Here is a 144179-nt window from a genome sequence, read left to right on the forward strand (position 1 = left end):
CCCGGGCATTTTCCATATATTCCTAGGTGTTTTAGTGTCCAAACCGAGTGTTAGTTACGATTAGCCCCCGACTCCCGCAGAAATCTATTGTATATATATGTATGTATTGGATATATATGTATGTATATGTGTAGGTATGTGTATGCATATATGTATGTATATGTGTGTATGTGTATGTATATGTATGTGTGTATGTGTATGTATATTTATATTTTTGTATGTATATATGTATGTATATGTGTATGTGTGTATACATTTATGTATGTGTGTGTGTACATATATATACTTTTTTCTTTTCGATGTGCAAATCTGTGCTAAATGAATTTGTCTGTCTACATGTATTAATGTGTACATATGAATGTAACTATAAGTTTAATGCCTAATATAATATGTATACGACGAAAGGTTAAATGGAAGAACGGACCATTAGGTCTCAATTTCGCCCAAATAAGGACCTCTGTCTATCTATCTATCTATCTATCTTTCTCTCCGCGGTCATTTCTTATTCCTAATCCTTAGACCCTCACTGTCATTCTCTTTCTTCGCTAACCGTCGCATTCCAATCCATAACTAACGAATGTTTCTCTCCAGGAACACTTGCAGTTATTTCATCTAACTGATCGTATACCCAATCGAGTTCTACCTCCCTGTGATTGCTTGGTGGCATGTAGACCTGAACAATGACCAAGTTCGTTGGTTCAGCTTGTTCTTCTACTACGCGCAAGAATATTCTATCAGTCGCTAACTATATGTTTACTGGCTCTCTTCCCCTCCGCTGTATAATACTCTATGTATAATTATCACTCTAGTAATCCCCGCTATCCTTTCATCTCACCTCGCACAGTCCTAAATTATCCATATATCTGCTCTTTATCTCCCGCTTTACGAGTAAATTTTCTAATTTCCCTTCCCTCACCATTGTCCTAACAATCCAAGTCCCTATTCTAACTGGTTTGCTCTCTGCCCTCTTTGCTGCTGATGTTGAGTCCTCTTTTCAAATATTTTGTGTGATGACGGCCGCGGAAACCTTTCCTCTCCCACTGCCGGGCATGATACATGACCCAGCAGACCAGTCAAGCAGTGGCTAGGACTCATCTCCATGCCTATGTTAATCATAATTCATGGGATAAATAACTGAGGGTATTTCCTTTTGCCTTTCTGAATAGATATTTTACGTGATATCACCTATGAAATAGCTGCCCTACTGGAGTCAATCGCCTTTGCAGCCACCTCACTTATGAGCAGACGCTGCGAGGACTACCTTTCGTCTGTCTCCTACCATTCGATCTACCTGGCATTGGTGACCCTACTAGGAGCAATTATCATTGCTCCCACTAGTATAAGTCTAGGGTTCATATAAACGCACAAGCCCTTCCACCACGTCACGGTCGTTGGCTATGGGGATGACTTCAAATAATGCATATTCTTAATTGTTTCGTATGGCTCGGAAACTAGGTCGTTGAGGCAAGAGGATGTGTGAAAGTAGGAGGATTTTGAGATGTGGGTGGGAAGAAGAATGGAAAAATAAGAGAGACAGAAAGGAGTACAAATGAAGACATTCAAGGCATAGTAGGGGAAGTGGGGCGGTGTTAGGAAAAATTCTATAAAAGCTGGACAAATAAATAGATGAGATGTTGAGAGACGATGGAATGCTGCAGAAGGAAATTGAGCGCAGAATATTAGGAAAACTATGGTAAAGGGAAGAAAAATATAGGCACTTTTGATGGTATTAAGGGAGGTAGATAGTATGCACAGCTTAAGTACGAGTTTTTTAATACGTATAATTAGGTATTCAGGATATTTTTTGTTGTGTTAGTCATGGCTCACAAGTACAGTAATGTGTAGTACCATATTTCATTGAAACACTATCCTCGCTATGAAAGACCAAAATTTCAACAAAAAACTGGGGATTCGTGGGAAAGGTTGGTAATCATACCGTTTGCCTCAAAGCTAGCGGTTCTTTTCAACTGCCTGTGACAAAGCTATATCTAGTGTAGGGCACAAACCTCTAACCGTATAGCCAAGGAGACCTGTACATTATCCACAACACTGACTCTGGTGGCTACAATTTAAAAGCACAAGACATTAAGAGAATAAAACAGTAAAAATATTATCAAGGATCCTCAAGTCAAACCAGACTTGAGACCATTCACTGCCACTAACTGTTTATCAATATTATCTCAGAGTAAAGTTCCTGCAACATTATTTTATAAACCGCAGCTGAAAATTAGTCATAAAGTTAAAATGTCAAAACTACCTTTTGGATAAAAATCACGAACAAAATCAACATAAAAATCTAAAACTTATCTGACCACATATCTACAAAACTAATTTTAGTCTCATTTGAAATTATTTGCCTATTTCCATAACATTTTTAACTGATATAAGGCCCACGAGGCGAAGTTTAGGGAGAGTAAATATCGGGAAAGAATAAAAATTAAGGAAATCTCGGAGGCGTCATCATTAGCGAAGTACAGTCACGAGTTGGCAGTTTGAATGACGATGTTCTGTATCTGAAGTCGTAACCCGGTTAACAGAATTAGTTTTGCTGTAACAGTTGCGACTTTCGTTTTATATTTATCATTCCCGGAGTGGAGACAAAATAGCAGTTTTCTCCCCACCTTACCCGTAGCTCATCTCAGACTTTATTTAGGTGTCATCCTAGAAACATCTCAGACCCCTAAAGCCTCATCGTATTTCCCATTCATTCCTCCAACTCGCGACGGAAATGAGTGCCGCTGTGTCCTCACAAACCCTGGAATGTGAGTACCCTGGAGTGACTGAGTGAGACCACTGACATAAAATAAAGAAAAGTTGACAAGTTCTGATATCAGGGGGGGAGCGTAAACGGTCACTTGGAGTGGAAAGGCGCCATACATACTAAACCTGATTGAATATATTCAGGCTATCTCATTATATCGACTTCATTTCTATTTACAATTCCACATTAGCATTTTCAAGGGTATGAACACATTTTTTGCAATTGAAATGCATCTGCTACGTCAAAATTTTTTTCTATAATCCACAAAAATCAATCCTTAAGTTGGTTTTATTAGTTGGTTGGTGATGATGGAGCTAACTTCGTAAAAACCTCTACAAGTCAGGTGAAATTCATATATCAGGGTAGAGGGGCTGCTCTTTTCCCTGTGCAACCAGTTGTTTCCCAGAGAATATCTGCCACACGACAAATCACATATCTTGGGTGAACCCTAGGGTCCCGCGAGGCACCACGTGGAATTTGACCGGGGTTTCTAGTCAGTGTACCAGTAATCTACCCACTGGACCACCCCGTCTCAATATTTTGTAAAAGATTCATTAAAAACATTGGTTCTTAAGTTACGTTCTGTGTTCATGATGTGTACGTTTCACGAGTACGTGTCATATGAGAGGATTCCATTAGGGAAAACATTTTCGAGGAGGGCACTAGCACTCCCATATTAACACATTCCCACTTTTTAAGACTCCTACGGTCGCCTATTTTAAAGCCACGCTGAGATTAAGAGTAAATTGATCGCAAGCAGATGGTGCTCGTAAAAGGAGAAAGTATCTCATCTTCAAGCAATCAGCTGGCTACTCCAGAGTAGGGAAATGAATTACGGATCAGCGAGGATGTGTCCCGAATTCATTGTTGCTCGATCGAGTTCTTACGTTTCACCATCCATTCCCGTTTCACTGGAGCGAATGACCGGATGATGAAAGAAATGAACACCGCATCAAGGTGAGTCGTGTCCAGAGTCCAAGTGGATACGAATGGGATTTCGGTGTAAACCTATTGGGAAAAGTGCTCGTGTTTGGAAACGGGGGCGCGGTGGAATACGGTCGCGTCGATTTCTTTTCCGCTCTCTGTGGAGTCATTGAATGAATGATACTAAAAGCAGATGAGAGAGAAAGAGAGCTCTGAGAATTAAAGCTCAAAGATGAAGCGCAAAAACAATGACTGCGCCGCGGAAAAATTAAGACTGGAAATTTCTTGGCATCATTGACCATGCTTAGCTGGAGTAAATACGATAAGTCCTTCATCGATTAATTCAAATAAATGCATTGGAAAATATTACTTCAAAGTTATGGAAAATATTTTCAGGAGTAAAATTATTTAACCATCATTTATATAACCTTCGTAAAATACAATCGAAATTTTTGTCGTTGGTTCCTTAAAAACCTTTCCCGAGACTAATACCTTAGTGACAAAATATCCAAGTGAGGCTTTATACCTACCTTATTTGTAGTTGTTACCAGACTATGATGTTTTAGGACCATTGTAGTGTTTAGTGGGAATACATCCTTTTCATTTCAAGACTAACTACTGAGCGTTTTACGCAGTCTTTTACTAAATAAGCAAAGTTTTATCATAGCTTAAAAGTCCAAAAAAAAGCCTGAGGACCGCGCTAACATTTACATAATGTTTTGTTAAATGGTGAAAGGGTGGCTGTTTTAGCTTAATTGTCCATTAGCCGATAAAAGTAATAGTTCTATACACAAGCAAGGATGAAAATGATATTTTCGAATTGACTACCGGCTTTGAGTTCGCCAGCGAGTTGATGTGTGATTTGAAGTAGGTAGTAGTACATCATTTAAAGTACTCTCACAAGACCCCAGATTTTGGTCTCCCGATGAATGTTTATTTTAAAAATATCAGAGAGAACCCCTTCGATAGGAGTCAGAGGACAATAACGCTGAGCATTGTTTGTTGAAACACATCAAAATTTTCAGAAAAATTAAAGTAAACATGAAGCGTTTACATATAGGGTCCGTACAAAAGGTATCGGGACTGGTTCCAAGAATCAAAATCTATTGCAGTTATCATTACAATTACTTAATAATCTTCAAAATACATTCCTCCTGCATCGATACACTTAGTTCGGCGCGTCTGCCACTCGCCAAAAGCCCGCTGGAAGTCGGTTTCCGGAATACTGTTGAGAGCCTTTGTCGTCGCCGCTTGAACCGCCTCGATGGAGTCGATCCGATATCCTTAGAGCTCTCTTTTTATTCGCGCAAACAAGAAAAAATCAGGTGGAGCCAGATCGAGGCTGTAGGGGGGGGGGGGTGCGGCAACGTTGTCACGCCGAATTACGTCAGCAGCTAAATTTCCACGCGCTACAGTTTTTGTTCCTCGCTCAAGACTTTCGACACCAGCTTCGCGCACACTCTCCTCATCGCAATCTCCTCTATTACAATGATTTGGACGGTTCCAACTGAAAGGCCGATCTCCTCACTAATAAGGGCGATAGTTAAACGCCTGTCAGAGTCCAAAACGTTTTACACTTTGGCCACCTGAGCATCGGTTCGAGCGGTCGTCGGGCGTACGTCACCAAAATCCACCTCCTGTCTCAACGCATGCCCTATTATTTTTGTACCGCTGAGAGGATGTCCTAAGTACAAATTCTCTTTATAGGAGGTACATGCATTTCTTCATATTTTTCTTTCTCTTTCCCAATCCGCCTCAATTCCCTAAGTCTCACTGAGTGGAAATACCCCATCACCAGGACAAATTTTGCAAGTGTTTATCATCAACGCCTTTCATCGAGACGTCATGAAAACCTAGTGAGTATTACGATCGACTTCTGAATAAATGGTCACGCGCTCGAATCCCGTTTTGGACTGATCACAAAACGGTCACATCATAGAGATTCATTGATACTAGAATGTTTTAGGAAAACCCAGGTGGGACAGAAAAAGTAACTCGCCCTCGTACCAATTATTAGATGAGTGATTCCACGTATTAGGACTTAGATGAACATACAGGCATTAGTGTCATCAATCATTGTGGTTCGTGCCTGAAAATGCCATCACGGGTGCACTAAATGATCACTCAAACACCGATTTGCGAAAGTCACAAACCCTGTTTTGGTTAAGATGTTCTCTTCAACGAAGAAACGTTTGACACCATCAGCATCATCATTGTCGTTATCAGCAATACACATGGGTGGATCTCCGTCTTCCCGTGTGATTGGCAACAAAATAACTCTCTATATTGAATATCTCGCGTGATTTATTTGCCAAATTTCGTGTTATATAAATCACACTTCCTGTAACCCCTCCCTTCCCCACACCGTACTTTTCCCCACTCTCCCTCTTTACGTATGACGTCATTCATGGGCGGTCTTATTCTATTTTTTGTGTTAAATGAATCCTCTTCCAGTCTCCATTGCAGTCTCGCGCTCTTTAATCTACAAGGCATGCGAAGAAGAGAGAACGGTGTGAAAGGAATTTTCACGCGATGGAAGTTCATATCTGCACATGAGACTCCTCCATCTAGTACAATACATGCATCACACTTTCTGTCAGTCTTGCTTCCCGAGGAGCGACAAAATATCTCGAAAGGAAAATCCACTTTCGCAACCGGATGCAACGTTGTTTCCCACCACCTTAATGCAGTGTAACCGGGGAGAAAAGTATTATTCCTTTAAGTTCTACGGAAGGGTATACGTATCGAACGGTGCACAAGGAATTAACTAAAGCGGAAAGAATTTTTTTCAACTATAAGTCAAGGTTTATTCAAAAGAAGATAAACTCTCTGGAATAAGAAAACATGTAGACCCATTGAGAATTCCTTTAGATAGATTAATCCGTAAAAAAATTGTTAAACATTTATGAGTGGTTTCTTGATAAAAATAACGTGAGACACGTTTTAAGAAAAATTATTCATAAGGTAGGAGCGGTTTGTTATGGTTTATGTGGAATGTCATAGTCTAATCGCAGAAAACATTTGACAAAACAATCGATATCCAAAAAAATACGATAAAGCTAAGTTTTTAGTGTTTCAATATAATCATCCCATAGCATTACAAGTAAACACCAGACTATGTTATACCAATATACATATGATACCACCGCTTTAAATTTAAGATATCGATGATATTCCATAATTATCCTTGATTAACCAGCAAAGCCAATAGCCACTTGGAATACGACCCTTTTTAATTAGGTAGGTGATTTGAAAGTTCGTGACACAACAGGAATATTTAAATACCGAATGGCAATGGCTTAAAGCGATAACACACTTTAAAATTGCGAAATTACATTGAAAACAATTGTAACTAAAATTTATTTGAGGAAAATCACAACTGAAACTGAATAATTGAAACTGGCATTATATTAGGCCTCATAAAAATATATTACTAAAGAAATGGTAAGACATTCATTACTGGCATCGTAAAAAAAAATCCAGAGGAGAAAACGGTTTAAATTTGCTCACTCCCACTTTCTCAAAGTACCCCTTGAATTCTTATCAAGACGGATATTTTTTAGATTAATAATTATCCAGTGCCCCCTAAAGTTATCAGTAGTTAAAATCTTGCAGTATTTTCCGACCCTGGCCTAGAGGTCGATAATCAACAACTTCCGAAATTTATAAATCCTACATGAACGTGGTCTAAATATAATACGTGCCCATTGTCTCTAGGACATTACGCCAAAACAAACTATGCCTTGTATTAGGATGTACTCCCTGTTTAGCAATTTTTGAACTTGAAAATCTTTTAGCAAAAATCTTAAAATAAATTGCGTTGAAGTTGCAAGTTTGGTGCTGAAATAAAGGTCTCATTCATGTCGCGCCTGTAAATCGTACATTTCGTTCTGCACTCAAGTTTATCCTTCTTCGGCCTATTGAACGGGGAACGCGGATGAGGGAATTAGCTACAGTTTGAATACTCCATTGAACACCTTCTCTGCACGGCCGAAAACTACTAAAAACAAGGGGAGGATAATCGGCCACCCAACCTATACGTCTCATGTCTTGATGTCACGGTACTAACGCCTCTTCCTTCCCACCTACCCCTGCTCCCGCGCCCTTTTAGAACTCACACAAGTATTTTCCGGGATGCAATTCGCATGCCCAACGAAATGCGTGCGCAGATTTTTTATATGGACCCCCTTCACATGGTTCAAACTGTTTATATCGATAACTCCGCCCATGCATGCCTACCACATAAAGACAAGCATTTAAATAGTAAATGTAGTTCACGTTAGAAATGTGATTAATCGTTGACTTCCATCGGATACATGATGATAGTTGAACAAGTAGAATCAGTGCTTCGGAAACCACTGTCTATTGACCGGGGAGAGTAATTTAGTAATTAGAGAGTTAGGTTGAGGAATTATAAGGTAATGAAATAATATGGACCGGCAATAATTCTGAATGGAATATGCTATGATGGTTTGGTCAGGTAATGAAAATGATGAGAATAGAATCACCCGGAAGATGTTCGAAAGAACAGTAAATGTTAGAGAGAGGAAATGTAGACCGAGAAAGCCAAGGGTGAATGCTGTTCAAGAGACAAGTAATGTGTGAAGTTTCTGGATCAGAAGGGAGCGTATAAAACAATGTCGTGTACGCATTTAACATAGATGAACTAAGGTAGGAGACGATGGAGCAATTTGCAAGAAATTAGAAAGAGAGTAAGCTCCCCAAAATAACATAGAAATCAGCTTTTATTTGTGTGCCTACTCTGATAGGAAACACCATGCAGGGCACTATTTATACAGAAGGGCGCCATATAAAATAATTTAACAAGCATTCTATGAGTAAATATTGAAATTGAAGCCAATTGTTATCCGCACATATTAAAATTAATTTATACTCATTAAAAGTCAATTTGGTATCAAACAGTTTAATAATTTTCGAAGTTAATCACCAATCTTAAAATACTTTATGGAATTCTGTAACGTTCTCAGGATATTACTGAAATTCAGACTGCACCTATTCATGGGAATAGTATATTAGTAACTCAATATTTTTTACATTTTAAATGATATTTTAAAATTATTTCCGAGATCTTAAGGAGAAACGTCGTATTGAATGAGTTTTTAAATGATTACTGAATGATAGTGTAAATAAAATGGATAGAGAGAGAAGCAAATGGCAAATGAAGAAGTGTGCCGAAGAGTGAGTAGAGATAAAATTCTATGGAGGGCACCAAAAAGAAAAGCGAAACAAATTTGGCAAATTCGGAGGTATGATAGAAGTTCGTTAATGGAAATAATATGGGAAGAATTAAATACAGGTGTACAAGTACTCGTATGAAGTTCAAATGATAGCTCGGAGAGCTGCTGATTGATAATACATGATGCTTAAATGATTCTACGAGGGTCATCCGGAAAGTAGTACCCGTTCGTGAAATAAAGACACAAAAGTAAATATTAACAAACATAAAAAATTTTATTTGAAAGAGGATACTTTAAACTACTTCTCAACATAATCTCCAAGCAAATTAAGGCATTTGTCATAACGTGTGACAAGTTTCTGTATTCCTGCTGCATAGTCCTTCGCCGCCAGCTCATTGAGATACGCGAGGGACCCATCTTGCACAAATTTTTGCATGATGCAGATGGTGTTTAACAATTTCATGAACAATTGTTCGAGAAACATTGGGAAAATGCTCACAGATGTCATCAATTGTGACGCGCCGATCGTTCCTCACGAATTCGTCAACTGAGCTCACCAGTTGGTCTGTAATGACAGACGGTCTCTCCGAACGCTCATCGTCGTGTGTGTTCCCCCTCCCCATGTTGAAGTTGCGACACCACCGCCGAACAGACGACTCGTCCATTACATTGTCTCCATACACCTCCTTTAATTGGCGATGAATATCACATGGGCGAACGTTTCTTGCATTGAGGAATTTAATCACTGCCCTCACTTCACAACTGGCGGCGTTCTCAATTTTTTTAAACATTGTAAACAATCACAGAAACAACACAGGCAATGCTAGCGTCACGCAACTTGGCTCAGAGAAGGCAGACAAGCCACTGAAGCTATCTGACCTCGTCCAGCAGCTACTCGCGTCGTCAGCACTTCATGCGGCACGAACGGGTACTACTTTCCGGATGACCCTCGTATGTTTGGTAGCTATTTTATTTCTCTATATTCTGCTGCGTATATAGATTAGTTTAGCCGTCTTTATGAGTCATTTTCGAAAGACTAACTAAAGGTCAAAGTAAAATTAAATATGGAGTTCACCAACGAACGAGACCAACGAAGAAAATATTTAGTAATCACCATTAATTCTAAAAGAAAAAAAGGACGAAATAATCAGCTGGTCGAAAATACGTCATAATATTTGTAATAAACTTAAAATTATATCCATTAACAATTTCTGTCAACAAAATGTGTGCACTTTCCCTGGAATGGTAGATTATTGATGAGGGACGAGTACCCCTGGTGTTTACGTGACCGCTGAAGCATGAAAAGTGAAATTTTACGGCAGCTAAGCCGAGTAATGAAAGCATACGACATGCAATTAATAATAGTTGCGAATGCCATTTAGTTACTCCTATTAACGGCAATTTCTCTGGGCGTAAAATATACCCCATAGCTTGCCACTACGCAACCACGGGGCTGCTTTTGTATTCATGGAAGAGTGCCAAGTTCCTGCGCAGTGGAAAGGTTTTGTTGGAATGAGTCTCACAAATCAAGGTAAGCCGCAAAACCTATTTCAATTCACCACTTGGTCGCATTTTCGTTCACACCCAAAATAAAGAAATTGATGTACGGTTAATAAAATAACACAAACTCTATTGCCATTGGTTTAAGGTGGCAATGAAAACGTCATACCACTATTAAATCAAGTACCTACTTTAGCTTTAATAATAGAGTTTAAATTCTTAAGTAATCATATTGGTAGTGTTTACATAAATGTATTTGCATTGCACGTAGCAATAAGCTTTTTGATATGGTATCAGCTAATGCCACGGCATCGGTAGGGAAGGAACACAGGGAACTCCCACCAAACTTTACTATCATGTATTTTTTTAGGAAAAAAGAAACTGAAAAAGAATCATTTCATACGACACCCAGGTGGGCATTTTCACTCCTGCGTGCTCACCACTCAAGCTTCTGGAGCCCAAAAATTTGTCCCCACAGTGAAAAATAAATACAAAAACAGAGATGGCGCTGTGTATATCAACAATGCATAGTTAAATTTTATTTGATCATTAACAGCAAAATGTGCATTTCACCCCTTGAATGAGTAAGACTTTCAAATCTAACCTCCTATTACAACTAATATTATGGATTTTTGCAAGTCAATAAAGGATTGGTAAAAAATAATTGAATATTTTCCATTGAATTGGAAAAACACGTCGCTCCAGCGGGATTGTATACTATAGACCAGTCAAAATTGCGTGGAATAGTAATGAAACGACTAACTCGTGTACATAGCTGCTACTTTTACATGTTTCTACAAGATAGCTGGCCGAATCCGGAATATATCTCCGGTCTCCCCATCGTGAACATTTCCGGCTCTTCGAATGACTTCCAAGATAACTCTGGAGTCTCAGCATACGTGGAGCTGAGAACTGCCATAAAATGTCTTACGCCATGGCCGAGACCCGCGTAAATAGTTGCAGCTAGTGAAATCTGTGATGACGATTCATTTAAACGTATGTCCCATTGAAGAGAAGGAAGGCAACTAGGCATTTTTATGAAGGTAGACAATCTAAACACATTTATTTGACTGTATGTCTATTGTAAATTACTTTTTCTAAAACAGATATTCATATGAATTTTCCCTTTTCCCACCAAACTATTTATTTGAATATTTACCACGAAGGAGGCAATGATTTGCTCTAATTGATGTTTGACGAATGAATTTTATCATCAATTCCGAAAACAGCGTAGCGACGAGACAAAACAAACTTGGTCAAAATAAGCATGCACAAATGCACACACATAAATAACGTACATTATTTCGCATTACTAGTTCTACAATCGTTCTTCTGTGCAATTACACAAACATAATTTGAACCAATGGTATCATTCAACTCTTCGTCGGTTCCAAGCCTTCCCCACTTCAGCATTTTCTCATTATTCCCATCCATCAGAGTGATACACTAGCCTTAAATTAATGAATTGTACACAATGCGCATAAAAATAAAGTATACTCTGGTAATATGTGAAATTTGTCACAGGTTTGTGCGTTGGTTAGGTGCACTGCTCATCGGAGGTCATTAGTTTTCCTGCGATAATTTTCCACAGCCTGTTTCATCCTCTAGGGTTAAGGAATTAAAAGAACTAAAAATGCAAATTATTAAATAATAAAACGTCTAGAATAACTTCTGGGCGGGCCAAGGTGCTACGTGACATCCCAGGGAATGATATTATGTGCATTAATTCCCAAGCAACTTAAAACAAGAATATACATCGAGGAACATATCTTTTTCCCAGTCTTTCCAATGAAGGAATATTAGACACTACATTACTACAGAACGGATACCAAGATTATCGCCTGATTCCCACTGGATCGACTTTTGGGATTTTTACTCAACATCTTCAACGATCACGTCGAATGTAGTCAATCCAAACCTATTTCAAATTCGCCCATTTTTGACAGGTTTATACGATTACGGATTAAGGAGGATGACATTTCCTCTTTTTTCATCTTTTTCGCCCATTTTTATTCGAATGTAGGAAATTTTATAAAAAAAAGGTTGGGTGTTTTTTCTCTACTTTTCAAGATAACTTTAGACAATATTTATGTAGATACCAATTGTCTTGTACCACGCTATCAAATGAAATAATCAAATTAATTACGTCAAATTTGGCTGGTGGCCCGGTTACACAAAGGATGTAGAATACGAAAAATGAGGCGATACACGAAACGAAAAAGCTTTTACAATGCTCGCGAATATCTGCGCAATATCGTGAGCACACGAAATTATTTCATGACTGCTCATATTGTGTCGCAAAATTCAACAAAATGCGCTCAAAATGCTGTATCAAGACATAAAGACACTTCAATCGTGAAAAAAGTCGTTTTGTTCTCTTCGGATTTTTAAGGGTATTCGTCCGCTTAATATATCTAGTGGTCAGTAAAGCAAAAAAGTGCAAATAACGGTGCGTCTCTACGGAAGAGGCGCTTAATTTCTTTTTGTGTTGAAACTATTTCTTTTGATAATATTTATTTGCCGTCTAAGATTAAAATACTCTTATTTGGGGCATTCGATACTCTTCCAAAAATAATGGGCGAGAAAAATCCAAAAAAAAGGAGCTATTACAGCAACACCCGCACTGTGATTAGAGAGCAAACAGCAGGGTAGAGCAAACATTATTTGCTGTTTTTTTACTGAATGTTTTATTTATTTATTGAAGTTCTTACAAATTTTTAAGCTGGCGCAAATTCTTACGAAAAAAATTCAGTAGGACTAATTTTGAAAGAAAGGAAAAAATTAGCTATGAGAAATAATGCTTTTTAAGTGAATGGGTCTACTGACGAGGATGAATATACTGCTGAATGCGTTGCCAAGGCGTCGGAATGGATCACAAATATTTAGCTGCTACTGGTCTTCACTCGAATCTTGGCTTTTTTTATTTCTCACCCTAAAGTGTTACAAAATTAGGAAATCCTAATTCTGCCTTGTATCAAGATGCCCTGGGTATTTATGATCGAATTTGACGCGAGAAGTTGACCATAATCTATTTTTAGTTAGTTTTATGAAGTTTTTAATGTTTTTTTCAGACGTGATTAATTTAATTAAATTCATTCAAATACACTATGTGATAAACTTCCATGAGATAATTAGTGAGTAAAAATAGATTAAAGAACTGCTTCGGGAAGTTTGCTTTCGCACGCCATAGCTGAGTCTAAATTGAACTTGCTGTGCATTGATTCTGGACGTGGAGGCCCCGTAAATAGCCACTGTACATATTAAATAAAAATGCCAAATAATCACAAAACTGGGGCAGGTGAAAACACGACAAATTACATAACTAGAAGGAATGAAGGAGGGTGGGATGAAATTATATTCGGACAAAGAGGTAATGAGAATGAATAACATAAAAACGCCATTTCATGTGCAGGAAGAAGATAAACATTAAAAAAGTAAGGATATATGTGGTGCGTTTATATTGATAGAAAACTGGGAAAATTAAGTGGAAATTAAAGCAAGAAAAGCCGTGGAAAAAGAACCCATTTTTAAACCTTACGATCCAGCAGCCTGAAACTGGATCCGAGGAAGGAGGCTCTAATACGCAGTTAATGTGTGTGGTGCGTTCTGTATATACGCTTGTAAAACAAGGATCGTGGGATAAAAGATTAGCATTAGCCTAGGAGAATTTTGTTAAGAGAGAATGCAAAGGGTGGGCAGAGTGAGCCTACAGAATCCATGGTATATGGTACACATGAACTTATTTCACAATTAATTATAAAATAAACATCATCTACCCAGGCAATTCCTGATTTGTGTAACTTATTTCCGTATTTTTTTAAATCAGTCTTCTTTCTGTCCCGATTTTTTTAAGAAATTGTGTAATTCCCTACTTTTGGCCAACTGAGTAAGAATCCTGTATTAGGAAAATAGAATTGACAGAGATTATTCAGGGATATAAGGGAAAAATAGAAAAGTAATTACGAGACACACTAACCCACGACATGAAGCGAGAAGACAAAGGTCTTAGAATCCTGAGACAGTTAAAGGCCCTTGCATTAGGTGACCATATGATGATGAACTAGGATCCGTTGTCCAAAATGAACAGCAATTACCGTAGAACTAGAGGAAAAGCCAATAAATTTTTATGCGTGTCATGCTAAAGCCATTCACAAGAATATCTCTTTTCTGATGTATGGAAGGATTGCTTCTTTATATTTTACTTTATTCATATTCTGCTTCAATGCGCCTCGATTTAAAATCCACTCGAACAGATTCCGCCGATATCCGTTCACAATTACCCAAACATCTTTACTGTCATTAATTATAAAAGGGACTACATTCGACTTTGATAAACCAAACCATTCAACTTTTTCAATTATTTTCCTGTTTTTTCATTGAACCATCATTTTTTACATTCTCGTTACAAAAGCGCTTCATCTACTTCTGTTTTCATCGTACTAACCCCATTTTTGTTGTAGCCTTTCGATGTGTTGTTCTGGAAATTCAGTGTTTTCCGGAGTATTCTTCTTACCCGAAGGTAATATGCACCCTTCAATGCTTCCAAAACGTCTTAAGAATGAGGACCCAGCGCATTGAAATATCCAGGAAAACCCTGACTTTCTGTAGTTTCCCTTAGTTTCAAATCCTGGATTACAATAATCATGTACCCAGAATCCTAGGATGTGAAATCTAATTCTACAATGTATACTGAATCTTTGTCATGTAGAAGAACGCTCACATAAACACATCCATGCTCTCACCTTTATCCACAAGTTACTTATCTTGCCATCCCTAAAAATGTACTCACTAATGCATGATGCATCCTTATTTTATGCCTTGAGTGATTTCAAAGAATTCAGTATACCGTTTTCGGATTGATTACCCAATGAAAATTAATTAAGTTCTTAAAAGGCGATCTGAAATCACGCGGTAGCGTTCACACGCAACATTAGTATCAACGAAGACCTTTAGAGCCCACGGTCGTGGTTTTTCGCCAAACACCCACTGCAATATGGCCGAGTAATGAGAAAACAATAATGCATTACGTTCAGGCAACAAGTAAAAAACGTTCGGGAAGTATTAACGAATAGAAAAGCCATTTCATCTACGCACAACATAAGTTTATTATTAGTTAATCTTTTGCCGCATCAACGCTATAAATGTTCAGCAAGATTCACTTCTTCCATCCTTTTAACGTTTAACCTTTTTTAACGCGTCTATCATAATTTTTTCTGCAGCAACCGATCGAGCGGGAGGTCGCTCGCTACCTCATGAGTCTACCTTAAATTACTTAAGGCCCTATTTCGCTTTTTCCATACAGCACAATCAAATCAACATTTCGGGATTCCTTTAATTGGCTGATAAATTCTTAAATTCATCTTAAACGACATTTTGATTCGTGCGTATTTGCAAGATGCCATATTAAGTAATCAAGTGGTCTCTCATCAAATGCAATAACTGAATTAATTCAATAGCAGATCTTATGAGTCCTCCTGAACACCTCTCGCACTCTCCGTTAATAAACAATCAAATTGTGCACCCAAAAAGCTCTCCATACGTCAACCACATATTTTACTATCTTTTTGATGTGAATGCGAAAGTTTCGTCGAATATGTAAGAAACAAATCTAAATCAGATCTCGAATATGCAGACCAATTCCAAGTGTCATTAAAAACATTAGATTATGCGTGGAATAAATTTGTAAGGATTTGTATTTTTAATAATAGGCCCCACGTATTGCAATACTTGATAAATTCCTGCCTGTTTCGAGTTTGAATGAAGATAGCATAACGTCACAAAATACAACTAGAACCATCTGTTGGCTACTAACTGAAATTGTAGCTATACATTTGTTGAGAAGATAAGTAATTACAACCACTAAAATAACAATAACTCTTTTTACGATAATATAGAATGCAGGCTATATTTATCGTTTATTACAGATAATGAAACAAACAAATCCTAATTAAAAACTTGAATAAATTTATAATGGATATTATCGCTGCGTCAACCGATGAAACCAACTGATTGTACCGCCAATAGTCAACGGGTTGATTGATGGCAATAATAACCAGCAATAGTCTAATGAGCATTTCGTATGCTCTTGACCGACATGCAATTATAAACAATTATGTCACTGTTATAATTAGAATGATCGAAAGATTCTCATGATCCACATATTCTGAAAAATTAGCTAATGTACTGGGCGCCGAGTTTAACTATACGAACTTAAGTTACCTCATGCAAATTAACGTCCGAGGAATTACTTACCCTTATTTATTTGAAATGGCTCAACAGGACACCATTTAGTCATAGAATAGTGTTTACTACTGATGCTATCCCCCAAATTTTAAACAGAAGAAGAGAACTTCGGCTATTCAGCAATTCATTATACTCGTATTGTGTTAAATTACTACCCTCACTCTACTATCTATTAATTTTTACCTTCTATGTCTTGATATTCTCGGGAACGTAAACGTTTGACACAATAGTTATAGGTTCACAAATGTAAGCCTGTGGCAGGATACGGTTTCATCTAATTGATCAGAACTTACCGTTAATATCGGCACGTCGAACAGGCAGACGTTACTGTGCAACACAAATACTTCTGACATAGTCAAAACAATATTTTCTTCTTCAATTAACGCTTTATACTGCTCAACTGAAACTGGTGATGGTGAACTTCAAGTGACGAGTTATACGATGGCACAATTAAGACTGAAATGATCGAAATTCGATGAAGACGTCACTTCTGATGTTATCTGATGCGGGTATTCTCAAACGAGAAGAGGCGCTTGAAAAAATGCTAGTCAAAAAATGATCGTGATTCCATATTAAAAACAATTCATTATTAAAACAAATTTAAAATTACTTCATTAATTTTCAACATGAAAATAACTTTTTCTGTGGACACCCTACTGTCCATAACTAATATTCACCTGTTTTAAAAACGATACTGACTACCTGTTATAGCTATTTGAGATGGTTCATTCTAAAACGAATCGAAAATCTTAAACAAAAATAAGCAATTTTATATGCACTTTGTTTCTACGTGATTGACATTACACAATTAAGAAGTTTTATGAATCGTCGTTGTTTTACATCTATCACTAGAGTTAATCAACCAATATGGCGAATTATTAGTTTTGAACAACTACTCATTCTAAACCAATACAAAAGCCAGTGCTTAAAAATCTCCAGTTCTTCCCCTTCCAGGAGAGCATGTGTGCTCTGATTTTATGGAACAAGTATGGATGCTATTTCACTGACATTGATGACAAATGGATGCTACTTCACTTCAACCAAGGTGAACTCACTCATGCAAGCGCACATGAGAATCCCTTTGACTCGACTGAAAGAGTTATTTGCCAGATTTCATAATATGAGACCTGTTACTATATGCCTTGCAAGTGATCTCAGCAGTTGTAAAAGGCAATGAATATCATTAAATGATGACGAGGCAACCTAAAGATGTACCAAAACATGCTCTGTTAAGGCAAGCATAGCAAAACATATTTGTTTTCACATGATTACTTGAATATGATGACTCACAACTGGGCTAATTATAAGAATACTACCGAGATGTACATAGTTTGGCATTCTGTGCTAGCTTTGATGGTTTCCTTTAACAAGTCACTCATTGAACAAGCAAATGAATACAGCACCCTTATTTGCTAAATAAGTCATTTGCATTGTCTTATACAGAGGTGTACATCAAGATTATTTAATTTTAAAATATTATGACAACTCTATGTTAAACTTAATTTCATGTTTCAGGTAAATGTAGATACAATTTTAAGCAGTATTGCTCCAATGCTAAAACCTATCAACAAAAAATCCTCCACATGCATGAAGCCTCAATGAAAACGATATTCAAAATTTTTTTGAGCAGTCAGCCAATCATTGCACTCAAATATTATCATTTCCAGCAAATTGTCCAACTAATGCTTGAATTATTTTTTAATAGTATTTTTCCAGTAAAACTTGTACAAATATACTTCATCTTTGATAAAAATACAACCAATCACTATCATTCACTTGAGTATCACAGGATTTCCTCGGACTGTTATCCATAAATAATATTCTTTAATACTGTCTTCAAACATTACAATGCACGTGTAACCATTTTTTTGAGCAAAAATGCTCTTAGTAGTAGTTTTTAGGGGAGACGACCGACTGCTGAGCTCATTTGCACCATCAGGGATGGACGACTGGTGTAGAGATACCCAGTGTCGGCATTAGCCTACTCTTAACGAAAGGCACCAAGGGGTCCACAGTTTAACGTCCCATCCGACAGATTGCATAATCCCTTGAAGCTCTCTCCACAGAGTACATCAAGTAGGGATCGTGATACTACTGAAAAATATCTGCAGCACCCAGGCCCTCTGGGTGGGAAGCAAGTACAAGTAACTTGTAAGTTAGCCACCGAACCATCCCGATCCCAACTAACTCTTGGACAGCAACTTTCTTTAATTCTCAATTTTTAAGTGACATGATTTTCAACTCACACATATCAACCAGCCAGAGTATAGATAAGCCTTATCAGTTGCTATCATAATATTCTAAAATATTTAGTTGTGACCACTATTTAAAACATTCCTTTCAAGTACGTCAAGTCTATGATATCAATGTTTTCACACTGACTTGATTAAATTTAAGACTAACCACTCCAAAATTTTTAAGTATAAGTTGATCACATTTCACTCATTTGATGGTCCTACATTAGTGGAATATCAATAAGAGATAACTTCTAAACTTCAATTACCCAGTGCTCTCTGAATACATTCCCTCTTATCATAAAATCTTTCTTTCTAAAAGATAAATACTAACTGCATACAACATAGCATACTCATTAATAGGAAATATAAATCTACAAAACTACTAAACATTCACCCCTCTTTGTGGGGTTATTATGAATTGGTAGCCAACTAATCAACCATCTGCCGAACAGGAATCTAGCACTATCAAGCTATTTCATATTGTCAGTTATAGCCAGATGCTGGTAGATGAATATTCTTATGATGATGCATAATCAAACGTTGTCGTACAATATAAAAAATAATAATAATGGTACAGGAATGGAAAATTATTTCAACTGAATGAATAGAAATCAGTTGAAAAACCAAAGATGATCACAAGGCGATTTCCATTATTGAACAGAATTATTAATGCTTTTGCATCGGTCTAACTTCCTTATACTGGAAACAGAAGAGAACAAGCCTCCTCCACATAATTATCTTAAATATGCAACCTCAAAAATAGAGACAAAGGAGTCATCATCATACCACACATTTAAACATAATACTACAATTTGGGTTGTACACCCTTTTCTTAGAAATTGAATTACTCAAGATGGAAGTCAAAATTGTTATTTAGTATTGAATTACTTACATGATTATAATGAAAATATAACAAGAATAATTCCATTTCATATTAATCTTTATAATTGTATATGCCCATCACATTGAAAATGGATGCGAGCATCAGTAGCCCTTGAAGCGCCACATTTAGTTGTATGCAATATTAATGTAATCAACATTAATCAATAAAGGCACAATACAAATTTCACATTAATGCATACTGTCAACCATTGTATAATGAACTATGTGGATTCAAAACAAACTATGACATTGGTATAAACAAGAGGATAATATGCTCAGTCACTACTAATACATTATCATAGTACGAGGTTCACAAACATATGAGATTGATAGAAGTCTTTATAATTGCAATAATATCGACGTATTAAAATATTTTCACCCAAAAATCTAGGTCAAATAAATAGAAAAATACTAAAGTCAACATTAACCATGATATATATATATATATATATATATATATATATATATATATATATATATATATATATATATATATATATATATATATATATATAAGTCAAACACTTCATTTAAATTTCACAAAAAGGCAAGGCAAGTTTCTTAAACCATATTTGTGTACAATACAAAATTGCAGTCATACTTCACACCAGCCAATTATTAAATTATTCAATCCCGCTAATGTTATCTTCTATCTATTACATAAGTGAAACTGACAAACATGCAATTCATCACCTTCATTAGTTTGAAGGTTCTATTATATTAATTTGGCAATATATTTTCGACTATTTTAATCAATGCATATTATTTTCTGTAGTATTTTCAAATAGGCCACATGACAATGAAACTTACAGGCACCTCACTATTGCTGAGCAGGTTCAATGCTCAAAACATAAGAATTACCCGGTCCAGTTATTCGTTGGGATACTCCCAGAAGTAGAATTCTTAAGGTTACATATAAGCCAAAGAAATAATATGGTGGAACAAACATTCTGAAGTTCAACAAAACTGGAATACTTTTTATTTCATCGAGTATTAAGTCTTATTTAATACAAAATAATTAAAAAAAGCATTCGAAATACTCATCAGCCAACGAAACCAAACTGGGTCTTTTCATTTTAGAGTAGAAAGGAGAAAATCAACAGGGAGACTTTAATTTTTGAGCCTAAAAATATCCATGCCTGCTACGGGAGAGTGTCAGATCGGGTGAGAGATGGCAGCATGACAATGGGCCCCACATCCCCACCCAGAGGATGTCAGTGCAAGTGACAAGCCCTCACTGCCACCAACTGCAGAAGTATGAAAATTGGTGCAAGAACTTCTGAATATTCGAGCGTACTGCGGCCAGAAAGTTTTTCACAGAGCAAAAACTTGAAGACGAAGAGAAGCACAAGCAAGGACAGGGACCAGGAAGCCCTCAAAAGAGCGGCCTTATATGCTCCCTCAAGATACATTCGCACAAAAACAATGGCACAGAAGTAAGTGTTGAGGGCATCAGCTACAAACAGAGGGGAGAAGATAAGCCACGGGGAGGGCTGCCTGTGCATGGAAGTCTGCGAGCCGGAGACCTGGGGAATTGGGGGATCGGCAGGGGGTAGTGCACCCTCTGCCCCCAGAGCAACCAAGATTGTGAAGAGTGAGAGGGATGCCAGAAACACCCACATCTCGAATACTGTGAGGCCCAGCCATTGCACCAGCTCATCGAGAGAGAAAAACATTGCAGTGTGGCGTCGGGGACGAGAAGGGCGAGGCTGGCAGCCAGAGGGGCGGGGAGGGGCCTGCCCACCTCCAGTACACCTCTCGTGTGAAGATATTGTGCTAGCAATGGACCACCGCTCTCGCGGTATGGTCCCACTCCCGTTTGAAAAGACTAGTTTTGTTAAGTAATATGTACAGAAATACAGACCTACAGCTCCCGAAACAATGCATCAGCCGATAACCATTATGCTAACATCACTTTTCTTGAAGCAGCAAAACAGTAAACAACACCCAATACAGCTCACTTAAGGAGTCCACGTTCGATTATAAATAGGCGTATGCTCATTGAAAAATTCTCATATTTCAGTTTTTCATTATGTCATAGTTTGAACTGAAATGGCTTTTCAAACATAGAGCTTTTCCAATGCAATGCGGAAAACTCGGATGTGGACAGCAGAATTTTGTCTTGTATTTGTAGCAGGTTCAGTTTCATCATCCTGTGGCTCCAAGTCATCTGTCCATAAAAATAAGGGAAATATTAATTTTCAAAAATTACAAATTTAAGTTATCATTGCAAAGCATTATAGAAAATATGGTGAAGGATGCTGAGAAAAATGTTATCGAAACTTTTATGAGTTAATGCTGGAATTGCAGAATAACAGAATCAATTCTCTACTGGCTGAGTTGGATAGCAATTTCCTCTGAGGCCTGTGTTCTTGTGGTAACTAAAATATTGCAATAAGTCCACATGAAACCTTTGAATACGTTTTGGCATTCCAAAATTCCAACTAGTGGAGAATTTATGTACCCATTTATGATGCAATTTTACTGCCTAAGAGTGCCAGAATTTTAATATTTCAAAGAAAAACACAATGCGTCACTGTATATTCTTATTTAAAATTTGCTGAATAATTACGGTAAAGGAATATATTTATCCTCTTGATAATAATAAGATACACAAAATTCTGACTCTTCAAAAAGGAATTAGCTTGTATATGTCTATCCAGGTCCGAAAAAGAGTCAATGTTACCTATGCAATACAGCACCATTTGAAGAAGACAATAAATAAATAGGAATGATATTTCCTAGACTTTAAATACATAGCTCACTTTTCTTAACATGAAATATTGTAAAGTGGCCATTCTAATTTTTGTTTTTACTAACACTTGTCAGATAACTGTTCATGAATAGCAAGAAAAAGGAATTATGTTTTATGATGTTAAATGAAAAAGAGGATTGAAATTTTTCTCAAAATACAATTTTCAATATTTTCTCAAAATCATAAGAGATAGGTAACAGCTTTTCCTTGCAACATTAATGAGATATTTCTAATTGTCTAAATTTGTGTTGATCTTGAGATGATTAGAAATACCCATTATACCATAATAAAACATGGTAATCAACCTAAAGGCTGGTTCTGTAGGTGATGGGAGTACACCCAATACTAAGCCCAGTGGCATGAAATTCACAAATCAGGGTAGGGTAATACTTTTCATCAATGGTCTTTCAATACCATGATTGTTTATATAGTACTTTTGAGTTTCAGAAGGTCAGGCACTAATCCCGAAAGACCATTTTCTACAGTAACACTTGAATAAAAATCTTCCCATCTATTCCACTGGTTCCATCAAAGAGAACTAACTTGTACAATTCTTTGCACAACATTATGGTCTTTTCGAAACATGTCTGGTTTCAAGACATGAATATAGATGTTTGTAAATTCCCAGAGAATTTTTACAATTATACTATTTCCAAATATCTTGGTTTTATATGATAAGATCTGGATTGGTTATTGTTATATTCTAATACTCTAAATCTCTTTTACAATATTCATTCCAATGGTTATTGTAAACTGGATGCAAATATATAATTGAGAAAGACATGTAAATACATATATGTAAAGAGGTTGCCACTCATGGTAGTGGCCACTTTCATCAGACTTAAAAAAAAGGGACAACAACGAATATTTTTCACTAAGTTTAAGAATTATGATTGAACTAAATTTTCAGTGTTTATGTACAGTTCAGAATTTCATTCCATCATGTAGCCTGCTTTTAATTTTAAGTGAACAGAGCTAATACATCACACAATGTTATCATTCTTGAAACAGAGGTATAATATCTATAAAGTAAAATAAATGAAGGTTCACTAAAATTGCGTAATATTGATAAAGTACAAAGAAAAAAGTGGAGTCATTCTTTAAAATATGAAGTAACCTTTTAAATTTTTAAAATTAAATTGAAAAAATTCATTGGATTTTCAAATGGAATAAAAGAGGTATAATTTCAGACATGAGCAAATAAATCATGATGAATGTGCAGGATTCTGAGAGGATGACCAAAGATTAATAGACAGGGTTGTCAGAAAGAGAGGAATACATCCTCACTGTAGGGCTGGTTGGACTTTTACAAGAATGCAAGTGAACTCACACGACTCTAGTCCATCATGAGGCATTATGCTGGTGACAGATAGCATTTCAGTCAATCACCACATTCCAATACATGTATCTTAAAGTACACTGAGATAAGACTGAATCAAGAATCAAATATTGAGGAAAGGGGGAAAAAGGAATATTTTAAATAAGGCAGGTAAGGTAAGGCTGGAGATTATGATGTTTCTAGATTTATGATAGCCTTCGTCATTTTAGGGAATTCTAAAGAATTTTTGAAAATGTAGGTCTCTACTTATGGTTTCAAAATAGAGGAGAAATATCTAATCAGGGACTGAGTTGTAGCCTTGATGCCTAGAAAAATGGCTCTTATGGAGCGAAATTGCAATTTCAACGGAGTGTATTTTTATATGTTTTCAAACCCTTCATTCCATGAAAAATATATTCTGAATGGTGGACTGTGATATAATAATTCTAACAAATTTAATTAATGACTGTTGCTCATTTTTAACTACATTTTTCATCTATTTCTGGAAGTGTTTGCTGTTTAACTCAAACCATACTGATAAAATTAGAAATGGAAATTTCCAACGCCAAGGTGACAGCTAGTCTTATCATGTACACAAAAAAGGTGCATTACTTAATTGCACCAGTGCACAGACATTACACATGGAATTATATCCATTTGAAAATTCTCCTAAGGGAATCACAATGACAAAATAAAATTGTTACATTGTAACGTACAAATAGCAAATGACTCCAATAAACGTTACTGTTGCAACATCTCCCGCAGATTCTCAGAAATCAGAACAGAATACAGGCCAAATGGAGTTATTAGTTACACCCACACAACCTCAGAATAGAGATGGAAAAAAAAGTATTACATCATCACATGTTCAGTACTCTGGAATAAATTATTTTGAGATGGAAATATATATATAATCAACAGTTAGTTTCATGAAACAAGTACTAATAAGTAGGCCAGAGTTAACTTGAAGACTACAACCATGAAATCTATAATGTAAGGCAATAAATGGCCATGTAGGAACAGATCTACATGTAAAAATTGTTATCCTAGCATCAATTAATATCACATATTAGTTAAGGGAACTTGATAGTCTAGTGGTAGGTCATGGTATTACTGACTGTAAGGCCCAGGTTTGTGCCCTCCAAGTGTTGATTCCATGGGACTCCTCTGTGGGCACCCTCAGCTTCAATCGAGCTGTGTGATTTTTTGGGTACTAAAGCTTCCTGGAAATCAATAGGAGGCACAGGGAAATGATCTGACCCCCATACCCTAATGTGAGAATTGCACATGCCATCAGGCTAAGTATTGGGTGAACTCTACTGACACCTAACCAACTGACCTTCAGATTGATAAATGTGTTTATGGTTGTATTAGTTAAAAACGTTTTCATACATGTATTTCATTAGTGTGTTTGGATAGTGATTTGACAGCTCTGGTTCCAAATATGGGCAGATGCCTTCTGGACAATTCTGAGTATGGGGACATATAAGGCATGGAGGCATGCGACCTCTGCCTTGTCTGTCAAATGGACATTCAGGGTGATTAGAGACGGTATGTTGTTGGTTACTCTGATCATGCCTTTTTTTCATTTCCTCAATATGTGAATTAAATTCAATTGAAGATATTAAACCTACTTAAAGGTGGATTTCAGAGTCCTTCAAAACTTGGTATTTCCTAGTATTGTGAAACCATCCTCCTCCTTTTATCTTTTATTATTACTTTCTTCACTTATTTGTAACTTCTATCATCATACATGATGTCTAAATATCCTACTCTCCCCCTTTCACCACCATGCTTACCCAAAAGTCTCTCTTTCGCCATTGCCTTCAACACGGTACTACCTTTCCATATTTCCTCCATTCACTTTCTCTGCCTTTTCCAGATACCCCTTAGTAACTCCTCTCTTTCTCCGCCCAATTTAAAACTTCAGCATTTGTCTTCCTCACTGTCAACCCAAACCCAACATCCTCCTGTCCCTGCCACACCCACATCTCAAAAGGCTCCAATCTACAGTCATCCTCTTGCCTCTAAGACCCAAGTCACAGATCCATATTGTACCACACTCCATATCAAGTCTTGACTAATGTTTTTTACATCTTTACTCATTGTAATAGTATTCAATTAATTTCTTCTTGTAAATGCTTCTTCCATCCATGTAACTATTCTCTCAATGCCCTTGCCACTATGGCTCTTTCCTTCAATACTGCCAAAATAAATTAACTACTCCACCTGCTCTAGTTTATTCCCTCATATTGTAATGTTAATTAGCTTTCCTACTTTTCAAGAATCTAAGTACTTTAGTTTTCTAGTGGTTAATCTCATAGCACACATGTCACCCTGTTCCTCTAAAACCCTCAATAACAATTGTGATCCTTTGGTTGTCTGACTCACTATTGATTGGTTATTTGCAAACCTGACTTAATCATCTCACCATCCACTTTATTTCCAGCTCAATCTCTTCACATGCTACCATTAACATGTCCTCAGAATAGTATATGTTGAAAATTATCAGTAATAACAGGTAACCCTGCCTTACTCCACTGCCAATCATTTCCCATCCTAATTCTCTCTCTGTTATCCTCACCTGTGCCAGTGATTCATGTAAAAGTTTTGAATAAGTCACCTATCCCTCCAGTCTACTCCTATATTCTGCAATTACCCCTCGTAAACTAGGCCCACTCTAACAAGTTTGAACTTAAAATCAATGAAACACATCCTCATTTTATTCAATATTCCTTTCTATTATGTCCTCATCACTGCAATGGTATTAAAATTTTCCTCTTCCCTTTCAAAACCAAAATTGATCTTCACCTTAACGGTTGATGGTACTATTTCAAGACTGGGATCAAAATTGAGCTAAGGAAATCTTCCGGTCATATTCATTCCTCATAAATACAGCATGCAGGCTCCAATAATTTCTTCCATTTTTCCCTAAACACTTAGTAACTCTGTAGGGTTATTAATTATTACAACTGCCATGTTAGACTTATTCTACCTTAGTGATCTTACTATCTAGGACTCCTGAATCCAAGCCATCCTTACTAACATCAAATTTCATTTCTATTTCCAAAGGGTGCAACCTAATATCCTTCCCATTAAGTTTGTCTATGTATTCTTTCCACAGTCTCTGAATCTCTTCTGGCTGTAACCTCTGTCTGATTTATAACTTCTGCCTTGTCTCTAATGGTACCTATTTTTTTCTCTAGCTACATTCTGGCAATTCTTTTACCAACTTATAGAGCACAATCTGCTAATCTTTCTACCACATTTCCTTGGCCCAATTATTCCCATGCTTGCTTATTTTTTAGTTCTCAGCACTTTCTTCTCCCTGTTTCCATGCTTAATTTCTTCCATCCATCCTCTCAAGCCTTCTCTCATATGACCCACATATTCTAAATTCTTATTCCTTGTCATTCTCATTGTTTCCTTATCAACTCTTTCTGTACTAATTTCAAACTCCACCTACTTTTCCACAACAGTTTTCATTCCTCTATCGTCATTTATTTTTCGTCTTTTTCTTTTTTCGTCTATCGTCTTTTTCTTTTTTACTGTAATTAAACTTTCAAGATTTCCCTCTCCTATCCCATCTATTCCCTTTGAATTTTACATTGCATTCCCTGACCTTAAGCATGAACCGAATCTGCACTAACAGCCTGGAAGCTGTGTAAGTTGATGACACTATGTAAATATATGTCAAACCATGAAATAATCTAAGTGATATCTAACATTCCCCAGTATCTTCAACGACTACTTACATCAGTGATGATGTTCGTACCAGGCATTTGTTGTCAAACCCATTCTTCTGAAGAAATCGACTGCTTCCCCTCCACAACCATATCTAATTCCTTAACTGTACTCTTATACCTCTCTTTTATACCTCCCCCTACCGCTGTGTTCCAATCCACGATTGCCTTTAGACGCTTCATTCTTGACACAATCCCGATTATTTCTTCCAATTTACCATAAAAATTGTCCATTTATTTCTCCTGGTAAGTTATTATCAGCACATACCCCTGGAGTTCCAATATGTTGGTCACGTCAGCTTTTATTCTACCAATAGTATTCAATCACACTAATACTTTATTCACTACGACAGAATTACCTGAGATCGAGAGCAAATGTAAGTTCTCGTGAATCGTATTAATAAAGATTAGTGGGGCACTGTCCAAAACCTATCTTGAATAAGTAGAATGTCTTGAATGAACCTGTGATATTTGACATTGGGTTGGTTAATACAACCAATTGAAATTGGGGATCTTGCACCACAAATTAAATCGAATGAGTCAATTTTCGGTCATCTTTTCCACATAAAAATAACAACTATAGCGTTAAAATTAAAACCAATATCAAAAATCCACACCCGTTTCTCTCATAAAAACATGTACAAATATTGTGGGGATTTAGTAATAAAAGTTCACGTACCAATTATGTCAACTGTATCCGTATGAACATCTAAATCCAAGGTTTGATGAAAAAGATCTCGTAGTTGAAGTGCTAAATTCACAGCAACGACCACTGCCGTCCCAAGACCGTGAATTATTATTTCTGTTTCCCCTTCTTGCAAGAGTTTTTCACAGCGTGACAACTGAGCCTACATGAGAAATTCACCAAATAAGAAAGATAAACTAAACCTAATAATAAAACTAGCGTCTTAACAATTTCTATTGGCATTAGAGAATTTTGTGCTAACGTGCAATTTCATTACCAGTGACAACTGTATGGATATTGAGAATCACACTGATATCCTGGTTTACACAGACAGCTAACATAATCAAAATATTTTAACAAGTAATCTACATTTAATACACAGTACGCACAGTAAAAAGGCTCAATTTCAGCTACCTTAAAGGGCGATTTCTTGGTTGCATATATCTCGTTCTTCTTGCGAGGCAAACGAGGGGGTAATCGCTTTTTCAAAGCATAATTTGAAGTAAGTTTTACTTTGGCAGAGGACACCTCTTGCTGCTCTTTACAGTCATCGGCCATTACAATGCATCTCTCACAATATTAATTAACTATCCATTTCGCAAATTATTATGACAATAAGTACTTGATGCCAACTCCACTAAATCGTACATTAAGTTGGCAACTACTCCCATGATCCTATCGCAATCGCATTACGATTAGTCAGCGGACGGCAACCATCGATGGTGTTGACGGCGGCCCTTCAAATCCCTAAAAAGTAGATACCTTAAGTATTCATTTACTTGCAGTCAAATAATCGCCATTATATTACTATTTCCAACTTTTTTCCAATATTTCGAATCTTAGATAGCTTATACAATTGAAAGTCATCGAAAAAATGTAAAAATAATATAATCAACAATATTTGTGCGGTGAAACATCATGATTGAGATAAAAAGAAGTAACAAACTAAGCTAAAAAATATTTACGTTAATCTAACAGCCTAATTTCTATATATCTCATTCATATTTCTTGATTAAATATAAGTTTTGTTGAGAATTAGTTTTACATTTTCCTACGGGAAACAAGTAGATCCATTTGCGTTCGCAGATGTCGATTTGGAAGGGCTTCGTTTACAAAATGCAACGTCTGTGGTAGTGTTTAAGCCTACCTTATAATATGGTGAGTATTTAAGAAATAAATGTGTCTCCTCACGTACCTAAGCGTACTAACGGGAACTGTTCAGTACTTTTGTAAGTACCAATGCCCTCGAAAAGGTTTGATTCCTCCTTAACCCAACAGCTATTTTCATCCGCATCGCCGGAGTGCCTTATCGGTAAAAACATAGCCACGCGGCTGTATTTAAATGTATTTACATGAATGAAATTGAATAAGGTAGGATATGTTACTTATTTAGGAGGATAATGAGCATAATAGTAAGGATGTCAAAAGAAAGACGGATCCCCGATGAGAAGATGGTTGATGATAGGTGACGTGAGTAAATTGTCAAGTAAAGATAAATATGGCGGTGATTTATTTTTAAGCTTACGGTCGAATGGATGCGAAACTCGTTCATCAAGTAGAGAAAAAGATTTGGTAGCTTCAGCAGTGGAATTTTCCTTTGGAAAATGTAACACGAAAGCACACGCGCAATACATTATGGTGAATTCGCGTAGGAATCGGAATTTTTGGAGAAAAAAATTGGAACTTCGAGGTTATTTTTCGCGCTCTCCTAAAGCAGAATCTTCAACTTGCAGAATTATAACCAATGACCTATATATGACTAATGACTGCTTCTACTACGCCGCAACACACTTCACATCAATTTAAAATTTCCCTGGGATTTGACTTGAACATCATCCGATCCGTACTATCTTTAACAAAAAAGAGGATATTAATGACAGGGGGAAACGTAAAAATACAAAACGAAGTACTAAAAGATATGAGAGTAGTTTTGTAAATTATTAGTTATAGTTTGTTGCACGAATAGTATGAAGTAATAGTTCGAAAACTTTGGTCGTTTAGCCACGAAAATCAGCAGAGAGCACCCAACAACCTTTCCTCCCCTGCCATTCCTTGAATTTACTCGTTTGTTTTTTCCGTCCAATTCAATTTTCCATTCTCTAATCCCTCGTCCTAAAATCCCCCCGAAATAGCGAGATTATCGAGAAAAATTCAAAGGCAGAAAAAATGAATGCAAGGTACATTTTGTGGAAACGGAATGTTTAAGGCTTTAATGAAGGGGTAGGAGGAAAGTTACGTAGGAGGCAGGAAAATATGATATATGCTGGACGGAATGCAGCCTTAAAATATTTTATCAGCAGTTAGGCTGGACTTAAAAGTGAACCAGTTGGCTACTAAATCCATAAAAAATCTCTCTGGACCGATGGATCAACCTAAATAATAACAATCAACCGTAACGATTAGATCGATCGTTCAAGATTGTGTATGCCGATATTAGGTTAGTTAGCCGATGGTTGCTCTTACGTAGGGGTATTATTTTTTAGTGAATATTGCGGGGTCGGAGATAGACTATACATATGACGTCATTCAAGAGGTGGAAAAATTGTTTTCGACGCAGTCTGCCGAGTTCTAAAATGACGGCCTTGGAAAGGTCAAGAATCACTGGGAGAAATGTATCTGTACGGTAACTATTCAGAGGAGTCTTAGGAATAAACAGTAGAAATTAAGTTTCTAGCTCGAGTGTAAGTAGCAGTTTTCAGGAGAGGCGACCCATAGCTGAGGTCATTTGGGACAGGAGTGGGTGATAGATGCAAGGAAAACTAATGGAGGAATAAGGGTGGGTATATAGAACACATTTCCTTTTAACTCTCAAGAAACAGAATTTCCTCCGATAAACCACGGAACTAGGAGCAATCGTTACTATTCTGTACGAAATTGCGACCGTGCAAATGGCTTTTACTGCACTTTTGCTTGTTATTAGTAAAACATTCGGAACAGCAATCGAAGGCGACTGTTTGCGTAGATGAAGCCTATTATTCAAAAGGATTTTCATACTTTTCATTATTCAAGGTGGCAGCGATATGAGCGAAAGTGACCCCTCTAATAATTTCACTAAAAAGAAAACTTTTGTTAATACGGAGTGTCATTTCGTAATACAAGACTTGACGAAACAACACGCAGGTGAGTTCATATATGAGTAACGCTCGGATGCAAGCAGCGGTGTCGTGTAACTGTAGGCCCAATCAGGAGAATTTGGAAATAGGCCTGAAAGACCATAATTTCCCAGGCATAAAGACTGCGTAAGATAATTTAGTAGAAGATGTATTATAAGTATAGGGATACGGTCTTTTCAGCGGCCGTTCCATGAATCTTGTCGGCAAATAAAATTGCTTCACGATTTAAGGAATGGTTAAGAGCGAGCGACGTCTTTCACTCCTTGCTTATTTGTATATTGACCAATGGTAGGTAGTCGTCAATATGTGCCAGCATTAAAGAAAAGCTAAGAATGAACATTTTCGCTACTAAAATGAATTTTTGTTGAATCTTGAATTGTTAACATGGTACGGTAGAGGTGCAGCCACCCTAATCGATGCCACTCTGTATTTTCGCAAGACGCAGATTAGCACTATCTCAGTCGCTGAGGCAATAAGGCCTCGTCAGCAAGCACCTCCTCGAATAGGCCGCCCTCGACAAGATGCTAACAAATAGGCAATTACCTGCTACACCTTTCTATCGCTCAACTGTAGGGTGACAGCAAGTTCGGTATACTTTCCCGGTAATGGTTCAATACAGAAATCATACTCGGAAAATGATTTTTCCAGTCGAGGCATCTATCGGAGTACACTAAATAAATACGAGAGCAGTATTACTTTACGCTGCCAAATATTAAATAAATTTCGCAACCACACCGATTTCAAAAAGAAATAAACACATTTGTACCTTTTTAACCAAACAAGTTTGTACATTAGACGAATCTTCAAAACCTAGTATCCTTTATTCAAGACCCCGTTGGTTTTTCATAATCGTGACATTTCGCAAATATACTGGGGAAAACATTCTCACTTTGAAATACATTGGCGGTTGTCGAATTTCACATACCCAATCATTCGCAGACGTCATGGTACCAATTTAAAATTATTTTAACAACCTTGATAGCAAATAACTACCCAATACAACCACCAACTGCAGGCTAAATTGAGAAGCCTTTCACTATCCCATATCAACCATTACAAACCATAAACCTGCGTCAAATCAATTTTTACACAAAACATACCCAGCAATTGAAAAATTTAACTATTTCCACCCAGATAGGGTCTTCCACAATCTAGCATTCTTATATTATATTTTATTGGGGAAATTACATAATTAGGAAAATTGTTTCAAGGCCTTTATCAGTTCCCCATTATTTCCTCCAACAAATTTAGCAGTAAGTATTAATTACTAATAATGACCGTTCTTTCGATCATTTTTTAAATACCTCTGCAAAATTTATTACACTAGTTCCCATATGCTCTAGAAGTCCTGAACTATCAACCAAGAGCCCATGAAACCCCGAAAATCTTTTAGTTACCAAATTCTGTAAATTGCAGTTTGGAAGAAGGAAATAATTTGCATATTGTATCTAAAATCATGACCATTCAAATGATGAGCCAACTCCCATTTTCACAGCAAACAACCACTAGTCACCATTATCGACTACTCTCTGAGAAGAATCAAACGCCGGTGGTTAGTGGGCCTAGCCTATAGAGATACCTTCTTACGTATTTCGAGTAAAAACTGCAGCCGAACCAATAGGTCACTGTAGCACATTATCATTTGCATGGAGCAAAAAGTGATCATGTGAAACCTGTCTTAAGCATATATTTTGCTCCTTTGACTAATAAATATATTACTGACACTTTCAGGATGATGATCAAGGATGCGCAATACCAACAATTTCTGTAATTACAAAAAGTAGGGCCCTACAGAGATTTTAACAAATGACAATATAACAAAAGTGTGGTATTACCGGATACATCTCACAAAAATCTCTTACAAATTCAGCACCTATGTCTAAATATAAACACTACCATGACTGATATCTTACACCTGAAAGGTCACCATTATTGCCGTTATCGACTAGAATTTTATTTTAAACAAAATTGATGTGTTCAGACAATTTTGGCTTGAGATAAATCTTTTTGGTAAATTTCCATATAGACACAACAGAACTTTCATTCCACTGACTAAAGATTTTTTTATAACACGAAAAATACCAACTGAAGGTAACACTTGTGTACACTAATGTGTCACTGTTTCCTTGACAATGCAATTAAATCTTTTTACAAATCTTTGAACATCAACCCAATGGGACATTTGAAAAAATCACCAGTGGGTCTCACTTTAATGGAATGTATTATTAAACAAAAATGCATGGCTGTGTACTTAAAAAAATAGTTAACTACTGATAACAATTTTATTCACTGTGTTAATGAGGCAGTTGTCACATCCCCTTCTCTTCTCAATATTCTTGACTATTGTTTTTACAATTTACACGAACATTTGCCACATAATCAGCCCATAATTGGAAGGTTCAAAGATCTAATGCATCTTCAAACATGACAATGACGCAATACTACTCACAACAGGTTTTACTACCCACAACAAATGTTGCCTACAGCTAATTATGAGCATGAACTGATGCCATTTAGATTAATTAATATTAACTATAGAAAAATTATAGCATTTACATGAAGCAGTAACTATAACAATTACAAACTTTCATACCAAAATGTCATCAAAATCAAACTTCTATTAGTAGATATACTGGTTGAAATTATTATTAAAATTTGAGATTAAAAAGTCTTTTGAGATTAGAAAGTCTTGGGGTTGACATACATCTGAGCCAACACAGCCAATGTTTCCAATATTAGTACAGAAAAATGCCTCGTGTGGTCAATAAAAATGAACCATAACATGCACCAATTGTTCACAAGATCCCAATTTTCGACATTTCCAAACCCCAACACATTTAGCCAGAAAGACATGAGGCACCTTGTCCCCCTCATACTCCTGCCGCTAAGGGAAATTAAAAATACGGGTAAGTTTTTCAGTACAGGAGTGTAAGCACATTTAATACATTTTCTTGGCATGTAATTCATGGTTATGATTGAAATTAATTGCACACACCATATAAAAAGAATGACTCACAACCCTTTTTCCATAGCTTTTCTCTTTTACAATGAAACACTCAATACACTCAAGTACAGCCCCTCCCTCCATCCCACCTCCCTTCTAATGGTAACATAGTTATCTTACGATAATCTCATAGTCCACTTGCTGGTTAACCAAAGTGACATAATACCTATGCTTCTATTGATTCACTCGGGCAAGCACTGGAGGAATTGACATAATCTCTCCTTCCATCATCGAAGACTGACAGAAATGCTCAAAGTACTGTCTGTTATGTCATAGGAGTAATTTTATTTAAAACACCACAAATACACATATTTCAATGGGGTAGCAGTTGGATCTGTGCTTGTCGACTAAGTGAATTTCACTTGTTTTATCAAAAATATGAAATTTCTCCTTCAATGATATAGTGTAGTGCATAAATTATAATAAAAAGCATTACTGAAAGGGCATCCAACCAATTCAATCAAGAAGGGCATATTGGCTTGAAACATAAAAAACAAGCACAAAAACCAATCACATCCACATTCCATAGAATTATGCAAAATAATATACAATTAAATTGAAGACAGTAGTACACATCTTTTTAACTGTTACTTCTCGGGTTTTAATTGCTACCATCATAAAACCACTTTACGTGGATTTACATTAGAACTAACAATTTTAGCAAGTAATCCAATCTAATTTTATAGATGGAAATAAAAGATGTTTAAAAGAGTAGGCTGATCATAACAAGGAATGCATTATGAGTTCACAAATATAAGTTTGTCAAACCTTGAAGGTTAAAAAAAATTACAGATTTACAAATTTCAACACTATGTAGCTAATTACAGGTGACAAAAATTGATGAATTGATAAAAATCTTGTACTTTTAATATATATTTAATATATGTATTTATATTTCGCTTTTTTTATATAATTACTTGTTCACTTCCAAGTGATTTGAAAATGCATTTCAATTGGTGAGACAGGCTTAACATGTTCTACTCTCTTTCAGAAGATGTACTTTCTATTATTCATTACAGCCAACAAACAGGCCTAATGATACACATTTTTGCTCTTCAATAACCTCCTGTCCACTCCAGCAATACAGACACACACCTAAAAACATATCCCGCTACATCACCATCCATTATCTCCCCCTTCCTACTGAGATGAGAAAAACAAACACACTTTGCACACATACCTGGACGAATCACAACACAGTGCTTTGAAGTGACAAAAAAAAGTTGGTTATTGAAACCCCCAACGACCCCGATTCCCACTCATATACATGCACTAGTGCACACTTGACTCCTTTCACATGGCTGATGGGGTGCGAGGCCCCCACCTCACTACTAGATCTTCAAAGTTGTGTTGAGATCACGTCAGTCACCAATCACTTCCACTGGTTCCCCTTAAGAGGAACCACTTAACCGTACCGGGTGGGAAATGCGATGGAAAAAGAGAGGGGAGAGGCACAGGTCTACAAGTGAGTAGTGGAAACAAACTTGATTTGGGGGAAAAGCTGCTGCAAGTTTCAAGCAATAGAAAATTGAAATTATTTTACTACTTGAATGTCTTGTACTTGAGTGAAAGAGTGACTCTGTAAAGTGCAATTAATGTAAAGTAATCATGAATTTACAAGGCAGAAATGGTAGGAAGTCATCTTGGAAAAAGGTGGCCCATTAAAATACAAAATTGTCAACAGGACACCAAATAATATGTGTTTACATCTTTATATTCCCTAAATGGAATGAAAAATTAACTTAATAGTGCCTCATACTCAAAGAATAAGAACACTAACATCTTTCTAAATTTCACAGTTCGGAAACAAAAGAATAAAACTTGCATAAAAGATACATCATGCCTCAACCTATGTAATAGCAGTCCCCTCTGTGCGTCTCTTGTAATCAAACACCTACCCAAACTTGATTCAAAAATCTCTTTTTTCCTCCCATTCCCTTACTGTACAGCTCTCAAGGGATTGATGACTTGGTCGTCGAGGATCTGTTGATAAAAAAAGCATCTTAAAATCATGGCAGTTGTGACATTTACTCTGTAAGAATGTACCTTTTGGAAAATGTTGGTCCACCTGATGGTGGTACGAAAACATGTTAAATTATTTACGTTAGTCCTACGTGAAATAAAAAATTCCAGGCAATTTTTTCAGTCATCAAGCAGCCAGTAGTATTTTGCATCATTCTTCTCAGCTTATAACAACATGGTTCACCTCCAATGCTAATAAAAAATTAGGAATCTTCTACTTAATCTAGATTACGGGAAACCTATTACTTCAATCTTGCTTAAAGAGCCAAATATCAAAGCATCATTAATGCACATTAATGACCTTTGGGATTAAAAAATGAGGTCTTTTGAGTGACAGTCATGGCTCACACAAGTATCTTTTAACATTATTAACAATGTTGTTAACAGCACATGGTCATAAATTCAGAAGAACTGAAGCATTCAGCACTGATAGAATAATTACACATCACTTAAGTAGTTATAACTTCCGAGTGCCAACATTTGCCACAAATTCAGTTCAAGATTTCAACCAAGTTACACCATGCACAATATGATAATAGTAATGACAACCTTACTATATAAAAAATCAGGTACGCGAGGACTCGCAAGTGCTGTTTACTCAGACTTCTTTTCGCCTTCTCCATCAGCCACAACAGCTGCCACCTTATCTGCTGCAGCTGCTGACACTCCGTCCTTCGCGTTCTCGGTGACTGCTATTGCTGTGGGGGCCAGAGTCTTGGACACAATGTCCGTCGTAACAGACTTGGCAACAGGCTCATCAACCTTAGGTGCTGGTGGATGAGATGCCTCCTCTACCTTACTGAGTTCAGCATCCTTCTCATCCTCAATTCCATCTTCTTTTTCCTTATTCAACGCCTCTTCCTTCTTTGGAGAAGTTTCGTTTGCCATGGGTTGAGCTTCTGGGGTCTTTTCCTCTTTCACATCCGATTTTGGTTTCTAGTCAAAAAACAATAACCACATCAACGAACCTGAATTACAGCACAAGGTGGCCCAATAAATAGGATTAAACTAAATGTTTTACTTAAAAGGCTGTTATAGAAGAACACACCACAGACATATTTTCCATACAAAACGTCAAAGAAATCATCCCATCAGGCACACTTGAACATTTTTCATGTCTCATAAGGGAAACAGGATGATTAGTAAAGGACGAGAAAACAGAGGGGGCTAGTGTACTGGTTTCCCACACCAAGGGCAGGTCAAGGTTTATGTACTGGTGATATAAGTGGAACCTGATCTTGACTTGACCGCCGTGTGGAGAGGACTTCAAGGAGTAAGCCACCTACTATATGGGTCAGTAAATTTAAGACTTGAATCTTTCATTATGAGCGTGTTAATGCTAATGAATGCATAAAAGCTTGGATTTCTCTCAACACGTCCCCTGACGTGACCTCAAGTTGTTGATCACCACCCATAATGATGACAAAAAGATAACTTGGAGAGGTAAATTATAAGGAGTTAGTTTGAATGTTCTAAAATAAAGGGTATTTCTCTATATTAAGGTATTTCTCTATTTAAGCGCTTAAGGTAGGATTTATTGAGCCTCTACATTATATCTAATATACTTATATTTGTGGAATTTAACCCAAGGATATCATGAAACCATTTAATTCTGCAATACTTTTACTATAAACACTCATACTATCATGCTACACCTGTTTCAGATCGATTCACACAACTTAAGGTATAGAAATAGTAGGTGTCTTAAATGCCTCTTATAACATATTAGAAATCAACAAAATTCCAAAGGGGCCAATATCTGAAGCAGTTTATAAAAAAACTCAGTCCATGTGTCTCAGAAAGAGAACCCCGCTATAGTAAGAAAAAAACAATGGACGTTGAATTATATAATTACCATCCTTATTGAATAACTGCCTGTCAAAAATTTTTTGATCATGATAATCCAACTTATGAATATGTCACATTAACATCAATCGCAGTAACGGGAAGAGTTAACTTATCCATTCTACATACAACAGGGCCAGGTAACCACTGTTGTCCATCATAAATATAACGACACTTTACAGGTATATGACATGCTATCACTTCCCCGACACCACATAACTTACGCCTAGCATTGTTCAGGATGTTTAGAATGAACCACATGAATAGTATCATTTCAGATCCATTATGCTACAGCTATCTACTGGCATTAAGGTTCTGATTCAGTCTCAAGATATTTCAGGATAAGATGAATAGGTTTTGAAATTTAGACCCTTGAATAGAGCATTAACTTCAATAGTACATGTGAGGGACTTGACTAAGTCCTTAAAAAAATCTTAATCCTTTTATATCTATGCAAGGCAACAAAAATATTTGTACATTTCACAGAAAACTCGTTCACCTGTTGAATTGCACAGGTTTAGTACGCTGCATGTCAAAACTCAGGACAATAGGCATCCATCGTTCACACAGAAATAGAAATATCCTTTGATAGGTCAATATGGTGCAATCATTCAACAGGTACTTTCAATCTTAATAACAAATTTTCAATGAAGTTATAGAGTAAACATATATTTTCATGTTTTTCATTTTGATAAGTTACCTTGATCAAAATCACACTGACAAATGCCCTTTAAGATTCTATAAATTTCAACACCCATTTACTCTCTTATCAGTGTAAGCACAGAAGTTCTGCATTCTCATGAAAGTATAATTAAGGTGGCCAGTCATTGCATTATTCCAATTCCAGACTTTTCCCGCCAAAAGTCCCTTTCATTTACGAGGTTTTCCTTGAGTGTTTTGAACCAGGTCAGGTATTTTTTGGGGACAATTCCTCATTACTTCGTGCATCACTGGTGGTATAATTGAAATCTATCACATGATAGTTTTAATATTCTTCAGTTCTTAACTGTTCAACCAAATCCTGCAAACATGAACTGACCTAACATGGAAAAGGATGCTACTTTAAATGGAAAATTTAGACTCCTAAAATCTAATCCTGAAAAACTAATTAATCTTGGCTTATAAAAACAGGCCCATTAATCAATTGTCTCCTTAACTTCTGAACAAATTGAGCCATTCGAACTTTTTCCCAACAGATTCTTCACAATTGATTATTACAGGAGCAATCACCCTGATATTTAACAGAATCAGAACCACGTTTTTACCCTTCGCTATACAGTAAAAAACCCCTTGAGAGTTTCAACTCACAACTTAGTTTGACGGATGTCAGTCTGTCAGGTGTCGGGCTCCCCAATAGAAAGCCCAACGGCATATGATATTCACAAGGGGAGGAGTGCCAAATCTTTTCCCTGTGCCACCTATGATTTTCCACCAAGTTCTGGCACCCAAAAATCACACTGCCTGGGTGAAGCCAAAGGGGTGTGCCCTCAGGGCCCAGGAATTGAACCCAGGCCATATGGTATCCCGCTATACCCCTGGACTACCACACCCACTATACAGTACTATTTAAGTTTTTAAAGTTAAACTACTGCCATTATCACACTTTTAACTAGTGGAATCATATTGCCAAGCTAAGAGAAAATCATTAAGTTGTAACATCACTGACAGGATGCCATGAAACTTACTATGAGTACTGTAAGAGTGAACCAGTATAGGATGCTGTCAGTGCTGAAGTCTTTTTATACTTCAATGGAAACATGATCTCCAATATTGCTCCTGGCTCAACCAAATAGGCTATTTATTTTCTACATCTCAGAAGACAAAATTTGGTCCATTTTTCACAAACATTATGCTATAATGGACAAGCAAAAAGGAAGATTACCAATATTTAATTACAACGTATAATATAAAAAATCTCTAGTGATAAGGGTTAAATACACTTATGTATATTTGATATTATTATAAATATGATATATTAACGTCACCACATTACTCCAACTATCCAGTGGCATGATTTAAAACTAAACAGGTTAGCCTGTATCACACAATTCACTAAGTCACGATCTCAAACTAAAAACATATGGGCACTCAACAACAGTAATAAAATTAATAAACCACATGAAATAAAGAGACAACAATATGCAGAATTTAACCAAGAGCCCTAATTGCATTCCTCAAAATCATAGTTTTCTTTATATATATCCAGAGACTTTGAAGGATTGCTCATAATGAAATTAAGTTTTCCTGATTCACTGATTTTTGTTTTAGTTCTACAACCCCTTATAATTAATTTGAAATGAAATTACTAAAGTCGAGAGCATACAATATCTTGGTTGTTTCTAGTGCTATAACTTCTTTTTTTAATGAAAAATAAAGAGTTATTTTTGGGTTGAAGCTGCTCTTAAAAATTAGCGTCAGGTTAAACACACATCTACAAAAATACATTAATTCATTCAGCTTCAGTCAATTAGCACCAAATGGGTTATACAGAAATTGCTTACAATTAAGAATAAAAATCAAAGCACCTGATCGTGCAAAAAAAAGTAATAAGTCCTTATACTACCTCCAATGAGTTGTCCTCTATTTTCTTTTCCTCCACTTTATGATCATTCCCCTCCTTAGGTGTGGATGCCTCCGCTGAGTCTGCATCCTTGTCCACTTCCATTTTGTCCTCCTCCTTCTTCTCTTCTTTCTTCCCAACATCATCCTCTCCACCCTCCTCTTCTTCAGTGCCTCCACCACTTTCCTTATTCTCGTTGATACCATCCTCTCCGGCACCATCTTCATTTTTGGCAGCATCCTTCTTCGGCCGTCCTCTCCTCGAGCCTCCTACCACATCAAAATTTAAATAATATAAGGAATTAATAGGCAATAGTAATTACTATTATTAATTAAGTCTAGTCAAACCCTAATAAAACAATTCACCTAATTTTCTTTCGAAATGCTAAAAAATATTTGAATGGTCTAAGGAATATGGGCTACATTTACTGAAAACAAAAAAATTCAGATCCAAATTTAGTCTAATCAACACAGGAGACAGTCCACTTTTCTTTTCAGTTTCAGCATACAGCTTAAGACAACTTGCATTAGATCCACTCTTGAAACTTAGGATTTACCTAAAGCTAATGAGCCATTAGCACCACAGTAGTTGGAAACAATTTATATCCCATATTTAGCCCGAGAGTGCATGTTAGTGTGCACATCAGCCATTAACTGAACAAACAAAATGTTTACACTGCAAAAAGATGGCTAATCATTGGCTAACTTAAAAATTAATAACTGCATCACCGTTCTGACATTCCACTAAAACTATAAAAATGGTTGATTCAACCACTAGGTAGCTGATACTATAAATATTCTGTTCTATCAACTTTATGAATATGAATAATTATGAAATAATACAGTGACAAATTGTTTCTTGCCAGATGCAATAAGGACTTCAGAGTGGCACCCAGTTGAATAAATAAAACTGGTTACCTTATCATAATTATATGATGATAATTTAATCAAATCATCCAAGTACATACAGGTCAAAATAATTAAAAACATTACAAAACACACCCTGGATGTATTCAAATTTTACCAACAAAAACATTGACTTCGAGCGACAAATTAAAAACCTACAAAAATATGCTTCCATTAAATGACTCCACTTCACACTCATATCCTCCAACCACATACATGATCGCAACAAAGATTTAATTCTAGAACTTGATAATATTTTGGTGGCGATTAACTGAGGAAAATTAAATTGGTTTACTAACCTCTACCACCAGCTCCTGTTGTTCCACTTGAAGCAGCTGACCTACGCTCTCTTTTAACAGGTGGAGGTGTTGGAGGCACTCCCCGCGTCGAAGACCTAGTTCTTCTTCGGCCCTCCATTTCACCGTCGTCCTAAATATAGAAATGTTTACAGCATATTGAACACACACTTTATGAAACTTGTAATCAAATACTCTACCACAGAAATATCGCAATCACTAAGTTATCAGGGTCCATAATGTTAACTGACCTTTAAAATTCCTTCACTTTCTTGAATTCTGAGTATAGTCGATACTCTTTTCGTAGACGCTCTACGATTCCTTTTCCCATCTTCTTGTTTCTCTTCTTCCTGTGAAATATAAAATACTTGATTAGATAACGCGTTTCCGGTACTTCACAGGCGATTTGGTGATTAAATGCCGGTTAATTACCTGATTAACTGTGTCCCCTTTTACTGGAGTCTTTGATTCTTGATTATTTAGTGTTTCCGCCGGCTCCTGAAAATCAAACTTTATTGAAAATAACGAAACAAATCACAGCATTAGGTATATAAACAACAGAAGCTGAAAGATATCCCGTATTTTGCAAACAAAAGGAAAAAAATGCATTTCTTCAACTTGGCGCGTCTTCCGTAGTTGCACACACCCCCGCTAGGTGGTTATCGATGTACCAAACGGACCCAGAACGCCATTGAGGGCTAAATCGCCACTTTTCAAACATAAATCACAAGTACAACTCCACAAACTGCGCATAAATTAATTACTCATCAAATTCGACACTTATTGATTGTCCATTAGAGATAAACTGTAAATCTCAGAATACTTCACTTCAACGGAAACTGTTGTCAACAAATGGGTGCGTATCTCTTATTTCGCACGTATCACGTTGACCAAGCATGGTTTGGATTTTGCACATTATATACAGAAAATACTCAATTCTTACCTTTGGCGTCACCTCCATGGTAACATCCTTTTTCACTTCCGACTTATTTTCCGACATTTTGCGTTATACGTGCACAGAGAACTAGGAGGACCACGCTCCTGACCCGACTCCCGGCGACTTGTGTTTGTAACTCTAGGGAAGATGGCGGTTAGCGTGGGTCACGTGACTTCTGACTTGAACTTAAAAAGTTAGAAAATAGCGTCATCTAGGGGTAGGGAGAACTACTGAATTTGGCGGTTTAAATGTAGGACTATTTGATGCAGCAATCCTTTTAAAACCCATAATTGATCCACTTGAACGACCTTGTATTACTAATTACCGTAAAAACTAGTTTTAGTCTTAACAGTTCGTCTACCTCGTAAATGAAATTCGCCATTCAAAATTTTATGTTCCGAGCTTACGTTTTGCCCGTTACTTACTTGTAAAAAGCCGTTCCCATACATAAGAGCAGAAGCGTATTACACTTTGATTATATCAGCACCACAAACGTGTCACTTAAGTAATTTTTGACATTTTTCTGCAATCACCTGGACTTCCTATTGTCAAGTTTCCCGGCAGTAATCCTTATTCAAAATATACCTTCTTAGATTTGAGTTATTTTCTCTGACGAATACAAATTTTAATGAAACGTTCAAAATTCACAACATAAAAATTCGTAGTATCGAGTCTCTAGTACTAAAACAAAGAGCGATGCTTTTGTTTCTGGAGGAGGTCGTTTTAGCCGCGATTTCCCTAAATACTTAGAAGGCTAGAAGCCATATAATTGAAATTTGTTGATATAATGCATCTTTCTTTGCCGAAGGTGCTTAAACTCGGAGAAGCAGCCGGTTAAGGTTATGATGTCATGTTAAAAGGTGCATTAACTGAGAAAATATGGAAAGCGATGTTTATGAGTATTCTCTTTCCAGCTCTACTAGACACTTTTTTCCAAAAATATGGATGGCACAAATGGAATGAATGTTTACACCAACCCTAAGGGATGGGTTTTGGGCTCAAGAATGAGGGCAGGAAGACCCTTACGATCATCTCTATGCGAGGATATTCTTTCTTGATTGAATGCAAAATGAGAGCATGACAATCATGAAGAAGAATTTGCCTGCTTCATAACGTTATGAGTCAACAGTTTTTAATCAATCATTTGCTCCTAGTTGGTTCACTCATGCCAGATAAGTCCATTAATAATAATATGTCTTGGGGCGAGATTGAGACGATCTAGTCCCTTCTTTCAAACGACTAATTTAGGTAAAGTAGAAGCCAGATGAAGGGTAGATTGAATGTCACATCAATATTAATATTGAAGAAGTAATTGGGAAATCAACTCAATTATTTATCCCAAGGGAATATGGTGGAGCCAAGTATATAAATGAGTGTTGGCTCATTGAGCCAAGTGTTGAGCCTAGCAGAGGTGGAAAAAAGGCTTCTGCAGCCATCATCACACAAAATCCTTGCACAGCCATTCAAATGCCAGAAGAAAAGAAGACAACAGGAAGACCACCATGAAAATAGATTTGGAATGATAGGATGATGCTGAGGACAGACAAGGAGGAAAACATCATATGAAAGAAGCATAGAGGAAATATGTAAAAGTTTGGCCTGTGCAAGTTGAAATGGAAACATAGCAGGGATTGAGTGATAACAATGGAATAGTTTGTAGCAGAGCCAATTTGGGGATATCAGTTAGATTATATAACAGTTACTCATAGATTCACGAATAGTGTGATTACTCCTATAGTTTCCTGGGGGCAAATACGGACAAAAATAGTTTTTCAGTACTCATGAAATACAGGGTTAAATTTAGCAGGAAAAGGTTATAAGAAAATAAAATGGAGAACAATTAGCGGGGGGAGGTGGCAGTTGAAAAATTAAGAGGTAGGATGTGGGGACAGACAGCTATTGTAGAATAAATATCGGAATATCTCCATAAATAAAGAAATGAGCAAGTGAAAGAACAGGAATGGTTTATAGAATAAGGGTTAAGAAGCCATTGCTGAGTGGATGGATAAAAGAAGGAATGAAAGAATATAAACACAAAATAAGGCAGAAAAAAGTACAAAGATTTAATAAACAGATACAAGAATGTAATAGAGCTACAGTAGCATGATGGGAAGAATGGTGTGAGGATATGGAGTGTTTACAGCAGCATACCGAAATGGGCCCATGATTCAGGAAGACAAACTTTATTAGGAGAATAGGAGAAGACAGAAACCCAGTGCTAGTCTACTCTCAATGAAAGGTACTAAGGGTCAAACCACTTGACGTCCTATACAATGAAGAGTGTCCTACTGGGAATCTTCTTCACATACTTGTAGCTCCATAGGGATTGCGATAACCTAAATTAAAATAACCTAAAAAATAATGAGAATTATTATACCAACAATGTGATTTGAACCTGAGCCTTCTGAGAGGAAAGCCGGGACACTAGCTACCGTACCCAACTGAAACCCCCGGAACCAATTTTGTTGGGTGTTATGTTGTTTTGTTATGCATGGTGTAGAGATAGAGTACTGACAGTGCTCATAGAAAATCTAAATTAAAGAGTAGACCACTATAATGATAATAATCATGATGGACCAAATAATGAGAAAATAAGATGAGAACTATGGGACCCAGCTTAATAGGGTGGGCATTATGACCAGAAAAAGTGAAGATGGTCCACACAAATCACCAGACAAAATTATTTCACTGACCAGTCATCATCACATAAAATTCTGGAAGAAATGGGTCATGAGCAGCAAGGAAAAAATGCCCAGGTTATCCCAGATACCTAGTGCAATAGAATGAGGTTATCGTCAATGAGGTTTGAGTATTCTAAAAGAGAGCTGGAAAAGGAGGTTCATATAGTATACTTATGTTTATGGGAATCAAGCAGGTATTATGAAGTAATATTAAGTAAATAATCTACCACTTAGCAAAATCCCTACCAACTAGCAACATACTCTACAAGTAGTATTTAGGGGAGGCAACCAACAGCTGAGGTCTTTTGCACCATAAGGGATGGACAGGAAAGGATGAAGGGTGGAGAGAAGCCCGGCGTCAGCATTAGCCTATTCTTTATGAAAGGCACCAAGGGGTCCGCAGCTTAATGTCCCATCCGACAGATGGTGTACTCACTCAAAGTGCCCTCCACAAAGCACCTCAAGTAGGGATCAAGATACCTCTGAAAAATATTCAACACCGCCAGGATTTGAACCAGGACCCTTTGGGTGGGAAGACAGTACGATAGCCACTGCAACATCTCGATCCCCATGTACTCTACAACAAGTCCCTTTTCATCTCTGTGTACTTCCTTCCTCCCTTCATTCCATCCAACATTCCTACCCTATGCCTGCCCCTTCATTGCTTACTTAACATTCTCCCCTCCATCAAAGTCTACAACATCCCACTGCTGATCAATATTCCCTTCATCCATTTTTCCTGCCTCCTTAGGATTTCTCCCAACAAACCCCTCTCCTTGCCCACTATACCTAGCACTTGCTTATTTGTTTTCCTTTTGGTCCATTTCACCTTCTCCATTCTTCTCCACACCCACATTTCAAAGCCTCCAATCTTCGTCTATCCTCCTGCTTCAATGACCACGTTTCCGCACCGTACATAGTTACGCTCCATATCAAAGTTTTTACGAGTCTTTTCTTAACGTCCTTACTCAACGTCCCTGTCATCAACTCCCTCCTCCTTGTGAAAGCCTCTTTGCCTAGCGCAATTCTTCTCCTTACGTCCCCACTACTTTGACCGTGTTGGTCCAAAACACTACCGAGATACGTAAACTGTTCTACCAGCTCTATTGTTTGCTCCCCAATTTTAATGTTAACCTTAGCCTTTGTCTTTCTGGAAAATCACATAAGCTTTATTTATTTATATTGATTCTCATATCCCATTTCTATTGCACTAAATTCCCAATTCACGCTTGCAAACCCTTGGCTGGCTGACAAACCAAAGCTTGGTCATCAGCAAACCTAACTGATTTTACAAACTCCCCTCCAACTTTCATGCCTACCTCCAGTTCTTACCATGCCTATTTAATCTTTTCCTCCACATATACATTGAACAGCACCGGTGATAGTCTGCAACCCTGCCGTCCTCTTCCTTACATTGCCCATCCGGACTCTGTTCCCCACTCACACCTGGGCAGTCTGAGATAGGTACAGGTTGCGGATTAGCCTCTTGTCCCTCCAATCTATTCCCATATACTCATTAGTTTTTGCAATTCACTCTATCAAATGCCTTTTCCAAATCTACAAATTAGGCAAATGCGTCCTGATTGTATTCTTTATTCCCCTCAATTAGTCATCTCATTACTGCAATGGCATCACGCGTACCTCTTACCTTCCTAAACCCAAACTGATAATCCCCTAAGTAATCATTTGCCTTACTCCTTTTGTTGATGATCCTAAGAACGACTTAATCTGCATGGGATATCAAACTTTTTTTTCTGTAGTCCTCACATGATGTAGCCCCCTTTTGGAATAGGTACTAAAACTGATCTCACGAAGTCTTCCGGCTAGATTCCCTCCTCATAGATACTGCAAATCGGCCCACAAAGCCTCTTCCTCCCACATTTCCTAAACCTTTTAGTAGTTCCGCATGAATGTTATCCACCCCCACAGACTTATTTAGTTTCACCTCCCTTAATGCCCTTTCTATCTCCTCGTCGAGTATGCCTGGACCTAAGCTATCTTCCTCTACGTCTTGTTCCTTTTCCATGTCTAACTTTGTTGGTCTAAGTTCTCTACTATACAGTTCTTCTATATACTCCTTCCATCTCTCTTGGATCTTTTCTGTGTCACCTATTATCTTACCCAACTTCTCTCTAGCTGTCAGCACAGATCTTCCCTTCTTACTACCTGATTGTCATTTAATCTTACTGTATAGCACACCAAATTCACCCTTCCTCTGCAAACTTTCCATATCCTCGAACTGAATCTTCCACTATGCTTCTTTTGCTTTATTTGTTGCCCATCTCAATTTATTATTCAACTCTTTGTTATTCCTTTTGTCTAGTTGTGTTTACATTCTTCCATTTTCTTCTCTCATTTATCTTTGTAATTATCTCATCCGTGATCCATGGTGTCCTTTCATAGATCCATGAAGCAGTCCTTTCGTAGAATCTATCCAAACCAGTTTCTTTTTTTGATTGTTTTCAGCCATCTTCTCTCTCTCTCTCCTCAACACTTTTTTATTTCCAGGCCTGGTCTGTCCATTTTATGTCAGTCATTTGTGTAAGAAACTATTTTTTTATTAACCTCTCTGTGCACTTTTCAGTACATGGTATGTAGCAGTCGGCCGGCCTCATTTGCGGACACAGGATACGCCGGATACTTCTCAGCTCTCTCGGTTTCAAATTTTTTTCTTCAGCGCAATCAAATTTTTTTTATATCTATGGTTACCCGTGGCCGCTTAGATAATGAGTCTTCCTAATCGTTCTGTTTTGATTGCATGAAAAGGCACACTATATGGAAGATAATTCTAATAAGTCTGTCCTTACAAGATAAGCGAGTTGGTTGCATTTATGCTTTGTCCTCAGGTTCTGCATGTCTTTATTGCTTGGTATGATCTCCCTATCAAATTTCTCTGGATCTATTCGTGCATCATTCTTTCTTTCTTGAGAAAGAGAAGTAAAAAAGCTTTGCGTATAACACCCAATGGATTCCAAGAGGGGTTAAGCATTTTTGAGTGAAGATGAAATAGATAATTTAGTAGAAGATTTGGACATAGAAAGTGAAGTGAGCATAGTATCTGATAGTGCAAGCTCAAGTGAGGAAGCTTGGTCAAGAGGCACTTCGTTGAAAAGAAACTGCCGATCGGGAAGAAGTCAAGGCCTCAAAGAAGATGTCAGGTGTACTCCGCACGAGGTAAATGGAGGGATGCAGGGTACGGGTGCCCCGACTGCAATGCAGGCCTATGTTAAGAGGATTGTTTCAAATTATATCACACAAAACTGAACTTTTAGAATGGAGGTTCGAAACATTAAGTTGAATAAAGTTGTGAAAAAATAAAATATAACAAACGTAAAATTTTAACTAAATAGAATATGCAATTTAACATAAGCTCAATTTTTTGAAAATTTTAGGAAAAATATTTAAAAAGATATAAATTATTTTCTGCGATGCTGTAGACAGAGAGGTTTAAAAAAGTTAAATACCACAAGTAGGGCCCAAGCATTTAAATTCCCATAGTGGCTTGTAAGATTAAGTTATCATAGTGACCCATAATTTATTTTTGCATGAGTAACTTATAAGACTGTTGTGAGATATCATCATAGACACTAGATAAATATTACAAATTTTATGCCTAAACAAGTTAAGATTAAACTTTGACCAGCTCCCTAAAATAACAAATACCCTCAGAAGACCTTTGCACAATAGTTAGATAAAAATATCTAATGGGTGAACTTCATTCCTCTTCAAATTACATTGACTTTAGTTAGTATTTATGCATAGTAATGAAAATATGTAAGAGAGACATGATAGCATGTTAATCTAGGGACTAATCAACTACAAGGATGCTGAATTATTTTTGGACAAGATGATCATTTATTTATAACACCAACTTTTGCAGAAGAACTATTTGAAAATGATAACTCTGAGTGTTTGGAGGTCACTGCTGTTATTCTATAGAATAATCTAGCTTTTAATAGAATCTGGGATACCAATCAATAAGGAAAAAATCAATGCTAATTCTCAGCTTCTTAGATGATCAAAAGTCTTGAAATAACTTTTCCTTTTCTTTAGCAGAAACTGCACAGAAAAGTCTACTGGAAACTATGTAAGTTCTTATTAATGCTTGCAACAAATAATCATTTTAAAAACTTTAATGCAAATATTAAAGTACAACCTTAAATATTGTAAGATGACATCAAGATTTTTGTTGCTGTCAATAGATGAATATTTCATGATTGAAGATGAAGCAGTACATTTAGTAATAACTGACTAGAAATGGACATTTAGCAGACCAAACTTGAAAACAAAAATGTACATATAGCAACAAGTCATGTTTAAATATCCTCGAAGCTTTAACACACATGCAAATTAATCCCCGGAGTAAAATAGTACTCTGTCCTTTTATCATAAGGTTCACATTTCTAGCTTCATTCATATACAAACTATTTTTATTTTTGGAACAATGATTCTAAAACAACAAATCACCCCTTATAGACCAATTGGGATCTCCAGGTGCTGTCTTGGGTGTCTGCTTACATGCCTGTTTAACTGTCATGGCCCAGATCTAAATTATGTCATCAATTACAACATGAAGCAAATACATGCCTTTCAACAGCAAAACATAATATTTTACAAGGCTACAACAGATTGTACACAGTTAAAATAGAACAGATAAAACTTAACAAATCAAAGGCAATTTACAAAGTCGATTTAGTTCAGAGAGGTGGCTACCTACTACATACCCCTGGAACAGCTCAACTGAAAAAGTACACTGAGTCAAGAACACTTTTTAAATCAAAATCTCCTTTCTCTGGCACTTGACTTAGAACATCGTTCAGTTTCCTCTTGGATTTGTTTATGATTCTACTGCTATCATTATGGCCTTCTTCTGAAAGACAGTAATTACGAATGAAGAAAGCAGACAGATCCTCTAATATGGGTTGTGAATGAAGGGAAACAAATTGTTCCCTGCATATTCTATTCATAATTTCAACAGTTGATGGATGGGTCCAATAACAATCATGCACGGACACAAATGTAAGACCTTTTCTCTCACACCAGAGTGAAGTAAGCATCATATGACATGAATCCATTGAGTGTATGAAATTTGGAGGAAAAGCATTCTTCTGCTTCATCACATTTGGGCGCTGATGACAACCAAAAGGAACTTTAATAATAGCACGGGAGAATGGATCTACTACACCATTTTTCCTGGGAGCAAAGATGTGCTGGTATGGCTGCATTACAGGTAATCCTAAAGGGGTCACCCATTCCACACACTGGCCACAAACTTTAGTAATTTGTTGAGCACAGTCAGTGAACCAATCTTGAATTTTCTTTGTGGAGGTGAACATCTCTCTTAGACAATCAAATGTTTTTTCAACTAGATACAATGATGCACACCAAACCTGATCTTTGGGGAATTTGTCAATATCCCGCAACTGACGAGCTATCTGAAGTCGTGCTCCATACCGAGTTACACCATACACAGTAGTCATTACAGTCTGCTTGATGACCTTGCGGTGAACAAAACCTTCCAGTTTTTGCGCCACAATAATCCCAAGTCTGGCATCTGCTTCCCTTACTTGCTCTATCTTTGCTGCCACTACAGTGTAGACATCTTCAGGGTACTCTGATGGAGTCATACTGACACTGGAAGCCCCAATCCTATCCCTTCCAAGTGCAGCATAGTGCTGAAGGCCATTGCATGAACCATCTTGATGAACTGGGAAATGACAAACATAATTTTCTGGTCCTCCTTCAGCTTTTAAAGCAGCACTGATTTCCATGCACACTGCCAGAGTTTGCCATGGTTCATCCGACTTAGCCCACCACATTCCTCCAGTTAAAGGTTTTTCAGCTGAGTCAATCACTTTTGGCATTATTTCTATAGCAAAGTCCATTCTTTCTTTAATCGAATCACGTTTCTTCAAACCAGTTAAATTGACAAGATGCAATTTCAACCAGGTAAATCCTCTGGGTCCTAAAGGTCGCCCCTTTGCGAAACAAAGCAAAGATCGCGGCACATCTGATCCCAAGTGGTTGAGATGAGGAGGACATGGATACACACGGCCTCGAAAGTCCATATTGTGGGGAAGCCAGAAGATGCGGTTATGAAGATGATTTGCTACTGATAATTGATAGAGCATAGTACACCACCGACTATATGCTTCTGCTTTCTTTTTGCGTAAATGAAGATGATGTCTCTCTAGCCGACATTTTTCTGATTCTGATAACACACCCAACTCAGGATTAGTACATGAAGAAGACAATGATGATGGTGGAACTGGAATATCCAGTTGAGACGAACCGCCACTATTGAACACTTTCATGACTACATCTAGTACTGGCTTATTGATTTTCCATGGTACAGATCCAAGTTGATTGAGAGAATCAAAAGCAGGATATAGTTGTTGTGGAGGGCAGTTGAACAGGTGGTTCCATTGCAACGCAGCACGGTGAGGAAGTCTGATAAAATCAGTTTTCAATGCTAAATAAGCACCAGACATGAATGTAGTCCATGGAACAGGAGGACAAAGCATGGGCAAGCATCTTGTAGGAAATTTAAGTGTGTCACTAGAAGCGCCACGAAAGAGTCTTACTAATACTGGATGAGGCTTCACTTCATTCTTCATCATTTTTCCATTTTTTTGTGGGCGAAATATGTTGTAGAAGGCTGGTAATTTATGGCACTTTTCTTTTCTTTGTTTCAAAATATTAATATCAATCATGATTTCATTAAGAATGATGCCATACAAATATTTACCGACTTCAATTTGAACATTCATTGGCCAACTTTTCTCTCGAAAATTCAAAGATGAACCTTCATTTTGATGAGTATGGATTAGTAATTGCCATGCTTGTCTTGTACATGTGACTCGTTTATCTGCAAGAATCACCTTCTCTGGATTGGAAAACCATTCACAATATTTCCCATGCAAATCCTTTATCTTATCAAAAATTCCAGTTCTTTTTTTCCAACTGACTTGGTATCTTTCACAGACCTGATTTCCCAACTCCCTGTAAAGCTGATTAGTAGTGGAACTATATACTTCCGATTCTTCAGCAAGTTTATGGATTTCCTGGAGAATTAATTCAACTAATTCCTCCTTCTTCACTGATGCTAGAAATGGATATATATTCAAGAAACGATGTGTTATAACTCCATCTTTACAACAATTACGCAGAATCTGAAAGTCCCGACTAAATGTATTTAAAATAACTTGACGCCACTCCTCTTGACATTTAGCCAGCTTCTCTCTTTGATTAATTACCAGTCCATTAGGTTCATGCTTATGTTCAATGGACTTGATATTTAAATAACCCTTCATTTCATTTTGAAGCTGCTCCGAAGAGAAGATTTTGAGTTGCTCACAATCCACCAAACCAGAAATAGGAGAGTGATACATTATGAAATCTAATGCTTTAATACCTTCGAGAAGGCTGCAGGTATAATCTAATTCTGGACATGAAGATAAAACAACTTGAAAATCAGGATTAATGCTCAGAACAGCTGCCATAACCATCTCTTCTTGGTCAGAAAGTAAGCAAGTTTTAGTGAACAAATCATTGAGATTAAGTCCGTTATGAAGCATTTCAGATGCCCACATCCTGAGCTTTTTCTTGGCATATATCTCAACAGTTTCATTCCCTTGATTTCCGGTTCTCACATTATTTCCACACTCATCAAGTTTACGAGCCACACATTCAAAACAAGCCGCATAACATTGAGCAGTTTTCACAATGCCATCTTCTGCCATCACTTTCATCAGTTCCTCAACCTTGGAAATATTTTTTCTCGCAGCGTATCCATGAAGAAGAGGTTCAAAAACTCGCACATCTAGAACAATCGAAGATCTATTTTCATCTGATTGTTTACAATGCTCTCTGAAAATGAGTAAAGCTTTCATAGCATGATTTAAAATTCCACAGTTAATACATGCATCGACATATGACCCTACACTTTGAAATAAATTTTCTTTTAATGCAGCAAGCTCAGAATTAGTCAAATTTCCATGAAAATCATTCTTCTGGTGACTTTTATTTGTCGTAGAGCCTACCTTCTTGTATTTTTGTAGCACATTCTTATTATGATTGTGCGTTTTCTTTAAGTACAAGGATGATTTTTCACAACTTCTCTCCATCGCGCCTTTAATTAATTTTTGTACATTCACATCATATTCTTCCATCGAAATGTCCATTGAATCACACTCTTCCTGGTGGAAATTCATGGGTTCTAAATGATGTGAGGGTACTTCGGTATGTTCAGCATCGCCTTCAAGCTCTCTTGGGGCCTCAGTACCAACGGCCCCAACTTTTGCTACGCTCCTGATGTTTCCAAGTAAGACGCCTGGCCTGACTTCTGCCATACTTTCAGGATTTTCTGTTTTCTTACGGTGCTGCAACAAGTGGAAAGATTCTTCTGGGCACAGAAACTTATTCAAAACAAATTTGTTTAATTTATCCGACAGATTCCTTTTTTGTAGAGTCGGGTGGTGTGTCATCTCGATTCCTTTACTATAAGGTTTTAGTATCCTATTTCGTTTCCTTATCTTTACGGATCTTACTTCAGCATAGTTCACCGATGATATTTGCTGCATACATGACTTTTGGCACTGGAGCCGCACAAAACTTAGAGAGTTGTTGAATATTTCTGAGGTGACATTCAACTGCACTGCAATCATATTGATAATAGTCATATGTATTTATTAACAACACTCGCATTAAAATACCCCAGACATATGACATACCAGACTTACATTACGCGGTCATTCCAGTTCAATATTTTGAGCCCGACTGGGGCGCCCCAATCGTGTTTGCATCTAATCTTGAAAACACAATTGTATATGCATGTATCATTGACTGAAATGCCCTGACTGAACATCTTTACGAAGAAAAAATATTGGAAATTCCGTACGCAATTACGCATTGAAATAACAATACGCAATTATAATAAAATGCAGTTTTCTTTTACTTTTAGTGTGTTAAATTTATCACATTAACCGTCAGGTTGGAACCGTGAAAATACCGAACAAATGTGAGGTATCACTGTAAAGATTTCTAAGTGCTTTTCATACTTTCAATTTTCTTTACCTCAATAAATCACTGGAATTCAACATATTGGGCCCGCAAAGGACTAGGATTTCCAGTGTACACGTATGATTTCATGTTAGATAATATTACCATTAAAATAATATTCTCGTCACTAGGACGCAGTAGTTATGAGCAGATAAATAATAAACATTTTGTGTCGCTCTATCTTCATTTTGATCGCGGCTGGATGATTTATGAGTACTTGTCTTTTACTTTTATTGCCCATGATGTTACTTACCGTACGGTTACGTCAGTGCATCCCAGTTCGAATTCAACAAAGTGGTCCAAGTGAGCGACTGGACAGAAAATAGAATATTTGATAAATTATATAAATTTCAGTCACATGTAATAACTTCCAAATGCACTGAGCATTTTAGAGTATTTATTTTTAAATTGAGGCTGTATTACTAAATCCAGGCTATAAGACTTCAACCTGACCAGCTATATGACAATTCAATCTTGCTACATATTAGGCGGTCATAAAACAAAAATTGCTCATTAATATAATACTCTCGCACGGTTTAATGCAGCTCAAATATAGTCATAACGTACTTCACTAAATAGTGAAATATATCTCACCACTAAATAATGAGTATTATTATATTATTAAAAGTTAGACTTTTTTGTGTAATACATTAAAATTTTACATTGCAAAATGCTTTTATGCTGTACCTGTTCTGTTAGTTGTTTACAAGGTAGTAAATTAATACGGCAAGCCAAAGCTCTAGGCATGGTGCAGTAGACATATTTTTCAAGGAACCTTTCAAAATGGTAGAAAAGGCAGCTGGGGTTGCATTGACACCTATATTGACACCTATACTTACCAGGGAACAGGTTCCTTGGTGGCTACCTGCAAGTAATTTAACAATCCCTTGTGGTTTAGAACTAATTATCAGAAGCATACATGGAAAAAATATCCAGGTGCGTGAGGACCATGGCACACGAGATGACAAAAATTAGCTATCTTTTGGTACCCATATTGATAACCTATCTCCTTATGGTTCTTCTCTGTTGCTATCAGATGAGGTGTAATGATCTCGATTTTTGTCATGATTGCTTAATCTTGGGTCTTACTCAAACTACCATACCACTTCAACATTTTTGAATTACATGATATTATTGAGAACATTCATTTATTTACACCTGTAACTTTCCATTTAATGTTTTTTTAATTCAATGAATGATATGACAATGATTTCATTGGATTCATGAACTAGGCGTGATTTCGGTGTAAAAACACTCATTTTCAGCAATGAAAAGACAAAAGAATATTTAGTGAAATAAATATTAACTATGGAAACTTCAAGAACAACGGCTTTCCCACTCTAAGGCAACACCTAGCAGGAAACTCTCTTTTTTGAAAATCACCCCAAGTACAGAGAAAATTTTGAGACAACCTAAAATATGTATTTACATAGGGAAAAGAAGGGCATGAAGGTTCCAATAGAGGTAGATAAAACAATAGATTCATAAAATAGGGAGAGATGATATCAGTGATATGGTGCAAAACTTTCCTTCTGATTTCACCTTACCAAAAATAGATGAGCTTGAAGAATTTCTGTTACCTAGAAAACAAAGCCACTAGTGTTATGCATAAATATATACTCAATAGGCCATATAAAAGCAAATAATTAATATGCTATGTTATATAATTATCTGAAGGTTAAAATATAAAGGCAAATTCAGTGAAAAACTGTGAATTTAATACCAATAATTTGAAATTTTTACTATTTAATAAATGCTTGTCACCATTTATGAACAGAAACTGTTAATCAAAAAGTATTGACAAAATTTAAGCATTCCTTTTTCTAGATACAACTTGGCTTTTGAAATATAATGTACAATAGATCAAGGAGATGTTGGAATAATAGAACTACTTTTCAATTGTTAAATTTAGAATCCTGCTCATCTCTAAGTGAAACAATTTTCTTCCACCTTTCATATTTATTTCATATGATGAAACACATACTAAAGTTGTTTATAATTGACAAGGTTATGTATTATGAAAATTCTTTTTTTCTTTTCTATCAAGTGGAAACCATTTAATGTTTCTAATTTTAATAGGAAATGATAAGGAAAGAGTATTATTTTAACAAAGTAATGCATTTATTCTGAGTGCAGGAGTGATCCCACCATAAAGCAATTCCCACTGCTTTTTCCAATGGTATTACATTCCACCTTTGATTATTACATGTATGTATGTACACCACCAATATGATCAAAGAATGTTGACTTATGAAAGAATAACAAATTTTTAACATAACAAAGGGCCACAAAAATAAGACATAATATTTGACCACAACCAACAAATTTTAAAATAACTTCCAGCTTTACTGCACACCAACATACCCATCAGTCACAAAAAACAACAGGTCATTTGACACAAGAAATATATAGATGTGATCTTTTAGATTACATAAAATACACAGAAATTGTAATTCCTCTTCAAAATTCTCATGGTTACAGATTGTACAATACATCCATTAAATACTGATTTAAAAACTCATCACAACTTGGAATGGGATGCTTCTAGGGTTCTTTTCATGGCCATCAGTGATTTCCTAATGGAATTCCCAAACTTACTAGAGCTCGATTCTGAGCTACCTCTCCATGCTGATATTGAGAAATGGATGCTGAAAAAGGTAATGAGTGTTACATTATTTAAGATACATGGTAATTAAATGTAATGCATTCATATACTTGAGAATAAAACATTCATTTGTTTATTCAATGCATATAAAGTCTCCAGTTTACCTTTGTGAGCAAATGTTATAGAAGCAGCCATAGCCATCCAAACACATTGGAGCAACACAGCCTCCCATTGGAGTGTATCCCACCAAACTTGTGGAAAGAATAAAGTTCCCACCTCCACCACTTTTAGGTTGGCATGTAACAAAAAGTAATCAGCAATGTGAATAACAACAATCATACAATAGATTATGTAGGCTCAAATGTCAAAACCAATGATCTTTCATGTGAGTCTCTCATGGTGATTGCTTATGCAAGAAGTTTCCTCTTCTGCATATTTAGGGCATGGTGATTTAATGCTTCAAGAATGAGATTTTAGCACTTTTAAATGTTGTATTTAGATCATTTATCTATACAGAAGGGCCTGAGAATGGCTCATACAATATGCTAGAGCATCACACTGTACCACAGTTATGCCGGGGCGAAATCATCCAGAAAAATTTATACTGACAAAGCTGTATGACTCATAAAATCACTTTGGTTGAAAGAGAACAAATAATAAGGTTTTGTACTTTATTACCAACTAACTAATTTCCAACAAATAGGTATGTGGTGTGTACCTTATCATCCTCATCACAGTTTGAAGCTTAAACAAATAGTGACTCATATTATTAATAATAATAATTTATTGAGCATTCAACGAACAATACATGGAATTGATCTCATCCAAAATATACTTATAGTAAATGACATGTGTGTATGCACACACAAAAAAATTATCTACAGTACAAAGCCAATATATTGGCAACATAGAACCCCCCCAGTTAGCTTCACATTAATATTATTAACAAGTAAGAAAGAATTAAATTAATACTTCTTGAAAAACACTACATTAGTTACATATAAAAAATTAAACCAAGACTAGTTTATTACAAAAGTAATTTGCTGATAAGCCATGGTTTAATCACCAAATTCACATTATGGTATTCAAAAGCTAGACCATTCCAAATGTGATAATTTGCTAGGGACAGTGTTTTGTGGAAGTGTTTTTAATGCTCCTAAAGTTTTAGGAAGGTTAGCCCAGATAAAAAATTGTGTGAAAGTAGAAGACTTTAAAGTGCTGGTTGGTGGAGCAACTAAGCACTCCCAAAGTATTCAACAAAGAAAAAGAGTCAAATTACATTTAAGAGAATCAACTACCTCGTATTTATGGAATGAAAAGTTGTTTACCATATAAGCTAAAATAAAACTAAGTGCTTCATTTCCATTCCTTTTGTGGTAGGCAGGTGTAAAAATCACTTATTTAACAACTTTTTAAGAACAATGTATGAATATTCTGGATTTATGTTGCTATTTTCTATGGGCATAAATTAAACAACTTAAATAATAGTACCAGAAAAAATTCCCATTAATACATATGAAATGGTACATTCCATCATTCACCAGCTACTACAAAAAAATGTCTGCAATTGTTTAAAGAACCGGAGCCTAAGCCTGAAATGCAACCTGATAACCTAGGATTGACTGAGGAGTGTATTACTAACCAAGTTAAGCAAAAATATCCAGGCCTTAACATTCCAGCAGAAAATAATAATGTAATTTCACTTACTGAATCTCGCAGAAACCTATTGACCTTGTCAAGAAGTCACAAAAAAAGTTCCTTGGTTATCACTTAACTATTTGTTGACCTGAATAAAAACTTGTTTAAAATTACAGCATCAGCCAAGTAATTTATGCAAATGTTACCTCTTAGTCCAAGCAGAATCCTTAAATATTTCAGGAGTTTCTAATCCTTTTTCCATTGCAATGCATTGTAAACCAAACAGATGGCGATCACATCCAGCATTAGCTTTGCCTTGCTTCATCAATTTGTCATGCTTGTTAATAGCTTTCTCAAGCAATGCTCTTCGTTCAATTTCCTGTAAATCAGACCCAATTATGCACTTGACATCTCCATAACAGTAAAATAAATATGTATGCTGAAATAGAACCATCTTATCCAAGTAATTATTAATATTTTTAAAGTGTATTAAAAAAGTCTACTTTCCTTCAGTAAAATATACTAGTACTGTGGCAGTCTTTCACTAAAGATCACACAAGATATTGGCCAATTCATGAAATTAAATATAAGTCATCAATTAGTCTTTTCGTAAAAAATACTGAAAAATGATGGCTTTTATGCTAAATATTAAATATAGGAGGTGGGAAAACCAGTTTCCCTCCCCGTGCTTGGAGGGGCTAGGGGAGGGGAAAGTGGGGAAACCCAAAGCTCTTGAGGATGGGAGAAAGAACAGCTAAAAGTGGGGGGTGGAGATTGAGAGTTTGTAGAGGAAGAGGATAAGACAATGGAGTGCGAAGAGTCCAGTTTGTCGTGATGAAACAGTCTCCTCCTATCAGGATTCCTTATGGCATCCATTGTTGTCTCCCCATAGGGTACGGGGAAGGAGGATGGTGTTCTGTGGTGTCGGCTCAGGTCCGTTGGCCGATCAGTCTCTTTCATTAGGGATCATCCAGGTGCTGAGAGTCGATTCACTCTGCGATTGTAGTGAGTGGGAGGTTGATGTCTCATGGTCAGGACTAAGAGGCCATAGATTGAAATAACTTGCTGTACAGAAAAGATAGAGGCTTGTAGTGTGATTAAGTTCCTTCACTTGAAAGGCTACAGTACCCAGCAAATCCAAGATGAAATGATGGCTGTTTATGGAAATAATAGTATGCCATGGGCATAGTTGATGATTTTGAAAAGGAATTTTCAAGCTGGCCACTCACAGACAATCCAAGATATGAAAGACCATCACTCAAAGACATGTTGTCACAATGAAGAAAGTGTACTTTATCGAATTAGAATGAGGGGCAACCATCGAAATGATCATGAATGCGACTGATTTTAGTTATTAGAGGGTATGGAAAATTATTCACAAAGAACTTCACATGTCATAGGTGTCACCAAGCTGGTTTCCACAGCAACTTACTCCTTTTCACGAGCAAACGATTTCTGCAAATCAAAGCAATGTGGCTTTGAAATTTTGTCCCATCCACCCTATTTTCCCTATGCTACCCCAAATAACTTTTTCTTATTTTCAGAACTCAAAAAACTATTGCGGGGTCGGAGACTTGAAAACATAAATGAAATCATTCAAGAGGTGAAACAATGGTTTTTCAGGCTAACTGTTAAGTTCCACAATGACAACATTAAAGAGGAGGAACAATGATTTTCGATGCAATCGGTTGAGTTCTACAATGACGGCCTTTGGAAGGTTAAACTAAAGGGATTAATTCTTCATTCTAGACTGCACTCGTTAACAATAGTGAAGGAGGCTATTCACACTTGAGACTGAAAATTTCCGAACTACTAAAACCTTTTCTGAAGTTTCAACGTTAAAAAAATTGCTACATTCTCAAAATGTTCAACTCCCAGACACCTTAATTGGGACCCAATTAGCAAAGTCTATGCAGCAATGGATAACCCATGAGCCTGTGTAGATGCCTCTTAACCCCCTTCAAATAAGCAATTAAAGAAGGTATCTCCTTTTTATTCATTGCTCATTACATAAGTGCGACTTGAAGGTTTGTGAATGCAAACATTCTAGTAAGCAAATATAATAAGTTATAATTAAGTTGCTTGGTCCAATACCCATCTTTGTTGGATACATTATTTCTCATCTTAAACTGAGGGCTCACTGTACACTGTACATACATATTTAATCGCTTAATTCAGTTATTACAGAGTGAATTTCACGAAGCTAAACTTCAAAATGCAATTTCCAAAATATAAGATGAACAGGGATATGGAAAATAAAACTTTTATCCCATAAAAATTCCCTATAGCTACTGAAAATACATTTGGTATTTTCAAAATTCTGCTATGAGCATTAAATTTATCCACCAAAATAAATATTTAACAACTTACACTGGTCTTATCATTTAGCATGGCCTTGACCCATTCAATAGCCTCAAAAGTGCATGGTCTGACTGTTTCAGTTCGACCATTGTAGAAATTTCTAGTAGTTGCAGTTTCATATGTTGGTGCAGGTCTGAAATAAATATTTAATAATATTAAAACTCATTATAATGTGCCATATGGAATTCTTGAGTAGTAGTATTTAGGGGATGCGACCGACAGCTAAGGTCATTTGCACTATTAGGGATGGACAGGGAAGGATGAAAGGTGGAGAGAAACCCGGTGTCAGCATTACCCTCCTATTAATGAAAGGCACCAGGGGGTCCGAAGCCTAAAGTCTCATCCAACAGACGGTGTACTCACTCAGTGTGCCCTCCACAAAGCACCTTAAGTAGGGATCGAGATACCACTGAGAAATATTTGCCGCCACTGGGATTCGAACCCAGGCCCTCTGGGTGGGAAGTCAGTATTGTAGCCACCGCACCATCTCAATCCCCTAGAAGACTTGGTGATTTCTACACTTTTTACAACAGCACAGACAGATATTGGTATATGACTGTCATCATCAAGGCATAACAATACATAGGAAGATACTTTAACGGTAAATAACTTAATGAAAGAATCTTTGAATTGAAGTTTGTATACAAGGTGTGATCAAAAAAAGACATGACTGATTTCATAAATTGATTATTTCGACTCATATTATAGGCTCTTTTGTGTATGCGTGTAATTTGATTGTGCTGTATACATAAAAATGAGTATTTCTTAATAAAATAACTGCTTCTCAAAAAAAAAAAACTAATGCACTTAAAACATTATTCACAACAGTTGAATTTTCCAGCAGCAGTTTACTGAAAAATGCACTTAATAATTTAACTTTTTAATAAATAATCCAAGACTATCATATTTTGTATCAGCTGTTTACCAAGTACAAAGGTACTTCTCAGCTCGGCATAAATCATAATATACGTTTGTAAATGATTAAATGCCTACAGAAAGAATGTTTATTTGCCACTTTACATAAAAATCTCAACTAGAGGTGAAATGTTTGTTTTGCCATGTGTGTGCAAAATTTTTTTTATAAAATCTATTATTTTATCTCAATATTTCCAGAAAAGTACATCCAAATCTAACCTAGCCCATGTTACTTTGTGTATGTTTACCTTATTTATGTAAAAAAATTAGAAGCCTTTACTCCATACCATCTTGGCATAATGTCACTCCAAGCAAATTAATTTTCAGATTTATATATTAATAAGATTAAGATGATAACACCAATATTTTTGTACCTTGATGATAAGAGTCAACTGTTAAAACTAGTAGGCACTGTAATAAAAAGCATAAAAAATAATGTTTTTTTTCTACAATCAACATTACCAGGGTTACATGATATCTGTAATCTTGGAACTTCGATGTGAACAAAAATAGGTCATCTGAGCAACATGACTTTGAAATTAAATTTTTAGCATAATCTCACCTATCAAGTATCCACTCATTATAGCCCATTGAGCTACCTGAATTTTACCACTGATTCCCATATTACGAGGGTAATTAGAAAAGTTCTCGGAATGGAATATAAATAAAAGACTTACCTCAGTTAAACTTTTATATTTTTCAATGTAGTCTCCCCGTACACTAATGCACACTCCAGTGACGTTCCAATATCTTGATCCCATCCCAAAAATTAGATTCCTTCTGGCCTGCAAAATACCCATATACTTCAGCTGTTAGCTCTTTGCTTGAGGAAAATCTACGTCCACTGAGGAAAGTTTTGAGCCTGGGGAAGAGATGGAAATTTGATGGAGCCAAATCAGGTGAATAAGGCAGGTGAGGCAACAATTTGTATCTTAGTTCACATTTTTGCCTTGAGAACAACACTTGTGTGGGCATGCATTGTTGATGTAAAAGATGACTTCCTTATTTGCCAAACCTGGCCTTTTTTCTTGTATCTTTTGTCGCAGCTAGTTCAGGAGGTTAGGATAGTATTTTCCTGAAATTGTTGGACCAGTGGGAAGATAATCTGATAGCAGCATCCCTTTCACATCTCAGGAAACTAAAGCCATCACCTTTCTGGTCAACCATATTGCCTTTGCTTTCTTAGGTGGTGGTGAATCAACACCTATCCACTACTTTAACCACTCCTTTGTCTCCGGGTATAGTATTGGATCCAAGTTTAACCTGTGGTCAAAAACCGGCACAGAAAATCTTGTTTGTTGCTCTTAAAATGGGTCATACATTGTCCGGAAATTTCCATGCTGATGCCTTTGTGATCCTGCGTTATGAATCATAGCATCCATTTAGCACATAATTTTCTCATATCCAATTCCACTGGTAAAATGTGATATGCCCGCTCAGGTGACATCCCTAACAGCTTTGATAATTTATCACACTTTCAGTGGGCAATCCTCCGACTATTGCATGCACTAATGCAATAATTACTGAGGTTGTGGCACACTTTGGCTGACCACTACGTGGACCATCACCTAAGCTACCCCAACCAAACAAACTCATTTGTCCATTCGGCAACAGTTGAAAATGAATAAGCAGAATCCCCTTGAGTGTTCTGACAGTCAGCATGAATTTCCTTTGCTTTCATACCTTTCTTTACAAAGTATTTAATCACTGATTAAATCTCAATTTTTTTCCATCTTCACAAATCACTAAATGGGAACAACAGAGAGGTGTATGCACCATAGATCTCTTCCCAGAGCACTGACGTATGACGTGCATACTCATTAAGGATTACCTATTACTAGGAGGGAAACTCATTTCACAGGCATCCGGCGGTGATTCAGAGAACCTTTCAAACTACCCTCGTATATTTAATGGGATAATGAAATAGATTAAAAATAATTAAGCATTAAGTTCAGCTCATTAACATATTATTTATTTTTAAACATCAATAATAATTTCATGAGCACTAAAATTATCACAATGGTTTCTATAATGAGAATATCTGTGGGTACATACCTTCCATGCAAGCGGTAATATGCCAACTGCAGAACCATTTGGATAAACGAATCAGGGTGAAGCTTGTGCTTTGAAATGAAATCCTTTCCATAAATATAAAAGTTTTCCCGAGAAAAGATAGGCGAAAATTTCTGAAACAGAAAATTGGAAAATAAAAACAAGAAGACAAACTTATGTCTAAGAAGGACACCAGAAATATTTTTAAAATACCATCACGGTAGTTATACTAGGAACAATTTTTTATACTTTTACCCACAAATCTGAGCTCTAATGACCAAAAAACATAATTTTCTGTTAGTTTTTACCAATGCTTTAACCAGCTAACTAATGAGTAATTATGTGTCAGTATAAAGGACAATCATGCTTTACCTGAAATCAAGCTACATTTAGCCCTGCAAAGGGTAAACAACGTGACACAGCTTAATACTGATTATGGGGATTTGGAGGTGTTTACTTAGGAGGAGAGACTTGCTCATCAAAAATGACGAATTGTAACAACAGAAAGAGAAATTTCATGATTATCTAAATTTATACTTCACAAGAAGTCACCAATTAATTTTCTAAAAAAATTGAAAAATGATTAGTTTCATCTCCCACAGTTACAATGGAATGGCTTCCATGAAATGAGTTAGTAATTTATATTGTTAAAATGCCCTATCTGCACCTATGAAAAAAGGCAAAGAAGAAAAGAATTAATGCAGTTTAAGTTTTACCCAAGCACCATAATTGAATAACTTGTAAGAAGCCATTTCATAGTTCTTCCATGAACAATTCACAAGACATATGCATAAGTCTATTTATATGTACATTTAACATATGAAGTAAGTAAGCATAATCATAAACATAATTAAGAACAAAAGAGTCGTGCAATCAATTTCCTCACACAAAAAGAAATCTATTCTACACACAAATTTTAACTATATGACAACATTCCCAAAGAAGAGAAACTTTACCCCAGTCTTTCTCATCTCTTTTTCAGCAAGACTGGAGTGAAGAAGAACCCCTTCCCTGCCTCAAACCCGGTGGGTTGTCCTCACACATACAGAAATTTTTAAGATTTCAACTAACACTCTGAGTGCCTGTGCTGGCCTTTGGGGATCATCTCTCCATTGTCACTCGGCCCATTCTTCCACCCACTCTTCAGTGCTAGAGAGATAGACTTAGGTGGCTGTGAGAAAGGTGCAGATGGGAAAGCTAAAAGTGAAGTGGAATGGGAAAACTACTAGTGAGCTCTCATTTTGCTTGAAAAAAAAGCAAAATGTGCCATGGTTTTCCTGATTTCAGCCTTACTGTATAATGTAACCTGTCAGCAACTGATTCAATTGATAGATAAATGGTAGATACTTGAAATATGGATGAAAATATTTCTGATCAGTTCCTGCACCTATTGAGTAGGCATCAGAATATGATGATTTTTATCAAGTGAAAGAAGTTATACCTTGGTTTCTGAGATAATGACATTTAAGTCCTATTTATGTTTCATGGCTCAATAATTTTTCAAAATGAATACAAAAATAAATTATTTTGCATCAAAATTTTCTTGCAATGGGTCTAGATCCCTTAAATTACTTACACTATCTGTAGGGGCTTCCCCGATTCTTGATATTTCCTGATGGAGATTTGGGTCTAGGTCAAATTCCAATTCTTTTGGCAATGGTAGGTCCCTTATTGTTCCATTTCCATCCCATTTGCCTTTGATTTCACAAATGGCCAGATAAACATAGTGGAATGTTTGTATGCTGACCATTCCATCATACTGGGCATGCTATAATCAAAAAAATTACTTTATTAACAGAGTTAATGCAACATTAAAAAGTGCAAGGCTATGAGACTAAAAGGGGCTTGCTATAATTTATATTTAGAGTGCCTAAATGCATTTAATATTTTATTCCTCTGGAATTTAGATCAATAAGGCACAAATTCAGAGGTTTTATTAACCAGTTGTTAAATCATACTTCAACTATGTTGGCTTACTTTTTTGGAGTACAAGGGTTCCAATATGCACTAGAAATTATTGCATAATCTTACAGTGTCATTTGAAATACATATCCTGGAACAATTCCCACACATAATTGAGAGACAATCTAGAACTATTGAAATGAATTATTTCACAGGACAAATATGAAGGGGGCAATCCAAAGCTGTAAATGTGGATACTTAATTATAATTAATATATACAAATATATTTATATTATATATAATATTTATATTATATATATATTCTGAATGAAAGTGAAAATGTAAAAAAAAAGGCCTCTGTTACCCCTTTGATCCGCGCTGAAACAAGCTCTACGCCCCCAAGTGTTTTTCCATCCGGAAAAGTTATTCTAATAGGCGATTCCATTGTGAAACATGTCCATATCACAGGGGTGGAAAAAAAAGTGTTCTGTGGAATCAAAGCTGAGCAAATGAGTCGAAAGGTGGAAGAAATCGCTCAAAATGTGAAAACCTAGTAATATAATAGTAATAGAAAAAATAACGAGATAGATACGATTTTTCTTCATGTGGGAACAAACAATCTTCGAAACTCAAGATCGCCTGATGAAGTAATGGGAGAAATGTATGAGCTCATTAGGTGCACAAAGAAACATTTCTCCAAATCAGTTATTGTGGTAAATAGTATTTTACGTCGACGAGATTTCGACCTTAGTTATATCCAAAACGTAAATGATAATCTTAGATGGGCTTGTGGTGCTCTTAAGGTTGTATTCTGTGACGTAAACAAACGTATAAATGATCACTGCTTAGCTCACGATGGCTTGCATTTAAATCGCAAAGGGGCATATCTGTTAGGTAAGGCAATTGAAAATGTAGCAAATATTTGTGCATACAAGGGAAACGGAAAACGGAGGTAGCCCGTGTCAATATAATCAGTACCCCCAATCAAAATACAAAAAATATAGTTGATTGCACAAAAAATTGCTCGGTAAAGCTTCTACATCAAAACATTCAATACATAGCAAATAAAAAGCTGGAAATTGAGATCCTATTGCAGGAAGAGAGGCCGGATTTTCTTTGTATAACGGAGCACGGCCTAAAAGATAATGAAATGAAAAGTCTAAAGCTTAGGGATTATTTTCTTGTCGATCATTTCTGTAGGGAAAGAAACAAAGGTGGCGGTGTTGCATTTTTCGCCAAAACTTGTCTTGAATCAGTAACCAGAGCCTATAAAAACTTAAAAAATAGAATCGGCGAAGAAAAGGGATTTGAAATAACCTTGTGCAAATGGCCCAAGACAAATGAAACTTATTTTTTTATTGGTCTGTACAGATCTCCAAGTTCACCAGTCGATAAATTCCTCAAAAAAATGGATAAAATACTTGAGAAAGTTGTCAAGAAAAACAATAAAATTATCATTGCTGGGGACCTGAATATAGATGTCTCAAAAGATAACAGCTCTACTCAAAAGCTAAAAGAAATACTTCTCTGCTACAGTGTTCAGCTAACTATTTTTACCCCAACCAGAGAGTCATCTCACTCAGAAACTGTTATTGACAACATAGCTACAAATCTACCAGAGCATAACTTCAAATCTCTAGTTTTGGAAACTACTATCTCAGACCATCATGCACAAATTTTTGAATTTAACGCACACACTCTAACAGATAGAAGTGACAGAGACACAGATACAGTGTACACACGTATATACTCACAGGAAAATATGAATCTATTTAAATGGGAGTTGAAGAGTGTTGACTGGGCAGCAGTACTAAATGCAACTCTAGTTACAAACAAGTTCAAAGAATTTCAATCAATTATTGAGTACTACTGGGATATTTGTTTCCCATTGAAAAAGCTAGCCATAAAAAATAAATCTGCAAATAAAGGATATAACTGGATAACAAATGAGGTTCTGACTGCTAGAAATAGGCTTAACTACTTAACTAAGGCTAGTAAAGTGGATGCCAGTCTGGTACCCTTAAGAAATAAAATGAAGTCCGAGTACAGGATGCTGCTTAGGAAAGCAAAAAATGACCATGTCCAACAAATTATTTCGAATTCTACCAATCAAACAAAAGCGTTGTGGTCTGTAGTAAATAATGAAAATTCCAGGAAAATATCAGAGCCCGCGAAAAATAAATGCTTCTCAATAACAATTGATGGAAAAGAAATTAGAGATCCTCAAAATGTGGCAAATGAATTCAATAATTTCTTTGTAGATATCATTGGCGAAACAACAGCGCAGAAAAACATTCTAAATGATAGCATAGAAAAATTAATGTACATTAGTGAATCAATTTACTTAAATCCCACCACAGAAAATGAAGTCAGAAATGTAATCAAGAAACTAAAAAACAAAAAATCCAGTGGGCATGTTGGCATATCAAATTATCTAATAAAACTTTGTCAAGAATCCTTCACTTTACCTATTACCAATATAGCCAATGAATCGTTTCTAACTGGGCAATTTCCTGAAGAATTAAAAATAACCAAAGTTATTCCACTACACAAAAAGGGAGCCAAAGACCAACTGAATAATTACAGGCCAATCTCACTAATTTCATGTATTTCAAAAATACTTGAAAAATTGATGGAAGAAAGACTATTAAAATTCCTCATAAAAAATAAAGTTCTTTCTCAGTCACAGCATGGCTTCACAAAAAATAAAAGTGTAGAAACTGCATGCAGTGATTATGTCACTAAAATTGCCCAAGCTTTAAGTGATAAAAAGCATGTTATAGGGGTTAACATGGATCTATCAAAAGCCTTTGATTCTGTAAAATCTAGCATTCTTTTATCTAAACTAGAACATTATGGTATCAGGGGAGTAGCTCATCATTGGCTTACATCTTTTTTGGAAAATAGGAAACAGTATGTAGAAATTGTCGGAAAAAATGGTGCTACCTACAAATCAAAAATGACTATTAAATATGGTGTTCCACAAGGTTCTGTATTAGGGCCTTTACTTTTCCTGGTGTATGTGAACGACATTGAAAAAGCCATAATCTCTCCAGAGAATAATAACGTGGTGCTCTATGCAGATGACATAAGTCTAATAGCAGGTCATACTAAATCATCTCAATTAGAAATAGACATGTATGCTATGGCGAATTCAGTCGCTCAATGGCTGCATGTAAATAATTTACAACTAAATGCAAGAAAAACAGTTTACTTGGTATTTAGTAATAGAGACCTTCAGTCAAATATTTCTGTAGAAATAGAAAACCAATTGATTACTGAGTTAGAACATACCACTTTATTGGGTTTAGAAATAGACAACAAGTTAAGCTGGAGGTTTCAAATGGAAAAATGTAGTAAAAAATTATGTTCAGCCCTATTCCTTTTAAAAAATCTTGCCAACTACTGTAATACAGAAGTATTAATCCCAGTATATCATGGTATATTTGAGTCCATAGCTCGATATGGCATAGTCTGCTGGGGGAGTTCAGCACATGGAAACATCAACAGAATACTCACACTTCAAAAACGTGCGTTAAGGGTTATATTTAAACTAAATGCAAGAAAATCCTGCAGGGAGTATTTCAAATGTCACAAAATCATGACCATTCCCAGTATATATATGTATAATGTGATATTGTATGCCTGCACGAAAACACCTTCACTGATCAGAAATAGGGACGTTCACAAGCACGACACCAGGGGCAAGGAAAATCTTCATAATGGCCATTGCAGAGTAGCAGTACTAAAAAAAACCCCAGAAGTTTCAGGAAGACTACTGTTTAATCGGCTTCCTGAAGAGTTAAAACGAATACTCCCCCAAGAAAATAAATTCAAAAAAATGTTAAAACATTTCTTTTTAAATAATGTTTTTTATAGCGTCCAAGAGTACACAGAAAGAGCCAATGTAGGAAATTCAACTTTTTTAAATCCTTAATACTCATATATGTCATGTACATTATTATTCCTAAGAACCTGTATACAATTGATGTAATTTGACGAAGCCCATACAATTATGTATTGTTCTATGGTGAATAAAACTATCTATCTATCTATCTATATATATATATATATGTATATATATATATATATATATATATATATATATATATATATATATATATATATATATACACACACACACATACATACATTTTAATTTTTTTTAAATTTAATCTAAAATTGAAAATTTTTTTCCATATGTAGGAAAGTCCTACACAACGGAAAACACGACTCTTAACAACTATGATCTGACAAATTTGCTTTGTCAAAATAAGTTAACAAAATGGATTACTAACATCACAAATCGCTCCAACCACACTATTTTCAAAGAAAATCATGTTGAGGCTTTTATCGACCCACCGGTTTTGCGGGTCACCGCACAGTGATCTATGAATCACTGCAGTTTCACAGTCAACACTTCCATTTTCTAAAATCAATACAAACATTGCTGTGTCTATGAGCATTAGGTTATTGGCATTTTTCATACTAAGTGCTTCTAGCCATTCTCTGTTCTGTAATAAAAATAACAATTATTACAATGTGAAAAAGAAATTTCTATAATTAAGTAGGGTTAATTACAACACTGATTCACTACTCAGGCCATGAATTAAACAGGATAAACACAGATTTGGGCTAATGCAGAGAGGAACCTTGGATTGATCTAGTTTCCATCTTTTATTTTTACTAATTTTGAAACTAAAGCTACATGGATACTTATTATTAGTCATCTACTCCTAGGGTGAAACTGTTGAAACTTTGATTTTAATTTCATGATTTCAGTAAAAATTACACAAGTAAAAAGCTGGGGCATTTTCTTAACTTACATGTGGTATACAATCTAATAATCAGACAACTTCTAATTCCAAACCTAGCCTTATTGATGAGGTTCAACTTGATGCAAAATATATTTGAAAAAATTCACCAATTTATTTAAGAGATAAATTAACTTTGAACTCATCCATATGAAAGTGTACATCTTACCTACTCCTAACTATGTAACTGATTATCTAAATATACGAGATAAATTGTAGATAGTTTACCCATGAGGCTCATTCCATTATTATTCTCTTGACTCATGTCTTGCCAATTATATATTTGCACAATATTGTCTTGATAATGAAAATAAACTTTGAAACCATATATGGCAGTAAATGGTGGAGCTGAATATTATTGTTTTACTCATAAGTGGTTACACTTGACACAAAAGTACATACAATGCTTCTCTGATGGTTGCTTTTAATACCACTCCTTTGTGAGTGCACATTGCATATGAGGGAACATATCTAGGGAGAAACATCTTTCATATAGCCATAAAATAATTTTTGTTACATTTCTTACTTCTTAACCACAGAGTAAGTTTGAAGAGATCACTCAAACAGAAACATTTAAGAACCTATTATAGCAAGCAAGCCTTTTAACATTACCTTAGCCCATTTTGAACGATTTTCACCAGTTAGAGCAGACACACCTTGACCAGGACCCTTTTCTTCACATTGGCACAGTATATGCTTAAAATTTGATTCCCATTCTGGGGGTGTAATGGGTTGTCCCGATGGATCTAGGGCATCAAAAACAAACATCCGGCCTTGCGCCAACACCACCACATGTGAAGGGCAATGACCTTCATCCTCTGCAAATGGAAAGAGAAATGTCAGTGCTTCTGAAACATACCACACACAGAATGCACGAAGTGATGCCACATTATTGCAATGCAAAAAACTCATTTGTGCACGCATAGCAAATATTTGTATGAATATAATGCCAAATTTAATGGCATATGTTTTTCTCTAATACATACTACATTTCATTAATATGGGTTGTAGAAAAAGGTTCAGATTTACCTAAACAAAAAAAAACGTTTTTCTCTAGAAAAACCAGGCAACAAACATATTTATTGTAAAAAGAAGAAACTATAATGGCATTAACAATTACCACGGCTTGGATCCCTTCATATGTGTATCTTCTGTTGGTTGCTTGTAGCATGGAATCATGCATAGGGAAACAATATGATTAAGATTACACTGAACCCACCAATTGTTACAAATTAATTCTTTATCTGAATTTATCACCAAATAAGAATACACCTATTTATTTTTATTTGCCTTCGTGTCACACCTGGTGAAAGGAACTACATTTGGTCCTGATCCTAAGCATATGAAATATCACTCTTATGAATTATTTCTTGTAGTTGCAAAACATTTTAAGTTCCAGTCCAAATAAAATAAAGGCATTTTACCACTAGAAAAGGGGTTAAATCAATCCTGAATTACATTCTGCACATCATTAATTAGATGTGCAAAAACTATTTCTGAGTAATAGCAAATGCAAAGCTAATCCTGAAATTAAAAGGAACGAAAATATTGTATTTATTGCACTATTCTGTAAATCTCACCACCAATGATGAGCCCCAAATGGAGATATCCGTTCAACTGTAAACACAATCCGATTCTGTAACCCCGTAAGATGGAATTCTTCAGGGCAAATAAATTACACAGAATTGCCAAATTAGAGCCCTTATCTCTAAGGTAAGAGCCTTGGAGAATCCATGGTATGTTTTTGAATTAGAAATATGATTGTGAAATTATGAGAATAACAAATTTGCACTTTTACACAGATTTAATTCTTTACTCTTACACAAATTAAATTTGTTATTCTCATAATGACGAACTTCCACTACATCTCACCTGAATCTGTTGAATATAAATGATTGTGGAAGAGGTATAAGTTGTGATTCAACTATGCTCAGAAATTGTAAAATGACACAGTGATTACTAAAAAGGTTAAGGCATAAGACAATCATTCCAATCATTTAATTAGGTTTTCATGAGAGATTCAGTTGGATGTCTCATGTATCTACTAGGATGCGTCTTGGAGATGGAGTTTTCCTTGTAGAATGACAACCATGGTCCCCATTTTCTTTCACAGGTATACACAGCTATGAACTCTTTTGAGCGAGATGTTGTCTAGGCAAGGATGTATTTCATTTTTCTCTAAGAGAATTTGGCAAAAGGAGGGGAGAGCTCACCTGGTTATATTATACCCTATCACGTGAATTTCACACACTTAGATAAGGGTACCACTTCCATTCAACTTGTTCTACCTGTGCTTTTGAGAAATTTCAGGCACAGATGACCGCACAACAGGAGTATTTCAAAGTCATCACCTGAACTTGGGCAAGGGACCTTCCATTTAGTACCCACTAGGCTACTAAACTAATTATTACAATCATCATCCCTGCACACGTCACTTGTACAGGGACAATTTCACACTTTCCCCTCCGAAATCCCTTAATTCAAACCCTTAAATCTGCATTAACTTTCAAATTACATATGGAATAAATAGTTTCATTTCAAATTACATTTTCACAAATTTCAAATCCTAGGTGTTAAGAACTTAAATACTATCACACCAAACTCTACTTATTTTAACTGTGCATGTAAATTACTCGCAGAATAAAAATGCGTGTGGAGCAGGGGGATGAACTAAAATGAAAGTAATCCTGAAATTGTTTTAATAATTAATAAAAAGTGTTCATTCTGACTGTGATATAACCATTGGTTTTTCACTCAAATATAAGTAACCATGATTTTCAGCTCCTTAAATTCATTTGCAAAACTCCATTCAAAATTACTGACAGACTTTGACTTACTGCTCAAGAATATTTTCCAAATAAAATGGGCAACTTGGAAACAACAGCAAGGCCAATGGCACACTCCAGCATATTTGGATTGAAAGAGAACTCAGGCGCTATGGCCTTGAACTCAAGTGATTCATTAATACTGTTTATTTATTAATCTCAATTACAAAGCCTAGGAATGAAAATATAATTATTATATTACTAACCTGTCTTGAAGTAGGTTTTCATTGAATCTATCTGAACACCAGGGTGGCGTGTACTATTAAAAATATTACGAAAATTTTTCATTGTGAAGAAAAGTTTTTCTGCATTTTGATTGGGCTTCATCTTTTGCTCTCTAAGAAGTTTCCAGAATTCCACCAGGTAATAACTGTATAGGGAGGCATACTAGGGAAGCAAAAAAGTCAATTGTTATAGAGCGAACATGAATTCATTCATTAAAATTTTAGCAACAAAAGAGTACAGCAAGAATAAACCTATGCATGACTAATGAAAATTCTACAAAATTGTTGAGAAAAAATGAAAATGCTGCCATAATTATTTTAGAAAATATGAAGATACAATACATTTCATAAACAAAAGCAAGTTCAAAAGGCACATCTTTCATTATTACTCAAAGGATTTTAAAAAATATAGTAATAATGAAATACACGAGACAACTGCATTAAGAAAAATTGTGGCATTTATAACAGCAAATCGAGTCCTTTGTCTGCTGCCTTAGCAGGACTTTTAAATATACCTAAGAGATGATTTTCCCATTGAGAACTTTCCCATTACTATATAATCACATCTTTCACTTGGGACTGAAGTCATATCATTTTATAATATGCTGGATATGTTGACATTCTTCCATTTATTTTCCTGAGGATCATTTATGTTAGGTCATATTTTTCAATGCCGTTACTTTAATGGGTTATATAATATCAAATAAATAATCAAGTCTACATAAACATATTGCAATGCATTATGCTCAATAAAATCAAAACTTGAACATTTAAAAACTATACAAATTTGGAAACAAATTGCAATAAAATAATTAGCAAATTACAAATACTTGCACGGCCATTCTAATGCCATAATGTCAGACAGAACAAAATACATCAAAAATCGGTTTGAACTTGTATTTTAGGTGTATCCACCAATGAGTTCATTGACTAGTTAAATCTGGTTAACCCTTTTAAAGTATGGAAGTACTCTGTCAAGTTCTCCTACAATTTTTAACTAACAATCAGAACAACTTTTAAAAGCTAATAAACATAATAGCATCACATTATTCGTGATTGGGCTTCCACTTCTATGATTTTCACATGCTACTGAATATATAGAAAGTAGACAGTAGGTGGCAGTGGAAGGTATGTTTTGTCAAATTTTACACAAGACCCATCTCATGGTTGCCACACACAGGTGACACAATTAGTTATTTTTAATGGATAGCAAAAACCAGCCTGTGATATGAAAAGCATTAGAAGAAGCATAAATTAGAAGGATATCTCTTGCGCAGTGACGTTGAAAATGTATCATTACCCCCATTGTACTATGGTAGGAGAGATGTTGTCAATAAAATTAGAGATCAAGTGCACAACAGATAGATTTAAAATGTCATTTTTTCTACAAACGATAAGGGATCACAATAACATTGTCTGACTGTAGTAGGGTCATATTCGGGTCAAAATTAGTCTGTGTGTTTTCATCCCCTGCCACAAACCCAAGTGGTGGCTTGCAGGATACTGGATATGAAAATAAATAAGCATAGGAAGTCCTCAAAATTTGGTGGCCAAAGAGCCTTATTTTTAAATATTTTCTTCAGGGACCAATACTTAGAATATGAAGGGAAAATTTATTCATAATACAGCCAATGTGAAAGAAGACTATTGAGGTAAATGGGAATAATGATGCAGTAGGTGCAAATAAGGAAAGGGAGATACTCGACATGGTCAGCATCACTTATCACTTCCATGTGCACTTGGTAAGTTAAATGGCTGTTAGCAGATTCCAGAAGGGTTGGCGATGATATGGAGAAAAGAGGGAGGTGAACACTTGCAATGGGCCAGCACAGAATTGTCACAGAAATAACATTCAGCTCTATGGTTAAACCAGATTGCTTGAAAATGGGGAAAAAAACTTTAGAATTTCCTCGTCCGTCTAATCCCAAGCGGCATTAGCCGTCCACCCCTCCCCATGCTCCCATTTAAGGTCACCCAACACCTCTACTTACGCGTACATATTGAACATTAATACTTCCTGTGGCCTAAAGATAACATAAAATGGCAACATTTGGGCCATGGATATGCAGTACCTGGGTAATTTCAAAGCATAGAGGTTATTTCTTTTATGACTCTCTCTTAAAACAAATAGATACATCCTGGTAGAAAATGTAACATATCCAGCAAATTTAAGATTAATAACATTTTCGCACCAATATAAATAAATAAAGTTCATGTCAAAATATATGAATATAAATCAGTGATGGGCAATTCAGCATTATTGCTCTCACTCTCCCCACTGGAAATCAAAGAGGTTACATGCAAATGCCATGTTCTATTTTGCTCTTCCATCATATATCGTTCATTCCCTAGGTTTTCATATTCATTCATCTTTATACCCCATAGTACACTTTTCTTGATTGTGAGCATTCTCCCAGAGCCACCGCAGTGTACCCCTCTTCTGAAATTGATAAGAGAAAGTAATGGAATTCTTTCAATAGCCCTTCTAATAAGTTCTTTCTGCTTGTAATTTTAATAGGAAATGGTGGTCCACTGGGCAGGGAGAGAGAGAGAGAGCAATGGAAGACAAGTGTGGAGCACAATTATGGATAGATAGTAGGAAATTTAAAGCATGTTTTCTGAATAACAGCCAAGGCAACTAGTTCACCCAAAACTGGGGATGTAACTGGCACATGGACCACATGAACCTAAGTTTGGATTTTATTAACATTCAACAGCTCTGATATTGAAGTCCTTGGGCATACAGATTGATAAATCCAATAAATTTTTTTTCAGATTTCATTGCACAATTTTCTGTGCCATTCACATTAAATTTAAATGTAAAGCAGACTAACCACTCATTTTTGTGGTACATTTTAGTCCTTTGTAGCATCAAATTTTCCTTCATTTCCTATTCTGCCACAGTTGTGAAGAGAAAATGAGAAATATATTAAAACAATACCTTGTTAGTAACTAATTACATACATCTAGTCAAAAATGTATACAAATACATACTTCACAATATTAGCACTTGCCCTTATAATTATTTTTCTTTTTCTAAATTCTCACCTCCACCATTAAATAATCCATACCATATGATATTATCACACATCATGGCTGGCTTATATCTTCAACACATTAAGTGAATTGAATGATCCCCATACAGGAACTCATAATTAAAGTGGGGTTCCCAGTATATATTGCTTTATTCCAGTGACTAACTTCTGAAATGGAAGATAACTTAGAACTGAAAATCTTCTTCTGATTTAAAATGCTAGCTAGATGGGAATAGAACTCCCATCCCATGACATAAATAAATTAATATGCAATCGGAAAATCATAAGTCATATTCAAAATGGAGAGGAAGATTTCATAATAGTAGAAAACCAAAGCTGCATGATATTATCGTGACCACTGTGCCAGGGTTCGCTTTAATGCAATAAAATAATCAGTGTTTTGACATACATTAACATATATGGAGTAAATGGGAGGAGAGAGACAACGAAAGGTTTCCAGGGGTAACAGTTCTCTGACACTGCGGGAGTGGCAGGCTAAGTTCAGCACAATTTAATATTAGTTTTATAATTACGGAAACACTTTTTTGGTCAGTCTATTAATCACATGAGAGTGAGGACAATCATTTCGGAAACCAGGGTTCAAAGGAAATCCCCACTTAACAATGTGGCTTGATAATTTGCATGGAATGTACGCCTCAATCAGGATTCAATGTTCATCCTTTCATTCCCAGTTGCCACCATAGGGCGAATACGCTGCACGAATTACAAAAGCTATTAACTTCATGCAAGAAAACCAGGATCAGCTGATTGACCTTTCCAACTATGACTATATTAAAAAAACGTTTCCAAAAGGAACTCAATATATGCTTACACTAAGTGATTTGTGGTGGCTCAAAGGTACAGGAGAGTCTTCCCAATTAGCAACTCCAGCCATACTATAGAAGGGAACCAAGGGCTCTCGAAGGCTAAGGTATGCGTACTTTTCCCACCATTTCTCCACCTGTCAAAGGAGTTAAAATTCATTGAAGGTTTTGCCACACAAGTTATGTGTAGCGGAGATATTTAAATGTGTATAAATACCCAATTCTTTTCTCGTTTGGCCTTTAATAACAATTCTTTATGAAGTTCTTTCCCTATCCCAAAGTGAAATTTATCGACTACTTCTTTCGTATATTTCAATTCACCTTCATTGAGAAAAGGCAATACCGATTCGACATATTTGTCCAGAGTATGCTTCAATGAAGGTACAGGTAAGGGAGGCAGGCTTTCATCCTTCGCGAAGGTTTTTAATTGCTTGCTAATGTAGGTATCCTTTCTAAGTGCCATCACAAAAAATCTTACAGATTATAAATGGCAACCTCAAAATCCCGATATGTTACTACAAAGAAAACGAAGGCTATAATACTGAATCAATATAAAAAACCATATGATCGTAACTATTAATCCATTCTAAAACGTGCTGACTCATTTGGAATCATTAAAGCCTGTAAACAAATCACCAAAAACATATGTACGCGATGAAAGCCTTCGATTCCATTGAAAAACACTGAACACAGACCACGTCGCAATCTGGTCACTTGTTCTCCTTTATCAGCCAAGTGATACCACTAATACTTCACTCAACTATCAATGAACTTCATTCCAAACGTTTTAGTGTTTGAAATCTCTTAAATCACAATTTTTCCAGCGTTGCCAACTTCTTCTTTAGGCATTCTTCAATGAGTTAATTATGAAAATTATTTTTATCTTAATTAGGCTTAATTGAGTATTTTATAATAACCATCTAATGTAAGATTGACTAGAGTCTCGGTGTTTACTACCCATGTTGTTTGCCAAAGATGTCACATAATTTAAATGTCATAGTTCCATAATTATATCAAAAGACAAACTTGTTATAAATTCATGTTGCACCTCAATTGGAACGTTCTTTTGATAATAATCTTTTAAATAAACAAATAATACGGTAAAAAAGTCATTCATCGTCAATGTTTGTATTCATCGATCGGTTATTATGTAGTTTTGTATCAACCAATGTCAATCCGATTAATTTGGATAATAGAATGATGGTCGGCGTGCATTGCGGAATAAACAGAAATATCCTCAAGAAACGTGTTGAAATGAAAATATACATTTGACAACATCGCATTTATTTCGAAACGAAAATTGAGCTTATCGTCAAAACCTGCTTATCATGTTTAATCGTATTCAAGAATAGGTTGCTTTCAAATTCCTCTCGACTGATGTTGTCAGTTGTGCCGGCAACTCGGGAACAACTCTGAACTGAATGAGTGGCAAATTTACGGCGTCGTAATTGTTTTTGAGAAGACCGGAACTTTGTCAGCGTCAGTGCCATAATGTCAGAAGAAGTTGACGGAAATCTAATCCTGGCCGAAGCCTTGAAAGACCAAGTAATTCTTGAAATTGAAGTTGGTTGACTATAATAGCATCTGTGCTTGATATGAATCATGACATTGGTAAATTTTGTTTTATAGGGGGTTGAATATGTTTTTGGAATAGTTGGCATTCCAGTTATAGAGCTGAGTGTAGCAATTCAGCAAGTCGGAATAAAATATATAGGAATGAGAAATGAACAGGCAGCTTGTTACGCAGCTCAAGCCATTGGTTACCTTACAAGGCGGCCTGGTGTTTGCTTGGTCGTTTCAGGTCCGGGGCTGCTGCATGTAATCGGAGGAATGGCTAATGCTCAAGTAAACTGTTGGTAATATACCTTTATTCCTTGAAAACTTCTTGCCATGTGTGACTGAAGAAGCATCAAGTGCTTTCAGCTGCTGTGCACCACATGGATTTTCAATGATCAATGTTGATCATATTTTTCTTTTTTCTCGGAATTTCGAATCGTCGATATTCAATCATAAGGCCTTTGTTAGTCATTGGAGGTTCATGTCCTCAAGATCATGAGGCTATTGGTGGCTTTCAGGAATACCCACAAGTGGAAGCTTGCAGGCTGTACTGCAAATACACTGCACGCCCACCTAGCCCAAAGCTCATACCTTTGCATGTTGAAAAAGCGATTAGGTTGGCAACTTATGGGAGACCTGGTATGTTAACATAAATGATTAAAAGGGAGTAGTTTCAGATTTCAAAGCAATATACTTTGGCATTTTATAATTAAACCAATGGTGATCATTTCGATAGGTTTAAAACAAATTCCATCTTGAAGTATTATTTTTCCACTTTCATAAAGGTGCATGCTACTTGGACTTCCCCGGGAACATATTGACACAGAATGTAAATAGAGGCGATGTTTTTAAATATTCGTTTGTAGCTTCCCCGCCTATTTGTCATCCAAATCCAGATGATATTCTTCGGGTAGCAGCATTGATTATGAAAGCTGAACGGCCTCTGGTAATAGTCGGCAAAGGTGATTTAATGTTCGAATTTATTTTCCTCTAAAAATAGCGTTTACAATGAGCACAAAGTTAATTATTAAATAATGTTTTATGATTGTAAATATGAAATCAAACTTATAGATACATTTCTTATAGCTGTTAAGTCAATAATTTTTTCCTCATCTTGTTACTAGTAATATGGATAATGTACAAACTTTCAGCTATTCTTGGTAGGGCACTAATTTAAGGAAAGTTTCACCCAGTCAAAATGAAGGCATTAGAACATTCAACATGGGACTCATGTGCGATATCTCAATTCGTAGTTAATAACTGTATTCCCTTATGGTTTTGACTGGAGTATATAATTCAGTATATTTTAAAAGTATTTCCAAATATTGATCTAGTAGCCAGGATATGAACTTAAGTATTTTTTAAAAATTAAACCCATGCCTCCTAAAGGTACTTTTTATGAGGCTTTCTTGAAATGGTCAGTAACCTCTGGAGAAACATGTTTCGCTCTTGAAAAATTTAGACCATGAATGCGCCTTTCGAATATTACTTATCTAGTCAATGAGAAGACATTTCAATACTTGAATATATATATTTGAATTCATTGACTGCTACCTTCCTGCCTGGAAGTAAAATTTGTGTCCTCAAATCACATCTCCATGGGGAAAGTGTATGAAGATGCTGTGCGAGAGACAAAAAGATAGTCAATTTAAAAAATCCTGTCATGATGATTGAAAAACACATGGATAATTTTCCACCTTTATTTATTGGATTACTTGAGCATGAAAGTATTTCAATAAAAAATGTGGAAGATCGAAAAAATTGGAACCATACAATTATTTTATTTTTACATCACAATCAAAAATATAACTTTCAATTACCATGGGTGCATTCCAAAAAAAGCACAGATCCTACACTTGAATACAGTCCTATCTTGAAAAAAAGAATATTCATATATAAGGAAAGAGATGGGCTACCAGCAAATCCTGAAGAATTATTTAAAATGGACATATTTTATCCTATAATTTGCAAAGCACTGGTCACTTGAGTCAAATTAAAATCAAAGTTTAAATGACCCATGGTCATTTTTGGAGAATTCCTGAAAAATAATTTACAAAATAATACCAGATAAGTCCATGTTTGAAAAAGCTTGTTTGGATTTACAAATAAGTCACATGGATCAAAGAAAAGTGACATTTTTACCATTGAATTGGTTGAGGAACTTCCAAGTGTAGACCCGTTATCTAAAGACTGATCCAGGAGAACCATTAATGATTCTACAACTTGTTGAAGAAAAGCAATGTCTAGGTTATTTGTGTAGTATGTTGAGTTCTGATTGCGGTTCTGTTTTAATTATAATCAGTGAATTAATTACAAAATACCTTTAAGCATTTATATCCGTGTAAGTAAAGATGAAATCTTGAAGTAGTTTTGTGTTATATATAGCACTTTTAATTTGTAATCAGGGGCAGCATATGCTGGTGCAGAAAATGAGATAAGAAAATTGATTGAATTCACTAATCTGCCCTTTCTACCTACCCCAATGGGTAAAGGGGTAGTGAGTGACTTGGATAAAACATGTGTAGCATCCGCAAGAACCACAGCTTTGCTTGATGCTGATGTTATTGTTTTGTTTGGAGCACGACTGAATTGGATACTTCATTTTGGGCAGCCGCCAAGGTTCAGCCCCGATGTAAAATTTATCCAGGTGAGGTTTGATTTTCAGGCTGCATAAAAATGAATTATTTGACAAAGTCCGTGCAATGGCTAATCATTTGTATGACAGCCAGCATTATTTTCTGTCAGTGGATATCTTAATGCTCGAAGAATCTGTGGATGAACAAATGTATAACCCTGATTAATATAAACATAATATACTGTGAAATATGGGGTCAAGTCTACTCTGAAGTAAGCTCAGTGATCATTGATAGAATAGGTGGTGATTTTGAGAATCTCTTTGGTGCATAAACTAGCCAAATTTTTAGAATGCTTTTAAGTTTTTTGGATGTATATCAGGCAATAAATCCATCATGGCTTAAGTGCACCCAGGTCAAAGATTTTTGTTTGTTGGCAGGATGTTCCTTGAATCTAATGAGGAGTTTGCGATTAGTTTGTTAAGTCATGTTACAAGGGTGGTCTGAAAGTTTCCGACCTCAAAAATTTCAGAAAAAATGTCTTGTATCTTTGTTAGGTCGGAAACTTTTCAGACCACTCATGTATGTAGCTAGGTGAGAGGCATTTGATTAGGTATATTCCAGATTTCTGAAGGGTAATATCTTTTGCCGAGTTAAAGGTTAATGCATTTAAAGGAGATTTTGAATCTACAATGATGTCCGAAGATAAAGGAAAAACATTTGTTTAGAGATGGATTTAGTGATAGCGTACGTACTCTCTAAGAAATTGGAGAAATGATCTTATGGGCATTAAATAATTTTTTTTAAATTTTGTTCTTAAGAGGATGTGGTGAGTAAAATCACATATATAACCTATGTTAATGGCTATTCATATGCCATTAAGTTAGGAAAAAGAGTTGGCAGTTAATAAGGAAATGGAAAGCAAACTAACAAAATCCAAAAATTTCCTAAACTTCTTGGGTTATTTAGGAAATCCTCACAATCAGACCTTTTGATTTCTTGATATTCCAGAGTTTTCATTATTTCATTGTAGCACTGCCGTGACAAACATTCTGCTATTTTGATATCACATTATGGAGGTGTAATTTTGCAGTGCTTCATTAATTCAATTATCCAGCTGGTATTTATGGGTTATAATATCTGTTTTTGGAGTTCTTTATCATCACTCATCGTTTAGTATTCAGCTGATAATTTTAATTTGAAATTTTAACTGAAAATGATATGGAACAGCTCCAGTTAATTGTTGCTTAAAAATGTGCACTAATGGAAGATAGCAAGTTTTTCTAGAAAAGTTATATGTTTTAAAATTCCAAAATGTCAGTTTAATGTGCCTAGTTTGTAACATAAATTCACTTGTTTGTATTTTTCAGGTGGATATTTGTCCAGAGGAATTCCACAACAGTACTTCTGCCGAAGTATCTCTTCTTGGAGATGTTGGTTTGGTGGCTAGAGAGTTAACCACAAAGTTTGTTCAGAAGAATTGGTGCTTTCCCGCATACTCGCCATGGTGGACTACTTTGTTGGAAAAGTGCAAAAAAAACCGAATGGTCGTTCAGGTAAACATGTATTTTGCTATAAAGGTCTACCTTTTCTTTCTGCATTCATTGGAAAAATGTGAAATGAGGTTGGGGAACAATTGTTTTTAAAATTCATTTTAAATTTTTAAGGCCACATATCTCACAAGGTTATAAATAATATAAGAACCAGAAATTTATTCATACAATCAGATGAATTATGAAAGTAGCTTTAACACTGAAAAATATGAAGTATAATTTCTCACTTAGGAATGCATCCTGTATTTGTGCTTACTTTTTTGCAAAGTTTTCACTTTTTAATTTCTTTAAACGTTTAAAAATTAATATTAAACAAATTGAAAAAATAACATGTAACTTAGTCTGTCAAGAGATATGTTGTCATTTTAAGTGATATTGGAATTAACTGCTTCTGCTGGAACAGTAAAAGCGTAACATTTTGCAAGTTCAGATTTCCAAACTGAAAGAGAAGACTCAATGATGAATGCAGGGAGAAAAAAGTAGTTGTTTGTGGAAACAAAGAATTAATTATAACTATCCCCTTTTTTAAACACCGCAGTAGACATAGGTTCAGATGGAACATTCCTTGACATTTCATTTAGGCTGTATTATGGTTCAGCATAGATTAGGAAAAGCATGATCAATACAAGGATTTTGGACCAGGGTGGACAAGTGGTAGCATGTTTGACTCTCATACCTAGGGTCACAGATTCGAGACCATAGCATGGAGAATATTTTTCTGGCTATTTTGTCGGGAAATATTTACCTTTGGTTGACTACACAAAATGACCCCAATACTGAGTGGAAACAACTCTCAGTAGAAGGCATTGATGGCGCAGATCAAGGGGATCGGTTCAGTATCAACAGCTACAGCTTCAGGCAAGAGTGAAGGTCACGGAATCGGCTGAAGTACTGCAACAGAAGGCAACAGGAAACCTCCGCATTAGTCTCCCGAGGAGATGCAGCCCTGTACTTTACCCATTTATGACATGACGGCATCCTTCCCGGTAAAATAGTCTCCCAATCAGATCTCTGGGTGGGAACTACTGGGAAGGGTACATCAGCCAGGAAAGACAGATGCAGGATGGAACATGGAATGTAAATGGAAAGCTAGAGAACGCCAAGATAGAAATGAAGAGGCTGGGTATAGACATCCTGGGAGTTAGCGAGATCAAGTGACAGGAGCAGACAACTACTGGAGTGATGAACACCAAGTATATACTTGAGAGTATGGCCGGTGTTGGCCTCATTCTGAAGAAGAATGGGGCAGAAGAGTAAAGGCAATATTGCCTTGCAGCGAGAGAATTTTGATGGTGAGGCTGGAAGGAGAGCCCACAGACACCACAATCGGGTCTTGAGTACATGCTGACATCTAGCCATACAGAAGAAGAAATAGAGGTGTACAAGCAAATGGAAGAAGTCCTCGGATAGGTTAAGGGGAAAGAAATCTCACTATAATGGGAGACTGGAATGCAGTCGTAGGAGAAGGAAAAGAAAGATGAAGCAGCAGAAATTTTGGGCTGGAAAAATGGAACGCCATAGGAGAAAGACAAGTGGAGTTCTGCAGCGATAAGAATATGGTATTAGCTAACACCCTCTTCAAACAACATCGACGAAGGAGGAACATATTGAAGATGCCAGGGGATATCACGAGATACCCAATAGACTACATACCAGTAAGAAGGAGAAACAGGAACCAGGTGAAGCAGTGCAAGAGCTACCCCGGTGCAGACATAAATAGCGATCATGACATTGTAATCATGGGGAGCCAAATTTGCTGCAAGAACATCAAGGAGACCAAACAAGAGCCAAGGTGAGACTATAAATTGCTGGTGGAAAAAGACAACAGAGAAAGATTCACCGAGGCAATTGACAGCAAACTTGGTGATGAAGGAGAAAGGAGCTCTGAAGAGAGATGGGATGAACTGAAGAGGGCAGTTGCAGAAGAGAAACTGGTGAGAAAGAGAGTCGACATGAAAAAAAACCATGGATCATGACGGAGATAAGGGAACTAATAGCAGAAAGAAGAAAATACAAGTTTGCCAAGAATGGTGATGAGGAAAGGCTCTACAAGAAGCTTAAGAACCAAGTCAACAGAGAATGCCAAAAGGCTAGGGAGAAATAGCTAAAAGGCTGCTGCGAGGAAATCAGCAAAAACATGGAGAAAGGGAATACTGACACAGAATACAAACTGCTGAAGAAGCATTTCGGAGAAAGGAAAATGAAAAGTAATTACATCAGAGATGTAAACAGGGATATACTGATAAAAAGTAAAGATGTTGGAAATAGATGGAAGCAATTACATCAGAGAACTCTACCATGGTTCAAGGCCACTGGATGAAAATCTGATGAGGGACGAGAGTGAAACGCATGATGAAAACCAGGGCCCATACATACTGAGGAGCAAATTCGATAGAGAAGTGAAAGACCTTGAGAAAAACAAAGCTCCTGGAGAATACAAAATCAAGAGAGAAATCATAAAGTCACTCTGAAACAAAACCCCAAGGATAATCTGTATGGAATAATAAAGATAGCTACAAAGACTGAAGACTTTCAAAGGAGTGTCATGATTGCGATACCAAAGAAGAGGACAGAAAAATGTGAGGAACACCAAACCTTGAGTCTTGTGTCACATGCATCAAAAATACTTACGCGAAAAATAAGCCCAGGAAGGAATGATAAAATACCAGGAAGTAAGCCAATTAGTATCAGATAGGGTGGGATGGAGGGCTGCAGTGAACCAATCTTAGGATTGAATGACCAATGGTGAATACAAACAGTTTCCCAGGAGTAGATGGGGGTTTGTATCACAATTTAATGCTCATGAGTACTTGATGCTTTTATTAAAGTGAATTATTCCTCTTTTGTGCAAGTTCATATGCATTAAAATTGTTACAGTAACGTGATGATTCTGTAATTTATTTACTAAAATTTTATTTTTCAGGATTCAATAAACAATGAAAGCACACCTTTGAATTATTACACAGTTCTGCATAATATTCACAGAAGCATTCCTGAAGGTAAGTTTCAGTTTTTGTATATCCCTTTGATAGTTCGTTTATTTATGTATTCTTTTCAATATTACTTACACATCTTAGAATAAATATGTACATATGTTTACACATTGTCTGCAAGTGAATTTAGGAATATTTAGTGATTTAATAATTTGTATGTTGCCATGATTGAATATTAGTTAGGCTATTCTTTGAATCAATCAATTATTTTATTATCTGTTTTGTGCAAAATGAAAATATAATGGGTACAGAGGTACATTTTTTTTTACTTTTATGAAATGCATTTCTCTGCAGCGGAGTAAGTTCCTCTTAAAATTGGGTAGTCATGATGATTGATTTGCTAATGAGATATGTCATGAAGACTATGATTTACTTGATTGAAAATTTCGATAATGATTTTGCATATCTTTTGAAATTTTCACATCTTTCAGGATCTGATTGCCTTTTTTTCCCAAATTTCATTCCAATAAACTATCATTTAGGCTTCAAATTTATTCCTTGTGTTTCATTGTATAATTCAGCTTTTCCCAAGTGGCATGATTTTCTAGGTACCAGATTTTCATGAGAAACCACAGGTTTCACAGGGGAAGGAACTGGCCCCACCTATACTGTGATGTCTAAATTTCATGTGCCAGTTGATTTATTATTAGGTGACCTCTATCTTCAACTCTCAAATCAACATTTTGTGTTGATTACTGTGGTAATTTAATGGCTGAACATGTAAATTGGAATATTTGAGTTGGTACCAACGATGATGATGAGGAGCTGTAACTTCACATATGGCTGGCAGGATTACGTGAAATGTCACATCATACCAATGCAACATGTTTGATGTCATCATAACCTCTCTGTACTTGACTCCAAACTTCTCCTCTCTCACTAAAAGTCTACATTCTCCGGGAATGGCTGAGTGCCTCGTCTCTCGTTTGCCAGTCTTTCACTTCTGATTGAAACCTGTATTTCTCTATCTGCCAATTTCATGGCATGAGTGTTTTAGTGATACAGCTGGCATATAATCCCCTTTTATGACAGTGAAAGATACAATTTCATGGCATGAGTGTTTTAGTGTTACAGCTGGCATATAATCCCCTTTTATGACGGTGAAAGATATGACTTCTAAATTCAGTCCACTTTCTGTCGTGGAAAGGGTAGGGTACGCAGAGTAGTATCCTGCTGCTTCCTTCACCTGCAGTCAGGCTAACTGGCTCTTATGGAGAATTGTTCTTTGTCAGGGAGTGGGCAGATATAGGAGTTCAAATAGTTTCAAGGCCAAACAGAAGCAAATATGCACACCTTTTTCATTTGTTAGGAGATACATTCACAAACATAAGACCTTTTTTCCTGATTAGATTAGGTTTTTTCCTTGATAAAATAAGAATTTTAATCTGTAGTAGTGGCAGCTATTCTCTCTCTATCACCCCTTCCTTTTTGTTTTATGTTTATTTTGGGTTGGTGTGTTGCAATTCCCTTGTTCTAGTTCTTATTTTCGAGCACTTCATTTTTCTGGTACATGCACCAGAAGAATAAGAATTAGCACGGGAATTTCCTTTTATTATGGTTGTGCATTACTGGTTGTTTCATATGAAAAATCTTATTCTTTGATTTTGACAATAAATTTTTTAAGGTATAATGGAATCTGTATTGTAAGATTTAAGTTGTTCCCTTGGCAAAAGAGAAAGAATATTCTTGATGCCACAAGTGTGATTACCAAAAGAAAATTTGGGAACATGATGATGCTATGAGGGTTGCTATATTATTTATAACAAATGTTTTAATTTATTTTCATTATGTTGTGGAAAACCTACCTCTTGACTTTTTGTTGGAAGTTGTCCATATTTTTTTTGAATTTGTGACTTAATTAATTCAGAAAAGGTTCCAAAGCTCACTGTAGGAACAGTGAATGTTTCAATTGGCTCTCTTAAATAACTCAATGGTATGATTTACTAAGGCTTTGCAATTATTCTTTATCGTTGTACTTTTCCTAGGCATGAGTCGTATATAGAGGCAAAACATATGCCAAAAATTAATGAGGGCAAACATTACTGAAAGAAATTGATTACCTATAAAATATATATTTAAGTTGCATCATCTCTCTGTCTCATGCCCATGCCTACTTGCTAAGTGAGGTGCGCGCATGGAAGTATTGTGGCGGTAAATATGCCCCTGAAATCTCTGAAAAGTACTAAAACTTTGTCATTAAATGTATTGTAAGTTAAACTTATTTTCTTGGGTAAGTTGACAATATTCATTTAAATAATAAATGTATATGTAAGTGGTATTCAACACAATTTGTCTTGGGAAATTATAAAACAGTATTATTATACCTGTTCTTGTAATAGTTTAATGTCAGAAACCAAATTATACTGTAGTAAAATAGACCGGTAATTTACTTTCCCATAGTGCCCAGACCTTAACTTTGAGTGTATGGTGAATTGGCATCTAAATTTTTCACATCCAAGTACAACATTGAAATGCTTTTTCTTTCCAGACAGTGTCATTGTGAGTGAAGGTGCTAATACTATGGATATTGGGCGGACTATGTTACTAAACACATTGCCTAGGCATCGGCTTGATGCAGGTTAGTTTTCAATAGTTCATGTGTTAAAAATAAATTTAGCATCCATTTTACTTTGAGAATGCATCCCTAGATTACTCAAAATTAATGAAAAGCTTTTATTGGAGACTTAGCAGAATGACGGACAGTATATTCATTATTAAATTTTTGAAGTAGGTTTAACTTTTTTCCAAGGGACAAAACTTAAAGAGAGTTGTTTGGTTTTTTAAGGAAATACTATAAAAAGATAAGCATTCATCAGTAATTTATGACAAAATTAAGTTACGTCCATCGATTTAAAAATATTCCTTATGAAGCTTAATATTAAATAAAAATGACTTAATCAACCAGGAACATTCGGAACAATGGGTGTAGGACTTGGATTTGCAGTAGCTGCCAGTATGTGGTGTAGGCAAAATGCTCCAGACAAGAGAGTAATATGTGTTGAAGGTGATTCAGCGTTTGGATTCTCTGGCATGGAAATTGAAACTATGTTTAGGTAAGGTGAATTGTATCATACATTTGATTTTTTTTATAGATGTTTCATTTCACATTATTTGCCCTTAAATCTGATTGATAGAAAAGATAGTTATGAAAAATATTCCACAATGAAACATCAACTAGAGGTTTGTAAAAGTAATGTCAAATCCTAAAAATGAAATTTTTAGCATATAAATTTACAAGGGTGCACATTACTATAATTAATGTTGTATATTTTTAAATAGGGTTAGTCAAAACCAGGGAATATTTTCTATTACAGATTAGTCCATGAGACAATTATATCTACTTTATCACAGTGTAATTTTCTCATGGAATGATTGGTGAAGGTAAATGTTCCCCGGACATAATTCGCCCTGTTTAAAAGTTACTTCTTTATTCTTTCAAGATGTTTTCTTATAATTAAATGCTTGGTAGTTATAGCACAGGTTTAAAAATGTACTGGAGAGCTAAAAATAGAGTCACTGTGACACTTAACAGATAAAGAAAACTTAATTTGAGTTTCTCTTCAAGTGTATCATTGAAACTGTTGTCATGACGAGTGAAATTGTAATGTTTACTAGCTAGTAGCTAACTAGCTCCCTCAGCAGTAAAGAATATGTATTTTTAGTGGTGTGTAGTCTCAGCAAAAAACTTCTTTTTCACTTATGAGCCATGCCCTGAAATGCATCAGGTAGTGCAGGAAGAGGAAATGGTGATCATCATGGGAAATAATTCATTGCTATTCATCAGCAAGAAAATTTTCATTGTACCTCCCCCGGATATATCTAAGAAGAATAAAATTAGCATTATCAGAGAAAGAATAAAACTGATCATAGCACGTTTCCACTTATCGAGTGGACAAGTGCTATGATCAGTAATTCATTATGTTTGACTTCCACCACATCACATCTGAAGCTTCTCAATTTATTATCAAAGAACTTGCTGTTTGACAATAATACCTATATCGGCAAAAGGGGAATATAAGAGTATAAAACTTCCTAGCTGGTTAACTTTTTTTGTATTGCATTATATTGAATGTATGTTTTATTATAGCAAAGAGCTAATACGTGGCACAGGTCATTATCCTAATGTTATAACTAGTCATCTCCTTAGAGATATTTTTGTGTTATTAAATATAATGCTTCGCTTTGAAGTTATGTTAAAGGTTTTAAAGAAAGTGTTAAGCTTTTAAAGTAGTGTTACAGGTAAGCAAAAATGTGTGACTGTTGTATATTCATCAATTAGTTGTGAATTTTTATCTTCAGCAATCATTATAATATGCATTAATTGTATGTGATATTAATGTACTGTTGCTTCACTTTGTAATTGCAGGTACAAATTGCCAATTATCATAATAATTGTGAATAATAATGGAATCTATGGTGGATTTACTAAGGAGGACTGGCCGAGTATACAGGAGTCTCAGGATGAATTAGCTTTGGCGTAAGTTTAATATTCTTACAACAAGAAAGGGTAGGGTATCTTAAATATAATACATATTGTTCTTCTTTAAATTAAAATGAACAAACTGGCATGTTTACTTCAGGTAATACTACTAGCTATGTATAATAACTTACTGATTTAGATATTCTTTTAAAAAGTGATAATTTTTAAAAGATTTTATTATTTGAGGTAGGTTAGGCTTATAATGGCAGCAGTTCATAGGTAGTGGATTCATCTAGTATTTGTTGACTCTTTAAGACTACTCTTAGTAACAATCAGAAAAAGAAATATCAAATTTCATCACAAGAATAAGCTAGTAGCCAACCAAACACCCTACATTGGGAGGTGTAAAAGCTGACTTGAAGAGTTAAAATAAACATGATATGGCATTTTAATTTAATTTTTAGTTGAATTTGGCAGTCTCCGTAAATGACGCGTCTTGAACACACCCAGTAATGTCAGTCGTATAACATCACTAAAAAGAATATTATCAATGTTCTAAATATGCATACACTAATTGCTATCTTTTAAACACTTCACCCCATATCAAATGCACCATTTCTCATATGTACATAAAATCTTTTAATTACTCAGGAATCCACCCACAGCTTTGTCCGTTAATACACACTATGAAGCCATGATGGGACTCTTTGGCAAAAAGGGCCACTTCTGTGAAACGATACCAGAATTGAAGGAAGCTATCAGGGCTTCTCTTTCTGTGAGTAAAATAATAATAGATGCTACACTTGTATGATAATGTTTCAAGGAGGCGGGTAAATAAGTCAAAATCTTCACCACTGAACGAGCTACATAAAACTAATTTCATTAAAAACGTTGTAATTGTTCATTTTCAGGTCCAAGATCACCCTAGCATCATAAATGTTATGATCAATCCATCAGCTGATCGAAAGCAACAGAGTTTCTCCTGGCTGACTGGCTCAAAATTATGAGTGTTGCTGACATGCACCATTCTTTGAATATAAGAAATGAATGAATTATCATTGGCTGTTAAGTTTGGTGAATTAAAAGAAGTTGTTAATTTTTGTTCTATAAAAGATAGGTCATTGAAAGCTGGCCTTTTATTTTAATAAAAATATTTCTCAAAAATATACAGTATCTCAATTAAAAAATGTAAACATCATCTTAAACTAGTAATATCATGCTGGCAATCAATTTCCATTGAAGACCCAATGTGTGGCATCTTCCTTAAGTGTACCCCATTAAGTAGCTCCAGCGATAAAGTCTTTCTCCTGAAAAAAATAAAATAATGCATCAACTTCAGGAAAAATTGAGGGTATTTTCAGCAGAGGTATCAAAAACTTTTTTTTACAGATCGTACACAGGAACTTTCTCTGTATATCCAGTGCAAAATTTAAGAATGCCATTAAGCAAGACTTGTTAAAATACTACAATTTACATGAACTTAAACATTTATTAAAAAGAAATGCACTGACACACGGCACTTCATTATACTTGTGATGTGGATTATCATATTTCACTGGTGACTTGTTCTAGAACACCAAATGATAACACAAGATTTTCAACCCCACTACACATTCATGAATTAGGTGAGGACACTATATATAATTAATAATCAGCATTCAACGGTTGAAATGATATTATAATTTATAGCGCACAACCCATGCTACCTGTGGCCTACAACCACATGCAACCAAAACCTGAGTTCACTTCCTATAATCTAAAGTAATAGGAAAATCCCCACAAAAATCAACTCTGCCATTTAAAAGCTTCTAAACACTTGGCAAAGCCACACAAAACAATCAAAGAGTTATTTCACTTGTACAACGCTAACTTTTACAAAATTACTTCCCAAAAATTAATTCGCAGTTTTCGTAAAACTTAAATAAATGGGTTTAGTTTTACCATGTAAGAAAGGTTTGCAGATTGAAAAAGGCCCGCAGAGTTGAAATATGGTGCATCGTTAGGGTAATTTACACTATTTCCAGGATTAACGGTAATGACAGAGTTCCATCAGCATGCACGATTATGTATACAAATTACGGGGCAACTTAAAATAATATTAAATTTGAAAATACCAGTCAACACCTAATTTGTCAATGTAGTTTCAGGTTTGAGAAGCACACACAAGTCGAGCATTCATGTTATGATCTGATGTTAGCTCTATTAGGGTAATCGAAGCAGAAGATATATTAGAATTATTGCATTGGGATAGCATAACATTTTTACCTGTAACCATGGCAATAATATGATCCACTAGGTCTCCCACAGGAGTGTGGATATATGCCATCCCAGCTAAGATTCCAGCAAGGTGTCCGACGAATGACGAACCGGGAACCAGGAAGTAGATAAGAATTAACTCAGACCAAACAGTATTCTGAAATGGCAGATTTAATGAACCATCTATTTCCCTCAAACGCCCTCCAGGGTTCACCGCATCTTCTCGCTTTGTCGTTAGAGCTTTCAGAGCGAACACAACACCTGTAAAAAATCACGTGGCGATGCTTAAACTGATAATTTTAGAAAGCTGTACATTTTCTTCTAAAAATAGACATTCCACCACAAGGCTCACCCGAAAATCCAATGGCGCATGTTTTCATGTAAGCATAATCATGAAGAACTCGAAACAGTATGGCAGACAAGGCGACATACGTAACACTGCACAACAGCGTCATCAGCAATAAAAATACTGCGAAATTACAACTTCCAAACATATCTTGCTCCAGTCCCCGGGCCTATAAATGCAACACGTATTTAATTTCATGATAAGCTTCCATTTTGGGAATAACAAAAGGTGATATTAACTTACCTTAGAGATAAAAGATATCATATTATAATACAAATGCATGTCGGAACCATGTTCAACTGCCGAAAGAAAAAGTCGAGAATACTCTTTTCCATTTAAAATATTCTCCGCGCTGACACAAACGTCCCATCTATCCCATGGAACGGAAATATAGCCGCTATATAGGAGGGCCTAGTTGAACAAAGAAAGTGAGTCAATTCAAAAATTACAATGACTAATCAAGGCAAGCGTGCACAACTACTTAAAAGGTATGTATCAATCACAAATTTCAATTAAGTACCTGACCAACAACGGCAATTAATGTCACTGGAGGAATTTGCGAAAATCCTATGCTTGCAACTTCATAACACAATAGTAGAACACCCAACCCAGGACCGCGTCTCCTTTCGCTCATCTTTCACGACTTCAGAGAACACCGCCAACAAATGAAACGAATGAAACAAACGCACGCTGGTTATCCCATGATCCCTACGAGTCGTTCCGAATGATGAAATGAATAACGGGGATAACCTTAAGGCATACTTGCATCACTCAAGATGGCCGAAAGGCGAACTTACAAAATACTCGCGGGGATTTCGAAATAAAACCATTGAAATATGTACAAGATAAGTTAGCCAATATGCACAAATTTCACTAAAACAATTATGAATAAAATATAGGGAAATCATTATATCCAAATGTAATATAAGTGGGGAAAAAGTTCAAAGATAATATATATTTTCAGCGAATTCCTGGGCAACTTATAGTCTACAAGTCGGGTATACATTTATTATTTAATAGGAAGTGGTTTATGAAGACCGGAAATAGTGATAAAAAATTACCAGGACAGAAAAGGGGTAGCTGAGGTATCATATGTTACAATTATGAGAGAAAAGGTGTAAATGGTCATACAAATACATCTATTCATACCACATATTACCTACCTACTTAGGTTGACCCTTGGAATTCTCCAAGGTGTAGAGTATTAGAGTTTATTTCTCGGTAAAGGTGTTATCTTAGCATATTATAACATTAAAATACAAAACAAAAAGAAAACCTTTCGTCATAGTTTAGTACCTATAAACTTAATTCTTGACTCAACTCAATCAAAAAGAGTGATAACTTACTGGTATTCCATTTCTCACTGATAATGATTCTTTATAAAGAAAAGGATTGCATGTCGCCTTTCATGTCATAATCATTTACAGAAATCCATCAAGGAAGGCAATTACTAAGAAATGCATTATTAATTAATTATGACTACATTGCAATGAAACTCTTATATTTACAAAAAGTGACGAAACCATAGTTAAAATATATTATCAGAAAGCCCAAAGTTAAATAAAAACTCAGTGACACTGACATAATTCCAAACAAAGATCGGGAAAAGGATGATTTTCTATGTTTTTCAGAATACCGGTTCAGCCTATTAGAATTAAATAAGTTAACATCATTGGTTATTATCTGGGAAGCAACTTGTGTGACACAGTAGTTAACGCTCTACCCCTGGACTATTGCTACCCACAGTATGCATACATTATAGCAAAAATCCTGCACTCTCAGTAAAACTCCATGATAAGAACCTAAATTTTGCGGATCGTGTAAATTTCTTGGGTGTTCAGACTGAAAATCATCCCTAAAATGGTCCTTATATGTAGCTAACTTAAATTGAAACTTAATAAAACTATTTTTCAGCTGAAATTTTAGTTTTTTAGTGCTAACTTAAGTATCGTTAAATGTATTTATCACTCAAATTTTCAATCTCAATTATTTTATGGCATCCTGGGGTGGCTCAAGCCAGAGGCAAAATATTTTTATAGTGCAGGAACCAGGGCCATAAGAGCTATCTTAACCTTACCTTTTAGACACCACTGCAAGCCTCATTTTCATGAGCTGCAAAGTATGCCACTGGCTGCTCTTTATGTATACAATCTAATTTTATTTGTTAAGAATAACATGCATATATATGAACGGAACCTAAATATCCATCACCATTATAAACGGAAAAAACTTGACATACACGTTGAGGCAAGATCATATAATTTGAGTGATGGGACGACCACTGACCACCATGGGACAATACCATGTTTCCCCCAGATTTGAAAGCATTTCCTTCAAATAATTTCAACCATAATCTTAGAGCATACTTGTTTATAAAACCTTTTTACTCTGTGGATGAAGTTTGTGCATTATGTAAAGAAAAGTCTTAAATGTAGTATGAAAAATATCCCTATGTAATTAATGTAAATAACCTTTTTTTTCATGTAAGGTATACCAACAAAATTGATGTACATGTTATCATTTCATGAAAAAAACCATGCTGAACCAGCTTATGTTCAATAAAGCAATAAATAAATAAAATTAAATCAATTTGTTTTCTTTTTACTCTTTATTTCTAATAACAACACATAGCCCTTTCCAAATTTATACCTCAAAGATGCCAAAATCATTACTGGATTTGAATTAACAATGTGACAGGTTAGCCAAACATTATTAAAATATATTCGATGGCTAACCTAAATTATTCTCTAAAATGAAAATTTATATAAATTTTATGGGGAAAATAAACACTACAAAATTATAAAAATCAACTTATTCAAGGTTTTCCACCTACTTAAGGTTTTGGATGGTCCCTAATGACTATTACGTTTTACATATCACAAGAATTTCCTTTTATTTGTCCTACATTAATTCCTTTTTCATAATTTCTGTTTACCTTAATGCTGTCTAAAAATCTTATTCTCCTCCTTTTACATCATTTACCCAAAACTCACAGATCTATCACATCTTTCAACATCACGATATGGCATTCTTTCCAATATTGCCTCCATCCACTTTTTCAGATTAGCCCTAGCAATTTACTCTCATTCAAAATACTTAAAACTTAAGCATTTGTCTTCCTCTATGTACCATTTCTTTTTTGTCACACACATCTCAGAATTCTCCAATCCATGCTCATCCTCTTGCCTCAAAATCCAGGTTTTATATCCATTAAGTTCTACGCTCCATTTTTATTTATACATATATTTACTTAGTGTATCTGCCACCAATTCCCTTATTTATGTACATGCTCTTTTTACTGAAACAATTCTTACTCTAATGTCTCCACTTTGATGCCTACATTCCCCTAGAATGCCATCCTTATAGATGTACTGTCCTACTTTCTCTTCTACTTTATGTTTAACTTATTTTGCCTACATCTTTAGAATCTCATTACATTTGTTTCCTTTCAGTTCATATTGATTTCTCAACTCTCACATTTTTCCTGTAAAGAACCAAATGATATGTTATTTAAAGACTTTATCTATATAATTATTGCTTGATCATCAGCAAATGTAACTGACTTAAGTCATCTCACTGCCCAACTATATTCTTAGCTCAACCCCTTTCCATGCCAACTAAATTATGATTCGAATGCATAAACAACTGGAAAGCTGTGTAATTTGATGACACTTTCTAAATCTATGGCAAACCATGATACAATCTGGCATTTTCCATGAGTACCTACCTATTATACCTTGGGTGATGCTTGAACCAGATATTAATTATTATTACACCTTATCTCCAGCAGGACTTAATTTATTTGTCACCAGGATTATTTGTAATTCCTAAACTGTACTCTCCTATCTCTCTCCCACCCCTTTGCCTACCACTATAATTAGTAATTAGTTTTGCTATTGAATATATAAACTTTTTCCCAACAGTGACAACTTGAAGGTCCATTTATTACATCTGGATTACTCCAATTTATTGAGGATCGAGATGGTCTGGGGGCTTACGTACTGGCTTCCCACCCTGAGGGCCCAGGTTCAAATCCAGGTGGAGTTGAATATTTGTCAGAGGTATCTCGATCCCTACTTGAGGTGCCTAGTGGAGGGCACTTTGAGAGAGTATGCCGTCCATCAGATAGGATGTTAAGCTGTGGACCCCTTGGTGCCTTTCATAAAGAGTAGGCTAATGCCGACGCCGGGTTTCTCTCCACCCTTCATCCTTTCCTATGACAAATGGCAAATGACCTCAGCTGTTGGTCGCCACCCTAAATACTACTACTATTACTACTCTAATATGATCTGCTTTAATCTCCACCAATAATATTCTACCACTCACCTGTGGCTACATATTCACCAACCTTATCCCTAGTTTCCTATTTAGTACTACGACCACTGCACATTGACTCTCCACCCCCTACTATTAACTCTGCATTTGCTCTGTAACTATTGCTCCAGTAATCCCTACTGTCTCTCCATCTAACTCCATACAATCCTAACATATCCATGCCTTCTTTATGTATTTCTCCTTTGATATTTTTTAGCTTCCCTGTCATTATTGTCCCAATATTCCATATACCAACCTTAACTATTGCAGTTCTCTTCTGGGCTTTCTTTTCCACTGCTTTGAACTCGGTTTGGCAGAGATTTTGTGTAATGATGACCACAGAACTTTTATTTCCCCACTAAAGGGACACTCAGTTTAGTGGACTTAGATCTATTATAAGATCCCATTCTGCAGAGTGAGGAGAATTTTGGAGTGAGGAGATAAGGCGATGTTGAGGTAGGCAATCACAACTATGCTGTCTAGTTGTCATAAATGTCATATTCCATGTAGCTCAACTAGGGGAAATAATTAACTGAAGATGCAAGATTTTCAACAATTTCAATTCTCTCCTTGATCCAGGTTTATCAATATAAGATTCAATCAGTACTGATATTGAGGAGGTGTAAAGAATACAGGTAAAAAAGAATGTTATTCAGGCCATTTTTGCTAATAGATTGAAAATGGTCCATTATAGAGAAAAGTAAAGAATGATATTCAAAGGTGAGGCATTCTCTTAGTGTGACCAAGAATGTATCAGTATATAGGACAAATTACAGTACTACCTTCCGTCGTTAAAATCAACACTTGTAAAAATTATCAATTACATTAATGTATTCATTATTAAATTAACCACTACTATCATGCCTACTTTGCATAATTAACATCTTTTAATAAGTTTCAGAAGGGTCCATTTCAGAATTCGATGACTATCATGCTTGGAGCTCTAATACAACCTCATTAGAATATGCTGTGAGACCAGATATTAGTTGAACTACAGAAAACTTATGAACGATAAGAAACAGAATGTGAGCAATCAAAGAAATTTAATTTTAGGTGTTTATCTTTTCATGAAAGATTTCATTTGGTTTATTATTTAAAAACAAAGTTGATACAGAAAATATTGATCATAAGTTCACTCCTGAGTTAAACTTTCATACAACCTTAAGACACACAAGGAATAAGATGACCAGGAAACAATAAGTTTTCTTCATCAGAATTAACTTCAATGTGTTGGAGTTCTTCTATACCAAAATCGTGCACGGAAATCATCAGAACAGGTAAGGAATGCAGGTGCATTTGGGGAATGCACTAAATACCTAACAGGACCATTATGACCTGAAAAAGGAATACACATCTTTTACTACCAGTGCCCATACTTATACACATATTGTACAGCTTTTAAGTTACTGAGAATCTACTTCATAAGCCTCTTTTGAATAATGAGACACATATCTAATGGATACCAATATTTCATCTTACAAAATCTCACTCAACACAACAATTTTGATAATAATTCTGTAGGAGCTCAATAATCCACATTTCTGGAATGGATAGCAAGCTAAAAAACTGATGCAATAACTGAAATATAAAAGAATACCTACGAACCCAGGAATATTCAATTATTCTCCAGCAAATATGCATCAATTTCAATTCTATTGAAAGATGGATGTAAATAGTGTCAAAATACATGAGAAACAACACATTTTAATGCTATAAGTACACATTTTCAAATATTTACACAAGTACTAAGCCACTCCATCTACGATTTCCTTCTACATAATTTTATTCATATTCTTTTCATACCCAGAAAAATTAGAGAAATATGCAGAAAAAATGTAGGGAGCTATTTATGCACTAACAATAAAGGATAATATGTATAATGTTTTAAAGACAAGACGAAAGCATTACCTAGATTTAGAAATGAAAAACCTGGAAACAAGAAAGGAATAAGGCGAGGCACTTTCACCAGGTACACTCTATGCTTACTTAGAGAATACGACGATAAATCCAAAGAAATACTACAGAGTGCATATCCATAGGAAAAATCATATGGTATATTGCCAAAGATTATCAATAGTGGATGAGAATAAACAAAAAGGCTGCCTGTTAACTTGGAGAAGATGACAGAAAAAGCAACATGAAGAAACACCTAAATAAAACATATTTTAAGTAAGCTTTGCCATGACATTGAGACATTTACAACAACACAAGCAGAAATGAGAAATTTGAAGAAACAAAAATGGTATAGAAAAATTTGTAATATGTCCAGCAATTCAAGGTCACACTACAGCTTCATTTGCAAAATTTCTCGGATATTACTTCAACTTTTTTATTGACTAATTAAAAATAAATTCAAATCTTGGTGCAATGGAGTTTCTTTTTTGCAATGCATGGACAGCAATTGCTACAGATGTGAGGCTTAAATGACTGGCTGGATGTATCCTGAGGCTCAATAGCATACTGAAGGTCATAATTGAGGGAAACATGTGAGGGGAGAGTAACAGAGGAAAAGCCTAAAACAAACCGCGAGGCAATGGAAAATGTTGGTGCAAGGACATAAGAGGGAATGAAGAGACTGGCAGGAAACAGGAGATTCTGGAGAGCTGTGACCAACCAATCCTTAGATTGATAGCCTGTGATGAAGGAGAGCAATATGTACAGCCTTTCTAATGCATACACAAAACTTTACTATGCAAGTACTTCATGTCATGAAATATTTAGCATAAAAAGATTTTGAAAGAAATCAGATCATGACTTTGAATTTCATCACAGATGTCTTTGGTGTAAATGTACTAAAAAGCACCATGCCTGTAACAGGGGTTTACTCTTAGCTTTGAATTATCCATATTTTGAATGGAGTGGGGTTGAAATGATTATGTTTTAGTGTAATTCATTACATTCAGTTTTCTTTTTTAAGTTTTGAAAAATAACCATGACTCACCTAAAGAAAGGAGCTGCTTTCTGGATGCATTCCTTGAATTCCAACAGCAAAGACTAGTTGTAGCTTCGTCAGGGAACATAACATAATCTTCTGTATGATTAAAGGCAGCTTGTGCTTTGTGCTCTTGTTTCCCTGCAGGAAAAAAAATATTTATTTATGGAAAAGGTAAGAGTTAAATGAGTACTCTTGTAGGACAGTAAACACTCAATAATTCCCCCAATATGTACATAGTAATTGCATTCTGCGAGTGACAGTAATGAGTCATATTCATACCCAGATTATTACTTCTACTGATCATTATGAAATACATACATACATCCAAAACCAGTAGATTACCTAATTAATAAATCATGATTTTGTGCTTTCCTTACCTGTGGTTCCAGCACCTGTGTAAGCTATAAGACATCTGCTTGTTGAAAGCTCCCACAACTTAACCAATGAATCCTTCCCAGAAGAAAGTAAATACTGGAAGGCGAATTAATTTTAGATGAATTAGCAGTGTTTTTTGAACAGTTCGACAATTCAAGTTTTAATTTATTTGAACTACCTAGCTAAGATTTTGGCAAAGGGAGAGTAGAAGATTTAATGAGGGCACGACTTAACATGGATATATGAAAACATTGAATACTATATTGTAAAATAATCAACACAAATTTTAAGTAACTCTGAGCAACAATGATAAAGATTTATTTTTTCCCTCTTTTGTCCACCACCTGGTAACCTTATGATTTTATGAACATGAAGGACACTATAAGGAACCCTTTTTGAGTATTGGGAAAATAGGATATTTACTTCACAATCTGACATTTCCCTGAATACATTTGAAATTTAAATTAAAGTAATTAAAGTTCCACCACTGACTACAAAAAAAACACTGTATCTACTTACTTTCCCATTCCGTGAAAATGTAATTGAGCAGACTTCAGCTCCATCATGAGCTTTCAGAAATGTATTGACGCACCTATTGGATACACCATCCCAAACTTTCACACTGCCATCACGTCCTGCTGATGCATATACTTTGGCATCAGGAGAATACCTTCATGTGAATAAATAAACACTTTTCATCAGGTCTGTTGTGAGAATACCATACTTACTATGAAAAAAACAGGTGCAACTTCATTAAATTAAAGAAGTGGTTCCTCTCATAGAATGAAAAAAACTGTAATTCCTCGCTTACAAATAATTAATGAGCTCACTGTAAAGTTTCCCTCCATGATTCCCGTGTTGATTAATTCAGCACACTTCTTACTTCTTCACTATCTTTATACATCGTAAAACTTGAATCATGACTCACTGAAAGCTATCAATAAATGAATGTCTCTCAGATAATCCTTTAACTTCCATTAATTTAGGAGGAATGTCTAACTCATGCAAAAATACTTTAATCTCTTAAATAGAAAAGTTATTAATTTGTCGATATATATTCTATCTGAGGTTCATTTTTAAGGATGAGTAACATAAAATCTATGAGCATTAAATGCTTGAAATGTCAATGACATATTTACATACAAATGTACAAAATTGAAAATAAATACTTTATTGATGTTAGTCCTGCAACATGCTGGTGACTTGGAATACTGCACACATAACATTGAGCAGTGTTGACATCATACACTCGCATTACAGGATGGTTGGTACCCACTACCAAATAGTCACCTGTTGGGTGAAACGCCATGCACCGTATCTGATCAGCATCCTGTTGGTGGAGATAAGAAATACATTATGCAGTGCTTCAAAACAAACTGCACCGAAGTTGATAAACCAGTGTTTCATTGAATGGATTTCTATAATGCACCTGTAGAATCTTCGATTGAGAGAGGGTGCACATCTATAAAAGACTTTGATTTAGATTGAAATTTCCCCAACATGTCACATGCTACGACCAGGGATTGTATTATAGAACTAACTTCTGGAGAGAAAGCATTTTGTGACAAAATGGTAAAGTTCTTTTATTAGAAGTCAAGTATAAACCATTAGGGATGAGGAATTCATATTCATATTTAAAATATAAAGTAGGTTAGTCAAATGCTACATCATCAAGTCACTTGCTGAACCAAAGGGAACTGTCCGGTAACAGGGCTTGGTATATTTGATACATTTACAGTGGTACAGTTAATGAACAATTATATTTGAAATTTATATATACCACACTCCAAGCCTCTAAAATGTCAGAGTAGATAAATCATGTTCAAAATGAAAAATTTTAAAATTTAATAATTACCGTTATAGTTTTAAATGCCTTCTTAACTGATGCCTTACTGTAGTCAAAAAGTTTTATAGTGAAATCTCGTGACCCAGATACTAGAATTGGTTCCCTAGGATGAAATTCAAGACATGTAACTTCTTCCAAGTGATCATATAATGTCCGAATAACAGGATGTCCTTGCTGATCCCCTCCAGCAGGTTCTACAGCATCTGGTGCAGACTTAGCTAACATACGATCTACATCCAGAATCTGAAATATATTCAAAGGATATTATGTGTAATAACATTTTAGAATTAAAAGTGATTATTACAGGAATTGTAAAAAAACATCAACTAGACACACATGAGTTATGTAGGATCCAAAAAATAATTTAGTAAAAATAGGCAAAATTTATAAGAAAATTACCATTTGCCTCAGTTTACCTATAGTACTTTTGACCCACAAATTATATGCATTGCTTTGGCATAGCTTGATTCATTAAAATTGTATCAGTAGTAAATAGCAAAAATGTAAAATATTTAAGTAAAGTTTTTCATATGAATAAATGTTAAAACTCAATGATATAGTTAAGGCTTTTTATCATACCTGTACATTGTACCGGTATGCAGTTTGGATTCATATGGGAATACAGGAATTCAATAGGCAAAAAATGTGCATTGGTTGGATATCCATATATCAACTAAAAGGAATGAGTGATATTATTGGATACTGGAAAGGAAGCTCAGGGATTTCATTCACAGACCACAAAATCAGCCACAGAATTTACAAGAAGGGAGTTGATGCCAGGTATACTAAGTACACAAGTAAAGATTATAAAAGACTTTAGTAATTGGCTATTATATGAATTTGAAACCTGTTCTTAGAGGTAAAAATATGTGGGTTGGTTGAAAAACTTTTAATGTGCAGGTATGGAGAGGAATGGAGAATGTAAGCGGGAAAGAGAAGAAGACTGATAATCAAGTTTTAAACATAGTAAGAGAAGAGGGAAGTTCCTAGGTGAAATCTGAAGAAGGCAGAAAGTGGTAGGAAGAAATACTGACATGTAGCGAGATGTTGAAGGCTGTTATACAGAGGAGAATGTTGGGTAAGCAAGGTAGAGGAGGGATGAGAAAATGCTTTTCGGATGGCATGATGACAAGTTGAAAGTAATGAAAATCAAAGAGGGAAATAATGTGGTAAGAGGGAGCTAATATAACAAGTAGCCCATAATGGCCATTAGGGACTTAACTCCCAAGGCTGTTTACATTGGGGGAGAAGGGGCAGAGGGAATACTAAAATGTCTCAACATACTAAGAACTGACTTTTCATAAATCTTTTAATGAAGCAAATACCAGGAAGTATTAATTATGTGAAATTTACCTCCCATAAAAATATGAAATTATCAGAATAACCATAAAACTTAAGCATTCAATTATCAAGTCCAAAGTCAGATAATGAAATTGTCACTGAAGAAGTTACAATGATGGCATTGTTGACAGTTGACAACTTGCTATCGGTTCGATTTGTGTGATTGGCATTGGAATGAACACCTACCAGACCTGCTACACTAACCAGAGTTATTGAGTGATTAGGTCAGTCAGTTTTTGCAACTTACAAATACAGTAATAAATTGTGTAACCCAGCCATAGTGACTTTCATAACAATTACATTGTAAAACGACAAACAGCTATGTTTGATATTAACATTACTCTAATGCAATTAGTGATAGAAGTACAAAAATGTAAGATTAAGCATACTTTAATGGATGCATCAACGCTGCCTGTAGCAACCAGCTGACCATCATTACTGAATGCACCAGCTCTGCAGTTGCCTTTGTGAGATGTAACGTAAGCAGTCTCATATAGTGCTGGTTCAGGAGCAGTAGTTTGCATATCCGTCTCAAATTCTAAATCGAGACCAGGTCCTAATAATGCCTCCGCTCTTGTCTGAGGTTTTTGTATCTCTGAAAGTTAGGAAATCCGTTTATAAAAACAATGAGGAAAGGCAGCTGTTTTACCAAGTTATACTTAGAGTATTATTCCACAGTACATTTTTATTTGCAAACAAAAAGAACTTACATTTCCACGCGAGATATATAAACCACCAAAAATTACAATGTGAAGACTTCAAACAATTTAAATGGTTGAAAATTGATTTAGCTAGATAGGCCAGCTTTGGCCGGCTGCAAGTCATTACTCGCAGTATGGAAAAGAAAGTGACACATCTACTTTAGTGGATACAACCTATGCTGAAAAATGTGAGGTGGTCATATTTTACTGTGGGAAAGTGACCATAAGAATAGAAAAATTGTACTCTTCGTGTATAAAGGGGCATTGCAGTATTATGAATAAAAATTCATAACCTCAACATTATTATATACCTGGCTCATGCTGTAGCCCGGTCAGAACTATGTGTAAAAGTCTGTCGGACGGTGGACAAGGAGGATCGGCTTGAACTGCTGTGGATAAACTTACAGCCAAGTTCTGGTGTCCATCGTAGAATAATTGGCTAAAGAAAGGATATAATAAAAAATATGGATACTGTTCATACTTTATCGTATCATAGTAATAACTGAGTACTGATAATAATATGTAAGATGTGATAAATGCAGCGTCAGTTTATTTTCTCCCGTGATTACAAGAAAACATTTCCTTACCTCACCATTAATCTGTACAGAAGTTCTCTATTTTTCAATACATTCTTAGGATCCACACCTTCGTTTTCTTTCATTATTTTGGAATTACAAGAACAAAAATTATTTCACAAATATTTGTAAACAAACCGTACCGTAAATGTATCGATTTCGTTCGACTACGTCGACAGTCAATTCGTCCGACTTTTGGCGCTCTTTTAAAAATATATAACAGGAAATATTTTTGACTAAGAATTTGTAAAAGTTATTACATTCGTTTAATCAGGACTTGATTTGATTGCTGGTATTGAAGGAAATTTTATCCAACTTTCACAGTATTTATTCTGTATTAATCAAATTGATCAAACACCTAATTTCATGTAAATATAAAATGAACGTACCTACGGTCTTGAAGGAATGAAAATGGGATAGCCTAGACCGTAAACTTGATTGGCACAAGTTTGAAAAGTGGGTGGTGGAAAAAACAAAGTTACAAGTAACTCAATCCATCACAAAGGTCTAACGCACTGGAGTGATTGCTTATTTACGTAAGTCCGTCCTGTTTTGTAACTTATGTATTGCTACTTGCCATTCATCTCTGTGATTGGCGGGTCACTGCCATAGGAGGGATCCTTGTAAACCCTGAGTGTGCGTGTAAATGCGATTCACAAAGGTCTAACACACCGGAGTGATTGCTTGTTTACGTTAATCCGTCCGTGTTTCGCTACATTTGTTTTATAATTTGGCTTGCATCTGTGTGACTGGCAGGTCACTGTCACAGGAGGGATCCTTGCACACCCTGAGTGTGTGTGTGAATGCGATTTACGGGAGCTCTGTTATTCCTTGACACACCCTAGTGATCTAGTGGTTGTAAGTTTGATTTCATTTTTATTATTTATTTTGACTTGGTGGTGTGTGATTGAGGCATACGCGGGTCACTGTTTCTTAAACACACCCCTGACTTGTAACTTTGTTTTTTCCACCATCCCCTTTTCATCCTTGTGCCAATCAAGTTTCTGGTCTCGGCTATCCCGTTTTCACCTAATTTCATGCTTCTAAACACTAATTAATATGAGTTTTGAAGAATTCTTTTTCCAATAATAAACATTATATCCAACATTATAAAGGATTTGATTAACTTTTTAGTGGCAAAATACCTCAAGGAGAGCTTCCATTTGGCCGGTCCTAACAACCTTCTCTACAAGAGGACCATTTTCCCTTCACCATCTTTAAACATTTAGAGATAGCCATGAGTTTTTTGCAGGAACCATTTAATACTCTGTGATACCAAATGCAAATTGAACCTAGATGGAATGACTACCAATGAGCCAAACTGTGATCATGCTAAATTTTCATGCGGTAAGTAACACATATAAGTATCATACTTTCTCAACCTCTAGTGTACGCATTCACAAATTCATTGTGCACAAATCAGAATTTGTGTATTAATAATGTATTAATCAGAAGTATTAATAATGAAAAATATCGATATATGTATGTACAAATACATAGGCATGCTCACAAAGCCGACCACATACATTCACTATGTAATTTGCTAATCAGGATACTGAACACTTCTGGGCCTCCTGCTGACCTATTTAAAAAACTGCCAAATTGAACTTTCTATGATTTGTTTGCGTTAAGCAGCCTCATGCATATTAAGCAGAGCCTAAAGTGACACACTATCTGGTCAACTTCAGTCACAACAAAAAAAATCAAAATCTAGACATTAAATTTTGGAGGCTTTCAAGACCTATTTTTGACCCAACTTGGCAATAAAAATGTTCTCACCCTGTTATATAATATATCAATATTTCTGTCTGAAGACATCCACATGCCATGGGCCAATAAAGATTATTATTACAAGGGATGTGTTAATTATAAGCATTCAATTGATCATATCCAGGTGTTTCATACATAATAGCATCCATAAATATGTATTTTGTAAACTATGGTTCTTTAAGCCCACAGTTTGTACTTAGTATTCAATTTGGTTGCCATGTTGTCTGAACTTAAGCTGGCCACCTACCTTGAAGACTACTTTTTTCAGAAACTGTCAGTGATCACCATAGACAGACCCAACAATAGGGGGATCGAGATGGTGCGGGAGTAAACGTATTGACTTCCCACCCAGAGGGCGCGGGTTCAAATCCCGGTGGTGTTGAATATTTTTCAGAGGTATCTCGATCCCTACTTGAGGTGCTTTGTGGAGGGCACTTTGAGTAAGTACGCTCTCCGTCGGATGGGACGTTAAACTGCGGACCCCTTGGCGCCTTTAGTAAAGAGTAGGCTAATGCCGATGCCAGGTTTCTCTCCACCCTTCATCCTTTCCTGTCCATCCCCTATGGCGCAAATGACCTCAGTTGTCGGTCGCCTCCCCTAAAATCTACTACTACTACCCCAACAATAGTGTAAAGTGGGATAGCTCCATCTACAAACACTAAATAACCTTAAACTACACATTGCAACAAAGCTGCATATACCGCCTGAAATGTTCCAACTGTGATGCCATAAACATCGGGCAAACAGGAAGGAATCCTATCACGAGAATAGCAGAACACCAGGCCTCCATTAATGGCAGGATTAACTAATTATTTACCAATCATCTCCTTGACTAAGGTCACACTAGCAATTTCTACACCTAGAGAAGAAGGGACCGAGATTAGATGCCCTCAAAGAGCAGGGGATTTTAAGATACCTGAAATCAAGGCACCAACAACTTGTTGATGAACATTTCTATCCCACACTTTTCCTCCTTCTTGCACCTATCCTATTTTGTCCCCAATCCTTCCCATTTCCCACCCACTGGCACATCCGCTACCATCCCTTCTCATTTCACCTCCTCTTGCCCTACCCCAGCTTACCCCTACCTTCCCCCCTCCAATGGTTATTTCATATAAATACATAAACACACACACACACTATATTTCCAATAACGTCACCTTGCAACTAAACCATATCATGAAAATCAAAAATTCTGGTGGAATCCACAAAGTTAGTCTTCCCTCATTTACTTGTAGTATGACTTCCACAAGTAATGCCTAAGACAGTTTCTTATATCAAGAATTAATTCACTGGTGAGCAGATCGAACTGGCAGTCATTCATGATTTATCACTACCTCAGCTTCATCCAAGCAACATGATTTTTTGATTATCAAACCTTCCTTGAACCATGGGAAAGGAACTGAACTGGCCCCACTACCCTGTGTGAATTTCACACTCTGTTAGGCTTGGTATTTGATGAATTCTAACCCCATCTATCAAACCAACATTCAGGTTGATTACTGTGGTTATATCTTATTGTACAGCATACTATCTTTCCAGGAAATTGCAAATAAAATTACTCTCTTGAGCAATAAGTGTGAGCTTATAAAATGTGCTGCTTGGATTTCTTGGATTCTGTAGCTTTCAGCATTACCTCTCATCAAAACTAAAAAGAATAAAACAATAAATCTTCTTCCTCAGTGATGCCACACCATATTACATGGATGATATTGACAACAATCGTAGGAGTTAAGCAACAATTTCAGAGTGCAAAAATCATTCGCATTGACCGGATCCCTTGATGTCCGGCCGAGTGCTTTAGCAAGTTCAGCTATCGAGGCATCCTCTTTAACTCTGAAATTTTGGGGCTTATTTCAGAGTTTAAGAGGACGCCTCAATAGCTTACCTGGCTAAAGCACTTGGCTGGGCATTGAGGGATTCGGGTTCGAATCCTGGTCAAGGCAAATGATTTTTACACTCTGAAATTGTTGCATTAAAATGCTTATTAGCGGATGACTCAGTCAAAAGTTTATGTTGCGGCATCCCCACATTATCACGAGGAGTTTCAATTCATGTCAGGTCCCTAAAAATAATAAGGGTAAGTCAGATAAGAAAAGCCTGAAGCTAATTTTTTTTCATGTTGTAGTGAGATCACCAAGGGGTATCCATGCGTTGACCCAAAGAGGTCATATTTGACAGGATGCAGTTTTCTATAAAGACATATTCCTATCACTAAATCAATAATCACTCAAAGTGAATTTTTATAATTTTGCCAAAAACTCATTCATTGGGAACTATTCACAACATCTTAAATAACAAATGGCATGCAAACGAGGTAAAACTGAGGCCCAAAAATGTACTGCAAGGTTAATTAATGCTGCAAACAAGAAATACTTATGACAAGTAACACTTGGGATTAAAATATAATTTAGATGTTAATGACAAGGTGCCCATTATCCAGCTATCAAGAAATTCCCTTGACCCTTCCAGGAAGAATGTTTTAGTTTTCCATGGCATTCCACATCCCCAAAGAATTGTATTTTTAGAAAAATATTGGTTATGCATTAATAAGTAATGCATACATGTGTAAGAAATTACAAGAAACTGGTTGGAAGTCTCAATGCGATATCGGGCATGTAAAATAATACCTTGCTCTGTGCAAGGAGTGTATGCGAATAAATGAAGATTTGTGTGAGTGCACCATCTTGAAAAGGAATTGTATTGCAAACAAAAGTCATTTGATCAGGCCCTCACTCAGAGAACATAGATTTCCTGGAAAAACCATCATTCTGAAAAAAATTATGATGCACCAGTTCACCAAAATGGTACGCCCCACAGCAAGAACACCAACAGTGGTGAGGTCAATATCATTTTAATCAGTTTAAAAATTTTATCATCATCATCATCATTGCTCAACAGGAAACTTTGAAAATCACTCACAAGCACAAGAACATCACTTATTGACAACTAGATGACTGAGGAACAAAATGAAACATTTCCTCCAAGCAATGAAAATCACAAATATACAGGTATCACAGTAAAATTGAACATAAAATAAAAATATTCAAAGAACAAAATTTTTTTGCCATTATTTTCATGTGAAGCATTGAAACACCACTTCAATTTTGCATCTCTCAAAGGACAAGGGCTGTTAAGAAAAACAAAGACATCTAGGTGCAAATTAGTAGCATCTTGTGAACACATCTCAAAATGACAGGCAGGGAACTTTCCTACCTAAAATGTGAATTAACAATTTTTCCAGAACATCTGCCAACTCCCTGAGTTTTCCAGATGAGCAATATTCCCTGAGTTTCCCAGGCAGACATCCTGTAATGATCATGCACTTTATGATAATAAGGTATTTTTGGTTAGGAATATAAATAACATCGAATCAAAGTAAATACCACATCTAACTGTATATGAATGCTTTAATGCATGCAAAATTTCACAAAGTAGGCACTGATCTCAGGTATTGAAGAAACCACTTTTTGGCATGAAAGAACTTGAATATACATCCACATTCAAGTTAATTAAACATTATATTTGAAATGAACAAGAAACATAAATGAAAGTAACATTTAAATCAACTGCTGCATTATTCATTTTATTCATGAAATGCAAAAATGTTCATATTATTTCAAGTATATCTTTAAATATCAATCAACAACATACACGCCTATGCAAACGGGTTACTTACCTCTGGGTTAATTTGTAAAATCATACATTTAAGTACATGTATGAACATGATTGACTAGAAATTAAAGCTCAGAACTTAGTTCAATTCAGCTTTGAAATTTAAAAGTACAGATCTAAAATTTAATACAACTTTACACCATTCACACTCAGATCATAAACATAAAATGTAACCTTTTTATAATATTAAACATTTGTAGAACTTCTAAATGACTGAGGTGAATTATTTACACAGTACTAGACATTTTAACACAAAATATGCAATGGTTTATCAAATTTTATCAATTCGTTTAAACAACTTTATTTAATTTTACAATGAAAGTTCATTATGAATGTAGATGCATGATAAAAGACAACAGCTATACCCCAAATCACTCTCTCTTCTCATGTGATCCATCTGAAATGGAATTTTTTAATAATATTAGTGCAACAAAAAAACTCAAAACTAAAATAATAAATTTAATGATCACCAGATCATGAAAGTTATGTAGAGGCAAAGTAGTCACATTATTCCTATTTAAAAGAAGACATTTTTTTTGGGTAAAAACTGTTTCCAATAAGATTTAAATGCATTTTCATGCTGTGTACTGAGTTATTGACTTTAAAGTATTTTTTTTCTCATTTATACAACCTTTTTCCGGAATATATGTAAGATACTGGATTCCATAAAAAAATAAATGAAGCCTAGAGTGGCACTGTTTACTAATCATAATTGACACTTATAATACTAGAGTTAATTTAATACTTAGAGAATTATGAAATGAAAACATTACTCTTATAACAAGAAAACTTGCATCAGCATTGAATGACAAGTGATTCTTTCTGATACCAAGGAAGGTTTCTCAGACTAGTGTCAACTTCATTCTCTACTATGTACATATCTCTAAATCTAAGGCAAATTTTCAAGAAAGACCAAAATTCATAGTATGTCACATATATATTTATAAGAGCGCTTCATTTTGAATTCAAGTTAATGCTTTGTCTTTTGTTTAAGAACAATTCAGTTTTAGCTTTTTCTTCATTGCCAGATATTTTGATAAAACTACCAAGTAAGGATACACCTGACACATTTTCTCAAATAATTTACTATACAAGGATGTACTCATAAGTACAAAATCATGATAGTCACTGCTCTCATATCAGGTGACTGTCAATAGTCTGCTGCCACCATTCCCATTCATTACAAAAATTTCTCAAATGTGTCAAGTTCAAGAATGGGCGGGGCAACATCATCTGCCATATTAATCGCAGCCTAGTTCTCACAGATAAGATCACAGAAACCACCTTGCAAATGTGATGAATTAACTTAATGGACTGGGACAGACTATTTAACATCTTCACCATACTACAAGTGCATTTATTTACTCTCTGGTAAAACTTCATTCATGGTGAATTGAAACTCACATTATTATGCAACTAAAATTTCTCCTGATTTCTGTAACTAACGTGCAAGCTATAGAGTGAGAAACCAAACACTTTTGTATTTCCATGGCTATATAATTATACTATGCATGTACTTTTCTGGTTCCCACTGTAATTTAATTACAGACCAGTTTAATGATTCCTCACCTCAACCAAAGAATAAATCTGTTAAATAAATTACCAAATGATAATAAAGCTAATAACATAATTATCCTGCCGACATTTCCAATATTTATGGATACAAATCATAGGATGTGGTTTAGAATGTATTATGTAGTAGAATTTTGATATGATGAGAGCTTACAATTCCTAAAAAAATCACTCATTAAATCAAGTTCTCACTGTTAAGGATTATAATTTTATAGTCTTTAATCAGCCAAAGCCAGCCAGCAACAAAGTTATTTGATGTAATAACTATAAGGCAACCAACTAGGAAACTATTAATAATAATTTATTGATCAATGTTATGATTTTTGAGCTTACAAGTATGCTGTCCTATTGTATTGCATTATAGCAACACATATTTAACATTTTTCGTGGTCAGTCTTGGACTGTAATTGTCTGATACTAAGTACATGCTGTGCCATTGGCTAGAACTAAAGTGTTCCACTGATAGTCTGAGGATAGGACTCAATCCAGTTCACTGAGTAGCCTTCAACTTTGGCGCTATGCATAGGTCTTTACTGGAGAATATTTGTCTCCTTTCATTAAGGCAATGTTCAAGATAACTAGGTCATAGCTCTACCCTCTCCCTGTTTTTTATTTCATTAGTTAAGTCCCATGGAAAACAAATAAGCCATGCATGAAAAGCATGCACACCCAGAACGCATGAATAGGCAGACCAATAAAAATGGCAGTTGAAAAATGTGTGCTTGATCATTATATAATTATGCAATTTTTGGATTTATATTTTTACTTTCGGATTGAACCAGTAATAGTATTAAACGACTCCTGTAGTTGTGATGTGTTGGTCTCACCATCAACAATTTACTTACGCTTAAATCAGGGAGTAATAATTTACCATATGCATTAGTCATTATACTGATATTCTAGTTAAAATTTGCACTCAGTACATAAATCAGGCTTTTCATTTTTCTAATCAAAAATTAAGACATTATTATAACAATGTGACTTATATAATTCTATTACCTGCAGTAAACATAGATATCATAGGGTAGGTCATAAAAATGTGATTAGTAGTTACGGTGGCAGGAATTTTACTCAGGAAATTACTGGAGTGTGATGAGTTCAAAATTATTTTCTGTCTCCAGAGCCTATAAACATAACAGTTTCAGGCTTAACTTTGTGGAATTCCTTCATGATGAAGGTAGAAATAGAAACTTGGCACTTCCACATAAAGATTTGATACTTCACAGGACCATGGTTTTGATGCTGCGCATCATCTGATTCTGAGGAAGGTAGGGGGAGTAATTTAAATGCTGGTGCAGCAACCTATTACTGGACTAGGGTATGTATTCGATAATTTCTGTCTCAACTTTGTGGAAGTTCATTTTCATTAACTGAAGAGCACAATGTATCCTACCACTGTTCTTTGAAAGAACATTGGAAAAAACACATTGTGTTCTTCATTTAATGAGGAGGGGGGGGTGTTTGTCCTGCAATGGTTATACCCTCATTAAGGGACGGTTGATGGTCATAACTGCCTTGGTGGGGGTGGGGTTGGTGTAGAAAGATTTTGGAGTCTTTTATGAATTTAAGGAGGGGGGAATGGGAGCCTTTGGGGGGGGGGGGACTGGAGCCTTCCTCCCCTCTTGGAGCAGGGCTATATAAGTTGAAAACATTTTCATGTATGTCACCTGATGATGAAGCGCAGCATCATCAGCAGCATGGTCGCGTGAAGTATTAAATCTTTACACGGAAGTGCAAAGTTTCTTTTTCTACCCTCATCAAGAGCCTATCTCCAAATTAATTACTGATCCTACATAAAAAGTTTGAACGAATAAAAATGCACTTATATCTGGAATAGGAGGCTTAAAAAAAATTAAGAATTACCATCCTCTTCTTCTTCTTCCTCTTCATTTGCATCCATTATGTCGGCGCAGCAAACAGAGTAGCAAATAAGGCTGAGGAACCCAAGCGGAAGGCCAAACAACACAGCCGTTAGCACAGGATTTCCTTGCCACATCTCAGCTAGGGAGGTTCGTGCTTCAAAATATGTCCGATACAGCCGAGTTGGAAAAGTGTTTCCCCCATATGCCTAATGAGAGACATTTATTTTCAAATTTTGTTCAAAACAATTGTATAATGTAGATTAACAATTTACATATTCCCCTATTTAAGGTTAGTTACAGTGAAGTGGCTACACTTTTGGTTTAGGATAGGACTGAAGTGGAAATTATGTAGAATTCACAATAGCAGGACTTGGTGATTACAAGTTCATAATCTTCTTGAGAACTGATGATGGAGTGAGAAAGAAATGTCACCAAACAAATAAGTACTTTACTACAAATTTCATAGTAGTAGTAGTATTTATGGAAGGCGACCAACAGCTGAGGTCATTTGCGCCATTAGGGATGGACAGTAAAGGATGAAGGGTGAAGAGAAACCCTGCATCGGTATTAGCCTACTCTTTACGATAGGCACCAAGGGTTCCGCAGCTTAACATCCCATCCAACGGATGGTGCACTCACTCAGTGTCCTCCACAAAGCACCTCAAGTAGGGATCAAGATACCTCTGAAAAATATTCAACACCGCCGGGATTTGAGCCCGGGCCCTCTGGGTGGGAAGCCAGTACGTTACCCCCGCACCATCTCGATCCCCTCATTTGAAGTCCAACTATTTTTGTTATGGATATATATTTGGTGCCTCATATTTCCATTAATGTGGCTTTTATTTTTGCAAACTAGTAAGAACTTAATTCATAAAAAAATTTCTTTGCAAACAAATGTTTGAAATAAATAAAATAGTGACATCTGATAGGAATAATTCTTTAAGAGTGCTGTCCACACCATTTCTGCAGAGCAATATCATTTCCAAAAAAATTTAATATAGACGAATAATATTTACTTATTGAATAAGACACTTACCGGTACTGAGTGATTGAGGATTTCATCTAAAAAGGCAGCCAGTGATTCTGGAGAAAGAGATGATGCCTCCACGCTTGGGAGGTGATGATGATTTGTAGTTGAGTTAATTACCAAAAGATTTGGCAAAGGCAACACTGTCATTGCAATGGAATTGGCCAAATCTGGGCTCCCAACCCAGCCAAATTGGAATGTTCTACCGAGAAAGTGAATGAAAAAAGTATATGAATGATTGCTTTTCATTAATAACACTGATAAAGAAATGGAAAAATCATTCAAAAAGAATTTAATTTGCCGACTCTCTAGGATTAGACTAATATCAGACTGGTGAACATCATGTTCAGATTATGAAAACTACTTCTCGATAAAAAAATTAGTGCACCAATTCAACTTACTCATGATATCTATCCCTGTTTTTTCTAATAACAGATTCTACCATGTCACGAAACCTGAAAAGATAGGCAATGAAAGCCAATTGCTCATAATATCATGAAGTTGCATAGCAGTAAAACAACATAATAATGGCAGCATGTACATTTGCACTACTATGATGTGTGTGGGTTTCATCAGGAACTTCACCACAAAAATTCTTCAAAATATTCCAAAGAAACTGCGGGAGATGCCGCAACAGTAACTTTTAACGGAGTCATCCGCTAATGTGCATTTCAATGCAACAATTTCAGAGTGTAAAAATCATCGCCTTGACTGGGACTCCCAGTCAAGGTGAATGATTTTTACACTCTGAAATTGTTGCATCTTCAAAATATATTGTAGGAAGAGTTTCACTCACATTTTGGCACTTTTCTATGGCATTGACTCCACTCCTGAATTTCTATTTACTAAGTCTGAGAGAATTAATCTACATTTACTACTCTTAAAGTCTCCTCGTTTATGCCATTTCATTTCACTTACATCTTATCCATCTAATCCCATTTTCATTACCAAATATTCTAAATCCCAATCCTATATTGGTTGATACATCTCATGTAAGCCTTCTTTTAAGTAGTCCCCACATGACATCCTAATAAGGAATGAGTTTACCTCCAAAATATTTAAATCTAGGGAGTTCTTTCATTTATTTTATTTAAATCAATAAAATCAATAAAAAAAGAAAGGAATACATGTTAAGCTTCTGCTCCTTTGGATAGTTATATGACAATTGGTCATAGCCTTCCACACCACAGTGTTGCAGCTGTTAAAGTAACCATTTTAATGTCAGCAAAGATTTTAGTGCTGCCAATCACTGAGTTCTCCATCTTTATTCATATGAGGGACTACTACTCCCTCCTCCAGGTGATAAGTGGCCACCACTCATCAAGTTATGGCACCATAGTTGGATTTCATAGCATATTTAGGCCATCTTTCCCAAAGATGGAAGTCAAGTACCCCCACTTATTTTATTCATCGAGTCATTTGCTGGATACACTTTGAAACTGACCTATGGCTCAACCACAGGAAAGTATTACTACTATACTACATATTTATTAGGAAAATTACTGCAGTTAGAATAAGTGACTTTGAATTTCATGATAGGATAAAATATGAATGTAGCACAAAAAGGCATTTCTAAATATAAAAAGAAGAAGAAGGTACATACTGTAACATGTCTGAAGGAATATCTTGGAGTTTATTTTCTTGAAGAACAGCCAAAACAAGGTATTTTCCAGTCTGGAGTACTTGATTGATGTTACCTCTGGTTACTTTCAAAAATGTTTCAAATCTCTCTTTATTGACCCACTCATGTAGGGTATTATTCAAAGAGTTGTCCTCTTCTATGTCTTCTTCATTTTCCTTGAGACTTGATTTATCCTCCAAACCCCTAACAACTCGGCTCAATCTAAAACTATCACCTAAGCAGATTGTGAAGAGCAGAACATAAGTATATGAGCTCTGGTCACAATAATTTAAATAATAACAATATCAAAATTATTTTAGAACCAATTTACCTCGTGAACCAACTGACATGGCGATAAAAAAAATACAAATATTTCTGGATTAAAAGTGCTGGTTTGCCAAAATGAGAAACATTTATAAATCATGTTTGAGAATATTGTGTTTTGAATTTGGTCAATAATATGGCCAGAAATGGGATGTTTTTCTGATCCGTAGTTTTGGAGGACACAAAAATAGTTTTCCGAGCTCAAAAAAATGTCTGTGATTGCTTAGTAAGTCTTTCGTAAACTTCTTCAGGATTTTCATTCATGAAGTTTCATTGTGGGGATGTCATATACTTATTTAAAGTTTTCCATCTCATTTTCACAATTTTAGGTAAAAGAGATAGCCCTACAGATGACTGCACAGTTTCCTTATAAAGCTTTTCGTATGATGTCATGTGAGTTTTCATGACCATATCGAGAGAATTTTGAAAATTCCACCATGGTTGAAACCTTTCCTGAATTTTGTACAATACAGCTTTAAAATAAAAATTCCCATTGTTGAAGAGCTAAAGAGGGTCTAAAAAAAACCATCCCATAATGCCTCCATTTAATTCAAGATACAGATGTAACACAGAAAACAATTTTCCTTTCTTGATACCTTCATCCCCAAGGGGAAAAAATCGCAGCCAGAGTCATTTTTCCAAAGAAACAGCGGGAGATGCCACAACAGTAACTTTTAATGGGTCATCCGCTAATGTGCATTTCAATGCAACAATTTCAGAGTCATTGTTTACTGGAAAAAGGCACATAATGATTTTTACCTAATTAACAGCTACTCATGTGGTATGATGTTTACACAGAAACTAAGAGCTACCCAAACATCATTTCACAGGGGACACACACCAGCTCTGATGTAGAATCTTTAAAAAATGATGTACATGTTTAATAAAACCAAACCACAGTAATTAAACTGAAGGTTGATTTGATGGATGAAGATAGAGCTCATCTATTACCAATGGCATGTGAAATTCACAAATAATGGTAGGGGGGCCAGTTCCTTTCCGTGTAGCCCGTGTGGTTTCTCAGGAAGATCTAGTATATGAAAAATCACACGGCTTGAATGAGGCTGAGGGTGTCCAAGGGAATCACTCAGGCTCTCAACTTAGCAGCCCAGCGCTCTACCTCATGGACCAAGTCCTTAATCATGTGTGCTAAGGTGAAATAGCTACTACCAGGATTTCATCTCAAGATCATCCAAATAGGAAGAAATAAAATGATCCAGGGCCCATTAAAGATGATTGAGGAAGTTTCCAAAGTCACCTACAGCAAAGCATTTGCCATTACCACACAAAGGCAAAAGGTAATGACCACCAATTCTTGATGAGCACAGCGGTATGTCACAACACCTAATTGGCTTCTTATTCTCAGATTTAGAAGTTCTAAGAGTATAACAAAAATTTCACAGGTGAAACGGTGAATATCATGTAGCTTTGAGAAGAAAATGTGTAAATAATAAAAAAAGTTATAACACCATATATGAATGCTTGAAAATCAACCTTGGAATAGAGGCTGGTGTGGAGTAGTGATTAAACCTTGGGAGTGTGTTTTCTTTGTCTGGGCTTCCCTAGTCTTAGTATACAAAAATATGGGCCACAAACCCAGACTCTAATCCACAAACTACCTGAGTGCCATATGAGTTTCTTTCCTTCCCTACCATAATTTGATACCATCATTTATGCTTCCATAATTTCTCTTTTGTTGATATAAGATCTCGCTACCTCACCTGATTGCCATTCCCAAAATTATAATAAGTTTTTCATGAGAATTGTCAATGTCTATAAAAAGTTTCCCAACTTCTTTCCCATTTTTACATTTCAGTACCTTCACACATTACATGATTGAATGAATTGTGCAATGCATTTCATTGCATCATCCCTTGCCATGCAATAGCTAAATGTTCATTCATCTTCCATTTTTGAAATGCCTCCCCAACTTTGATCTTCTTCATACATCCCAATCCACCACACTCATCTCTCCAAACATGCTTCTTGTCTACTCCGCCATACCCTGAACTCTGTATTTCACTCCTCGACTTTTTTGGATGCTTTTGTATTGAATTGTAACTTATTGTTAAGTGATTGTTTTGTTTGCAATTATTTATGTTTGCAACCTTTTCTTTTGTTATTTGCCCAATGCAATTAGCCTTTAACTATATTGTTGGGCTGAATAAATAGCTATCCTGTCTTTTTCAGGGTATGCATAAAGATACGAGGTAATAATGTCTTTTTTTGTTTCTTCAATTTTGTCACATCAGCCAAAAGCAATAACATTACTGTTATCCTTTTCTTTTCATTTCCAAAGGTTTTAACCACTACTGACTTTTCCACTGTACTAATAACTGGTGCGTCAGTTGTCACAGTTGTTTCATATACATCCACCATTTGTCTTAACACAACTTTTGATGGGTAAACATACTAACCACCACAACACTTCCACTTACAAGCATCACATAACACAACACAATGTGACAGCCTACACTATAAATGAACTCTTCTTCAATCCACATACTTTCTGCCTCCCTTCATGCCTTTTCTTTTCCTCCCCAATCTTGCCGTCCTAAAATTCTACTCTCCATTACAAGTCCTCAACACTACATCACCAATCAAAATGCTGTGCGCATTTTTGCCTCCTTTGAATTTTTTCCCTCTCTCCACCCCTACCATGCCAAATATAAGGTTAGTTGAAAAAGCCCATCATAAAATGAAAACTGCTAATTTTTCAAGATAGATCATTTTTTTTTTTCAATAGAGAATCCCTTTTAGACCTCAAAATTTTATTTAATACGGTTCCGGATTGTTGACCACTTCCAAATAATGCGATTGTTTCAACTCTCAAAATAAGCATATTGATCTGATCATATACTTATTTGAATAAAATCTCCTTCCTGTCAGCCAATTCTTCAAATTGGAGAATAGGTAGTAGTCCAAGCGAGCCAAAATTTGGTGTATGGGGGAAGGTGAACAATTTGGAATTGCTACTACATCAATTTTATGGCTAAACTGCAAGGAAGTGAGCTGGTGCAGAGTCAAGTTTGAAAAGGACTTCCAATGCATCATTTTTGGAATTTTTCACAGCCAAATAATGATTCATATCATGCACCTGTAACATGTTGACCTATTTAATAAGTAATGAATATCATTCTTTGTAATTTTAAATAAAACAAGTTCCCATAACCTTCCCAGCTGAAAGATTGATCTTTACCTTCTTTGGTGCAAACTTCCTGTTGTTAAACCATTGCTTGGACTATTCCTTGGTTTCAGGCATGTAGTGGTGCCTTTTGTTGTACCCACATTGATGACACAATACCTAATAACCTGAGGATTTCATTGAAACAGCTGTAAACTGGCTTTGGAGCATGTTGCACACTTAAACATGAACAACCAAAGCAATCTTCTCGTGAATAGCTTTCTTGTGGCCAAATGTTGATGCAAAATATTACAAGGTTTTTTTTAAAATTCAGGTCTGTATGGTCATAAAAAATATATATTCATATGAAAAAGTTTTTCAATTATGGCTTTAATTTCCTACAAACCTGCTCCACTTTTCTACATAGATGCCATTCTCTTCTAGGCACTTTTCATTATGCTACACCAGCCTCTTTAATCTCTCAGCTTAGATGTTCCCCATCGGGAAATTGAACCAGTTGACAATGCCGGTCTTGACTTTCTCATTGGCTTCCAACCGCTGTCCAACAAGCCACTGTTTCAAATGCAAGGAGTTTCAAGTGCTAGGAAGAGGCATCTCTACCAGGTCAATAGCAGTCCAAAAATGGTTGTCCACTCAACATTCTTGGCTCTGTTTGTTAGTCCACAAGCATCATCGGTACCCATCTTGTGCACAATTAGTGATAACTGACCTTTTCTGTAATAAACTGTGTAAATAGTGGTGGGTCCAGCAAGACAAAATTTATCACCCAGAGAACTAATCACCAATCTTCAATCAGATTGCCGTTCTTGGTCCACTTGTTTTGCCACATGGCTTGCTACTCCACTCTTCATCATTCAAATTTGTGTGGCCATTTAAAGTCTTGACACTTTTGTCTAACCTTACCTTCACTCATTACTACAGGTCCATAAACTAGGCACAATTTCCAATAAATTTGGGCAGATGATGATCCTTTTGCACACAAAAATCAAACCACAGCAGGCACTTCGCACCTGGCAGGAGCAACGGTTTTTGTGGACATTGTTATCTGCATTCAATGAAAAGCAAACAACTCCTGAATCAAAATGACAACTTCAGTGGCTTTTGAAACAATCAATTTAATGGTGCTGTATGTGTGCAGGTTTGTTCTGACCTACCAATATATAAATTTAAGAAAATGACCCTTACTTTTCAAATATACCTCGCAAGTACCCATTCACTCTAGAGGTCTCCAGCATTAGTTTTCTGAAACACTTTTACTATTCTATTATTCAATAAAATATGTTTTTTTTACCTATGATATCAGGAGTAGTGATCTCAAGAAGGCATCCAGAGTGTTCAAAAAACCTTTACTCATATGGCCACCCCAAACATTATTTAACAGCTAATAAACCATTCTAATCAAAGGACTTGGTTCATCATAATGTTTATCAAGATTGTCTTTAATCTCTTGAGGTGATTTGCTTTTCATAAAAATAATATTTGTCCACTACATGAAATTGTTTAATCCATTTTTTGGTAATCACTTGACTTGTTAAATTCAAATGGATGCTATATAAAGAGTAGCAGCCATAGTAGATTAGAATCATATTGTCAGCAATAATTGCCTAGTGAAATTAATCTTTTCAGATTCAATCAAGCTACTTAAGTCTTCATTTAGCAGAATATCAAAAAGTTCCACTTTCTAATGCCAACACTGAACATTATATTGATTGAGAACATTTACTTTAAACACAGAGGTTACCTAGGATTGATGCCTCACATAATAATGCAACCAAGCACAAAACATACCAAGAGAAAAAATTAAATGTAAACTCACCATCAAAAAAGAAGTACATATTTTCCTTGTAAACAAACACCACAGGGGCACTTTTCAGTTTCACATGCTATAAGACAAAATTGTGATTTTGTTACCATTTGCTTTAATCTGATTCAACGAAAGGATGAAAATCCATTGCAAAGAAGTTGAGACACTGATAAATGTCAATCTTTATGCACTAAACTTCCATTTTTCATACACTCATTGACAAAATAAATCTTTATAAAAATTTAAATTTCTTTAGACAGAAATTTATATCATACTTATAATTAAATTGACATTACCAGGCACTTAAGCTAGCTGAAGATCATTTCAGATAGAATTTATAACGGAGAAATATAGAGATAGGCAAGGCAGATATTGAGAGATTACATTTTACACTATAACATTATGTACCCATGCAACATTGTATTATTTCTACATAATGCTTTTATTCAGAATAATTCTCATACACTCATATGTACATGTAATGGATACATGATGATTTTCAATGAGATTTTAATGTACTGTGGATTTGGCTACACAACCATACAAATTATTTTATTATTTATTTAATGGTCACTCAGAAAAATTCTGGATATGGTGTTCTATTGCAATTCAATAAAGTAGGAGGTGAATATATAACTAGTTGAAAAAATGTACCTTGTTCAAGAAATACAAAATGCACATTTTTTTTACCAAACTCTTGATTTGGCACTCTTAACACTAATGTGACCTACATTGATGTCTCTTGAAGGAAATCAAGCATATAAATTTAATCTAACAGGGTTACAAGGATGCTATGATGCAAGCAAAAATGAAAATGGAGAATTCAGGAGAACAAGTAAAATTGAGGACCAGAATATAAAATATACCACTACATGTTAACACCTGGAAAACTGCCAACTTGTGATGCCTTATATTAACAATAATACCAAATATTGAAAAAAACACAGCAAATGAAGTCACACATCCATGTAAATACGAACAAAAAGCTTTTACATTAACATATCTTTTTAAAGCAGAATTTTCTCCAGGAATAAAAGTTGATGAGGGGTATGAGTATCATCCTTACATCTATTATTTGCCATTGAATATTCTCCCCTGTCACCTTGTCCAAAAATTATGAATGTTTTATGAGGAATTTTCTCAGAGAGAATGGCATTATTAGTCATTGCAGATCTACTGTGTAAAAAATTGCCCATATCCTCATAAAGTTTAGTTGACCGTCATGTTTAGTCTTGGCCATGGCCAATCACAGACCCCTGTAGTGGATAGTATTTATGGGGCTTGAATTAGAGTTGTGCCCTGATGAGTAACCAAATGAGTCATTTTCCAAATTTTGTACAGATGTGCTTCATATGGTAAAATCAGGGCAGTGAGAGTAGCGACCCTATTTTAGTAATTTTACTGGCCTTATGACACCAGAAAATGTTCCACAAATTTAAGTGGTAGGCCACACCCAATCATGTATGCCATTTGAGAAAATATGAACACTTTGCACGCAAGATTGAACAGCATTTCAGAAACATCTCCAAAAGTACAAATGACAAATTTTCTGCATATGGGCCTCAAATTTGCAAAAACTTCTAACCTAATCATATTAATATTTGAGATCAAAACAAAATATTACTCTGGATAGTGTTAATGCTGACAAAAATGACATGCTGCATTAAAATGTGAACATATGTTTCAACTCTTGGTTCATAATGGAAATCATCAAAAATGTGCAATGATTGACTAGAAATGATAGGAAAATGAATATTCGCCACACTACCTACACTTGACGTGTCTACTATTGCTTTATCAGAGTAATCAACTCAGAGATTGGTTAGATGAGTGAGGTCACCCAATAGCAACTCCAACAACTGGCGTAATTTGCACATCACAGTATAGGAGTTGGTTCCATTCCCTATGCCTATGGTTTCTCAGGAAGATCTGGCATTCAAAAAAAACAAGAACTTGATTTAAACCGAGGGTGCCGGAAGGCATATATTTTTCATTTCCCAGATCAAAGATTTCCTAATTTGAAATGCAAAAGTTTGATGCCTAGACACACTTCACAAACTCATCAGTTTGTGTTTTCCATGATGAGGCTAGTAACATTCAGTGTCAACTTAAAACACAGTGTAATAACAAAAACATTCAGAAGACTATAGGAAATTTCCAGGACTTATTAAAGAGACAGTAAAATCAAAGAGTTTTCCAGGTTTTCAAGGTGTGTGGCCATACTGTGATTGCAGGCTGTCATGTCAGCCGCCCAGGAAAAAAGAAATTTTCAGCTTACACATATGACATGCAATGAATGCAGCCTTCAGACTGTGACCGTGAAAGTTACAGGGTATGAGTCAAAAGGGCTTTTTTTTGTCATAAATGCAGGCCATCCAGAGCACATGATGAGCCATTATCATGCATGATTATCATATTGAAATTCTGAATGAGCCTCTAATTTAAATATACAACTAATTGCAATTAAGCGGCAACTAATTTTTTCGAATGTCATGAAATGTTGCTGATATCAAACAAAAAACTTACCTTTCTAGCCACCTCTTCAGAAACTGCATAAAAAAAGCCATAGGGTTGAAATTTCTCAGCTACTGAATAAAAGGACTCCTATGAAAGATGAAAAGTACATACATCATCACACCTCAGTTTCAAAGAGCATGGCCAATTATGCAACCAATAATTAATTACACATTTAAAGAAAGTAAACAAAAACTCATTCAAAATCTGAAAATTTCTATGATCAACGATACTTTACTAGGATCTATTGAACTGTTAATAAATTTATAAACAAATGAACTAACTTGAAGTAATGAATAATTAGAAAAAGCTTTTTAGATCTATTACAATGAGATGTTGGCTTCCCCATTAGGTTTTTCCCATCCCTCACAATATTAACCGTTTGAAGAGTCAGTAGTGCAAAAATAAACTAATGCTTACAGAGCAAGAACCTATGAGAATTAGCTGATACAACCAACTGAACAAAAATAAAAAATTAACATCTGACTGCCTAGTGGGATTAAAAATTTCAACCAGTTTGATGCCAACTCTTTCTGCTTTGATACCACACATGATTTCTAAAGTTGCAATAAAGCAAAAAAGGAATGCATTGTACATATTTTATCATGCATTTAAAATACTGCCACTAATTTTAACTGGGCTAATTGGAAAAGCCCAGAGCTTTGGTAACAGAGTTCGGGTTTTCAAGTACCATATTTGATGGCATTTTTATGTATGACAACTTTTTTTCCAAAGTGATGATTAAAAAAAATCATCCGCATCTTATATGTGAAGGTTTGAACTCCATGGGTTAACGTTTAATACTGAATATTATTTTCATCGCAGATGGTCAATTCTCCCTACTTTGACTACATTATATTTACTTGTAAATAATATGTATTTATTATTCAATTGAAGAATGTTGCAATTGAAGTTATTATTAAGCTCATTGCTATTTTGTGGCATGAATATGATGTCATAATTATGATATAACGATTACGATGTTTATTGGTTCCTAGAAGTCATATTTGAGACATGTATGGAAAACTTCATATTGATTGCAAATATTCCAGACAAAAAAGGTACAAAAGCCATTAGAGTTTGAATTCAAATGATAGTCACCAATTAAAATGAAAACAGTAAACAAGAGCAGTAACAGCGTACATAAGAATAAAATTATTTATCGACAAAGATTTAGACAAGTAGAGTTCTGCTGCTTGCTTCTGGGATATTGACAGAGATGCCAGTAAGATGTCGAGCAAACTTAATTGTATTTTATCACAACCAATCATAAAAAAACAGCGTATCTTCTTATGGAGTGGAATTGTTTTTAAAAAATTACCTGAATTTTGGCATGGACCATTGAAACTTTTTTTCTGGTGTTTGCACTTTTGAAATGAGGGTGTCTCTTACAAGCCAATACATCTTATAAGCCATAAAATATCATATATAATCTGATTACTGAAGTCACATTATACTGTTTACTAATCCTACAAAAATCTACATGACAATCAAAAATATCCAAACATTGACACCTGAAAAGTTGGTAAAACCAATTAATGATTTTCAGTGAAATTTCCAAAACTTCTCAATTTTATCTAATGACTGTAACTGATATCTTAATATGACAGTTATGAAGACATGGCTTGTAATAATTTATTATTCATTTATATTTTAGCATTAACTAAATATTTTGGTTTACTTTTGTTGATGATACATGTAAGATCTGTTTCTTTGGTTGAGCCTGCTTGATTTTCTCTAGTGCTACTCTCACTTTTGTCCTTTTCCCAATTATACAAGCTTCCTTATCTTTCTCAACCCTGTATTTACTTCAACTTTCTTTCCCTTTCTCTTCTTACTTTTCTATTACCTCTCTTCTACCTATTAACCTTACCATCAACATACATTTAACCTCACCATACAAGGGTTTTTCTTCAAGGACTTATGAATGATCTTTGAACAAGTTATCAAAAAAAATTTATAACATAGTGTCTTTACCAGCCATTTTAAATTGAATCAACCAGGCTAATACTAAGAACATTATTATTGTATCTTTTATAATCACACCTAAACAGAGGTAAGTTATCTACTCCTTCATTTAAGGTATTCTACTTAATTTAGTACAGTTTAGATGATCCCTAAAGACTCCTATCCATGCATCATGAGAATATCCTACTGTTTGCCCCATATTATTTCCTTCTTCATTCCTTCCTTTACTTCTGCCTGTTTTCACACTGCCTAAAAAACCTCTTCTCTTCCTTCCTCTACCCCGCTAACCCGACATTATCTACTTTATTAAGGCCTTAAATATCACACTACTTTACAATATTTCCTCGACTGGCCTAGAAACTCCCTTTTCTTACCAAAACATTTGAAACTTGAATAATAAGTTCATTTATGTCGAACTTGGTTTTTTATGTAGTCCCAGATAGTCAATTTGTTGGTCCCTTGAATTTTTAAATAACATAGTTACTTTAATACTATACTCATCACAAAGGACTTTCTAGTATTGCCTTTAAAATGGCAACAAACCAGTTAAATTCTATATGCCTGTAATTTTGTGGACATTTACAATCCTAAAATTATGCAATACTCAATATAAAAAACTAAAATACGGAGAGGCAATGAATACCTGACAGTTTTTATGAAATGGAAAATATTTTTTTGGGTATGATAGCGGAGCATTTGTAAACCCATAGAGCAGTAGTCATAAAGGAGATAAAAATGAATACATGACAATTAAACTGTTATAATTTAAATCGTATTTGATTGAGGATTGGTAAAATGGAGATTACTTGTAAACTTGAAGCCAAATGCGAGGGTAATTATGTGGTATCAAGGCCTTACATATAGAGATGAAATTTAAGACACACTTGCAGCATTAAACCCTTTAGAGAAATGATTTCTTAAATTTTATTTTGGTTGTCTTAGGATAGGCAGGAAATGGAAGAGGTAAATTCACTTTTTTATTACTTAGCATTAAGTGTTTCTGTAAATATGCATACAATTATTTTGGTGAATATGAACCTTATCAGTCACAAGTACATTCATTTCTGCACATCGAATTCAGCTCTACAAAGAAATATCATTTAACTTTACCTAAAGTGGCTACGTACCCATAACGGTCCATGCGGATTACCCACGTACACAAAAAATAAGGGATTGGAGCCTTTCAAATTATCAATACTCTCTGGGCGAGTTATTTGTTGAACAGGTGGCCCAGACATACGTATGGCAAAGTTAACGATTTCTTCTTTTGTTCGGTCAGCTTTGAAAACATACTTCCGCTCACCTTTAAGGCTTTGAAAAAAATCATTAGAATATATTTAATTTAAATAAGAATTACGTAACAAATGAACAATAACAAATATTATTCTCAATAATAAGCTTTTCACTTACAACATAATTGTGGGAAATCCTGATACACCGAACTCAGATGCCATACTAGTGAATCTAGTGCAATCTACTCTTCCAACCCTAATGTTGGTGTTATGCAAGGATTGGGCTACGTGAGCCCAAATCGGCTCCAATCTTTTACAATGGGCACACCATGGCGCATAAAACTGTAACAGAAATACCACGAAAGAAAGAAAACGTTATATAAAATCGATGAAGAAACACATAACTACGAAAAGTCTTTTACCATAACAAGCCACTGCCCATCTTTTCTGATTTCCAAAAACCTGCAATGCAAATGAAAAGTTTCTCATTATTCTCTAGGGTAGAATTAAATCTAATTACACATACCAAGAATACATATTAACCAGCGAGGGATAAGAGAGTTATTGTTCTACGTCAACGAAGAGGAGAGGATTATGAATCTTTGTAATAAAAATTGCTGATGCTGCTTTACAACGGAAACAAACAATGTCTTAGCTTTGAATCACTTATTTTAACTTAAAAATACTCAAGCCTTATAATTATTTGACTTCTCAATATTTCAAACACTTCAGCATTTTCATTTATTGTATTGCACCTTCCGTTTTATCTACACCCACAGTTTCATTATTAAAATTTCACGGGTCAATCATTTTTAATGTTGTGAATGAATATTTACCACCAAAAAGTTCAATAATTATAATTACCTGTCACTCAACTCCAAAACTCTTGATCCCAAAATGGCATTTGTGAAAACTGAAAGATATATGCAATACAAATGAATTTCTAATCATGTACAATTTTATGTTTAACTTTAAAAGAAGAATGAATTAACTGTATTCAAACTTGTATGTAACCGACTAAAATATTCAAGTCCACTAACCATTCAACAGAGCAACACCAAAAATTATCTTCCACACATATGCCATTTCTAATATAATTCAAACATTACCCAGATACGTTTGGGTATTCGCATGTAAAAAATAAGTGAAATACTCTCCACTTTGACCAGTAAACTTGAATATTGTGTTTGGAGAAACTTCATGACAGTTCAATAATTAAATTGATTAGCACTTTTAGGTACTAAAAACTTTAGATCGATATGCTAAAAAGTGATAATACTTCCGAATGTTTGCACATGCTTCAGTACGGCATACCAAAAAACGAAGTTATAACAACTTAAACGAATTACCTATGTTATCGATTATCAAAACAAACAGACCAAAGAAGCGAATTTCATTATTCATTTTATAAAATAGAATAACGATAAAATATTTCCGTAATCCACCGCTTGCACGAGTTTAGCCGTGGGCGAATAATCCTGAAATAAAAAACTCAAAGGCCACATAAGGCGTGATTTAAATAAGGTCTGTTAGTGGGTAAATATCATTCCTTAGCGTTGAAGAAGATAACAAACAATGGCTTCAGGAGCTACTCTATCAAAGGGATCATTTCAACCGGTAAAATAACGCTCAGTGAAAATATTTATGTTTGAAATAGAGGAAAAACTTAGTGATACCGAATACTCTTTTATCATTGCAGGACTCAGACGTCCACATAACCTACGAGGATCAACAAAAAATAAACAGATTTGCACGCCACAATGCGAAATTGGAATACCTGAAAGAGGAACTGAAGGCAAAACAGGTTGGTAATTTTCTGCTATTGTGCTTGATGGGATACCATGTATACCCCGATAAAGTGGTTCTATAATTACATTTATTCTCTTAAGAATGAGTTGAAGAATTTAGAGGATGCATGTGAGGAACTCGAGCTAATGGACGACGATGAAAAAATCGCTTACCTAGTTGGAGAAGTTTTCGTGTATCAAGACTTGGAAAGCACCAAGGTACGTTATTCCTCTCTAGAGGTATGCATAATTTTAAATGATATCTTGTTGAGTCTAATATAAATTTTCTTGCAACTCTACCCCTCCAGAATACCTTGGAAGAAGCTAAAACAAACTTCAAGAGTACTATAGAAGAACTGGAAGAGGACTGCAATAAACTTAAGGGGGTTATGTCAGATTTGAAGGCTCAGTTATATGGCAAATTTGGTAATCATATCAACCTCGAGGCGGATGAAGATTAAATTTATTAACTTTCCCAGCATTAAATTATTGTTATTGGCTATGCATATGAATTGTGAACGAATTTTATAAATTACATGTCAAATTTTTGCGCTCATAATACCTCTTTTATTGCAAATACTTCCAATTGACGTTAACGTAAGGGTGAAAACGACATAATTTTTATTGATTATGTCTTTGTAGGCCAATGAAATTTGTCCTAGCATTTTGGTAAGCTAATCAAATTTGTTTTTCTAGTTGTTAGATCCTGAATAGATGTGTCTTGGGATACATTTTCATTTCATAAGCTGAAAAGTCGTTTGTTGTACAAAATATACTCATATTTTCTGTGTGGTCTAAATGCCAATTGTTACACATTTAACTCCCAGAATTGATCAACATTCATTTGATTGCTGAAATTCACAGTGTCTGTAACCCTTGTTAATGATTTATAATTTACACTCACATTTTTCCCAGGCAAAATCTTATATTACTTTATGTTTGAGTATTATGAATGAAGTCTCCTACTAATGGCCCTGTGTGTGCCAATTTGCTTTAAATTTATTACTATTCTGGGTCTTTTGTAATGATCAAGTGTATTTGAGTAAACAATTCATTGTTTCTATCATTTTACTTAAGTTGCTGTTAATCATAAGCTTTCCCTGCAAAGACTCCATATAAACACTGTCAAGCAATCATATCAACATGGTTTTAGGTTACACCTCAGTGGAAGATGATTGTTGAGAGAAACAAATTTTCAAGAAAGACAAGTTTAATGAGCCTAAAGGTAATGTAGTCTTTGAAACCTACATTCTGATGAAGCCTTTACAACAACTTATTAAACATATCAACATCTCAATTTGTAAGGACTGTTCAATAAGCAGTAATCATACCTTTTAACGGAATACCTTTTCTCATCCTCCAAATTTCGATGATCCTTCTGAAATTAGTCCCCATTGGATGTTCTTTTGTCTCACCTTTTTTTCGTCAGCATACTGGGAGTTATTTTTTGATGGGTTCTTTGAAAATTCCTCAGCTAACCTTATTATGAAAAATACTTTCTGCATCATGATGAAATAAAACACTTTGCTTGTCCATGTAGAATTTTTTTATTATGATCTAGGTTTTGTTACAACGAAACATCTTCAGGGGAAGATGTTACGCTGTGACAAAACCTAGGTTGCAGTAGAAAAAAAATTCGATGTGGAAAAGCAAAGCATCTTCTTTCATCATGTAAGATTTCCACTGTGTTACACCTACAACTGTGTCACGTTCCACATAGGTTTTTCTTCATTATGGGAACAGGAGAAGGCCCCATGAGGCTTGGTCTAGGTTACATTGGGAATTAAAAATGCACTCAGATTTTCGCAAGATATTCACCATCAACATTTTTGATATATGGCCCTGCATTATCATAGTGCAATCTCCAGCCCTTTGCTTTGAATTATGACCTATTGTGATTGATAATGTCCTTGGAGAATATTCAATTAGTATGCTCCATTTACAGTTGTGTGTTTTAGTAAGATATGCTGGTACACCATTCCCTGAATATAAAAAATAAATATGACCATTAATTTTGCAGAAGAAGCCATTAATTTGGCTATTTTTGGTATTAGTGATGCAAGAGGTTGCCACAGACTATACTGCTCACTGTTGGGGTCAAAATGATGTAGCCCGATTTCATTGGCAGTGATAACCTATGAAAGAAACGCTTCATCTTCCTGTCACATCAACTTCAGCTATTAAAAAAAAAATTGTTGTCTCAGGCGTAACTTAGTGGAATTTGCATAACATATTGAAATGTAATGAAATAATTGACTTTGTAATTCCACACACTTTATTTAAAAAACACGACCCAGCAATGCCTTGAAGAGGAATTAATTAAGGCATTGCTTCACCCAAAAGCTTTCGGCATTTCGTGCAATGATCCAACTGAGATCCTTCAATGATCCACCGTTTAACCGCTATCCCTATGTCAAAATTCAATGTAAATAAGGAACTTAATGTAATTAAAACGTTAGCAGTAAACAATGGTTATTCAGAAGATCTAATAAATAAACTTTACTGGAATAAACTTACAAAAATAGCCTTAAGCCACATTTACAACCCCGAACATGTAAAAGATCCCACTGCCAAATGGCGGAGAATACTATATCTTGGGACTATTTCTCAAAAAGTAATTAAAAGTTTTCCTAAAGAAAAAATTAAATGTGCCTTTATTTTCATGCCTTAAGAACCTGATCTCTCACACTAAAGACAAAGTCCCCCAAAACGAGAGGAGTGGAGTGTATGAGTTAAAGTGCTCAGATTGCAGCACTAAGTATATTGGGCAAACCGGACAGAAATTTAAAGAAAGGATTAAAGAGCACCAAACATGTGTAAAAAATAAGAACACAACATCCCTCTTTGCAAAGCACCTCATCGAAAGTGACCACAAAAGTGACTTTGTGACAAAAATTATTCATTTTGAAGAAAAAGGTCAAAGGCTCGATGCTTTGGAGCAGTTAGCAATTTTGAAATGTGTCCGTTGGAAAGATGATCTTGCCAACGAAATTTTGTATCCCTTCCACTCCCCACTCCTAGACCTACCACTCTTCTAAATCAAAAATGTAATTCTCTCTTTTTTTCCCTCCAACCTCCCTCTCTGACCAACCCCCCCCTCCTATGATCAGAAGGTAAATATAGCCAGCGTGCTTCTATGAGGACCACCTGATGATGACGTTCAACGTTGAAACCTGGGTCGTGTTTTTTAAATAAAGTGTGTGGAATTACAGAGTCAATTATTTCATTACATTTCAGCTATTAATATACCTGAATGGGAACATCCTGTTGTACGAGTATGAACAATCTCAGAAATCACTGCACATAAACCCACCTCATTGGAATTTTTCTGTCAATTATGTGTGGGTGGCACCCTTTGTCATTTTTAATACTGCGGATAGTACTCTTAATGTTATTCAATGATCTTCTCTCTCAAAAGTAGCAGTAGTATTAATTGTTACTTCCTTAAGCTCAATGACTGGGGGTCCTATATTTTCTACATATTTTTCCATTTCCTACGTTAATTTTCACCATCTGATGGTGGAAATTAATGTAGGAAGGTCATATAAGCCTTGAACGAATGAAACTGAACGAATTATAATGGCCCCACACTACTTAGGTAGATCAGACCACAAAGATAAACTAAGGGAGATAGATTCCAGGACAGATAGGTACAAATACTCATTCTTTCCCCGAACAATCAGAAATCATAATAGTAAGAAACCGAAGTCACTTTAGAAATATTAAAAACGTTGAATTTACAAGTCGGAACAAAATTAAACACTATAGAGATGTTAGGTATACTTTCAGGTGTATGTTAGTTGGTAGTTTGAGTGTTTGCATGTGTGTGGGGTGTAAGTGTTCATGCATGAATGTATGCCATGTTTTTTTTTTATATATGATTTTGTCGTTATTGCATGCGGTTTTTTTTTCTTTTCTAAATTACGGGTGGTGTCCTAGCACCCCCCGCCACACGCCCTTGCGGCGGCTTGCGGGGTATTAAGTAGATGTAGAAGCCTTGGGTAAAAATTGTAAAGTAACAGTGTTGGGAATTTTGAAGAATGGAGAAATTTCAGGCATAGGTGGTGTAGTTAGTGAAATTTTGAAGTGCAGAGGTAAGTTGCATACTACTCATCTGTTTGTTCCATTTACATTTGTAACCTCAACTTGTACCTTACCATTGGAAGAATTTAATAACTTTAAAATGGCATAAAAGGAAGGGAAATAAGAATGTATAAGGCATGTAAGAATCAAAGAGCAATTAGTCCTCTGAGAATAGTGGGGAAAGTTGATTTAAAGAGTACAGAACAGGAAAAATCTGGAGAATGCATGTGGCTTTATGCTTGCCGAAGGATGTATGGTTCCTCTGCTTGCACTCACCAGGCCATTATTTGTGACTTTTTTCACAAAAACATCACAATTTTTGTTTTTTTTGTGGTTCATAATTATATTGTCATTCCCATGTTATGTGAAATGAGTCTAGCATATTTGGAGTAAAAAAGGTTAAATAAACTTAGGTGAGAACCTAATAGGATAAAAGGAGTATGGTATAGAGATCATTGTGAGTATATGATGAGTTTATAGAGATGGGGTGGAAGGGGTACTTCACTAGAAGAGATCTTGATGAGGTGGAGACAGTACATGTAAGGACACCATAAACATATTAAGCCAGTGAGTTTAGATAAAGAAAGTAGTTTTGCTCATAGGGATAGCGTAGGTTTAGTCAATTTACATTATCTAAAATATAAAAGAGATTGAATATAATGGAAATAGCCAAGGCTGTCAGCATAGGTAATATCCATGCAGAACTATGCCATGACTGAGAAATACCAAGGAAAAGGTAAAAGGAAGACATTGTATGTATTTATTTAAAACATTTAAAGGGAGGAAGTTGTTCAAAAGACTACTAGATTGATTTACATTCAGCATGAGTAATACTTATTCAGCATTAAAGATTGATTTACATTCAATACGTGTAATATTTATGATCATGAACGGAAGGAAGAGATGAGCGGGAGATGGTTTTGCTTGTATAAAGAAAAGGTACATATAATGCCCTGTAGTAATGAGGTCACTGCTGGTAAAAATTTACCATAAACAAGCCATTATTTGTGGCATGCAAGAAAGGGAACAAGATGCTCAAAATTCCAGAATCACTTGGAATAGACTGCAATGGCAGAAAAATAATGCATTTCTAAAAGAACCAGGTAACAACTGTGCAAATGAATAACAGAATGAAAAAAAAACAAAATAAACCATGGAGTAACAAGGATGCAACCTATTGCCAGCACTATTCAAACCATATCTATAAGAGGTAATAAAATAGGCACAAGAATTGGGCATCAAAGGTATTGAGGCAAATATCAAAGAAATTAACATTCTCTGATTCGCAGGTGACATCACAGTAGTAGCATGCATGTGAGTGTCTGCAAGCAATTATTAATGGTATGGACCAAGCATTTGAGGAATACAATATGAGTATCAACAAAAAGAAAACTAAAATCCTTATGCTGAAAGAGAGAAGCTGACAGCCGATATCACAATTTGAGAAGTGAAGCTGGAGCAAGCGGAATCTTTTCTCGGCCTGGGCATTACTTGGTATGGCGTAAGTTTAACCAACATTAGCTAAGAATAGCCCAAGCTAAAAATGTATTCACGAAGAAGAGGCACTACCATGTTGAAGAACCCCGAGGTTGCAAACTAAGAAGCAGTTCATCAAACCTTTGTATGGAGCATGACATTCTAGAGATGAGAGACATGGAATTTGGGAAAAGTGGACTAGCAAAGAATAGAAGCCTTTGAAACATGGTGCTGGAGAAGAATGCCGAAGATTGAATGGACAGAGTGGCGATTGGGGAATTATATAGAATATCAGGAGGGGAAAGGACCATCTGGAGAAGTGTACAGCAAAGAACTAGGTGGATTGAACCTATCTTGGGGCACAATGGATTAGTTTGAAACATAATAGAAGTGAAGATGCCATGAGGAAACCCAGGTAACAAGTGTATAGGACATTAAGGAGGAGGTAAAACAGAGAAGCTATCAGGGGGTGAAGGAATTGATACTTTAATAGAGAAGAATGGAGGGCTGCAGTAAACCAACCTTAGGGTTACGATACAGATGAGTTTTCTAAAAATAGTTGAAATAAAAATTACGGTGGAAGGTTGTGCTCATGGGGAACTGAAAAAAAATATTTGAAGCAATAGTCACCAAATCACAATGTCATCACGTAAGCACTATTTCTTCATTTAATCCATGAAATGACTGTTTCAATTAATGTAAAATAGATGTATCATCTACTTAAAAAAGAGTATGTGTTTTTGTACTGGTATTTTTTTTCTTGTAAATTATCTTAAAATTTCAAGGCCAAATCATAAGCTATGGTTATTATATAAGAACTTATGTCTCCAGATGCTTCTTTGGTCCATATTTAGCCTTGAAAGTAGATACTTCTGTATCTAAAGGAGTAGGCAGTTGGATGAAGTGAATTCCAAGTGACTAGAATCAATGGGCAGATTAAAAGATATAATATGAGAATGCAGCCTCTGGCAGCAGTAAGAGGTGATTCTATTTCCAGAGCAAAGTTTTTGACATTTTTATAGACAAGCTTTCTCAAAATAACTTTTTCATATTCTTAGCAGCTTTTTACTCCCAATGAATTCCAACCAGGATACATGTGATGCTCACAATGATAGTACTATTTGCTTAACACCGTACACTTATTTATTTGTCACAATGATGTTTATTTTCATCTAGCAAGGGGGTCCCCCATGTTTGGCATTGCTGAATTTACTGAACAAGGACCTCTTTGGTGGTGGTATGTTGAGACGAGTGGCATAGTGATATATCACAAATAGTGACTCAGTTTCTTCAACAGTGGTATGGTTGTCAACAGGCTCAGAGAGTGAAGGCATTTTCAACCATAAGACTCCACCCTGGGAGACTTAAATGAAACCCTCTTACTCTCAAGTTACATATCTTTGGTATTCATAATTTTCAAGCTTTGGATGTACGTAAACCTTCTTAACTGTCCATTACAAGCACAAGACATTTTGAGGGACTTGCATAACCAGAATGCCTTTATTAGAAAAAAATAGTGGTTGGATTAGTACCATTAATTTTATCATTTATTAGTTAAAAAGGTATACAATGACAAATCAGCAACTGCAATAACATCAGCTGCACCAGGTTATCACCGCGATCACTTCCTCGCGAGTGCTCACAAGTGCATTTTTCTGTTTAATAGGGGGGTCTAATTTAGCTTACAATAAAAAGCTCAAATGCATGGGTCAGAATGAGTTTCAATGAATCAGTGGTGTGTGAATTTAAAAAAGAATGCACCTTTAGCGTGAGTTTCTATAAAAAAGTTTGCTGGTTAGTTTAAAAAGGGATGTGGCATGAAAGTTGTCAAAGCTTGCATGAAATTATGGTGCTTCAATAATTAACAGTCTGGAGATGGAGTATAGATGCTCAACATATACGCATGTGTGCATTGAAAACTTTAATCTCGGCCTTGTGGTTTTAGGAAAAACTTATTAATACACTTGTGGGCCAACACACATGAATCAAGGAGCATCTGAAAAGGCCATTGGAAAGCACTTGGATTTCCAGCTTAGCTGTCAAAGGCCTCAATCCCATTTCAATAGGAAACTAACACCACATGTGCAGTTGAGTGATTTCTGTTGCAGATATATATTACTTATACAGATAACCCATATTACATTTAAAGAGTAGGATAAGTAACTGAAGAGCTTTCAGTGATGTCAGACTTTCATTCAGGTTCTCATGGCAATCAAAGTCGCTGGCAGAATTGGTACTAAGTGAGACAAGTCATTGATATTACTTAAATATTTTGTCATGGATGGTAAATAGTAGGCATTAGCATAATGCCCAAATTAATTTTAGAGACAAGTTAACAATAACAAATTTGAAACAAAAGGAGCACATGTGGAAACATCTAAACGAAACGCTACACTCGAGAATGGCTTATATTGCTGTCGGATAACAATTTCATCTATTTGTGCATTTAATAGGACTCGGGTGATACTAAATAAGCTTTTGCGTTGGGTCAACTAATGCACTCATGACATAGACTTTCATGGAAACGTTTAATTATTCACTTGTCACTCCTCTAGGGTTACACGCGTAACAGAGGCACAAATTCACAAAAAGTACGCCATCATTAAGAAGTATTTGTTCTTCCTGAATGTCTTTAAATGTTAGTGAAGGCTGTAGCGTTGCATTAGGTATTAGCGTTGGACTCATTGCGGAGTGATTGTAAGCAATCATCACGTCGCAATATTCCTTGTCCATAAGCTGGTCTTTGAGTGCGAAATGGGATGAGATTTCATAAGTCGTCGTCGGAATCATCCAAGGCTGCTCTTCGGCGATCGAACTGAAATAATGGAAGAATAAACCATGAGCTGTAGAAGAAAGTGGAGGCTGGATAGACACCTCTAGATATGAATGCAAAAAACCTTCTTACCTTCACTGAACACTGTGACCTCGTTTGCTCTCTGACCTTTTCAAGTATACCAATGAGCTCTTCCTCACCTAATTTACCCATAATTTGTCCTGACCTCGCCATGTTAAGCAGCATATTTTCAACTAGACGGCCCTTTTCTGGTTTCCCGACTAACAATGTATTCACTACAATGGAATGAAAGTGATCTAGTAAATAATACGACATTTAAAATATATGCATATGAAGGAGTGGCAGCGCTTATTTACTTGCCTGGACGAGGCAAATTTGTTTACAGGTTTAACGAAACATTTTCTTATAGTTCTTCGAGTGTGCTAAGAAATGACACAAAGCTATTTTCAACACGATCTTCTCGCTCGTCTCAATTAGTGAAATATACCACATTTACAGGAAACACAAACTTACATCTGGCTCTAGCAGATTGTGACAAAACTTGAGACAATATCCCATTTTTCATTTCATCTGCCTCTCTTTTTCTGTCTTCCGCTGACTTCTGGTTGCTCTCAGGGTTTCCCTTTAAAATATTATTCACATAAACCCCCTGCACAACAAGATGATTCAATTCAAAAGGACCAATTTAGACTACGCTAAAACACACCTTGTATTGGGACTGCAGCTGAGCTAATCTTTGAGCTCTAATCTCTTCTAATTCCGGATCTGCCATAGTTGTGAAGTATTTAAACCAAAGTTTCTTACTCCTGGCGTGCTCACGGGTGCTGTGATGTTATGGGACAGTTTTAGCTGGTTTTAACACAATTTAGCACTTCTGTTGTTTTTACGCATTTTAGTCTTTCGGAATGTCTGAGGATGTTATGGTGGGGTTTTCGACTTAACTAGGAAGTTGAAGTGAGTAAGAGCGTAGGTATTCTGAACTGAAGTAGGGCCTGAGTCCACTTTTAACTTTGTTTTAAGATGTTGAAATTGAAAATTAACTCTTATATGGCATTTGCGTCTTATTCATGCCACGAGTAAACATAAAGAGATTGGTAATCGTGTTAAACCAAAAGGAACTTGGATGTTAACTTTTTAACTTATGTTTCAGGAGCTTCGAATTGATAGCGGGAATTTAATATAAACATCAATTTTATGCATATCAGCATTTCACAACTAGATGTTTACCGCATAACTAATGGGTGATAAAATATTGCTTTTAACGTCAAGGAAAGACTGCCCTAAGGGATTATTTTAATCCGAGATAAATTTAAGATCAAAATAAAAAAAATACTTCCCGAGATAAATTTTATGCCAAATAGTATTTGAAAAAATTATATTTTGCATTATGTTTCCCTATCAAATTGCTCGTAAAGAAATATAGTCAGGCATAGTTCTATGAAATCAAATTGAGATGTAGGTTTATGAAGGTCGCCATTGAACTACCAAAGTCAACTTGTAACTGCTAAAATTATCGTAGGCCATTTTAATCTCTTTAGAATTGCAGCTTGCGGTACTTGCTATATGGCCAATATTTTCATGCTTATCTTAAAAAATCAAGTTGAAGCAGTTTTGGTTCACAGGAAGCTTTATTGAATTGTTTATTATGATTTATTTCACAAGCATTTATGCTTAATTGTGTCTCATATTTTATTTAATATCGAGGCAAACTTCTCAGGAAATTTCGTCCTTTTGTTTGAGATGACGTGACGGCACTATGTATTATGTGTTTCATCTTTGGGTTCTGACTCAACCATAAATGTTTTCGTCATTATAAGAGCCTGACTGTTTTCTTTAGAATTATTACTAATTATACTCCTTTCATCCCATTCTTTGTAATTGAGATGTGCTAGTTCTTGCATTCCAAGTCTTTGAGCCATTTCCTGTTCATATATGCTTGTACACATAGTCATTGCAACAGGTATTTTCAAAAGTTTAGCCTGTTCTATTGCAGCATTGAACAATGCCTCTTCAATGTTCATGCCTTGCCAATCTGGAGAAATGGATATGACATAAATCCTTAGATATTCATTCAAATTGCAGTATTCATAAACATCAGTTAGCAATTCTAAGTCACTTCTAAACTTTAAAATTTCACTGAGCTGTGTTTCCTCTTCTTCCGGAATGTCTGATTTGAGTTCTTTGTCTTCTTCTTCTGTTGGGGTTACAGATGCTTTTCTTTTTGATATTCCTTTACCAGACTGCTCATCACATCCAATGCCAGGGATTCGAATGCGGCTGTATGTTCGTGAGTGTTCCAACTTAGATGCCACTCTGCCAATGTGGTGCAAAAAGAGGTAAATTCCTTTATTTCCCTGGATACATATTTAGGGCGACTTATGAATAAGTAAAGGTACTTATAATTATAGAAAAATATTAAAGGGGGGAGTAAACTTGAATGCTGAAGACATTTTCAATGTGACTGAGACTTGAGTTGGAGCAGGAAATACACGTATTATCAAAAACAAAACATTTATGATTTAGAAGAAAATCAAGTTTTATGGAAATTAAAAAAAAAAGATTTGGCACCAATTTTAGAGCTGGGAATAGGCTGGCCAAGTTGTGGAAAATTGTGACAAATTTTGTACTTTGAAAACATTGCTCTCTGTCTTTAGCATATAGCAGCCCATATGTTCCATGCATGTTACATGCTCATGTATGCTACTATGTTGCTTCTAAACATGGAAATTTGAGTGTGCCAAAACTCCAGAATGACTGGACCTGAGGTTCAAAATCTTAGGCTGGATGAAATTCATATGCATTGGACTGCTTTGTTGCTGTTCCAATTCTTGCATTGGAACAAACAGGGCGTATTGTGCATAAAAACTCCTCTGACATAACACTGCAGTAAGCATATATGTACCTTTGCATCAGTCGTACCTGGCACTCCACCCCTAAGTCTGAAGTTGTTGTGCTCATTAAAAAAGTAGAAAGGCAATTGAATGCACATGTGATTCAAAGCACTTGAAGAGAGAATTGTAATGAACCCTCAGTATCATTTTTCTCATGGTTTACTCACACTAAAAGTATACTATTTTTAGAATATTTGAATATTCCTGTGTGGTAGATGAAGAGCAATAAAACAAGTGTTTAGATTGTATTACCCATCTTTGCTAACAAAACCAAGCACCTTTTCATCCTTGCTTCATTTCTCATTACTTAACTTCCCTGTTTACAACATTATTTTTAAATTCTATTTTCACATTTTAACAATGGTGTTCATCTTCTTTATTTTCTGCTTCTGTTGCATTGACTATGCTGGGATCTTCTTGTGATGACTTTGGGATCATGCCTCCCTTCCTGATACTCAGACCAGTGAGTTTAGTCCCATAGTTGCTAGGACTTATTATGTTTAATACTGTGTTGATCGTAAATTCAATGGAAGATAATTGGGATGGATTCCTGTGGCCTTCCTCCATAGTGCATTAAAAGTGACTCCATCACTTAAATGGTCCTCCACAATTGATTTATGCATTCATTAAAGGAGCAGTGGCTGTTCAATTTAAAAGCCTGTCTGGCATCCTATAATGTGGATCATGACTATTAAATATACTGATACAAATATTCCCCAACCAAATATACATACTCTTCATACATGCTGAAGTAGGCACTGTCAAGAAAAGTCTGAAGTTTAATTATGAAAAACAGTTATAAAAAGATGGCCATACTAATCGTGAATATTCTAAATTAGAGCAGCATTCTGAATGCAGTAACAGGTGAAATGGTGGGAGGTTAATGTAAGCTATGTATGTACAGAGTCATGTGAAAATATAGTGGCATACAAAGAAGATATGGAGAGTTAAAAAATGGTTTGCTGAAATGTGCAAATGTAGAGCATTTATTATTAATGTCTTTTTGAGTGGGACTTGAAAGTGTATCAGTGGTTAATCCTCAATTTCATCAAAAATCTACCTCAACTGGTTGACTACTGTCATTAGTAATTAAGAGGATAATTGAGAAAATGGCAGCAGTTAGTCTGTACAGATAACTGTTAATGATCATAATGTAATTTTTTCATTTTTTGTATTTATATATATTAATAATTGACTATATTATAGTTATATATATTATAGTTATATTATATATCTATAGTTATATATATTAATAACTGACTATATTTTTACCCTGGGAGTCCATTTTCTACCACCCTGGCAAGCCTTGGAAAGAGGAGGTTGTGCCTGTGAGGACTATAATGCTAATTGTGTGTTGATAATTGGTGCTATTTTTTCTATTTCTATGTTTATTATGGTATTAAATGCCTGTTCTTATTATATTCTGTGTATTTCTGTTGCCATGTGACTTGTTATAGGAAAAGAGTTAAATCCTTCATATCTTACATTTACTATTCACCAAGGCAATCATAGTGCATATCTCCTGAGGCACATAACAGCATAGGTGCTACACCCTGATGTCAAAGATGGAAGTACTTGTATAATACATGCAAAGCCATTTTATGCTAGTGCAATTATCTAGGCTCATCTATTAAATGTGTTCATGCAAATTTGTTTCAGCAGTAAGGTTCAGGAGAGATTTTTCAATTACATCATCATCTGAACTAGTCTTTCTACCATGCTGTAGCTACATCACTGTTTCAACTTAATGAGGGAATACCACATTAGTGAAAAGGACTTTTCTCTAACTTATGAGGCTGGTCAAAGTTATCCTTTTAGCAATTGGTTGGTCACATGAAAAAGTGTGGAGTATGTATATTGTTAGTACCATTTTGAGTATGACAGCATATTTTACACCATGTTAATCATAATGGGTGACTCATTGTATATTTAAATCTATAGTATATATGTATGAAAGGGTGGCATGCATTATAAATGGCATAGTAGTAGATAAAATGGCATAGGAGTAGCAGTATAAATGGCATTATAGTAGAATAGTTAAAGTGGTTTCCTCTGCCCATTGAAAGTGTGGATTTTTTGATTTGAAGAAGAATGAAATGAAGGAAATGGAAATGCATGCATGGGTACCAAGATGTTTTTCAGAAAGTTACTAGAATTTGATTTAAGTTTTTCCAAAATCGTTTTAATTATTGTCCCAGAGTCAAAAGTTTTACTTGACAAAGTCATTTTGCCCTTAATGCTTTCAGGTATTTCTTTGTGGCCTTCTGTCTTTTTCACTTAGAGAAAAAAATTTTGTAGAACCTAACCGATATTTTTAATTCACAATTCTTTCCTTGTGTAAAGTTGGCTCTGCCTCTTGAAGAATTCAAGTGAAGATATTTTTTTATAGGAGTGTGCATGACAATATTTAAACTTCATTTTTTGTTTTCCAATATTTTTTGATTTAATTTTAAGTCTATATTTAAAAAACTGGTAGTAACATTACCTACACACAAGCAGACCAATCATTTCGCTATCATTTTCTTCATGCCATCCTGTCCTTGTTGTTGCTGTCCTGCTCTCTGTCTCTGAAAGCATTTCACCCTGCTGTTCTGGATCTACCTCAGCAATTGCCTGTAATTTTAGTTATTTTTCTAATATTTTAGTTAATGTAAGACAGTATTTTAGAATGAAAGAGGCACTGTGATTGGGGCATCAGGCGAAGAATTTTATTAGCAAACAGGGCATTTATAAGAAAAGAATTGACAATGATACATTGAGTAAAGATGCGAAGAAAAGATTAGTTTATACATACTTTAATATGGCATATTGTAATTTATGGATGTGAGACCTGGTCTTTTGGGTAAGAGGATGAGCAAACATTGGAGGCTATTGAAATATGGTAGTGGTTGATAATGGAGAAAATAAGTTATGTAGAGAGGAAGACAAGCACTAAAGTTTTAAATAGGATGAGAAGTTACTGGGGAAAATCCAAAAAGGCAGAGA

At 35.6% G+C, this 144179-nt stretch overlaps 11 protein-coding genes across 14 annotated transcripts; 2 read left to right on the plus strand and 9 right to left on the minus strand.

The window, feature by feature from the left end:
- Positions 1-20249: 20249 nt before the first annotated feature.
- Positions 20250-21421, minus strand: LOC139698314 (transmembrane protein 203-like). Its single transcript, XM_071597204.1, has one exon. The coding sequence runs from the start codon at positions 21419-21421 to the stop codon at positions 20960-20962; it is 462 nt and encodes a 153-aa protein (XP_071453305.1). The 3' UTR covers positions 20250-20959.
- Positions 21422-21793: 372 nt separating this feature from the next.
- Positions 21794-28908, minus strand: LOC139698315 (ribonuclease P protein subunit p20-like). Its single transcript, XM_071597205.1, has 3 exons — positions 28661-28908; positions 28241-28409; positions 21794-21915 (listed from the first exon to the last, which is right to left on the minus strand). Exons 1-3 carry the CDS (start codon positions 28802-28804, stop codon positions 21806-21808), a joined length of 423 nt encoding a protein of 140 aa, XP_071453306.1. The 5' UTR covers positions 28805-28908; the 3' UTR covers positions 21794-21805.
- A 4254-nt stretch (positions 28909-33162) lies between these two features.
- LOC139698288 (neurofilament medium polypeptide-like) lies at positions 33163-43069 on the minus strand. Of its 3 annotated transcripts, none has more exons than XM_071597171.1 (7): positions 42935-43069; positions 42424-42489; positions 42243-42341; positions 41995-42124; positions 40794-41059; positions 36935-37321; positions 33167-36346 (listed from the first exon to the last, which is right to left on the minus strand). In XM_071597171.1, exons 1-6 carry the CDS (start codon positions 42989-42991, stop codon positions 36980-36982), a joined length of 960 nt encoding a protein of 319 aa, XP_071453272.1. In that variant the 5' UTR covers positions 42992-43069; the 3' UTR covers positions 33167-36346; positions 36935-36979. The 3 variants fall into 3 exon arrangements, with proteins under 3 accessions (XP_071453269.1, XP_071453272.1, XP_071453270.1); XM_071597169.1 differs by having other exon boundaries at positions 33168-36346; positions 36940-37321; XM_071597168.1 differs by having other exon boundaries at positions 33163-37321.
- Positions 43070-50345: 7276 nt separating this feature from the next.
- Positions 50346-54275, minus strand: LOC139698304 (DNA-directed RNA polymerase, mitochondrial-like). Its single transcript, XM_071597187.1, has one exon. It carries the CDS (start codon positions 54273-54275, stop codon positions 50346-50348), a length of 3930 nt encoding a protein of 1309 aa, XP_071453288.1.
- A 2505-nt stretch (positions 54276-56780) lies between these two features.
- On the minus strand, positions 56781-78824 carry LOC139698309 (peroxisomal carnitine O-octanoyltransferase-like). 2 transcript variants are annotated; one of them, XM_071597196.1, is made up of 11 exons: positions 78082-78824; positions 77873-78001; positions 73988-74168; positions 71569-71774; positions 70441-70656; positions 65817-66008; positions 64244-64374; positions 61283-61406; positions 59119-59291; positions 57439-57558; positions 56781-57317 (listed from the first exon to the last, which is right to left on the minus strand). In XM_071597196.1, exons 1-11 carry the CDS (start codon positions 78325-78327, stop codon positions 57191-57193), a joined length of 1845 nt encoding a protein of 614 aa, XP_071453297.1. In that variant the 5' UTR covers positions 78328-78824; the 3' UTR covers positions 56781-57190. The 2 variants fall into 2 exon arrangements, with proteins under 2 accessions (XP_071453297.1, XP_071453298.1); XM_071597197.1 differs by lacking the exon at positions 70441-70656 and having other exon boundaries at positions 78082-78823.
- A 316-nt stretch (positions 78825-79140) lies between these two features.
- Positions 79141-92124, plus strand: LOC139698310 (2-hydroxyacyl-CoA lyase 1-like). The gene is made up of 12 exons (XM_071597198.1): positions 79141-79409; positions 79494-79720; positions 79879-80060; positions 80207-80383; positions 81827-82068; positions 83365-83550; positions 86471-86546; positions 89029-89118; positions 89446-89593; positions 90907-91017; positions 91612-91735; positions 91872-92124. Exons 1-12 carry the CDS (start codon positions 79356-79358, stop codon positions 91965-91967), a joined length of 1713 nt encoding a protein of 570 aa, XP_071453299.1. The 5' UTR covers positions 79141-79355; the 3' UTR covers positions 91968-92124.
- Positions 92063-94258, minus strand: LOC139698312 (rhomboid-related protein 4-like). The gene is made up of 5 exons (XM_071597199.1): positions 94083-94258; positions 93806-93973; positions 93569-93731; positions 93226-93477; positions 92063-92267 (listed from the first exon to the last, which is right to left on the minus strand). Exons 1-5 carry the CDS (start codon positions 94194-94196, stop codon positions 92224-92226), a joined length of 741 nt encoding a protein of 246 aa, XP_071453300.1. The 5' UTR covers positions 94197-94258; the 3' UTR covers positions 92063-92223.
- Positions 94259-98941: 4683 nt separating this feature from the next.
- LOC139698306 (cleavage stimulation factor subunit 1-like) lies at positions 98942-105788 on the minus strand. The gene is made up of 9 exons (XM_071597190.1): positions 105662-105788; positions 105386-105513; positions 104763-104968; positions 103042-103275; positions 102356-102516; positions 101706-101856; positions 101189-101282; positions 100818-100949; positions 98942-99211 (listed from the first exon to the last, which is right to left on the minus strand). Exons 1-9 carry the CDS (start codon positions 105733-105735, stop codon positions 99099-99101), a joined length of 1293 nt encoding a protein of 430 aa, XP_071453291.1. The 5' UTR covers positions 105736-105788; the 3' UTR covers positions 98942-99098.
- A 5023-nt stretch (positions 105789-110811) lies between these two features.
- Positions 110812-129489, minus strand: LOC139698286 (protein disulfide-isomerase TMX3-like). The gene is made up of 12 exons (XM_071597166.1): positions 129204-129489; positions 129028-129076; positions 128586-128625; positions 128342-128505; positions 128059-128242; positions 124976-125053; positions 122462-122528; positions 117159-117411; positions 115957-116010; positions 115565-115757; positions 114530-114734; positions 110812-111491 (listed from the first exon to the last, which is right to left on the minus strand). The coding sequence occupies exons 1-12, from the start codon at positions 129247-129249 to the stop codon at positions 111466-111468; spliced, it is 1359 nt and encodes a 452-aa protein (XP_071453267.1). The 5' UTR covers positions 129250-129489; the 3' UTR covers positions 110812-111465.
- Positions 129490-129624: 135 nt separating this feature from the next.
- Positions 129625-131021, plus strand: LOC139698287 (prefoldin subunit 4-like). The gene is made up of 4 exons (XM_071597167.1): positions 129625-129780; positions 129863-129967; positions 130053-130169; positions 130259-131021. The coding sequence occupies exons 1-4, from the start codon at positions 129739-129741 to the stop codon at positions 130409-130411; spliced, it is 417 nt and encodes a 138-aa protein (XP_071453268.1). The 5' UTR covers positions 129625-129738; the 3' UTR covers positions 130412-131021.
- Positions 131022-138018: 6997 nt separating this feature from the next.
- LOC139698291 (programmed cell death protein 5-like) lies at positions 138019-139175 on the minus strand. Its single transcript, XM_071597174.1, has 4 exons — positions 139010-139175; positions 138817-138925; positions 138415-138578; positions 138019-138324 (listed from the first exon to the last, which is right to left on the minus strand). Exons 1-4 carry the CDS (start codon positions 139073-139075, stop codon positions 138277-138279), a joined length of 387 nt encoding a protein of 128 aa, XP_071453275.1. The 5' UTR covers positions 139076-139175; the 3' UTR covers positions 138019-138276.
- Positions 139176-144179: the final 5004 nt, after the last annotated feature.

The sequence above is a fragment of the Hetaerina americana genome, unplaced genomic scaffold (genome assembly GCF_022747635.1).
Source record: "Hetaerina americana unplaced genomic scaffold, ioHetAmer1.1.p SCAF_81, whole genome shotgun sequence".
In the NCBI taxonomy this organism is placed as follows: domain Eukaryota; kingdom Metazoa; phylum Arthropoda; class Insecta; order Odonata; family Calopterygidae; genus Hetaerina; species Hetaerina americana.

Excerpts from the sequence above, each read along its gene's own strand:
- LOC139698310 (XM_071597198.1), top strand. The coding sequence starts at position 79,356 with ATGTCAGAAGAAGTTGACGGAAATCTAATCCTGGCCGAAGCCTTGAAA. Across the intron at positions 79,721-79,878 it reads AATGCTCAAGTAAACTGTTG|GCCTTTGTTAGTCATTGGAG; the intron begins GTAATATACCTT and ends TTCAATCATAAG. Across the intron at positions 89,594-90,906 it reads GAAATTGAAACTATGTTTAG|GTACAAATTGCCAATTATCA; the intron begins GTAAGGTGAATT and ends TTGTAATTGCAG.
- LOC139698314 (XM_071597204.1), bottom strand. The coding sequence starts at position 21,421 with ATGTTTTTCTCTCTCGATGAGCTGGTGCAATGGCTGGGCCTCACAGTA.
- LOC139698288 (XM_071597168.1), bottom strand. The coding sequence starts at position 42,991 with ATGTCGGAAAATAAGTCGGAAGTGAAAAAGGATGTTACCATGGAGGTG. Across the intron at positions 42,490-42,934 it reads CCATGGAGGTGACGCCAAAG|GAGCCGGCGGAAACACTAAA; the intron begins GTAAGAATTGAG and ends TTTGATTTTCAG. Across the intron at positions 37,322-40,793 it reads TAGAGGACAACTCATTGGAG|AAACCAAAATCGGATGTGAA; the intron begins GTAGTATAAGGA and ends TTTTTTGACTAG.
- LOC139698304 (XM_071597187.1), bottom strand. The coding sequence starts at position 54,275 with ATGATTGCAGTGCAGTTGAATGTCACCTCAGAAATATTCAACAACTCT.
- LOC139698312 (XM_071597199.1), bottom strand. The coding sequence starts at position 94,196 with ATGAGCGAAAGGAGACGCGGTCCTGGGTTGGGTGTTCTACTATTGTGT. Across the intron at positions 93,974-94,082 it reads TAATTGCCGTTGTTGGTCAG|GCCCTCCTATATAGCGGCTA; the intron begins GTACTTAATTGA and ends TTGTTCAACTAG. Across the intron at positions 93,478-93,568 it reads ATGCGCCATTGGATTTTCGG|GTGTTGTGTTCGCTCTGAAA; the intron begins GTGAGCCTTGTG and ends GATTTTTTACAG.
- LOC139698315 (XM_071597205.1), bottom strand. The coding sequence starts at position 28,804 with ATGGCCGATGACTGTAAAGAGCAGCAAGAGGTGTCCTCTGCCAAAGTA. Across the intron at positions 28,410-28,660 it reads CCAAGAAATCGCCCTTTAAG|GCTCAGTTGTCACGCTGTGA; the intron begins GTAGCTGAAATT and ends TTTCTCATGTAG. Across the intron at positions 21,916-28,240 it reads GGATACAGTTGACATAATTG|ATGACTTGGAGCCACAGGAT; the intron begins GTACGTGAACTT and ends TTTTATGGACAG.
- LOC139698306 (XM_071597190.1), bottom strand. The coding sequence starts at position 105,735 with ATGAAAGAAAACGAAGGTGTGGATCCTAAGAATGTATTGAAAAATAGA. Across the intron at positions 105,514-105,661 it reads CTGTACAGATTAATGGTGAG|CCAATTATTCTACGATGGAC; the intron begins GTAAGGAAATGT and ends TCCTTTCTTTAG. Across the intron at positions 102,517-103,041 it reads AGGCATTTAAAACTATAACG|GATGCTGATCAGATACGGTG; the intron begins GTAATTATTAAA and ends CTCCACCAACAG.
- LOC139698291 (XM_071597174.1), bottom strand. The coding sequence starts at position 139,075 with ATGGCAGATCCGGAATTAGAAGAGATTAGAGCTCAAAGATTAGCTCAG. Across the intron at positions 138,926-139,009 it reads AGCTGCAGTCCCAATACAAG|GGAAACCCTGAGAGCAACCA; the intron begins GTGTGTTTTAGC and ends AATATTTTAAAG. Across the intron at positions 138,579-138,816 it reads ACAATCTGCTAGAGCCAGAT|TGAATACATTGTTAGTCGGG; the intron begins GTAAGTTTGTGT and ends ATTCCATTGTAG.
- LOC139698287 (XM_071597167.1), top strand. The coding sequence starts at position 129,739 with ATGGCTTCAGGAGCTACTCTATCAAAGGGATCATTTCAACCG. Across the intron at positions 129,781-129,862 it reads CAAAGGGATCATTTCAACCG|GACTCAGACGTCCACATAAC; the intron begins GTAAAATAACGC and ends TTATCATTGCAG. Across the intron at positions 130,170-130,258 it reads AAGACTTGGAAAGCACCAAG|AATACCTTGGAAGAAGCTAA; the intron begins GTACGTTATTCC and ends CTACCCCTCCAG.
- LOC139698309 (XM_071597196.1), bottom strand. The coding sequence starts at position 78,327 with ATGGCACTTAGAAAGGATACCTACATTAGCAAGCAATTAAAAACCTTC. Across the intron at positions 74,169-77,872 it reads GCCACCACAAATCACTTAGT|TATGCCTCCCTATACAGTTA; the intron begins GTAAGCATATAT and ends TTGCTTCCCTAG. Across the intron at positions 66,009-70,440 it reads TGGTTGGAGCGATTTGTGAT|CATGCCCAGTATGATGGAAT; the intron begins GTTAGTAATCCA and ends TTTTGATTATAG.
- LOC139698286 (XM_071597166.1), bottom strand. The coding sequence starts at position 129,249 with ATGGCATATGTGTGGAAGATAATTTTTGGTGTTGCTCTGTTGAATG. Across the intron at positions 122,529-124,975 it reads CTGAAGAGGTGGCTAGAAAG|CATGTGAAACTGAAAAGTGC; the intron begins GTAAGTTTTTTG and ends TTTGTCTTATAG. Across the intron at positions 116,011-117,158 it reads ATTCCTTCAGACATGTTACA|GTTTCGTGACATGGTAGAAT; the intron begins GTATGTACCTTC and ends CTATCTTTTCAG.